We start from the raw sequence: 141,184 nt of genomic DNA on the forward strand, positions 1-141,184 counted from the left end.
GAGGATCACTCTGTCTCTAGATAGAGTGTGTACGCCATCATGCCTGGTTTATTTGTTTCTTAGAGGTGGGGGCAGGGGTCTCACTTTGTTGCTCAGTCTGGTCTTGAACTTCTGGCCTTAAGCAATCCTCCCGCCTCCACCTCCCCAAATTCTGGGATTACAGGCATGAGCCAGTGTGCCCAGCCCAAAATTATTTTTACCAACTTTAAAATATAATTTTTAAAAAAATCTTAAATGCCTTCCACATAGATATTGTTGATTTTTCTTTCATTTCTCTTGTCATGGTAAATCCTCTAGGAATGCTCTCTGAAAAGCAGCTTAATTCATCATGCAGTTGCCTTCATCACCATCACTTGTTGAAAAGTCTTATTAGTATGTAAAGCAGTTCTAATTTGGAGCTCTAAAATTACCTCTAAAAACTCATAATAAACTGAGAGTCATCCATAATTAGATTTTTTTTAATAGGACTTCTAACTTGTTTTCATTATCCAGCTGTGTTTGATCTCAGCCAGCTGTTGATGGGACTGAGGTGGTTGTAAGGGTTGGGGAAAAGAAGAGGAAGCTCATCTCTGCAGAGTGGGTGGGGGAAGCTTTAGTTCTGTTTAAAACACTGGTTCTCAAAGTGTGGTCTCCCACCCTGCAGCATCAGAGTCTCATGGGAACTTGTTAGAAATGATTTCGTGGGTCCTACTCCAGACCCACTGGATCAGGCCATCAGGTGAAGTTCAAAGAACTTGGTTCAGATGTAGTGTTCACTAAATTACAGACTGCAGTCAAGATTTTAGGAACAGCTGGTTGAAAATAATTGCCTTCACTGGCTCTAGTGACCCCCAAGGAACATACGCCACTTACATGTATGTTCTCTTCATTCATCATTTATGGGTATATTTGTATTACTCCACAGGGCTGACGATTTGGTATTAGACTTGCTAATGAGCAGCAGCCATGTGGTCCTGCTATCTGACAGTCAGTACAGTCACAAGTATATTGTATGCAGCAGAGAAGAGCTTAACAGCCAGCCTCCTTCCACATTCTGCTCTCAGGAAATAAGCAAGGGGAGGATCCAGAGGTGTCATTTGACACTGACGACGCAGTACTTATTTCCTATGCAAAAGAGCCCAGGCAGGAAGACAAACCTAAATAAGAAGCTAACTTCTGTAAGAAGCTGTGAAGAGTGATGCTGGCAGCTGCCTTTGCAGACTCTAACTCCAGCAGCATGAATGTGTCCTTTGCTCATCTCCACTTTGCCGGAGGGTACATGCCCTCTGATTCCCAGGACTGGAGAACCATCATCCCGGCTCTCTTGGTGGCTGTCTGCCTGGTGGGCTTCGTGGGAAACCTGTGTGTGATTGGCATCCTCCTTCACAATGCTTGGAAAGGAAAGCCATCCATGATCCACTCCCTGATTCTGAATCTCAGCCTGGCTGATCTCTCTCTCCTGCTGTTTTCTGCACCTGTCCGAGCTACAGCATACTCCAGAAGTGTTTGGGATCTAGGCTGGTTTGTCTGCAAGTCCTCTGACTGGTTTATCCACACATGCATGGCAGCCAAGAGCCTGACAATCGTGGTGGTGGCCAAAATATGCTTCATGTATGCAAGTGACCCGGCCAAGCAAGTGAGTATCCATAACTACACCATCTGGTCCGTGCTGGTGGCCATCTGGACTGTGGCCAGCCTGTTACCCCTGCCAGAATGGTTCTTTAGCACCATCAGGCATCATGAAGGTGTGGAAATGTGCCTCGTGGATGTACCAGCTGTGGCTGAAGAGTTTATGTCAATGTTTGGTAAGCTCTACCCACTCCTGGCATTTGGCCTTCCATTACTTTTTGCAAGCTTTTATTTCTGGAGAGCTTATGACCAATGTAAAAAACGAGGAACTAAGACTCAAAATCTTAGAAACCAGATACGCTCAAAGCAAGTCACAGTGATGCTGCTGAGCATCGCCATCACCTCTGCTCTCCTGTGGCTCCCCGAGTGGGTAGCTTGGCTGTGGGTATGGCATCTGAAGGCTGCAGGCCCGGCCCCACCACAAGGGTTCATAGCCCTGTCTCAAGTCCTGATGTTTTCCATCTCTTCAGCAAATCCTCTTATTTTTCTTGTGATGTCAGAGGAGTTCAGGGAAGGCTTGAAAGGTGTATGGAAATGGATGATAACCAAAAAACCTCCAGCTATCTCAGAGTCGCAGGACATACCAGCTGGCAACTCAGAGGGTCTTCCTGACAAGGTTCCATCTCCAGAATCCCCAGCATCCATACCAGAAAGAGAGAAACCCAGCTCTCCTTCCTCTGGCAAAGGGAAAACTGAGAAGGCAGAGATTCCCGTCCTTCCTGATGTAGAGCAGTTTTGGCATGAGAGGGACACAGTCCCTTCTGTACAGGACAATGACCCTATCCCCTGGGAACATGAAGATCAAGAGACAGGGGAAGGTGTTAAATAGATTTAAGTTTCAAAGCAAAACAAATTGTGATTATTGTATTTACTTGTACTGCTGCTTATCAATATTGCTGACTTTACAAACTGTAATACAATTATTACCATTAGGAATTACAAAAATATTTCACAATCTACACTTTCCAAATGTGCAATGTGGTAAGTAGAGAACCATGTTAGAATAGATAATTATGTTTCAGAATTAGAACCTGGCTTCCCAGACAATTTAATTGTTTAAAGATGTTGCTGTCAAAGTGATTAGATAGCCCGGCTATTCTGTCATTTGTTCACAATGGTTTCACTGGGTACCCCCTAGGACCAGCCCTGTAGTGGACCGGCTGGAGCCTGGAGTAGAGGTTCTGTCAAAGCTGAGCCCCTCTACCTTCAGTTTCATCCTGGACCTGCTAGTCCTAATTTTACCTACCAAATTGTATTTCACATAACCAAAGCTCAAAATCTACTTTCACTTGAGATTTTTAACACATTAATGATAAATTTTAGTTATCTTCATTTACTTAATAAATGTTAATTTACTTGATGAAAAGTCCGTATCATCATGTTCATGACTGAAGGTCAAAGAAAAAGAAACAGCACCTGATTCCAATTCTGGACTAATTTCAACCCATGGCTGGTTCTGGCTAAGTTTAAATAAATTCCAACTTATACTAAAGCCTGCTTCAGTGAACTTTTTAAAGCTACCTGAATGAGTCTTCAGTTTCTGAGAATTTTAGCAGCTTTCCAATGACTTTCAATAGTCTGATATGGGGGGAAAAAGTACTTTAAAAATGCCCTCTCTTCACTTCCAGAATGTGGGACAGTTATTTTTCTATAAGCAGAAATGTGTTCCTCTTAATATCTCCTTTCTCCCAAGATAAACCATGGTTAATGATATAGGTATAGATTACTCCTCAAATATAAATAGAAGATGGAGATGGTGATCTTTCTTGTTAATGGTACTAAACTTACCCTCACCCATAACGCTGAACTTGAACCCTACTCAACTTTTAAAATACTATAGGATTTCTAAGTTATAAAAATAATCGAGCAACCTAAGAAAGAGATTGATGTTAAAAAGAGAAAATCCAACAAACACAAGACAGAATTTGGTTAAGAATACAAAATAAAAAGCATAAGGGCAATGCAGAAAGAAAAGCAGTAAAACTGTGTACCCAGACATATGGTAAAATTTGAGTAATAGGCAATAACCATTCATTTTATGGCAAGGTAAAACACACCCAGTAAAACATGATTATGATACATTTCTTCCCCTTTTAAGTATAATGATATTCGTCCATGATGCTTGATTACTTTGTTATAGAACTCGGGTATTTTCACTGAAAGGTTCCCTCAGAACAGAAAAATGCCTTTAGGGCAAACGAAGCAATGCAGAATCTGAAATATAAAGAATTATGTTATGGAAAAAAAAAAGATGTTGTTTTTTATGTTGTGTATGGGTTTCCGGATTCTTTGCTTTTTCATAAGTGGTCATAGTTTGCTTTTTAACACAGGAGGTAGGGCTATATTCTTTTTACTTCCTTCATTACAAATTTTATGTAAAGCTCATGTATTCAAATACAGTAAAATTTAACCCAAGAATCCAAAATATTGTTTTGTGATATGGTAGTTACAGAAAGGATTATCATTGTATGTGATTATTTGAATTAATAGTTTTTATGTTCATTATATGTAGTAAACTTAGGATGTAAGCTTCCAGGGTTTGACACTTTAAACTTGTAAAGAAATAAAAATAATTACGTTTTACTTCAGATTGTTTCTGGAGATTTAAAGCTGTCTTTGTCTTGAATTATCATTCCAAAATCATTATTAGGAACAATGGAGCTTTATGGGGCCATTTGACCTTAACACTGGAACATGTCTCAGAGTGAACTTATTTTCAGAGTTTGCTAACAAGCACCAAATCAAGATGCAGACACTGGAACAAAGAGTAATCACAATGAACCTTTCATTAAGAACCTGATACACAAAGTAAGTCCTGACTTGATCCCTTAAAAAATCTGCTTAGAGAAGTTTGATTTGTGTCTTATCTGCTCAATCCCGGATACTTTTAAGATAAAAGTAGGAAATTAGAACAGATATCACCAAACTGTTTTCTTCTCACTTCTCTACTATGAGAAACAATGTAGTAAGTGGACAAACAATACTATGTGGAATTCAGAATAACAAAATAAGGCATTCTGGAAACTTTACCCTTGTGAGACAGTCATATTTCTACATACTACATTATAGTTGTGCTCCTCTTGGCAAGCACTTCAGTTTCATTCCTCAGAGTACTTAAAAATCACTCAATGAACTTATAAAATGAACTTCAAAGAAAGAGAAAAAAGGAAACAAAACAAGGCCAGGTGTGGTGGTTGACACCTGTAATCCTAGCACTTTGGGTGGCTGAGGTGGGAGAATGGCTTGAGGCCGGGAGTTTGAGACCTGCCTGGGCAACAGAATGAAACCATTTCTAAAAAAAAAAAAAAAAAAGCCAGACATGGTAATGCGGTAATGCATTCCTGCAGTCTCAGCTACTCAGAAGGATCACTGAAACCAGGAGTTCAACATTACAGTGAGCTATGATGGCACCACTACACTCCAGCCTGGGAGACAGTGAGATCCTTTGTACGAATTAAAAGAAAAAACATATCCTGTTTATCAACTTTATAGCTGAAGACCTTAGTCTGATCAATGCCAGGTTCCTACATACAGAGTTCACAAAATTTCTATGACACTTAATAGATTTAAGCTAAGAACTATATAACATGAATGTGAATGCGTGTGTCTGTGACTATACACACAACATACAAACACAGATCTGTTGGTATTCCTTCTTTCTAGGATTTGTTACAATCATAGTGGGTAAAAGATAATGGAAAATAAATTATTCTATTAATATATATATTTTCTTAAACATTTATTTATGTGGCACTCTGAAGCGAGCAATCTATGAGGGGATAAAATAAAAAGATTTGTTTTCAACTCGGGAGGTAAAGCTAGATATATCAATTTGGAACCGATTCATGGTGTGACGCACACATGTTGAAAGAATGCCAAAAAGGTGCAAACCATCATACAGTACAAAGGACAAAAACAAAAAAAACCCCAGCATCTTCTTGCTTTGAGGCAATAAGGCACTGCTAAAAAGACTTGAGCACCAAAATGATTCTCTACAAATTCTTTCCTTTTCATACTGCAAATACTAATTATATTCAAACCTTTAAAAACTAGGTAATACTTAAGATTTAGAGTCAACTTACTTTGTGCGAAATTCTATTTGCTGCTTTTTTAAAAATCAGGTTAAAATAAGCTCTTAAAAATTAAGTAACAATAATCATATACAATACAGATATATAAAAAGGGTTGGTTTATTGTAGTTCAAATACATAAACTGAACATTCAAACATCTTAAAATTAAACTTTAGCAACAAAGTTTAACATTCAAACAGGAGTATAGTTTACAAGAAACACCCAGAAAGGTAATTTGTTGTCTAATCCAGAATATTGATAAAGATCACTTAATGGTGAATAAAATATGTTTAACCAGTGGTTCTATTCTGGCCAACATGTTAGTTATGACCGTGGTTCCATACCTGAGAAGAAATTACTACATAAATCTTCTCTTAGGCTAAACAACAAGACTTGGTCTATAATTCAGAGGGGATAATCAAAGCACGTAAGTGAACAAATAAAACTAATCTGATCTTTAGAGACAAAGGTAAAAGTATTGTCCATTATAATAATCGTAGCCTCTGGAAGATAAGAATTCAATTTTCAGTGTCTTCTCTTTTACCCGCTTTAAAAAAAAAAAAAAAATCAAAACAAAACAAACCCCAACTCAGGTTTTCTTGGAGTCTGTAGTATTTGCATCTGGCAAGTTCAAGCCACAAATGCTCTTACTTCTTGCATGTATTAACACTGCTAGGAAGAACGTCACCAAGTCACTGACTTCCACACCTCATAAAAGGATGAATTTTAGCTTCAAGATTTTAAGATTTACTAGAGACAGCCTATATTTGAGTATGTATGTCAGTCATGCCACACAAAGAAAAGCATAAATATTTCCAAAGTGTTCTGTTCAGAAACTGTTCACAAATGCTTCTCCTTCTGTTTGTCAGATGGTTTTGCAATAGGTTGACTAATGCACATATATGTAAAAACCTGAAAATTGGCTCATGCAAGCATTTTGAATAGATACCCCTGTGGAAGAGTATTTAGAATTATTTTGTTGATCGTCTCGTGGGCTCTGATGCTGTAGGTGGTGGGGGTGGACCCCGGCGATCCAGGTCATCAACATATGCCACAATCAGTTTACGCCTCTCCTCTGGCACACAGTCCAGTACTAAATACCGTTTGTCATTCTGTAAAATTTTTTCTACATCTTTCAGGTGCTGATCAGATTCTTGGATTAATTTTTTGGATCTGAAATAAGAAAAAGAAGTCCAAGAATTACTGACAGCTGTTCACAGGTCTTTCAGAAATGAGCTGGAAATGTCCATCTAGTTCCTAATTGTGTTTCCACTTTTTTTTTTTTTAAGAAAAATTTCACTGCAGTGGTCACCTTTGTAAGTCGCCTCAGCAAAGACTCCAAGGAGTGAAAGGGCCTCAGAAGCTGAATTACCCTCCCACCCCTAGTGGTGGTCCCTCCAGATCAGGGCTGAGGGTGGGTGGGTAAATCTTGCCCGTGCTGTACCTGTTCTGTGGATGAACAGAGGACTTCAGTCTGCGGGGCTGCCAATCCCAGCATCTTTCACAAGCTTTCACTTTCACATCTTTCACTAAATTAACTATAAAAATGTAGAAAGAAGTCTTACTTCACATCTAATTTAAAAGCCCAAGCTGATGCAAAACATTAAGGATCCTGACCAAAAAATCCAAATGACAAAATATCTAAAAACCACACCCTCAGCACTATCTAGCCTCCCGTGCACATACCCTTTATTAAGATGTTTCAAATTTCTCTCTTAAAGAAGAAAAGCTGGAGCATGAAACAAAAATGGTTTCCTGCATACTGACTGGTTAAGCAATGCAAAATTGTTTTCCTGATGATAAATTGTTAGGGGTGGGTTTGCTACAGAGAAATCTTTTTTATAGGCTCTAATTTCATAATTTACAATTTGCATTTAAATGTACCCAGCAAAATGCTTTCCTTTGAGGGGAAAAAAAAATGTTTATGCTGAGCTTACATAGATGATTTCATGCTTTAGAATGATCTAACCACACTGAATAGTCTTCAGAGGAGGCAAAGAACTGATAGTGAAAGATTATTTTAAAAGACTTTTCATGAAATACAATTCTTATGTAGTTGAGGGTATTCCTAAAAAAAGCAGTGAAGTAAAAAAAAAAAAAAAAAAAAAGGTATGTATTAAAAACTGGATGGGTGGGTAACACAAAATAAGAATTGACATCTGGGCCCTTTCTTTAAAAAAAAAAAAAAGTATGGTAGATATGGGCTGTATTTGACTTTGGACAGAAGTTGGCATCTTCTTATCCCTAAAAATTAATAATGTGTGTGAATGCAAAGAATGCTCTGACCATTAGAGTAAAGACTAGTAAAGAGAATGACTGCCAATATGAAACATTTCATTGCACACACCTATATGTTATAAATTTGGTCTCTTTCAAAAGCGTCCTGAAGTCAGCTTTGGCTGTGATATATTTGTCTCTGATATATTCTTCAAATTCTCTTTGTTTTTTCTGTTAAAAAAAAAAAAAAAAAAAAAAGTTAAGATTATGGAAATAAAGCCCACTAATTCCAAAATAAACATCAATTATTTATTAAACAGTAATGTTTAAGTCACATAATAAAATTCAAATTTCAAAAGAGAAAGGCAACAGGGTACATTTTGTTCATATATAAAATTCATTAAATCACATAATCTGCAATGCTCATTATTGTGGCATATAGAAAGAATGAGGAATCATAAATTAGTAGAGGCTGAAACTTGAGAACTTCCTATGCGCTACACTGCTGAGCATTTTATGAGGATCATCTACTTCAATCTTCATAATAACCTCATGAAGTGGACACTTAAAAATAAGGATATTAAGGATTAAGTGTTCACTTCCTGCACACTGTATTTTTAACTTCAAGAACAAAAACAGTAATTTGTGGATACAGCAACTGTAGGTTAACACTCAAAACTTAACTTACACAGTACTGAGCATTTAGCTTTCTGGCAAGCCAAAAGTCATAAGATGAATAAACTCTTTGGACTTAAAAAATACTTTATTATCAATTCTAAACAGTCAGAAAAGTTGGAAACTGAGACTGGGTCTACCCCTCTTTCCCAGTCATGCATATTTTATGGTCCAAACATCTACAATCCATTAGACTTTGAGGGGGAAGAAGATTAGATTTATGAGTTTTTATAAAAGATGCCCAGACCTAGAGAAACCAACCAGGAAAGGGGAATGACGTAAAAGAAAACAAATAAAAGGCCTAGGGATAAAATGAACTATAGTAAACAACACTTTTCTTAACATCATTCACTGTTTCAGACCTTGAAGCATATGAGAACTAGCGATCTCGTTACAGGGTTCTGTTAGTCAGGCTTAAGAGTCAAGTGCTTTCATAGTTTGGTACCAATTGCCAGCCTAAATCTAAATATGTCTGTCTAGTGGTACCTGACTAAAATAAAACTGCAGCTTCATTAAACCTCTAAGATCCTAAAATACAAGCTTCACCCCAAGCATTAAAATGTTAAACTTTCTATTGTGCTCTCTTGCTAATTTATCATGCAAGAAACAAAACATGAACTTAAAAATCAGATTCATTTCTCATACACTTAAAAGTAATTCACTTAAAACAATCAACTTCATATTTAAGTATTTATAAATTGATAGTAAATCTTGACACAAAATCCTCTTACCCTGTCACTGGAGGAGAACTTAATACACCGAGGATCTTCCTTAATGATTTTTTTTACTTCTTTCCACGTGGATGTTAAGGTAATCTTTGAAAAGACATGTGAATAAAAAACATAAATACAACTCACTTTTACTTAGGGGGTCAAACTGCAGCACATATGGTACATAATATTACACACTGACCTGCGATCTCTTGTAATGCCCAAGCGTAACTGGACTAGTTAGGGACAGGGAAGCAGCGTTAATGCAATTTCTTTTTGTTGGCTTGCCACAAGAGTTATTTTCATGGCCATACTTTCAAGGTGGCCTAAGACAATCACCTGCAAACCCTGTATTTACATGGGCAAACATCGTAACTTCTGAAGAAACCATCACCAAAAAGAGAGCAGATAAAAAGGAACAAAACCTGGATAACAAAGCGTACAAACTGCCGAACAAGAGGCCACAGTACCAAATTGAAAATGGATCAAAAGAAGAAATTTGCTAAATCTATTATCAGGAGGGATCACTGACCACACAGCTAAGGACATTTTGAATTACTATAGGAGCAGTTATGAATGTGAAAACTAGAAAGAATAGGAATTTCTAAATAATTAAGAATACCATAATTTTTTTAAATCAGAGAATTGTCATATAACGAATTCCAGTAATGAATCTAAAGACCATGACACTAAAAATCATATCAATGCTTTGCTTTAAGAAATTACTAACAAAGATTCATCCAGATTAAAATGAGAAAAATAAGAGACTCTTACCGCAGAAGTTTCATCCAGAAGTTGCCTAAAGTGCTCCCTCTTTTTTTTGGTAAGTGCTTCAATGTGTTCATTAAAAAGTTTCTCTTTCTCCTCTCTTTCCAATAAGGATCCAGATTCCCAGCGGTGATCTTTTCGGAGGGTCCTACGAGTATCAGACCATGACACATCTGAAGAACGTACCTGAAGAGAAAAAATTATATATATATCACCAAAGAGACTTATCTGAATGTCTATTTGCACTTCCATGTCCACTGCAGCATTATTCACAATAGCCAAGATACGGAATCAACCTAAGTGTCTATCAACAGATAAATGGATAAAGAAAATGTAATAAATATACACAATGGAGTACTACTCAGCCTTAAAAAAAAGAGGAAAATTCTATTCATCTGTGGCATGGACAAACCTAGAGGAGAATATAAGTGAAATAAGCCAAGCACAGAAACACAAATACTGCATAGTCTCACATTTGTGGAATCCGAAAAAGTTGAACTCATAGAAATAGAGAGTAGATAGACGGTCACCAAAGTCTAGGGGGCAGGAGACAGGACGAGGGAGAGAATGAGGAGTTACTTGTCAAAGATAAGGAAGTTTCAGAGAGACAGCAGGAATAAGTTTTGAGATCTACTGTACACCAGGGTTAACTAAAGTCAATAATGTATTCTATATTCAAAATAACTGACAGCAAATTCCAAATGTCTCACCACAAAAAATTACAAGCAAACAAAGTGATGAATATGTTAAACAGCTTTGGTTTAATCATTCCACATTATCTACCTATATGGAAACAGCAACTGTACCCCGTAAGTATATACAATTATGATTTCTCAAAACAATTTTTAAAAAGAAGACAGCATAATAGAAGGCATAACAGGTCACGCTGGCTCACCAACCAGCAAAAAGATATGCTTCATTGGTGGTAATGGCATTAAAAGTTAAGCCACACTACTGCCAATGTGAAGAAACACAGACTAAAATGACAGAAAGGTAAGAAAAGAAAAAGATAAAAACATTTATTTAACCAACACTTACCAAGCATCTAAATACAAGTCAGATAAATACCATGCTTCACAGTAAGATTACAAAATAAGTAAGACGCTATCCCTTCTTTCAAAGACCTCACTTGAAGAAAAACAAAGATAAAAAGGCCAGGCGCGGTGGCTCACGCCTGTAATCCCAGCACTTTGGGAGGCGGGTGGATCACCTGAGGTCAGGAGTTTGAGACCAGCCTGGCCAACATGGCTAAACCCCATTTCTACTAAAAATACAAAAATTAGCTGGGTGTGGTGGCGCGTGCCTGTAGTCCCACCTACTCAGGAGACTGCGGCAAGAGAATCACTTGAACCCAGGAGGCAGACGTTGCAGTGAGCCAAGATCATGCCACTGCACTCCAGCTGGGTGACAGAGACTCCATCTCAAAACAAACAAACAAACAAACAAAAAAACCAAAAAGGATAAACATGTAAACAAATAACTGCAAGTACAGGTAATAAGTGCTGCAGAGTCATATGCTGAGCAGAAGGGTGGTCTAAGGAACAGTGAGATCGAATCTGCCTAGATAGGTCAGGAGTAGCCTCACAGGAGAGATATTTGAGTGTACCCTTGAAGAACGAGAAAGTGTGTCACTGCAACAGGAACACTTCCAAATCATTTCAGGTAGAGGGACTGCCATGAGCAATGGAAGGATGGTATGGTTCATTAAGCATGTTCAGCAAGGCTACAGTTCAAGGAGCAAGTGAAGAAAGCAAAGGTGTTTAGGAAATATGAAGGTGGGAGGTAAGAAATGAACTATCTTTTATATTATGCTAAGGAGGCTGAATGTGACCTGCAGGAAACTGCTGGGAGTACAGAGAACCTTCATCCCCTGCAAGTAACCAGGAGAGTGACAAAATTAGATTCGTTTTTTATGAAGATTTCTGTGACTGCAATAGAACAGATAAATTTGAGGGAATGTTAGAGGTAGGGACAGAAATTAGGAAACTACTGTAATTGTCTAGGGTGTAGGACAAGGTTGTCCAACCCGTGGCCCACAGTCTACATGCAGCCCAGGATGGCTCTGAATGTGCCCCAACACAAATTCATAAACTTTCTTAAAACATTATGAGATGTTTTGTTTGTTTGTTTGTTTTTTAGCTCATCAGCTATCATTAGTGTTAACGTACATTTTTCTTTTTGAGACGGAGTCTCACTCTGTCACCAGGCTGGAGTGCAGTGGCACAATCTCGGCTCACTGCAGCCTCCGTCTCCCAGGTTCAAGTGATGCCCCTGCCTCAGCCTCCCACGTAGCTGGGACTACAGGCACGCACCACCACACCCGGCTAATTTTTGTATTTTTACTAGAGACGGGGTTTCGCCATGTTGGCCAGCCTAGTCTTGAACTCCTGACCCCAAGTGATCTGCCCGCCTTAGCCTCTCAAAGTGCTGGGATTACAGGCGTGAGCCACCGTGCTCAGCCATGTTAGTGAACTTTATGTGTGGCCCAAGACAATTCTCCTTCTTCCAATGTGGCCCAGGGAAGCCAAAAGATTGGATACCTCTGGGTAGAGTAAGAAACAGATGCAAGGGAAGAAATCAGAAGTGACAAGAGTAAAAAGTTCCACTGAAAAAGAGAAAAGAAATAGCATAGGAGAGATGTGACAAAGAGAAGCCACCCCCAACTCCAAAAAATATTAGCAAGTAGGACAGTAGTCTGGGGGCATTCACTGTAGGGACAAAAAACCCTACATACCTCAACAACCCGGAGGGGTAAGGGAGAAAGATTTACAACAAAGTTTCAGGGTATCTCCTGGGGTCAGTTACACCTCCAGTCCTCAATGTCATACCATCTACAAGTATAACTGATCATCACAATGATGGCCCTAAATCATCAACAAGAAGGTTAAATTGTGTTCAGCACATTTTGTTTCTTACTATGGCAGGTAAGTGTGTGGTATGTCGACTTTCATCAAGAATGATAAATAATAAAGTTGTGAGACTAAATGATTATGACTTTCCATATGTGCAAAATGCCTAACTTCTGAATTTGTTAAATAACTAGGGTTTTTTCCTATAGTAACAGTACTAATACCAAGTATTCAATTTTTAAATGCTTTATAATTTAGCAAATTATCTCCCTCAGAATTGAGTAACATTAAAATATTCATAACAGTAATATAATAAATTTCCAATATCCAGTATGTTAGAGAAAAAAAGTAAAATATTAACATATACCATATCAGACAGAAGAGCTTTGAAATTCTGGATAGCTTCTTCTCGTTTGTGCTGCTCTCTCTCTCGATCTATTTCTTTTGTTTGTTCTGAACGAGCCTTTTGAACCTCCCTTTCTCGTTCTCGAAGGCTTGCCTCAATGCGGGCTTGCCTTTCAAGCTCCTTTTCTTTTTCTGAGTCTAAATTCTGTAAAAGTAAAAATTACATTATCCTTCTTACCAACTCGATCAAAGTATGTTTTTACAGAATAACCAGCTTGCCAAATAAAAAATTCCAAATCTAGTTTTTGCCCAGAATATACCTAAACACTGTGTGTTTAAACACTCTCGTCTCCAAATCGACTAGACTCTCATGTTAAGAATACTAACAAGAAAAATTCCAAACCCCCAATAGAAAAATCCCCAACAACATATACCCTTAAACACAAGTTAGAATTGTATTATTCAATGAAAGCAATACAAGTAAACACAACAGTTACCTTGGCTATTTTTTCAATGTACTGTTTGAAAAGATCTTCTCTCATTGATGAACTATCTACTGCTTTGTAACGTGGATCACTTTCTACTTTGTCTTTTACTTTGCTCCATCGAGACTGACTGTCCAAGTGATGATTAGATAATAGTTCAAAGAAATCCGATTTAATCTGTATTTTGAAACAGGTAGTGGGATGGGAGGGAAAATAATGTACCATGAGAAATTCATCATATCTTAAATATTTACAACTAGAAAAAAAATTCACTTACCTTAAATATGAGAATAGCTTTTAAAATACAGGCATTTAGAGTAGAATGAATTACAGTAAAAGATCAGAAGTGTTCTTTTACTAGAAATGTAAACATCAACAAGCATATAAGCTTTCATCTAAAATTTGCCAAATTCAAGATAAATAATACTTTATAAAGAAATTATTCAAATATAGAAAAAGGCTTTTTCAGATTGTTGATAACTTCAGATCTCAGAACTGCCATGTATTCATAGGGAATATAAATTTACATCGAGCTGCATTTATTTTTAGCTAAGAGTCAGGCTTATGAGCTGATAATACTTTAATATCAACATGGTAAAAATGATTTATTTAAAAAACTATATGGATAAAAATTTTGGGCATTGAAATTAATAAGACATTTAAAAATCACTGCAAGTCATTACAAACTTACACTGTCAAATGTCTAAAATCAAAATGGGGTAAAAATTTGTATTTTGGTGAAAAAAGGCAGTTGTACACCTTGATATGTGAGAAAGTTATAGAATTTCTATGTTCATAATTAACCATTACTAAAAAATTGCATTCAGATCTATACTTTTTAGCATTAAACATGTATGCCTATACCATTATAAACTCAGAATGTAAGTGTTTATCCAGTATTATACTCAACTGAAATACCAAGTTAATAACATTATATCAAAGGTATTAAACATTAATCCTTCAGTATCAACATATACAACTACTTAAAACCCCTCTCCAAAACTGTATTTCTTATTTATTTAAATAGGTAAGGAAAGGAGTAAATGAGATAGTTATTTTTATGTACGTCTGAGGGCCTAATTGTTTTAAAATTTAATCCCACGTATACTACTTTGTACTTCTACCACAGAAGATACCCAAGATAACCAAGGTCATTTCAACAAAGGATTCTGACCATATTAAGAACCCCTCCCTTCCAGTAGGAATTGAATATGGACCTTCCCACCTGATCAGGGGAATCAGGATTTAAAATGTGTGTGCACAAAAATACATGAATCATTCCTTCTGCCTAGTCTAACACTATCATTTCCCCTTACAACTTCATTTCTCCTACTGGAGGATTAAAAGTGAGACTGAGGCCAGGCACGGTGGCTCATGCCTGTAATCCCAGCACTTTGGGAGGGTGAGGTGGGTGGATCACCTGAGGTCACGAGTTGGAAACCAGCCTGAAAAACATGGTGAAACCCCGTCTCTACTAAAATTACAAGTTAGCTGGGTGTGGTGGCAGGTGCCTGTAATCCCAGCTACTCGGGAGGCTGAGGCAGGAGAATCGCCTGAACCCGGGAGGCAGAGGTTGCAGTAAGCCGAGACTACACCACTGCATTCCAGCCTGGGCAACAAGAGTGAAACTCCATCTCAAAAAAAAAAAAAAAAAAAAAAAAAAAAAAAAAAAAAGTGACGTTGATGTCCTTTCTGGAAAATACTTTTAAGGTTTTAAGAAAGAGAATATCTGCATCTGAAATGTTTCTAAAGACAAGAGTTAATCAGCTGTGGATTTCTCCACTACTAAACTTGGCCTTTCACTTTGAACTAGTAAGAAATACTCATAAACCCAGTATTTCCAGACAGTGATTAAGAAACCACCTGATGTAGTGATGTAACTTAAATTTTTCTGTTCATCTTGTCTATTTTTTATCTGACATGATGAATACCAAATTCCTAGATGCATTTGACAACTGGAAGGCAAAATTTACAAAATTTATGTTAAATAAAACATGCAAGTTATATCAAATAGGAATCTTTCTAAGCCACAGGAATTTGTATTAGCTTAAAACAATTTTCATATGTTAGACATGAAACCTATAAAGTAAGGATTATCATATAGGTTTTTAAATGTGTGATGTATAAACAAGTGAACTTTAAATAAAATTAAACTTTAACTTCCTTTCATTGTGGACATTACCATGACAGGTTATAAATGGCTTACTAAGGCTATCAGTATGAGAACAATTGCCTGACAGCTGCATAAATGTCAAAAAATGTCATTTACCATTAGCTGCAATTCAAGGCCTTATTATTCTCCCCATTCCTTACTATAATGAAAATAATTTATTCACAGGAAATTTAAAAGAGAGGGAAGAGAAAAATATGTCAATTTCGTAACAGTGGATTAACTCCAATTACGTACAACCTCAAATGTGCTATATAAAAGGTAAAGTATTTGAACCACAATTCTATAAAAATTGGTTATAATATTACAATAAAATAGCTTAAGAATAGCTACTTTGGCAAACAAAATAATTTTTTTTTTTAAATCCCACTCTGTTGTCCAGGCTGGAGTGCAGTGGAACCATCAAAACTCACTGCAGCCTTGACCGTTTGGCTTCAAGCGATTCCCCCACTTTAGATTCCAGAGTAACTGGAACTACAGAAGCACATCACTACTACCAGCTATTTTTTTGTTTTGTTGTAGAGATGGGGGTCTTGCTATATTGTCTAGGGTGGTCTCAAGCAATCCTCCTGCCTCGGCCTCCCAGAGTGCTGGGATTACAGGCATGAATCACCACGCCTGGCTGATAATTAGACTTTTAAAGGCATTTTTTAATAAAATGGAAATCTAGTAGTTAAAACTACATGAAAATGATGCTCTTACTGTGAGAATGACTTTACCTTGAAAACGTTACTTAAGAAAAACAAGAATTTCACCAGAAGTCAATGTTCTTCACAGGTTTTCAAAACTGGTTTTAAAATTAGTTTTAAACCTTCAGTATTCTAACTATCATAATGCTACAAAGACCAGCTGGAGAATTACAAGAACAAGGAAATAAATTCTAATACCATGCTACTGGTACTGCTCTTGCTATCTAATTACAAAGTTCCAATGTGATGTTTTTTTTAAGTATACACAATATACTTAAGAACAGTATAAACAATACAGTGGAAGTCATGAAAGAAAAATGATAAAACCCCATAAACCAAATGTGCTCAAAATGTGAATATAAAATCCACTATATTTAAACCCTTACTTTAAAGATTTCTGCTTTGATGGCCTAGTTAGTCATTGATTTTGCATTCTTTAAATTGGCTGAGAAAGCTTCACTTTAGCAATTTCCTGCCTTTTTTTCTTTAATCTAGTAATGGTATAAAGCCAAACCTGTAATTTAGAGAATTAAGATTTTTATAGTCAAAATAAAATAAAGCTGAATATATTAAATATTAGATTTATTTAATTTAGATGTCATATCTATTTAATTTCTTTTTTTAAATTAACACATTCTGGGCACAATTCTCATCACTTCATAAGGAAAAAAGACTAAAAAAATGTAAAGTACCGGAACTGCGGGAGGCTAAAGTCACCACACAGAGATACCAATTCTTTCCTCACTAGGGAATCCCATAACACTTTGCGTGTCAGTGATTGACAGCTGTCACTGAACTGATTGACAGGCCGCACAGCACAAAACTGTAAAGTCTATCCACTTGTTATAAAACAGAATACATAAAATAGTTATAAAAAAAAGTGTTTAGAAAAAGAAAATCAGTTACAAATGCAAAGATAAATACATTTAATTTGTATAAAAGCAATCATACAAAATCAAACAATCACTTATTTACTTGGTTTTCTTAAATAGGTTATTCTAAAAGTCAAAAGTAGCAAATAATTCATTAACATGACTCTAATTCAACATATAAAATTATGTAGTAGAATTTGATTTTACACATTTCCTCTGAGAAGCATAATCATTTTTTAAGTAAACAGTGAAACAATTCTGGAAAACTCACTTGGAAGCCAAATAAGTTGGATAATTAGGAAGTTTCAGATATTTCTGATAAAAGCTGTTTTAGCTAATACTGTTACTATTTTGAATCAAAGAGACTTCTTCCCAGGAGTAGCATTACTTTCAAACAACATTCCTTAATAGAACTTGTAATATTATAACTTTCTAGAATAAGAGGTAATTGTAAATGTCAAGAATGATTAGGCTCCAGAGGTTATTTTTCTACATTCACAAAGCATACCGGGACACTAAGGAGAGTGGCTGCATGTTTTGATGGTTCACACACCACTGGGGTCATCTCTCTACTACTTTGCCTCCCCAGTGGTAAGCTCCTCTCCACTCCTGACGTTGCTATCAAATGACATTTGGAATTCATTCATCTTTAATAGCTGACCTTTAATTCTGATAAGCAGTAATTTATATGTAAGATATGTTTACTGAAAGATTAGAAAGTCACTAAAATGCTGTCTTTTAGAGGGCAAAAAAGATAAAGAAGCTCTTTGAAATTCAAATATTACCACCTATAAAGAATCCTGAAATCTTAGAAGGCACCACCAAGCAGGCAGTCCTAACAACCCGTTCTGAGTTTACCAGGCATCTTAATATTAATATAATTTAAAGCAAAAGTATATAGTTTAGTGAAGCTACTAAAATAAGCATTACGTAAGTAAAGTGATAGAATACATACATACATAAATAATTATAAAAGCTAAAAGAACAGTCCATGTAGGTCCTATTATTTATGCTGATGGATAAGGTTAGACACATTAACACCAGCACAGTCCTTTCCCATTCACACTCCCATCAATCACACCACTGGAACTAAAACCATCTTACCTTCTCACCTCTGGTCTTCGAATCTTCTTTCTCTTTCTTCCTAGCAGCGGCCACAAACTCATTAAACAAGGCTTCTCGGTCTTTCATCTTTTCAATTGCTTTGAATCTTGAATCTTTAGCATGCTTGGCTGCAAATTCACTAAAAGTTGCTCTGTAACAAAATTACAAGTGTGCTAACTTTGGCAGTTACTTCTGCTTGTATAAAGGCATAGCAGAAGATACCATTTTTCCAACAAGAGTATATGACAAAGAGACACTGGGACTCAACATCTACCTAACAGTGAACACTAGGTTTCAGAAAGGAGTAAAAAGAGGTAAAGAGCAAAAATGTGGTTAAGGGATTTGTATGCTATCAGCATAGAATTAGAATATTTATTATAAAAAAAAAAAAGAGAGATCACAGAGTAAAGAATTTGCATGCCTCAAGAGACAAGAGCTCATCAATTTCTACTCTAAGATGAAGCTGAGTCCTGCCTCCAGCCATAAGAGAAAAAATTTTATTGGATTAGCTGTCTTTCCATACACGACTATAAAACTGGACAGAAGCATATGAGACAACTGACTTCAAGGAGTAGACAACAGAAAGAGTAAGACTGAAATGCCTGAAAGGGAAATTTATGAGGTGCAGAGAGAGCTCAAGTCCAAATAGAGTACCGTAGGCTTAATGAACTGGAGGAAGCAAAGATTAGAGCTTGGGTGAAGAGGAATCTGTAAAGAGAAGGTACCCAAGAAAAATCCGACTTAGCGATTACCCATGAGTCCACAGCTAAGGCCAAGCTGTGTAACAGCAGGGAAAGATCACTCTCTACATCAGGCTACTACAGGATTAAGAACATAGAAGAGATAATAGACAGAGTCAGTAGTATTAAAGGGAGAATAGGAACAGGCCAACAAAGTCCACAAAAGATCCACAAGGAAAACAGAGCTGGAAGGCTAAAAGAAACATATTACACTTTCGGAGATTCACACTAACATAAAGTCAAGCCTAAAGGTGGCAACCAGTAAATGAACTGCCTACTGAAACAAAAACATCCACTTTTCAATGAAAGGTAACAGACTCCACGGTCTCTACATATTAGCCACAAAGTCCAATATTCAATCAAAAATCACTAAATATACAAAGAAATGTGATCCACAGAAAAATTTTTTTGAAGTCAATAGAAACTGAACCCAAGATGTCCAGATGTTGCTATAAGTAGACAATAACTTTAAAATAACTATTACTGGCCAGGTGCAGTGGCTCATGCTTGCAATCCCAGCACTTCAGCGGGGGCAAGGTAGGAGGATCATTTGAGGCCAGGAGTTTCAGACAAGCCTAGGCAACAGAGTGAGACTCCGGCCGGGCATGGTGGCTCATGCCTGTAATCCCCGCTACGTGAGAAGCTGAGGCAAAATAATCTTTTGAACCTGGGAGTCAAAGGCTGCAGTGAGCCGAGATCGTGCCACTGCACTCCAGCCCGGATGACAGAGCAAGGCCTTTTATCAAGAAAACAAAATAAAAAAACATAGCGTGGCCAGGCATGGTGGCTCATGGCTGTAATCTCACCACTTTGGGAGGCCAAGGCAGGTGGATCACTTGAGGTCAGGAGTCCCAATACCAGCATGGCCAACAAGGTGAAACCCTGTCTCTACTAAAAATACAAAAAAAATTAGCTGGGAGTAATGGTGGGCGCCTGTAATCTCAGCTACTCAGGAGGCTGAAGCAGGAGAAAAACCTAGGAGGCAGAGGCTGCAGTGAGCTGAGATCACACCACTGCACTCCAGCCTGGGTGACAGAGCAAGACTCTGTCTCAAACAAAACAAAACAAAACAAAAAAACACCACAGTGAGGCTCTGTCCCTACAAAAAATTTAAAAATTGGTTGGGCATGGTGGCACACGCATATAGTCTCAGCTACTCAGGATGACTGCTTAAGCCCAGGAGTCCGAGGCTACAGTGAGCTGTGACTGAGCCACTGCATACTAGCCTGAACAACACAGCAAGACTCTGCCTCTTAAAAAAAATAACTAAATAAACAAAACTGTTATTATTACCCTGAAAGAATCAAAGAAAAACAGGTTCAAAGAACTGAAAACATGATCTAAAAATGAATGAATAAGGAGTTTCAGCACAGATGCAGAAAATAATAAAAAGAACCTAAAACTAATGAAAAAAATTAACTGGATAGGATTAACATCAGAGTTGACAATAGAATAAAGAGTCAATTATATGAAGTTAGATCACTAACAATTATCTAATCCAAAGAGGAAACAGAAAAAAGACTGAGGTAGGGGAAACAGTCTCAGGGACATGTGAGATAATATCAAACACTAATACATATGTGATTAGAATCCCAAAAGAGGAAAGAATGAAGGAGGGCAGAAAAAGTACTAGCCAAAAACTTCCCAAATTTGATGGAAAACATCAATTTAAAAATTCAAAAAGCTCAGCAAACTCCAAACAGGTTAAATAAAAGGATGAGGCTTATGAGGGCTAATAAAAGGCTAATAAAGCCTTTTTTACGTTTTAAAAAAGAAGTTTCTCCATAAATAAAAGGCATCATAAAGCTTTCATATATTTGGTATATATTTTAAATATTTGAAGTTTTCACAAGTGGCACGATCTTGGCTCACTGCAACCTCTGCCTCCAGGTTCAAGCAATTCTTCTGCCTCAGCCTCCCAAGTAGCTGGGACTACAGGTGCCCACCACCACGCCCGGCTAATTTTTGTATTTTTAGTAGAGATGGGGTTTCACCATACTGGCCAGGCTGGTCTCAAACCCCTGACCTTGTGATCCGCCCACCTCAGACTCCCAAAGTGCTGGGATTACAGGTGTGAGCCACTGTGCCCAGTCAAGAATTTACTCTTATAATTTTTTTTTTTTTTTTTTTTTTTTTTTTTTTTTTTTTTGAGACGGAGTCTCGCTCTGTAGCCCAGGCTGGAGTGCAGTGGCCGGATCTCAGCTCACTGCAAGCTCCGCCTCCCGGGTTCACGCCATTCTCCGGCCTCAGCCTCCTGAGTATCTGGGACTACAGGCGCCCGCCACCTCGCCCGGCTAGTTTTTTGTATTTCTTAGTAGAGACGGGGTTTCACCGTGTTAGCCAGGATGGTCTTGATCTCCTGACCTCGTGATCCGCCCGTCTCGGCCTCCCAAAGTGCTGGGATTACAGGCTTGAGCCACCGTGCCCGGCCTACTCTTATAATTAACAAGCCTATACTTAGCATGGTTTTAGAAGAAAAAAATAAAGATTAGCCCATTCAAAAACTAGTTAGCTATTTAAATGCAAAAATAAAACATTCTCTTATGTGTTACAACAAAGATTATATTTTTAATTATAAACAAAAAACTGGCCAGTTAATCTCAATTTTGAACTTAAAACATCAACTGAAGGTTAAAAATATCCCTCACAGCTAACATTTTTTATTTTATATATATACATATATGTACATATATTTTGAGTTTGAGACGGAGTCTAGCTCTGTCCCTCAGGCTGGAGTGCAGTGGCGTGATCTTGGTTCACTGCAAGCTCCGCCTCCCAGGTTCACGTCATTCTCCTGCCTCAGCCTCCTGAGTAGCTGGGACTACAGGTGCCACCATGCCCGGCTAATTTTTTTGTATTTTTTGTAGAGATTGGGTTTCACCATCTTAGTCAGGGTGGTCTCGATCTCCTGACCCCATGATCCACCCGCCTCGGCCTCCCAAAGTGCTGGGATTACAGGTGTGAGTCACCACACCCAACCAGCATTTATTATTTTTAAGCTTTGCTGACCAAGGCTAGATTCTAACAATCTTTTGTATGCAACCAATACTAATCATAATATCTAACGTTAATTCAACATTTTTAACAAAGAATATATTGCAAATCTGGTTTGAACAATAGATACATAACAATAATAAAATGGCATGGTAAAATAAAAATGTATATTCCAGAAAACGGATCATATGTAGTCCATTAAATGTTTTATTTTCATGATAAATTAAGCACTTCACTTTATAATTTTAAGATAGAAAAAGCAAGTATAGGTTGGGCATCCCAAATTTGAAATCCAAATGCTCCAAAATCCGAAACTTACTTAGTGCCAACAAGACATTCAATTCTGATTTTTGAATTTGGGATGCTCAGCCAGTAAGTATAATACAAATATTCCAAAGTTAAAAAAAAAAAAAAAAATCTGAAATCCAAAAGACTTCTGGTCTAAAGCATTTGGGATAAGAGATAATCAACCTGCATTGCTATGATTAAAGAATAAACTATGATTAAAGAAAAAACCTTTCAAAAAGTGGAAAATCAATATGTAAAGTGATAACTGAATTATTTTAGACTTACTTCTATCACTTATAGGTAACAGGTAAAATACCTGACACTTTTTATGAGAAAAGACTAAAGTGAACCTTTAGCATTAGATTCCCATGGAGATGTTTTCTTATGACTTGTTTCTTAATTGTGAAAAACTACTTTAAAACAAACAGGATAAAAAATATTTTGGAGGGAAGTGGGTAACGGTTAGTGGTGGGTGACAGGGAGATAGTAGTGACAAGAAACCGACCACGGGAGGTATGACTTAAATTTTCATTAAAAAGAAAAAAGACATACAAGACACACGCACTGTTCAGTAATTTCCCCCTTTCTTTCCCGTAGGAACAAACTCTGGTGCTCTATATTTACTAGCTCTACTAAAAGGTTCTGCAATATTTCTCCCACTTAAAAAAAAAAAATTAGGCCAACAGACAATATTTTCTCATATTAAAGTTTTTCCTCCTTGCATTCTTCTAGGACTAAAAATGGTCTTAATTTATATGCCAGAGTTGGATATATCAATATAACAATACAGGACAATGCCCTTAGTGCCTGATCGTTTCATTTTATGAAGTAACCTGCGTAGTACAGATCACTTCAACAATTCTACCTGCCTGAAAAGAACACCAGTAGAGTACTATGATATGGTAAGACTTAGTCAGATCTACTAAAGGGAAACCTCTTTGGAGTTTCAATTATTCATAGACCCATATGGAGTTTTAATATATTCTGCTGAATGATTTGGAAATAAGCTGCAGACATCTTAAGACTTCACTTAGAAATATTTCAACATGCAACTCCTGAGAGTAAAGTCTTTTTCCTCCATAATCACAATAGCCAAGAACATTACTATTTCTCTAATAACATCGAATATCCAATTCTTACCAAGTGTCCTCAATTGCCCCCCACACCCCGCCAAAAGTCTTTTATAACACAGACTCAACTATTTTGACCCATGATTTCACTCATTCTTTTGACTCAGAAATAACTCAGGGACTCCCTGGAAAGTCTGAACCTCTATTACCCCTGAAGAATATTACATTCTTAATATCACAAACACTCTATTAGCTTTTATTTCTAAAACTTAAATACCATATTTCAAATATAAAACTGTAATACTAAACATACCTTCTTAAACAACATCACTCCTACCTCCACAGACAAAATTAACTATTTATATAAGATGAACCTTTATAGTAAGTGCCATTTAACCAGAGACTCCATGATTCTACTCGACAGTTTTAGAATACTGAAGTATTCACAGTAACCTAACACCATTACTCTTACGTCTAAGTCATAAATAAGAGCAATTCCCCCTGCCTATACAATTCTGTGCAACACTGAAATCTAGTTGAAATCCCAGCTTCACTTGGGTGAGCTACCTAATTTGCTTATCTCATGTAAAAACAGGTATCACATAAATACCTAAATCAAACTACCTGTGCTGAAGACTGAATATCTGTATGCATATATAAAAAACTGTATGCTTTCAGTCATGTTTACATGTATGTATAAATGCAGACATACATGTTTTAAAGTGCAAATAAGCACATAAGATATCCAGTAACTATTATTATAAAGTTAGGCAAATAAATTTAAAATGTCTCACTGTCTTTAGCCCATTATATGTATTTAATACATATTATCAATCAACTGAAAATGTCAGACACAACCATTTCTAGACACTTAGAAAATTTTGAAACTGAAGTGGTAAAAGGTCCTTTACCACTTCAATTTAATCAAAATAATGTTCTTCCTCTGCAACTTAGTATGTATAAATCTTTACAAAGATGGGGCACAGATTTTCTATCATATACTAGTTTCTAAAGAACTTATTCCCCCAGGGAAGCACTTAAATCAAAGGTATCTTTCTTAGAGCATTTAGGATTCCTCTAAAGGAAACAAGAAATAAAGATTAGAAATTTTGGCAAAAACCGATAATCAAATAAAGAGCTTCTAGTGCCCAAACAGCCAAAAAATATGTATTTTTTTCATTTTTAAAAACTGATCTTAGGAGAAAATAAATACACTTTGATATTTAAGGGAAACAAACCACATACCTTGGATTAAATTTTGCTTCTTCCATCATTTTTTTGAAATCTTCCTTGGCTTGCATTATTTTATTTTTCTTTTCCCTGCGTTCTTCCTCTGCCCTGGTCTTTACATACTGATCAAACACCTATTACAAAAATCAACAAATTTGACAAGTCAATCTTTCATATAGGTAATTTAACTACCAAATTATTGGACAATGTCTTTGTCCAAACTATACCAGGAAAAATATATTAACTGTAGATAATTATACACAGATAATCTATACCAAGTTTCACTGTAAAGTTTCATTGAAATATTACACAAGCATACAGCTCTCTACTTAAAGGGCTTCAAGAACGAAAGAAAACAGCAAAAACCCTCTTTAATTTTTTTCCAGATTATAAATTAAATACATGATTATTATAAACATTTCAAGAAATTCAGAAATGCGTAAGAGAAATCACAGTCTTCCCAAATCCCTTTTAGAAAGAAATATCAATGGTATGGAATCTGTAGTATATTTTATTTCTGTGCTTCTCTTAAGACCTAAGTATTTTCACTACAATGTAATCATGCTTTTCATTTATTCTATATTTCCCCCACTTAATAATAGTCAAGATAATGAACTGATCATCTATTTACCGCCTACTTCACACCCTATAAAATGACAGAAGAACTTCTTTTTTAAGTAACAAACCAACAATAATAAGGAATTGAGAAAAAAAACCCCAGCAACTTGCAAAGCTGATGGGACAAGCGGAAAAGGACACGTGACAGATATGAGAGCACTCAACATAACCTAGCAGTCAAGAAAAACAAAAAGGCAACTCAAGTTTTTTTTTCTGAAACCAGAATCTCCTCAAACAACTCAAGAATACATAGCATCAAATATCTATGGAGGTGAGGATGGGGTATAGCTAAAATAAGGAGTATCTTAAGGATGAAAAGCTATTTAGTAAGTTGTTAAATTGCTAGATTCCCTCACCAACTTAATGTTTCTGGGCACTACCACTTCTGAATGTAAAAGGCAAGTGACTATTCTAAAGCAAACAATTAGCAAACTATGGCCTATGGGTTGTTTTTATACAGCGCAAGTATAGTTTTTACATTTTTTAAAGGGTTGAGGGGAAAAATAGAAAATTTCATGACACATGAAAACTAAATAAAATTCAAACGACAGTATCCATAAATAAAGCTTTAACTGAACAGCAATGCTTAGACCCTTACGTATGTCTATAGGTACCTGACACTTAAACAGCAGTTACACAGTTACAATAGAGACCACATGGCCCACAAAGCCTAAAATACAAATTATCTGACTTAAAAATTTGCTGACCACCTGCTCTAGAAAATAAAAGAGTGTCTTTGAACTGGGGGAACCTGAATTGGGAGCGAATAAGGCAAACCAAACTAAAAACATGGAGATCAACCAAACACATACCAAATACTAAGAAAGTTTTCTCAGATCCAAAGCAGAGAGATCTGTGCCCTCCAGCCAGGAGAGTAGGTCTTTATTGGGAATCTGACCAGCCTAAAACAATGGACTCCAGGGGTTCTCAACAAACCAGCCTAACTCACCCTACAGCATGTTTCTCAACCTTGGCACACTGATGTTTTCAGCAAGATGTATACCAGCATCCCTGGCCACTAGCCACTAGATCCCAGCAGCACTCCCTTCAATTGTGACAAAAATGTCTCCTGGGGGCAAAACTGCTTGTGGTTGAGAACCACCACTCTGCAGCATAGCCCCAAAGCACGAGGGCCCACCTAGACACTAAGAACACCCAAACAGGCCAGGCGGTGGCTCACACCTGTAAGTCCCAGCACTCTGGGAGGGCAAGGCAGGAGGATCGTTCTCGCTCAGGAGTTCAAGACCAGCCTGGGCAACATGGCAAAATCCCATCTAAAGAGAACAAACTTAGTGGAATCAGAAACTATACAGAAAAATAAAAACTTAAAAGAAAAAAATGTTCCTAAACAACCTCACAGAGCTAAGATAATGCACCCATAAGGTAAGAAAAACCTCAAAAAACATAAAAGAACTCCGAGAAATTAAAAGACACAATAAATTTTAAAAATCTAAATACTTGGTTGATAAAGGCAAGGAAATTATTTAAAAAGTTAAATAAAAAGATAACGGTAATTAACAGGAAAGCGAAAAAACTTAAGGACCAATCCACAAAAGCAAATTCAAATTCTGTCCCAGAATGAAAAAACAGAGAAAAATTAACACAAGAGAATTTCCCATAACTAAAAGAGTTGTGTTTCCCATTGAAAAGGTCAGCCAAGTGCCCAGCACAACAGACCCTTCCTCTAGGAAAAACACCACTATGGCATTTCAGAATACTAAGGACTAAGAGAGCTACATACTTAGAGGGAAAAAAAAAAAAACAGATTCTCATATAAAGGAACACGAATGGCTTCAAAAACAATGAACACTAGAAGCAGAGCAATGCCTTTAGCTGGCCAAACAATTCCAAATAAGGGTACAACAAAGGTTTTTCCAAGTATGTTAGGCCTCAAATGAATTTTCCCTGCACATTCTCTCAAGAAGCTACAAAAAGGAAAAGACTTACTATGTAGGGAACAGGTCTACGAACATCTTTGTAACAAGTACAACAAAATGTTCCAAAATACCTTCGACATCTTCCCAAGTCAATCCATGTATGTCTACCAATCTTCATCTACTGGGGGTCTTGGAACATATCCTCCACAGATGAGGGGGGACTTGGAACATATCCTCCACAGATGACTGTATCTATGATTACCTGACCAGTCCCCTGCTAGACATATAAGTCATCTTCAATTTCCTCTAAGTATAGCACTGCAGAAAACCTTTTGAAAGTACTTGCATGCTGAAGAGAGGGAGAAAGGTGTTTCCAACTCTTTTCTCAGTATATACTTACTTTTAAATAAAAGTATTAAATGACACATAAAATTCAAGGGAATTTATATTCACTTTCCTTTGAGAATCTAGAAAGAACTTCATATTCCCTCTGCTGTGCTACCCTAGACCAAGGTTAGGAATCACTCTCTAAGATAAAAATCTCATAAAAAATTAGGGGTTGTGTTATGCTTCCAAGTTGCTCCTAATTATTTGTGTCATGCTTCCCAATACACTTGGCCTTATGTTCCCTATGTTAAGTGGTTATTTTCTCATAACCTCAACTCATGAGCAAAATTTCATAATAAATACAATGAAAATGAGTAAATTTTAAAAATAATTGTTAAGTTCACTTTTATAGGCATGAACAAAAATGTATATTAAAGGGCTATGCCCTTTAAGCCTTCAAGGCAGCTCTGGAGCTCTGGAGTGCTTGCAATGTTCCATTTTTTTGAACATGATATATTCATTTTGTGAAATTTCACTTATGGTTTTATCTTTTCTATATGTTTCAAAATACGTTTACTAAAAATGTCTCCATTATTTGATTCTCATATTTTTAATTTCACAATGATTCAATGACAAATTATTCAGTAACAGTGGCCTAGATGGTTGACAATTCCGAGTAATCGTGTTGGTAACACAGTACCATACTGTAATACTGTCAATATTAAAAAGCTCTGAATAACAAACGAGGTATCAAAAAGTTTATTTTGGTGTTTTCTCTTGGAGTTCAAGGGCAGGGCTTTATTTTTTTTAACTGACAAATAATAATTGTACATATGCATGGGGTTACTGTGTTTCAATATATGTACAATCGAAACGTGTTTAAATACATATCATGTAGAGTGATGAGATCAAGATAATTAGCATATCCATCTCAAACATTTATCATTTGTGTTGGAAAAACGTTCAATATCCTCCTTCTGGCTCTTCAAAACTACTTATTACTGTTAATCAGTCATCCTACAGTGCTACAGAACCCCAGGACTTATTCTTCCTATCTAGTTTTAATTATATATGCTTTAACAAATCTCTTCCTATCCTCCGAGTTCTCCCTACCCTTCTCAGCCTCCAGTAGCCTCTGTTCTACTTTTTACTTCTACTACATCAACTTTGTTTTGTTTCCACGAGTGAAAACATAGGATGTTTATCTTCCTGTTCTTGGCTTATTTCATTTAACATGACTTCCAGTTCCATCTATGTTGCTGCAAATGACAGGATTTCATTCTTTTTTGTGGCTGAAACCCCATTTTCTCTTTCCAGTCATCTGTTATTGGACACCCAGGTTGATTCTGTATCTTGGCTACTGTGAACAGTGCTACAATAAACATGTGGGTACTGGTATCTCTTCAATACAATGATTTCTTTTCCTTTCAATACATACCTGGTAGGGGGATTGCTGGATCATATCATTGCTCTGTTTGTAGTTTTTCGAGGAACCTCCATACTGTTTTCCATAATGGATATACTAGTTTAAATTCTAACCAACAGTATATAAAGAGTTCCCTTTTCTGAGTATCCTCACCAGTATTTGTTATTTTTTCCTCTTTTATATAAGCCTTCCTAACTGGAGTGAGACACCTCACTGCTCTTTTGATTTGCATTTCCCCAATGATTAGTGATGTTGAGTATTTTTTCATATATTTAGTGGCCATTTGTATGTTTTGAGAAATGTCTGTTCAGATCATCTGCCCATTTGTTAAGATTTTTTTTTTTCTGTTGAGATGACTGAGCTCCTCGTACATTTTGGACATTCAATTCCCTGTCAAATAAGTAGTTAGCAAATATTTTCTCCCATTCTGTAGGATGTCTTCACTGTTGTTTCCCTTGCTATGGAGAATTGTTTTGATATAACCCCATTTGTTTATTCTTGCTTGTGCTTTTAAGGTCTTATTTGTAAAACCTTTTCCCAACCAATGTCTGGAATCATTTCCTCGATGGTTTTTTCTAGTAGTTTTCTCATTTCAGTTCATACAATTAGGTCTTTGATCTATTTTGAGTTGATTTTCAAATACGGTAAGAGGTGGGGTTCTAATTTCATTTCTTCTGCATATAGATTTCCAGTTTTCCCAGTATCACTTAATGAAGAGACTGTTCTTTCCACAGTGAGTGTTCTTGGCACCTTTGTCAAAATAAGTTGGTTATAAATACATGGATTAATTTCTGAGTTCCCTATTCTGTTCCTTTGGTCTGTGTGTTTTTATGACAGTACCATACTGTTTTAGTTACTACAGCTTTCTAGCACATTCTGAAGTCTGGTACTACGATACCTCCAGCTTTGTTCTTTTTGCTTGGGATTGCTTTGGCTATTTTGTCTTTTTTGGTTTCACAAAAATTTTAGGAACTTTTTTTTTTTTGAAACAGGGTCTCATTCTGTTGCCCTGGCTGGAGTGCAGTAGCAGTCATAGCTCCCTGTAACCTCAAATTCCTGGATCAAGTGATCCTCACGCCTTAGTCTCCCAAGCAGCTTGGACTACAGGTGCACGATACCACACCCAGCTAGTGCTTGTATTTTTTTGTAGAGAAATCTCGCTATGACAGTCTCAAACTCCTGGCCTCAAGTGATCTCCTGCCTTGGTTTTCTAAAGTGGTGGGATTACAGGCGTGAGCCACCTTGCCTAGCCAGATTTTTTCTTCCAGTGACATTGTTTAGAATGTCACTCGTACTTTGATAGAGACTGCACTGAATCTGTAGATTGCTTTGGGGAGTACTGCCACTTTAACAATATTAATTACTCTGATCCATGAGCTTGGGATGTCTTTCCCTTTGTATCCTGTTCAGTTTCTTTCATCAGGGTCTTAAAGTTTTCCTTATGGGGGTCTTTCACCTGTTTGGTTAAATTTATTCTTAGTTATCTTATTTATTCGGTACTACTGTAAATGGGATTGCTTTCCTGATTTTTCAGCTAGTTCACTGTGTACAGAAACACTATTGTATTGGATATTTAGTATCCTGTAATTTTATTGAATCAGTTTAGCAGGTTTTTTTTTTTTTTCGAGAGAGTCTTGCTGTCACCCAGGGTGGAGTGCAATGGCACAATCTCGGTTCACTGCAACCTCCATTTCCTGACTCAAGCAATTCTCGTGCCTCAGCCACCTAAGTAGCTGGGATGAAAGGCATGCGCCATCATGCCTGGCTAATTTTTCCATTTTTAGTAGAGATATTTTTAGTAGAGATGAGGTTTCGCCATGTTGGCCAGGCTGGTCTTGAACTCCTGACCTCATGTGATCCACCTGCCTTGGCCTCCTAAAGTGCTGGGATTACAGGCATGAGCCTCCACGCCCAGACTGAATTTATCAGTTCTAAGAGATTTTTGGTAGCATCTTTAGGTTTTTCTATAGGTAAGATCCTGTCATCTGCAAAAAGAAACAAGTTGACTTCTTCCTTTCCAATTTGGATACCCTCTATTTCTTTATCTTGCCTAATTGCTCTGGCTAAGACTTCCAGTACTATGTTGAGTAAGAGTGGTGAGAGTGGGTATCCTGTCTTGTCTCTTTCCAGTTCTTAGAGGAAAAGCTTTTAAAATGTTTATTTTGAAATAAGAGAGAACTTATTTTAAAGTGTTATTAGCATAACTACTATCTATGTCAGAACCTAGTAGCATCCTATATGGCAATGGTCTAGTTTTTGTGAAAAATGGTTTTCAATTAAAATTTGTCATAACAAACAAAAACATTTCAGACCCCTTAAGTGACCTTTATCAAAGGAAAATTCTAAGTTAAAATTTATGGTTACAATTATATAAAATATATCTTTTATAATGATATAGCATGTGCATAAATCTACAAATAACTAGAAAAGGAAAACTGAAATATAATTTTATATTACGAGGCATTTCCAGTGAAGCTACTAGTGTTTTCTAAATCAAAGCACAAACTGCAAACATGAAATTACAAAGTGCAAATGTGTAATGTGTAACCTAGCACCTTTCTGGTTGTTCACTTTATACTCTTATGCAAATAATAAAACCAAGTATTCAAAAAACGTGTTTATTTTTAAACACCAAATGTTAACTACTACTTCTTCTCAGTTCTTACATTCTGATTGTTGAGAGAAGAATTCTATTTAAAAGGCACGTGAGGCCAAGGCAGGTGGATTACTTGAGGTCAGGTGTTCGAGACTAGCCTGGCCAACATGGTGAAACTCTGTCTCTACTAAAGATACAAAAATTAGCCGGCCATGGTGGTGCACGCTTGTAATCCCAGCTACTTGGGAGGCTAAGGTGGGAGGATCACTTGAACCCCAAGAGGCAGAGGTTGCAGTAAGATGAGATGGCGCCACTGCACTCCAGTCTGGGCAACAGAGCAAGATTCCATCTCTAAATAAATAAATACATAAAATAAATAAATAAATAAATGGCATGAGAACTTTTAACTACAGATTTTATTGAAAACAGAACACTAGAAGAATATTTTCTCTTTTCAAATGTACTTCTATTAAGGAGATAGCACCATCAGCTCATAGAATGCTTCAAAAATTGGGAAAGAACTACAGTTCTCAATATGTTACTTATAATTTCACTATAACACTCAGTACCAGGAGGAATATGTCATAAAAGTTTTAAAGTCTTCAGAGATATTTAGATTAGGCATTGTTCCTTCCAGGCACCACAAATAAAGCAACGAAGACAAAGTTTTTATCCTCATACAATTTATATTTTGCAGGAGGAGGAGACAGATAATAAAAACACAATTTTATATAATTAGAGCCATGAGCACTATAAAGAAATTAGAAAAGGCAAAGAGATAATACTTAGATTGATTAGAAGGCACCTGGACAAGTACCTTAATGAAATGAAGCTGGCTATGCTAACACCTAGAGGAAAAACATTTCAGGCAGAAGGAATAGCAAAATACCAGAATGACTGGCTTGTTCAAGTAATATCAGGGCCAGTGTGGCTATAATCAACAAACACTAAAAAAGACCTTCAAGAGGTATACAGGGATAAGTATATGTAGAATATTAGAGACCATGAAAATAACTTCAATTTTATCCTCAATGAAATGGAAAGCACTAGACAGTTTTAAGCAAGGGAGCAGTGACTTAATTTAATATCACTTAAACTTTAAAATTAGTCTGGCTGCCGTGTGGAAAAAGAACTTGACTAAAGAGGAACAACAGATGGAATGAAGGAGATCAACAACAGGCTACACAGATAAGGGTTGCTTATGGTGGCTTGGATTAGGGTGTTAATGGGGGAAATGATTAATAAAAGGTGAGATTTTGAAAATTTTTTAAAGGTAGATTATAGATTTGCTGATAAGACTGTAAAGGAGCAGTGGGAAAAGTAAGGAATCAAGGCTAATTTATAAATTTTGATAGGGCCATAAACTGAAATGAGAATAAAAAATGCACACAGAGTTTTTTTGTTTTTTAAAAAAGACACAAAGCTTAAAATGCAGATGCAAATACATTAAGGAAGTTATGTCTTTCTATTCCAAGTACTAAAATACTTATCTGGCACACTGTAAATTTTCTCCCTTCAATCAAGTCCATGATTAGACCTACATGCATAATGGCACACACCGTGTGAAGAATTATTCTAATTGTTATAGTAAAAATATCAAAGATGGGCACTACTGTTACCAAATGAAATCTTACAGCTTAACAGCACTATAGCAAATGGTTCCATATACTCACCATTTTATGGAGATCAGTGTCAGGATAGTTCAGGTAATTCAGAAATTAAGTAAGTTGGAAGTGTGCAATGCTTTAGAAGAGGCTACCATGAAATGGTATGTCACTGAATCATTATGGGAATAAAAAGCAGCACTAATTCAACAGGGACCTTGTTTTTCTGAGTTTATGATGAAAACAGATATTTTAACAGATGCTACTTAGATGTGAACTTTGTATGTGTAGTTGTGTATGAGACATAAACTTATGTTCCAGTACAATCTACAGGACACACACACACACACATATATGTAAATACTAACACATAATGGTCAAGAAGGCTGTTCGGTATTCAATAAACCAGTGTTCAATGGTAGTCATATCTACTGGATGGGATTACAGTGGCCTTTTTTCTCCTTTATACTCATCTGTATTTTGCTATTTTTCTACTCTAAATTTGCATCATTGGCCCAAAAAAGCAAATTAGTAAAAGCATTTGAAATCAATTTTAAAACCATACTACACATAACCTAGGTGTTTGAGGCATAAGGACAAAAATATCCAAGAATTTTGAGGTAGAAATGTCCACACATAGACACACAGTATGTTCTAAGATGCAAGACTATGTTTTTGAATGCTGTATCAGAAAAAAAAGGGATGGTACTTTATTCTTCATAATTTAAAAACTATGTTGGCAAGAGATATACATTCTTAGTTAATGCCATTTTCCTTTTACCTGTTTTCTCTCTTTAGGATTGAGAAGTAAGTACCGGGGATCAAAAACTATCTTGTGCAACTCCTTCTCCCATGTTGAAAAAGCAGACACCTTTAAAATAAAAATGTATTGCCTCATAATTAAGTTTGCTCTATAAATATAAAGGTCATAACTTTGCTTGAAATCTACAGGATATCTGTTTATAAAGGAGACATAAAACCATACTGAAGTTTCCATCACTAATAAATGACAAGCAGTGGGAGGCTAGCAACAGCAAATTTCTACACTAATTGGCTCTGAACATTCCTATATTATATAGAAGTAACACACACTTAATTGCTCATTAAAATAACCACTACTGTGTGACATTTTAAAAATCAGTACATCAGAAAAAGCCTTGAAGATTTGTATTTTGATTTCTCATGCTTGCTCCAATCTTGTGAACAATGTTCTGATTTAAAATTGAACAATTTTACTTATTCAAATCAATCTGTGAATATAATCAAATAGTTGAAATCCCTTCTCAATTAAATTGCAGATAATAATATCACAAAGTATCAGTTCTCCTTTAACAAAAGCCATTCTGAAGATATTAAAGGAAGAATAATCATATATACCTTACCTATCCCAAGCAGTCCGCCATTCTGTAATGTTAATACTCGTCTTATATTACTCACCACAATTTAATGACCCAATAAATGTTAAGTGTTATTTGTACTTAAAAGGACAGTAAAATGGCATTTAGTTAAATATGGTAAGATTAGCCAAGAAAAAGGCTGTTGCAAAAAATGTACAGTAATTTTAAAAATCCCCTTATCCCCCCCCATAACATGAGCACTAACCTTAGATTTGACCTTTTAGCAAGACATATTTATATTACTTATACAAAACAGAAATATCTCCCCCAAAGATTGTTTTCTGACCCCTCTCTCTAGCAGCATGTCCTTGAACTGCTTCATTCGAGCCTCCAGAGGGACAATGGCCCTTTCTCGGGCAGCTTTAATTTCAGCTTCCATGGCAGCTTCTTTCTCTGAGTCAATGTCTTTATTATCATCTCTCCTATAAAAAATAAAATATAAGACATCAACTGACAAAATATTAATTCTCAGATCTTATTAGAAATCTTAAAATCAAAGGAATTTTCAAGACTCACTACTGAGCAGCATATTTTTGGCAAAAACAAATTATATTGAGGATTTCAAATGAACTCTAAGGAATAAACAACTTTCATAATAACAAAATTAAAATGGGCTTCTAATGATTTACAATGGCTACATTATTAGGAAAAAAAATACACCTTTAATGTGCTGTCTCTCCCTGACACTGGTTAATAACATAAAAAGGGAACAATCTTACTTAAAAAAAAAAAAAAAGGTTTAACACTGCAGCAAACCTCTATGTGTCAGAATCAAACAGCACAGAATATAATTTTTTAGTTCTTGAAATATAGAAAAAACAGTATTTTCCAAAATGTTTTACATTATAAATACATAAAATATTTTGTAAAATCTAATAAAAATTGGTATTAACTGGTATTATGTTTTAGTAATCTCAAACATTTATTTTAAAAATAAAACTAAAATATCTGCAATCTTGGCCAAGTGAATATGTAAGATATATACCTTACCTACCTGACTTTTTATTACTCACTTTCTGGGTGATAAGTTGAGATTTAAGTTGAAGGACAGGTCCCAGAGAGCAACATGGGCCCAGGAGTAGTTAGGTGGAATTAGAACTGTTCATCAATGACTAAACTACTTCTTGTTCCTCCAAAAATGCACCTCAGGGGTAAGGGCAACCCTGTTTCTGTGTGGTACTCAAGTGAAATTGTAAACATGGAATCATGGCACCTCTCAAACATATGCACTACGAAAAAGGCCCATTCATGTAAATAATCCAAAAAAGTATGTAATTCAATAATATCTGGGTGTATATTTCAGCAGATCTTCCTTCTTAAATGTGATCTGCTAAGCATATTTTTAAAATTGGCTCTTATTCCCTATGCAAACTTAATGGAATCAGGACAACAGAACATGTGGAAATTCAAACGCATGCTATACAGGGAACTGTAGGTAGCCCCAGAGATTTAAATGGAACTAAGGCTAACCCACAAATGCAAGTGAGAGGTACTTAGCAACTTAGGGAATGAATCAAAAGAAATAGAAGACATAGTCCGTGACCTGCAGGAACTTAGCGAGATAGTCTGTGACCTAAGATATGCACAAAACAAACAGGTAAAAGCAATTTGCCAAACAATATACCCTCTTATAATAATAATTTTAAAACTATTTAAATAGTTAAGAGTTAAGACATCCAAGAAATATAATAACTAATGAAAACAAATAACCTTTATAGAACTATACTAAATGAAAATGTCACAATACAAACTATCACTATCTATCTCAATAAAGGAAATAAAAGAAAAACTAAGCCAGGAAAAATAGGCTTTTAGCTTTGTACCTAAATAGAGAAGCTCGGGCAATCCACATAAAGGACTTCTTTGACATTCTCCTGATAAAAGCAGTTAAAAACCTTACAGAGTTGTCTATAAGAACAAACAATTAAAAACAACCTAAAAGTTTAACATCGTAGGAACATCCAAAATAATGGTACATAAACAGAATGAATACAGTCATTTATAATAATTAACAAAACAAATGTCTTATTCTAGGTATTTTTTGTTTTAAAAAAGCACAAAATCAGTTAATTACAACTAATAAAAATTACATTTGGTCAAGAACTAAAAAGTCAATTGCAAAAATCAGAATAGCTACGTTACGCTGATAAATTATGAGTGATTCTTTCATATCTTTTATGTTGTTTCCAATAAAGAAATTTTTTTAAAAAGAACTACCCTTTATAGGGGTTGTCTTACTGATTTATTTGCCATAATTTGGCTGCATTCAATCTGTCCTTTTCAGATAAGGACTACGATTAACCAGTTCCTGTTAATGTCTTCAAACTTTCCTTTTTGCTGCTAAATAATGGTCCCATTCCCCATACATGCATACCCTCTACCCCATCCTTCCCCCCACCATAACATTTACATTTTACCCAACTCTAGAGCACTGGCCAAGCTAATGCCACTACTTCTTAGCAGTCTCTTTCTCGCAGAGCACTTCCTAAGCTTATGGGTTCACTCCTCACCAAGTAGTAATGACCAGACTCAAGGACTAGGTAAAGTTACAAGATAACCATATAGAGAGGGAGAATTCTGTGTCTGTTTTTATGAGATCTCTGGAATGGTATCTAATGGGGTCTAAATAAGGGAGGAAACGAACTTTTTATAAAATTGAGAACTAATAAATTTCCAAAAAGAATTAATTCCAAAACTATCATTTGACTTCATAATACATATATGAATACCCAAATCTTTTACAAATCTAGCAAAAAAAGGGACACATTTTCTTTCTACAATGAAAAACAAAGCTATTTACTATCAGGCCTGAGAGAGCAATCATGCCTCCTAACAACATTCACATTACCTGTCCCTTCCAATCACAAATTATTACCAAATCAACTTTTAAAAGACATAATCTACCTCAATCAAATTGTATATATTACTTACTTCCGTTTTTTTGCTTTAACAGGCTCATCTTCATTAATTTCTTCCATTAATTCTTGTTCCTCTTTAACTATAAGACAAAATTTAATTAAAATATTTAGGCATGAATCCTTCTGCTAATCACTACCAGAACACTTGCTTTAATAGTATTAAAAAGAAGCTGCAATTTATAGTCAGTTCACTCACTTGCACTCATAGAGAATTGCCACTTTTGGATCGACAGCATTGTCGGAGTTGGGTGCCCTGGCAGAAACATTTCAAATATTGTTACAAAGTCATATGCATATATTCCACAAACATTTCTTTTTAAAAATTACTATTTATATAACACCTCTTAATCACCTCTTAATATTCATCCCTTTATAAACCATTAAAGCATAATTCTATACTTCCCCTATCCTCCCTTTACATTAAATTCAATTCATTTTGAAATGCTTCTTGCCTAAACCTTAAATTTACAAATATATAAAATAAAGCTTTCTTGATTCAGGATTTATAGTACCTTTTAACGATGTATGTTAATGTATTTATCAAATGAATGAATCAAATATTTAAAAACAAATTCATGAAAAACAAAAGCAAATCACATATTGTTCCAACATCATTCAATACCATAAAGTATTATTATCATACCTATAAAACAAGTATTGCTGAAGTACCTTCAGCACCAGACAGGCAAAGTTGCACTGATTCAGAAATCACTTATAATTCAGCATACATATAATGCATGAAAATGTCTCAATGACTATAAATGATACACATTAGGATTTATTTCATTAGAAGTAGTAATAATTCATTTATCTTGCTTCTATACCACTTGGGGGCTACAGTTCTATAAAACCACAATCATATCAATGGCAAATTACCAATAAGAAATATACAACAAAAATTACGTACAAATAATTGTACTCGATATATTGGAATGCCCTCTGAATATGAGGTAGATTAAAAGATAATCTCTTAGTAAGGTTTAGGTGTCTAGTCTCAGGAATATAAGGGGCTTACCATCTAATTCAAAAGACTGAGATTTTTTATTTTTTAAAAATTTGTACTGTATTATTTCAAGAAATATATTACTAGTCACAAAAGGTGCTAAAAGGCCCACTGAGGAGCATTTTAGTAGTACTGATAAGCACTAAGCAAGTAGCAACACTACCAACCATATCTTGGACTAACTGAAAATCTTGAGTAGGACAATAAAAGACACACATATTTTACAAAGCACAGTCTTATCCAAATTCTCTCCATATTTTTAATCTCTATTATTTCACTCAAACTAGGATAGCAGTCTCTTTTTTCTAACACTGCTTATATTCTTTGAAAAATAAAGGGTTGCTAAGTGACCTCCACATTTTCTATCAAAATATAAAAGAACGTTAAAATCAGTGGATAAGTTCCTAATTTAAAACTTACTTAGTTTCTTCAATTCTTCCATTCCTTTTTTATGAGGGGGCTCCTGAATAATTTTGTCAACATCTGCTCTGCCAATCAGATCATCAGGCCGGTCCCACATAGAAAGACGAGTGGTGGGATTATAAAAGAAGACCCGCTCATCACCGGTCCAAACAACACACCTAAGAATTGATTCAAAATATCATTCTCTTATGTTACGGAACATATTTTATAGCTAGGACTTCTACTTTCAGCCTGTTACAAGTGGGGAGATGAGGGTACTGAAGAACGACATGTTCTTATTACCAATAGTTATTTACAGAGAACCAAATGTGGTTTTTACAAGATAACTGAATGACTCAAGTAAAAATAACTGATCAACATATTAATTGAGAAAACCAAGAAATGCAAAGCAATTTGTGATCAGGGATTAGAATGCTTAGGAATTTGGTTTTGCACACTCAATTTGAGAGTACTAAATTTTAAACTATCAAAAAGAAGGAGTTTAATGGCAACAATAATGCTATTAAGCAGTTCTAAAGCTAAAGAACAGATATAGCATCCTACCTACTATAGTTCCTAGTATTTCTTAACAAACCAAAACTACAAACTCAAATGCAACATTCTATGAAGACTTTAAGATCTAATTATATCTAAAATAAAAAGTAAAGGGAAGGCCCAGCACGGTGGCTCAGGCCTATAATTCTAACACTTTGGGAGACCAAAGCAGGAGGATCACTTGAGCTCAGGAGACCAGCCTGGGCAACATGGTGAAACCACATCTCTACAAAAAATATTAATTAAAAAAATTAGCTGGATGTGGTTGCACGAGCTTGGATGTGGTTGCACCAGCTACTTAGGGCTGAGGAGGGAGGATCACCTGAGCCCGGGAGGTCAAGGCTGCAGTGAGCTGTGATCACACCACTGTACTCCAGCCTGAGCAACAAAGTGAGACCCAGTTTCACCAAAAAAAAAAAAAAAAAAAAAAAAAGGTAGTAAAGTATCAATTGCACTAGGGCATCGTACACTACCTACTACAACCCACTGGTCCTGTTAATTACAATTAGAAAACTCAAAGAAAAAAAAGGAAAAAAAAACAAAACACAACTACATTCAGACTCTGCACAGTCTTGATGGACAAACATAAAGCAATAGGGAAGACAGTCAAAATTTAGAGAAACAACTGCAAAGGAGTAAATCTCCCATTTCACCCACCTCGTAGCTCTGCCCTGAGCATAATCCCTGGTTGCAGAGTGGCATGGTTGCAATAGCATGGCAGCTAAAACTCCAATAGAAACTAAGTCTATATGACCTGATTATCAAGTTATTCAACAGTTGTCAAGTCCAAGGTAACTTACAAGTTGAAATGATCAGACTAAGCCTCCTATGTTGATAGTCAAAAACTCTAAAGCAACAATAACCAGACCTCCCTGAGATAAAGAAAAACACACTTAAAATAAATGAAAAGAGTTTGGTAATGAAACATAAACTACAAAAAAACAACCAAAAGGAAAATTTAGAAATTAAAAATAACTGAAATTAAATTTCACTGGATTGGCTCAAGAGCAGAATGGAGACATCAGGAAACAATCAGTGAATTAGAAGATGGATCAGTTGGGCAAGGCAGCTCACACCCATACTCCTTGCACCTGCACTTTGAGATGCTGAAGTGGGAGGATCACTTGAGGCCAGCAGTTTGAAACCTGCCTGAGCAACGAAGTGAGACCCTCCATCTCTACAAAAAATAAAAAATTTTAAATTATCCAGGTGTGATGGTGTGCACCTATAGTCCCACCTATTCAGGAGGCAGAAGGCTGAGGCAGTGAGCTATGATCATGCCACTGTACTCCAGCCTGGGTGACAGAGCAAGACCCTGTCACTTAAAAAATAAAAATAAAAAATCAATAATTAACTATCTCATCTGAAGAACAGAGGAAGTGGGAAGAGACCCCAAGTCTGAAAATTAGTGAGGACCATGAAGCTCCAAATTGAGGGGGTTTGGAGTTGGTTACCAGCTTTTCACGTACAATACTCAAACAGAGAAACCACAACCCAGGAATATATTCTTGGAATACAGACTGTTTTCATAACTTTGAAACCAGGTAATATTTTCCATAATTATTTTTTTTAATGAGCCTGTGTAACAGTCAGTGGAATAATTATATAGAAATTATACAGAAAACAATTATTCCAAGTGCCTTTAAAACACAGTAATTTGATTATGCATTCCTACAGTGATATGCCCTAAACATAACAACAACAAAAACTATCTTCAGTAATCATATTGTTAGTGATAGTTTTGGTATTGTTACTCAGTGACATGTGTGAGAAAAGCAAACGATTAGGTCACTATCATTGAGAAACAGTATTTTCAGCAAGAAATGAGATACTGAAGATAGATGATGAGGTTCAATAAAAATCTTGAGGTAGATCTAAATGGGAAGTAATGCTATGAACTCATGCTGTATCTTTGAATGTGGGTACCTTCCAGCTGTGTCTACCAAAGAAGTCTAAAAATAATGACTAATACAGTTGCAAACTATCCAATTCCCACAAAAATGGCAACGGCCCCCTAGAGAAACGGCTGAATCTAGGTCTGAGATAGGAAATATACAAGATAAGCCTAGAATGTCTTGTCATAGAGGAAAGCAGGGAAGCTATAGAGGATTGTAACAAAAAAAACCTAAAGAGTCAGCTGCAAGAGCCTTCTCCTGACCAAAGAGGAGACAATTTTAAACATCAATAAGGATAAAAACTGTAATATATTAAAAACATAGAAAATATATTTAAATCTATGAATTAATAACACTCAAACCAACTCATTATTCTGAAAACTGCTAAGCCCTTCCCTTCCTATACAATTTGTACCTCTAAGTGACCAACAGTGATAAGGGGAAGTATCTCTCTATAAGCATCCCAGTTAATAAATGAAAAGGGAATAAAAGAAATACATTACCATTACTTTCAACCCTTCATGCGGTTATGCCTAGTGTTCCATTATTGGAATGCTAAGCTTGTGGGATTTATATCCTATTGCTTTTTCATACAAAAAATTTGCACAACCTTCAGCATAAATGGGTTACTGATTTAACTGATCTTGGCCAGAGTTTTCAATCTCACACTGCTGACATATTGGGCTAGAGAAGCAATTCTTGTTGGGAGCAGTCCTGTGCATACAGGATATTTAGAGCATCCCTGGCATCTATCTGCTAGATGTTATTAACACCCTCCAAGTCTTGACAACCAAAAATGTCTCCAGGCATTGCCAAATATCCACTAGGGGCAAAATTACTCCTAGTTGAAAACCTCTGATCTATGCAATAATCATCATCACTTATGAACTAGGCTTGCCAAAAAGATTAAATTCGAATCTGATCACACTTCTAGACCTGCTTGCCTGTCTGTAGGAAATTCAGGAATGGAGGACCCTGTATTAAACAGTACCATGGAGGACCCTATTAGACAGTACCATGGGGACAAATCTAGATTTGGGAACACTATAGGAAAAACATTTATTTCTTCAATAACAAAAACAAGGAAAAGAAGTTAGAAGGGAAACTATACATTACAAGACTTCTGAAACAAGCCAAATCATTGCAAAGTGTGGATTGCATATAGATTAAATAAGTTGGAGCAGGAACAGGAAAGGAAGCACTGATGTGGCAAAAGAAAGAAAAGGGAAAAACAAGATAAGAGGAAAATAAGAAGTAGACAGGCATACCTTAGATATTGTGGGTTCGGCTCCAGACCACCAAAATACAGCAAATATTGCAATAAAGTAAATCTCAAAATTTTTGTATTCCACCATATACAAAAGTTATATTTACATCATGCTGTAGTCTACTTAGTGTGCAATAACATTATGTCCAAAAGAACCAATGTACATACCATAATTTAAAAATACTTTATTGCTTAAAAAATGCTAACAATCATCTAAGCTTTCAGCACATCATAATGTTTTTGCTGGTGGAGGGTCTTGCCTCAATCTCTTGATGGCTAATGACTCATGAGGCTGGTGGTTGCTGGTAACTGGGGTAGCTGTGGCAATTTCTTAAAATAAGACAAATATGAAGTTTTCTACATCAATTGACTCCCCCTTTCACAAAAGACTTCTCTGTAGCATGCAATGCTGTTTGACAGCATTTTACCCACCGTAGAGCTTCCTTAAAGTTTGGCATTAATCAGAACGGAAGCCCCCTGTTGCTGCTTTATCCACCAAGTTTATGTAATATTCTAAATCCCTTATTATTTCGACAATGTTCATGGCATCTTCACCAGTAGATTCTATCTCAAGAATCCACTTTCTTTGCTCATACATAAGAAGCAACTCCTGACCCATTACAGTTCTCTCATAAAATTGCAGCAATTCTGGCTCATCTTCAGGCTCATTTCTAATACTAGTTCTCTTGCTATTTCTACCACATCTGCAGTGACTTCCTTCACTGAAGTCTTCACTTCCTCAAAATCATCCATGAGAGTTGGAATCAACTTCCTCCAAACTCCTGTCAATGTTAATATCTGGACCTCGTCCCATGAATCACCAGTGTTATTAATGGCATCTACAATGGTAAATTGTTTCCAGAAGGTGTTCTATTGACTTTGCGAGATCCACCACAGGAATCACAATCTGTGGCAGCTATAGCCTGATGAAATGTATTTCTTCAGTAATAAGACTTGAAAGTCAAAATGACTCCTTGATCCATGGGCTGCAGATTGGATGTTGTCAGCAGGCATGAAAACACCATTCATCTCCTTGTACATTTCCATCACAGCTCTTGGATGAAGAGGTGCTTTGTCAATGAACAGTAATATTTTGAGGAAAAAAAACAAAAAAAACAAACTTCTTTCTGAGCATTAAGTCTCAACAGTGGGCTTAACTCAGTAAACCACACTATAAACAGATATGCTGTTATCCAGGCTTTGCTGTTCCATTTATAAAGCACAAGCAGAATAGATTTAGCATCATTCTCAAGGGCCCTAGGATTTTCAAAATGGTAAACGAGCAGTGGCTTCAACTTAAAGTCACCAGAGAGATGGTGAGAGTCAGTCCATCCTTTGAAGCCAGGGGGTGACTTCTCTCTAGCTATCAAAGTCCTAGGATGGCATGTTCTCCCAATAGAAGGCTGTTTCATCTACACTGAAAACCTGTTGTTTAGTGCAACTGCCGTCATCAATAACCTTAACTTGATCTTCTGGATAACTTGCTACAGCTTCTACACCAGCACGTGCTGCTTCCTCTTGCACTTTCATGTTATGGAGATGGTTTCTTACTTAAATCACATGAACCAACCTCTGCTAGCTTCCAACTCTTCTGCAGCTTTCTCACTCTCAGCCTTCACAGAACTGATGACAGGTAGGGCATCTCTTGTGGATTAGGCTTTGGCTTAATGAAATGTTGTAGCTGGTTTGATAATCTATCCAGACCACTCAAACTTTCTCCATTATCAGGAATAAGGCTTTCTTATCATTCTTATGTTCACTGGAACAGCATTTTTCATTTCCTTCTTTTGCATTCACAACTTGGCTATTTAGCCCAAGAGGTCTAGCTTTCAGGCTATCTTGGCTTTTGACATGCCTTCCTCACTAAGCTTAATCATGTTTAGTTTTTGATTTAAAGTGAGAGGTATGTGGCTGGGCGTGGTGGCTCATGCCTGTAATCCCAGCACTTTGGGAGGCCGAGGCAGGCGGATCACGAGGTCAGGAGATCTAGACCATCCTGTCTAACACGGTGAAATCCCATCTCTACTAAAAATACAAAAAATTAGCCAGGCGTGGTGGCACATAACTAAAATTCCAGTTACTTGGGAAGCTGAGACAGGAGAATTGCTTGAACCCAGGAGGCAGAAGTTGCAGTGAGCCAAGATCGCACCACTGCACTCCAGCCTGGGCAACAGAGCAACACTCTGTCTTTAAAAAAAAAAAAAAAAAAAAAAAGACACACACACACACACACACACACACACACACACACAAAGTGAGAGGTATGTTGACTCTTCCTTTCACTTGAACACTTTGAGGGCATTATAGGGCTACTAATTGGCCTTATTTCAATATTGTTGTGTCTTGGGGAAAATGGACACCTGAGGAGAGGAAGAGAGATGGGGAACTGATCGCTGGAACAGTTAGATCACACACATTTATCAACTAGGTTCACCATCTTACATGGGTGTGGTTTGTGGCACCCCAAAACAATTACAACAGTAACATAAAAGATCACTGATCACAGATCACTGTAACAGATATAATAATAATGAAAAAGTTTGAAATATCCCAAGAATTACCAAAATGTAACACTGAGACACAAAATAAGCATGTGCTGTTGAAAAAATGATGGGGTTGCCGCAAAACTTTAGATTTTTAAAAACACAGTATCTATGAAGCACAAGATACTGGAGTACTATAAAATGAGGGATGCCATACTTAGATTGAAAGACATAATTTTACACAGTTCTATAAATGTAATTACATAGTGAGTAAACATGCAAAAACAAATTTAAAATATTTTAAACAAAAAGTAGATTCAGGATCTCACAGTGGTCATGTCTATAATTATGAAGAATACACATTAATGGAGAGTACTAGGAAGACACTTGTAGTAATTGAACTTCAGTTTTGAATAACTCAAATACAACAAACAAAGGCCGAAATATTCAGTAGATAAAAACATATTTGACATACACTTTTTAAAGTACTTTTCCTTTCTACAAAAGAAACCATGTAACAATCAAGTATGATTTTTAAAAATTACTACTTGAGCCAAATACATACCACGGAGTACCAGGAATAGGAGCAGTAGCAACTGGCTTTGCCTTCTGGGCAGCCTTTTCTTCTTCAGTCATCTCCTCTTCTTTGGGCTCCTACAAGAAATGAGATTATTCTAATTAGTATCACATTAACTATACCTGAATGTTCCACAAAAGTATGAAGGCAAACAGCTCAAAGTGCAATCAACACAAAATCTGCTGCTAGAATGAGGAAAGGAGACTCTGAGTAGGAATTTCTAAGAAAGTTCTAAATCTTCATCCCACAGAAAGAGCTGAATTTCACAATAGCAGAACCCAGCAGCAGCAGCTGGTCCTATCTTATAGACTCACTAACCATGTGCTTAGGAGCAGATATGGAGTACAGACCTCTTCATTTAAGGTTGTTTCTTATTTCTGCTAACTTTCCTACTACTAAAACCTGACTACCACGGTCCTTCACTGAATAAAAAACTCCTTTAGTGCTATACATGGATCTGGCTATGCAGGAACACAAGAGCAGAAAGGACAGATAAAATATATCTAACATTCTCCAAATAAGAAGTTACACTTATAATTTTAACAAATACCAGTCAGTTTATAAGTCAGAAGGTTAGAGATCAGGTCCAACCTCTGGTCCAAGGCCCTGTCTTTCTATGGGTCTCAGTTCAGTACAAGAAGTAATTTAATGACACTTTCAAAGAAAAAACTGAATAAAGAACTTGCAAGAAACCTAAAATTTCAGAGATCAAATTTATAACAATTATTTTTAAATCTATCAAATAGATACTCACATACAAGTAAGCTGTAGGAAACAATTAATGTGGCTCCCAGGTTAATGGGTCATGGCCCTTTACCTCCTTTATCTCCTTTATAGGCTCTTCTTTAGGATCCTCCTCCTCCGTCTCCATTGGCAGAGGCTCTTCAGAGGGTTCTTTAATTGGCTCTTTAATCTTCTCTTCTAACTTTTCTATTAAAAAATTAAGATAATGTCAAAGGTTTTGATGTAATTTTCTAAGAACTTTCAGAGAATAAGCAATTAAAATATTCCATTCCCAATATTAGCCATAAACATAAAATGTCCTTCTTTATAATATCTTTGATTTGAATCTTATGTAATGCTCAACTTCAAATACCTTGCTACACCAATCAGGTTAACTCTCTGATTTGAAGACAACCTACTGATTTCGAAGGGACATTAAATCTTTCAGGTCATTCATATATCATTTGTAGCAATCATTTATTTTGCTAAAAGGGATAAGATACTAAGATACTTAGGAACAGAAAAAGGGGTTTGATGAGGTGGGCACACTGACATGTAGCTATAATCCTCAGCTACCTGGGAAGGTGAGGCAGAAGGAATGCTTACGCCCAGGAGTTCAAGACCAGCCTGGGCAACACAGTGAGGCTCTGTCCCAAATTTTAAAAACAACAGTAATAACAGGAGCTTGTGATATAAAAAATTATGAATCTTCTACATCTAAGATTCTAAGGGCCTAAATTTTTTTCTTCAGAACACATAAAAAAACACATTCCTTCCCGATCTGTATTATCAATCTCAATAATGATTACAATAATTATGCAATATAATTAGAAAATTCCTAACAGTAAAAATATGTACATACATATGTACATATGTATAACAATTTCTCCAGATGGAAAAAATGATAACATGTAAGTAGAACTAGTTTTTAAAATAAATATTTATCAATTCAGTAAAAATAATCCAACGACTGTGTAATTAGCAAATCCCTCAAATATGTTAAAAAGAAATTAACTCAGAACTTTAAATACCATTCTACTTACTACAGTTTATACTATTTCCCAAGTCATTACAACCACTATATACCTTTTTCCTTTAGTTCTTGGGGTTTTTCCCAGGTAGATTCTAATGTTCTATTATTATAATAATATGTCTTCCCATCTGCTGTTTTATATTCAGTCCATTCAGAAACTGCTGTTGCTCCAGCTAAGGTTGCAGGTGAAGCTGCAATAGCAACCTGGGGATGTATCATGGGTACGATAGGAGGGGCCATTCCTGGCAATACACCTAAAAAAAGAATAATAAAAAATTAGATCCAAGCATCAAACTGCAATACAAAATAAACCTCTAAAATATGAGCTAAATCTTTCTATTAAATATTAATAAATGAATGGACCAGTTGGAACAAAACAAAAATCATATAAAAAGGTGACATAAATACCACTTAATTCTATTTCCCTGGATTTTTAGTTCTAATGCCTAAATTCAATTAGACACAGAAATTCAACCCTTAAAAACAGTCAGAAATTTGGGTCTCACTTATGAAAAAATCTTAACATAATAAATATTTAAAAACATGGTATATTCTCTACTTATGAATAGAAATATATTTTTATAAAGATAACATCAAATTCTAATGAAGACAACAAACATATTTACTACAGATATTTCCTGAGGCAAAATTATTTTTAATTTTAAGGTAACTAAAAGGGTATGAATATTCTCAGTTTTATAGCAAATGACTGAGTTTATCAACTCTGAATGATTAACTCAAATATCCTTATACCCTTTGTTTACTCTTTTCCTAAGAGAAAGCAAAGCTCGTCTACTTTTTAGAAGACAAACCAAGATTTACATTTTTTACAAGACAGCTAAATAAGCTGGTAATATATAAGTAAAATACTATTAAAATAAGGATATGTGAATCAAAACTGGAAAAAAAAAAAGTCCTCAAATCCTATACTAAAATTTAAGTTTCAGGTAGTTATCTTACTTCAATAACTTTAAAATGTATACTATACACATGTATTCACACACATATACTCACTAGCATGCAAGCATAATCACATCACTTTACACATGGAAATGATTTTTTTATATTTAACTTAAAAACACACATCAAAAATAAAATTAAATGTTATGAATATGAGAATGAAGTTGTTTACACTTATTACATAAATTAAGATACAAAGTGATCTGACCTTATTTGTTTTTGTGAACCAAAGAAGCTAATACTACAGGCAATTGGGAAAATTAAGTGTTGGCCAAATATGACAACTGCATTTATACTGCTCATTAAAAAGAAAAAATCCACTTACTTGGGCAAAAAATAAATAAAAGGATAAACAACAACATTCACTACCATGCCAACTTACAGACAAAACAAACTAAGATGGTTTTAAAAATTACCGGTCTTGGTGGTAGCGACTGTCTTTACATACGGGCAGCTGACTATTTGCATCATTGCTACACCTGTAAAATGGATAAGCAAGCATACGTTGGAAAGCTGCCATTGTATGTCGGCTACCACTGGGATTCAGGGAAATAATTTACCACTACAATTTAGAATGCTATTTCCAATGAAAAAGACCAAGAATGGAGTAAAATTTCTTTTTGTTTGACATTTTGTGGGAAGTGCTGCCAAATCCAATGACACTAATTCTAAATGATAGCATCAATTACCTTTTTTATCAAACCAGCTCTGAATATATTGAAGGAGTCTCAAGAGTTTAAATTCAACAAAAGAAAGCCCCTTCATTACACATACATAACAAATTCTCAGGTGGGTCATTTTCCCACAGGACATCAAACCCATGCTGCCATTGCTCAGACACCAGTAAAAGGCAGATGCAGCATGACACCGACAAGACACTTTCTCTATGCTGCTGCTAAGTTGAAACTACATGCAGGAGCTGAGGCATGGAGTACAACCATGCAGAAGTAGAAAAGGAATAAGCTAGGGTTGGTGAGGAGAGGAAGAAAGTAAGGTATGAGATGGATCCAAATATTCCACTGCAAACAATACTTTAAATAAAAGAAAGGCAAAGATGAAGAGGAAGATAGCATTTCACTAATGCCAAAATATCCATGTTTAGTGCCTGCTCTATGGAACCCCATGGGCTTGGAACACTGTGGAAGCAGGATAAAACATTAAGAAACATTCAGCCCCTTTAATACCACTAATGACTATATGGGCTGATAGCTGCAAAAACTTCTATCATTTAAGCTGACTAAAGAAGTAGTAATTGTATTAAATAATGAAAATTATGTACAGTTCTTAGAAGAATGAAGACTCATCATGATGCATTACAATGGTGACTTTTTAAAAAGAGAATGAAAAGCTGGAAAACTAAGACTGATTAACTGAGGAAATTAAAAACTTTTAGAGGAAAAGGCCAAAGTCTGAAGAAAAGTATAGGGTCAATAATTTTTACTTTTTTATTTTTTTCTGCTGAAAAAACTAAGCTTAGTTTGGTACCCTGTAAAAATTAAAAATAGTAACAATAAACTATTTTCCCCACTAAAGGACAGGGAAAACATTTTTCCTACCTCTGAGACTAAAAGTAAAATTAAACTCCTGGGTTTGTATAAAATTTAACTATGTTCACACACGCAAACAAAAATAGTGTCAATTATTGAAAAGTACCTTTATTTCTTAATTACTATTTTATATAAAGAATATTTAAAGTAAACTTTCTATTAACTTTTAAACTAAAATAAAAACACTGGATGAGGAAAGCATGCTGAATAAAGTTATATGTATAATTTTATTTTCCCTAATCTTGAAAGAACGCAATGGAAAAATTCATTTGGTTAACGAAGTTACAGCATGTATTAAGTTTAATTAGTATAAATACCGCCATCTGCAGAAGCACTGAACCTACTAAACTCAGCACAGGAAATTCAATTCTTATGAACATATGAACTTTACTCTTAAAGATGTTCTCCAAAACTGCCTTCCAATAAATAATTTTAACTATACAACTTATGCAGAAGAAAATCAAATCTATTCATACGTAGGCTTAACCACCATTATTGAAAACCAGTTGGGCTAGCAGAACTCTTCTATTTGACTATCAACATACAGACCATATAGAAAGGTCCTGTGTTTCTTCTCATGCTAAAAAGATACACTGAAGTTTCTCTCAAGGTGATTACATGCAGATTGTGAATACTCACAAAATAAAAATCTAAATTTTTAACCTTTTTTTTTAAAGGGAGCATTTGTTCAATTTTCCTACAACTCTGTCCTCAAATTATCATCTAAGAAATGAGAAAATTCCATTCAGGATTCTGGATGATTCCAATGTCACTGACAGTTAAGTTTCTTAAAATTCCAGATAAAATTTTATAGTTTTAGAAGTAGAAATCCTATAATCCTAGACCTATTTATGTCCAAACTCCACTCCCTACTTTTGTATTTTACCTAATTCTTCCACTCCTTCCCTTCATCTTGTTTGACTATCCCTTCCTCAATCATCCTCACTGAACCCAGACAAGGCTATTTCAAAAAGAAATTAAGCCTCCAACACAAATTACATACAAATCCTTCCCGTTCACTTTATTGCTGAACTGAATTAAAAGAGAAAAACCAGGAGACACAGATCTCATTGTTTGTATAACCAAAGATTTGGGGAAGAGAAAAACAAGTCTCCTTTGTCCTTGTTTTTTACTAAACACCTTGTAGGACTGAATTAAAAGGGAAAATGAGAAAAGAGAACAAATATTAATACCAAAAAGTCTTAATAAACAAACTAATATTTGATACTAATATATCACTTTTTTTTTTGCGATGGAGTTTCACTTTTGTTGCCCAGGCTGGAGTGCAATGGTATGATCTCGGTTCACAGCAACCTCCGCCTCCCAGGTTCAACCAATTCTCCTGCCTCGGCCTCCCAAGTAGCTGGGATTACAGGCATGCACCACCACGCCCAGCTAATTTTGTATTTTTAGTAGAGACGGGGTTTCTCCATGTTGAGGCTGGTCTTGAACTCCTGACCTCAGGTGATCTGCCTGCCTCGGCCTCCCAAAGTGCTGGGATTACAAGCATGAGCCACTGTGCCTGGCCTAATATATCACTTTATATGACACTCACTCTCTCCAAAGAAATATTAAGACTATCCAATTCAAGTCCTCTTCCAACCGACCCCCAAAATTCCCTAATGGCTGCTGTTTATTGAATGCTTTCTACTGCCAAACTTCACAGGTATTGCTTCATTAGGTGACTCAAATGGTCACCACCACCTGTCCAAATTTTTTTAATGATGGAGCAAGCAACAGGGGAAAATATGACATCAAAATGAAGCTAGAGCCAGAGGGATTTTATTGCGAGAAACTTCTACTTTCTATAGTAATAAATTTTGCTGTTGTGTACCTTTCATCCATTAGTCCTAATTAAGAACCTCTAAAGAAAAGCAAAAGTTGTTCAAATGACAGCCTTTCAAAATACTTAAACAACATTACCATGCTACCTCTCAATCTTCTCTCTACAAAATTAGCAACCCCAGCTCCTTCGGATCACTCAGAATCCACGATCTGGTCTTAATACTGTCCTTAACCCTAAAGCAGACCAAAATTACAAAAAGAGGTTGTGACAAATATCAAGCTATTCTCCATCTATCATTTAGTTTTCCCAGAAAAATTACATATAGAGAAAAGTATCCAGCTGCTTGTCTTAAATTTAATCTAGAAAAGGGATAATCCCTAACAGTAGAAAAAACATTTTTTGTTTTCTTCTTTGTAAACGATTTGAATTTCTTAAACACCACATAATGGGCATTTAATTATCTAACACTACATCAACAATGTATAAAAGGTTTTCCAAATCAAAAAAATACCTGAAATTTTTAGTTTCTTTCTTGACAAGGTATATCTGAAGGTGTCCTTTTCAGAATGGTCACAAAGAAAAAGACAACCAGTGCAATAGTGATAATTAAGATGTATGCAAATCTAAGAAACAGATGCATCACAACTCTATTCTTACACAGAAACAAGTATAAAAAAGTAGCAATAAGTGGGTGGAATGTGAACTTGAGAGATAAGGCACCTAAGTTCTATTTGCCTTTGCCACAAACTAGCCCTGTGAACCTGACCTCTCTAAGGTACCAAAACTTTCAACTATAACACAAGGAGAATGAACCATGGATCAAGGATTAAATGTGTTTGACAAAAACTAATGCATTCAAATTTGGAATGCCCAACACTATCATTTTTAAACCCTGTGGTAAGAGTTCCACTCCACAATATTTCTTAATTCTTTCTCAGAAGTTTTAATGACGTCTCTTAAGACAATATAACACATTAATTCACCATAACAATTTAAACTTTTAAATTATGCACATTATGCTTTACTTCATAACTGTTACAAGGGAACCTTCTAGTTCCTGTTTTACATGAATTGTTTTATAGTTAAGTCACTCATATTTTCTTAAATTCTTAAAATTTCTCAGCTTTTTCTTAATAACTAAGCATAGTTATTAAGAGCTTACTCTCTGGATGTGGAGGGCACAGGCTCAAATCTCAGCATCATCACTTATTAGTTATGTGATGCTGGGCAAGTAATTTAACCTGTCTGTGTACCTATCTCATAAGATGGTTGTGAAAATTAAAGCAGTTAATTCATGTAACGTGCTTACAACAGTGCACTGTACATAAATCACCCAACTTGTGTAGGCTACTGTGACGTGATTTCTCAACTTCATAGACTTAACCCTTCAAAAATATTGCATTTAGAACATTATTTACATGAAAAGATGATCATTTTTAACTCGTTGAGGGCATTATTCAAAATAAGTGTAGCTTTAAATGTGGCTCTAATTTTAGGACATGTAAACAACAACAAAAAAAGGACATTTACCAAAACTTAAGAGAAAATATTGCAGTTAGCCATGAATCTTTCAAAAACGTTTCAAACAGGTGAGATTCAAGGCAAATTTCAAACGCAACAGACACATGAGAACAAACTAACTGACAATATGAAAACATAGCTGGAAAGACTATTATAATCTGTTGGTTTACCTGGAAGTGGAATTGGCATGCCAGGAAGGGGAACACGAAACGGAGGTACCATTACTGGTGGAAAAGCAGGTATTGCTGTTGTTGGCTGAGGTACTGAATGAGGAACAGCAGGAGGTAACGTCTGAGGGTGCGGCTGGGGAACAGTTTGCACAGGTGTAGCTGTAGGAGCAGGAGTTGAAACACTAACTGTAGGCGTGGCAACTGAAACAGCAGAACTTGGGGTCTGATCTTGTGTTGTGGGTGCTGATAAAAGATAAAACAAAAACATGTATCACTCCTTCATAAATCATTTTACTATATTCATTCATTCACGCATTCAGTAATTTAACTATTTAAGGGACCATTCTATGCACTGCAAGAAATCTGTCAAAAGGTCTCATCTTCGAGAAGCTTGAAAATAGTTAAATGAAATTTACAAAGTAAAATGTGATAAACATATAGCAGTATAAATCAAGACCCAAAGAACATTTCTAACTGTGAGAGGGTATAGAAATTATATTGGGATGCTGAGCCTTGAAAAATTAAGATTTCAACAAGGAAAATAGCAGGAGGGGGGAAGAAGAAAAAAATAAACTAGTGAGAAAAGTATGAATAAAGGCAAAGGGTAAAGAACAAAAAGGAATTGTTTAGAAAACTGAAGGCAAGCAGTTAATGAGTGAAACAGTAGGCATACCAACAAAACCATGTGTGGCTGGAAAGGTGGGCCAGAAGCAGAAATTAGCCTTGAACAAAAGGCTAAGGTGTATGCCCTTAACTGGGTAGGAAAAGGGCAGAACTGAAGTAATATAGAGAAAATGATCTAGGAGAATACAAGCTAAAATACATTAACAGTAGTTACCCTCTGTGTATGCCTCTTTCACATTTTACTATTAATATATATGTTTTGTTAGACTTTGAACTTTTTATAAGAATGCATTCGCATTATTTGTGTGACTTCGTGAAGGTAAATGGGGTATATAGAAAACTAAAGGTTCCTATACGGAAGAGTAACAAACAGGTTTCATTTGATGAATTAACCTCACAGATGCATAGGAAGAAAAGAATAGAAAAAGATAAGCAAATAACTAATGACTAACTGGATATGAATGAATGGAATCAAAAACAACTCAGGTTTCTCTCATTATTTTTAAAAAATGAAAAAAACTGAGGTTTCCATTGTGAGAGACCAGGAAAATGTGAAATTCCGGATCATTTGGGGTCTGCTAACACATTATTTTTAAATATCGAAAATAAAACATTCTATCCCTAGCAATTGCATTTAAAATCAAACTAAAAACTAAAATCCTTATTTTATACTTTTCAAAAAGTTTCAATTCTCACATGTTACAAAACAATTTTGTTATTTATTCATAACCCGTCTAGTTCCAAAATAAAATTCATTTTGGTAATTCATTGGTAACAAATACTTCATCTTTTTTTGATGTAAAGAAAAAAATGTCTACCTATATTGGACTAAGAATGAATTTGTCAAATGAAATAAAATGAAAACAGTGCTTTCCCAATCTTTATACCAATTTTGTTCTAAACAAAAGCACACTGTTTAATACAAACCACCCAATAATCCAACTGACAACAAAATCTGTCAGTATTTTTTTCTAGCTTCTAATAATGAAAAACTCACTTAGGCTGGGAAGATGTGAGCAATTTCATACTTGTTAATGAGGGACTCACCTTGGCTAAATAGACAGCAGGGCCAAACAAGTATCTTCAGGGGCCCAGGAATGAATTGTTGGTCTAGCATAGACCTAGCCTTAGGGTACAGTATCATATTAATATAATTTTATAACAGTGTGAAAAATACAAAGTACATGCAACATTTGCCCAGTCCCATACATATACCATTTAGCATTTGTAATCCACTATAATGGCTGAAAACGTATCTAGTCATTGTTCCCAACTTCCCTGAGAAGTAGGATTTCTTCATCATTTTTCACAAATTTGCACAAACTGAGTTTATGCTCAACTGGGATTAAAATATATTCTTAATTTTTAGTCCCATTTACCCCATAGATCTATATTGTAGTTCAGAAAATTAAAACTTAAATATTATTATAGTATTCAGATAATTGCTAAAATTGTGATCCAAACTACTATAGTCAGGAAAATAAATAAGGGCATCAAATTTCAAGTGGAAAAGAACACAAATGGAGATGACAAAAAAATATTTCTTCAACCCATTTCTCTTACTTTCCAGCACAGCATTTTCTGAATTTGATTAGTAGCCATGAGTCATGACAGGAAAAGAACAAAAGCAATAAAATAATGGGAAACTGGGAGAATGGTATCTAAGGCTTCAGTGGGTAAATTCCTACTAACTTCATTTGCTAAAGCGACTAGTGAAGCACTAGGCCTCAAAATACACTAACCCAGTCTCAGATCTTAACTAAAAAAGACAAGTGACTATATATAATAAACGGAGAAATATTAAGACTGCAGTATGACAACGCTTTATGATACTGAATCAAGTAAAATAAAAACAGACACTGGAATATGTAGACATCAAAATTGATGTTTAAAAGCAGTAAAAAGAATATGATTTTGCTATTTTATATTTCTGGGAATAAAGTCCTCCAATCACTGAAGAATAAAGCAAAACTGACAAACAGGACAGAAGACAGCTATGAGCTTACTGACACACCACTCTGAAAACAGAAATGGACTACATATAGTATGGTTAAGTTATCTAGCTAATCACTTTTCTTAAAACAAAATGAAGTACTACTATTTCTCCTTTCTAAGAACGCAGGAAAGACAATTTAAGCAACACAGACCCTCCACATAAAACTACATTGCTTTTATTAATCCCCTTCTCCCATTACTGCCACAGGTCCCCCATAAAAACTGGTAGTCTCCTGCGTTGCCAGAGGTTTGGGAGGCACTAAGCCTGTAAAAAGGTAAAGACCCTTAACAAACTAGCTAGTATGACTGTTATACTTTCATATCAAAATTCACCTTAGCTACAAAAGCAAAGACTTGTAAAACACTATTCACATTTTCCTGTTCAGTACATTTCCCCCACAAACTATCTAAAAACCATTGACAGGATCTTTAAAGGCTATCCCCGTATTATATGTACCTTACTTAACTTCTTCAGTTGCTTTTTATCAATAAAATAAATTCAAATTTGAAGCCAATGTGAATTTCTCTCTTATACGTATTTCTTACACACTAATAATTCCCAAGTCCCTGAAGTAATCACAAAAAAACCCACATTTTTTTCTTGATTCTTATCAATTATCCTGGTAGTAAAATAATACAAATTATAATCAAACTGTAGGAACAGCTGTGTATCTTCAGACAAGTGTCATAACAAATAATCGAATTTTTAAAAATCATTATTTAAGTACTTTTGGACTTAGTCTCAACCTGCAGAGTAAGGAGTAATATTCGTATATTAATACAAAAAGAAAAAAAGAAATAAACCTCCCAAAAAGAAAGCAATATTTTCATATTAATGACAATCTTTTAAGCCAATTAACAGCTGTGTCCCTCTCTTCATCCCTGAAATCTGCTATTAATCAACTCTCACCTTTTCAGAAAAGATCTATTCTTTGAGCCTCTGTGAGTTTATACCTGAAAATTCTCCTGCCTTTCTGACTGCTGCCTTCTACGGCAACTCCTCAATTTACCTACTCGCATCCCAGTCTAGAAACTACTCTAAAAGAGATTACTGAGAAGTTCCTAATAAACCTCCCTGATTTCATCACCACCCAAAAAACCAACACCAAAAAAACTTGCAAAATACTGCATTTATACAGACCCCCGGTACCTGTCTTACCTATTTGCCTAGTTCTTAAGACCCTTCAAAATAAAACCCTCTCACCTCAGAAGTTTCCTAAAAACCCCATAAACTACACTTATCATTTTCCTAACCTTTATTCATGTTGCTTCTCCTATCTGAAAATCCTTTCCTTACCTGTGAACCTACTTAAACCCTACTCTGTTTCCTTCATGATAAATACCCATATAGTCCACCCACTCGTTTCTCCACTTCCCAAATTCTTACATCTTTTTCACTGTATAGTTTTGCACACCAATATCTAATTGTTTCACATGTGTTACTCTTGCCTCCTCGATTAGGAACACTGGAAACTCTGTAAGGTAGGGACCAAGACGTACACTTACTTTGCAAGCCCACAATGCCCGGCATTACTATTGGCCAAGCGGAACAGCTAACTCTGCACTTTCTCAACTTAGCTTCATGAATTGCAAGTGGGCAAATACTTCCTCCTATTAATATAAATTCCTGTTTTTCTCTAACCCAAAAGTTTTAGTGCCAAAAATGTACTTTAAATAATTCTGGTATTAAAGGATAATACCAGAAACACTGGGATCAATATGAAATGTAGTCCCCTACTGGTTCACCTCTCTAGCCCCTATATAAAAACACATGCTGGGTGGTACTCACTTGATACTGTCTGCGCAACTGAAGTAGCAGTTGTTGTGGTAGAAGTGGTAGAGGAAGGGGTGGATGACGACGTTGAAGTGGATACTGCAGGTGCTGGGCTACTGGTCGTAGGGGTGGAAGCTCCAACTGCTTGTGCTTGTACTTGTGCCTGGACCTGGGCCTGGACCTGAGCCTGGGCCTGGGCCTGAGCTTGTGCCTGAGCCTGAGCTTGTGCCTGGGCCTGGGCCTGCGCCTGGGCCTGGGCCTGCGCCTGGGCCTGCGCCTGCGCCTGCGCCTGGGCCTGCGCCTGGGCCTGGGCCTGCGCCTGGGCCTGAGCCTGAACCTGGGCCTGGGCTGCAAGCATAGGTGTCAGTTCTGATTGCTGAATAACCTTAACTCCATCTGGCTTGGTCCATGCAGATTCACGTGTCCGAGCATTATAATAATAAACCTGCAGTGGAAGCAAAAAATCAATGGTTATCATAAAATCTGTCAATTATTATTAAAAACAATAATGGAACCATATTTTATCTTTAAAGCTATTTAAAAATAACATAGGGCCAGGCATGGTGGCTCATGCCTGTAATCCCAGCACTTTAGGAGGCAGAGGCAGGTGGAGCACTTGAGGTCAGGAGTTTGAGACCAGCCTGGCCAACATGTTGAAACCCTGTCTCTACTAAAAATATTTAAAAATTAGCCAGGTATGGTGGCAGGCACCTGTAATCCCAGCTACTCGGGAAGCTGAGGCAAAAGAATCACTTGAACCCAGGAGGTGGAGGTTGCCGTGAGCCGAGATCGCACCACTGCACTCCAGGCTAGGCAACAGAGACTCCATCTCAAAAATAAAAAATAGCCAGGTGCAGTGGCTCACGTCTGTAATCCCAGCACTTTGGGAGGCTGAAGCAAGCAGATTACCTGAGGTCAGGAGATCGAGACCAACCTAGCCAACATGGTAAAACCTCGTCTCTACTAAAAATACAAAAATTTAGCTAGACGTGATGGTGGGCGCCTATAATCCCAGCTACTCGGGAGACTGAGGAAGGAGAATTGCTTGAACCCAAGAGGCAGAGGTTGCAGTGAGCCAAGATCGCACCACTGCACTCCAGGCTGGGTGACAGCACAAGAAGCCATCTCAAAAATAAAAAAATAAAAAATAAAATAACTTAGGGCCAGGCACAGTTGCTCACGCCTGTAATCCCAGCAGTACTCTGGGAGGCCGAAGTGGGTGGGATCACCTGAGGTTAAGAGTTTGAGACCAGCCTGGCCAACATGGTGAAACCCTGTCTCTATTAAAATTACAAAAATTAGCCAGGCATGATGGCAGGTGCCTGTAACCCCAGGTACTCAGGAGGCTGAGGCAGGAGAATTGCTTGAACCCAGGAGGTAGAGGCTGCAGTGAACCAACATCGCACTACTGCACTCTAGCCTGGGCAACAGAGTAAAATTTCATCTCAAAAAACAAAAACAAAACAAAACAAAACAAAAATAAGTAATTCCACCCCACAGCCCAATTTTCTACAATGAGCACATTGTATTTTTAACACCCAAAGGAAAACCCATGTTATATGCAGAAATTTAACATAACAGACCTGAGACAGCTATCCGTAGAAAGCCCTGCTGGCCCTTATCTGTAGTCTGAGAACTTGGATTTCAGGAGGGTTGACATTCCCTTACGGATAAGAATGGCTCGATGTGCCTAAACCAGTTATGCAAACAATGCAGTATATGCTGAACACCTGCTTTCCTTCTAGGAGCCTGAAATTTAGTATGTGCTAGGCAGATGGTACCAAAGTGACCAGAAGCTTCCAGAATCACAGGTAAATGTGTGTTAGCACTCCAGGCAACCTTATATCTGCTGCACAAAAATCGAATCCAGTCAGCTTCTCCTGGAGTCTTACCCCATTTCCCTGCTTACCCAAGGCTCATTCTTAATTGACAATATCACTGATCTCAATCTGCCAGAACTCTTTTTTACTCCTCTGTCAAAAAAATGACAACTTAAATTATATTTTATAATTTACCTTTCCATCTGGAGTTTTATTTTCAACCCATATCTCCTCCGTAGGAGGTAGTGCTGGAGTACCAGGAGCAGTCACAGGAGGCATTCCTGGTGGAAACATCATACCCGGAGGAGGAGGCATGGAACTCATGGGTGGAGGCATGAAAGGTGGTCTCTGTTAATTCACAAGGACAGTAACAGTCACTTTAATTACTTTTCCTTCAAATTATTACTGAATTCTACTCAAAAGTAAAACACTGTAAGAGAAACTAGTTTTATAGTCTATTCAAATACATTCACCTGTCGTAGAAGCAAAATGTCTGCAACAAAAATTACCGAACTAGAAAGAAACACATCAAACTACTAATAGTGGTCAACTGTGGGTTATAACACCGTCACTGAATTTTGCTCTCCCCTTTCTATATGTTCTGCTTTTCACACACACAGCGCTGGATTACTTTTTTAAAAAAAATTGATTTTTATATACTGTTTTAATACCAGGCACATCACTGTCTCCACAGCTTCTTGAAGAATCCTTCAAGAAAAAGTTTTCACTGCACATAAAAATGAGTTTCAAAATTAAAAAATTGACACTATGACATTATAAAAACATTTTGAGCAGGGATTTAAAAGATTTCCTCTATAATCTATAAGTAACATTAAAATTCAATTATCAAAAGCACCTTAATCTGGATAATGGAACTCAAACTATGCTAATAATGTGAAGCTGTACTTTACTTTCCTAAAAATTTCTTTCCCATACTCCTATCTTTCAGTATCAGTTGAGTATCTTTCAGGCGTCAGCACACCACATCTAAGTTACACAAAATATCTATCCCAAATGTTTCATGAGCCTTTGGCTGAAAATCACTTGGACTTAATAAAAAGTAAAGCCACACAATTATTCAAGACCGAGAAAGGCATGACAACATTAGAAAGTATCTCAGCACAACATTTGATATATTTCAATGAGAGGGTTACATTAGTTCATTACATTTTATAATACTCCACAAGTAGGTTTAACTCTTAAAGGCACAAATTAGAACAAATTCACATGTTAAAGATTATACCAGAATAAGTTAAAAAGCTATTTCTTATTCTAACCTTGAAGCAAATATAAAACCATTTAACAATGTGTTTAAAGGAAGGAGAGGCTATTCGTTATTTGGAAGGCCATAAAATTATTCAGCAAAGTATTAAAACCTGTCTGTTTCATAACCACAATCCTATCTAAACAGAGTTAACATCATTTAAATGGCACATCATTGTCTTCTTCTATTTTTAGTATAATTCATTCTTCACTGTCTAAGCTAACGGAAGGCAGATGATACCACTATATTTATTTGGTTTCAGAATTATACAGGCTAAACTAAGAAAACATAGATACATACTCAAATAAAAAAAATACAATCCCAAAATGAGACATTCGAGAGTTGATACCTTCATGACCTCACTTCAGACAGCAAGTCTGGATACAATGGAGAGGGATATATGCCACAGGTTAAAATACCACAAGTGTTTTTATTTAAAGAAATCCCCTAATAAATCTTTCTCAAAAATAGTAAGATAACCCTACTTTTCCCCGCAGGGGAGAAAAAAAATTCTACTGTGCTTATAAAATGTGTTTGCTGTCACTTTCCTGGGGACAATAACTACTCAGGAATATATATACATATATTTTTAGACTTGCTGGCAACATACATCATTGAAAACAAATTTTCTCCACTCAAAAATATCTTAAGATTTCAAACTTCATTTTCCACAAAGAAGATGTATTACTAAAGCCAATTCACAGAGCTAAAGGTAAGTAAAAACTATTGACTCCTGGTTTTATACATACACTTCTCTATCACCATTTAAAGTTCTATTGTGAATTTCCTTAGTAATTACTGCTACCACTAATTTAGAAGAAACATATTAATATATGGATCTTCTCTTTAGCTCCCATTTTCCTACAAACTGAAACTATTTAAGAATATAAGTTTTTAAGTCAAAACCCATATATAATATTGATAATGATGCTAACAAAGAAATGGCAACCTCTACATTCTTTACCTGGAGGTGTGGAGGGCCCATAGGTGGAGGTATCCCTCCTGGAGGAGGCATTGGCGGCATATTAGGATCAAAAGGAGGACGTCCAAAGGGGGGCCGTGGTGGTGGTGGAGGGCCTCGCATCATACCAAAAGGTGGAGGAGGTCGCATCAGAGGTGGTGGGCCTCGCATCACTGCATTTGGTGGGGGAGCCGGACCTCGGAACCTCAAGGCCTGCTGTTGGGCCATCCTACATGGGAGAGCAAGGAATAAATTTTTCTTTCTTAAAATTACAAAAATGTAGCTACTGATCTCTAATTACATCAAATTTAAAAGGTTCTTAAGTCTAACTGGAGTTGGAAAGTCATCATTTTGCAACCATCATGATAAAAACTACATCAATGGGCCGGGTGCGGTGGCTCATACCTGTAATCCAGCACTTTGGGAGGCCGAGGGAGGATCACCTGAGGTCAGGAGTTCAAGACCAACCTGGCCAACATGGTGAATCCCCATCTCTACTAAAAACACAAAAATTAGCCAGGTATGGAGGCGCACGCCTGTACTTCCTGCTACTGGGGAGGCTGAGGCAGGAGAATCACTTGAACTCATGAGATGGAGGTTGCGATGAGCCAAGATCATGCCACTGCACTCCAGCCTGGGTCACAGAGCAAGGCCCCATTTCAGAAAAAAAAAAAAAAAAAAACTTACGTCAATGGATGATCTAGTCTGGATGAATGATCAAGGGATGCCGAGTCTAGGCAAAAATTTAGACAAGGGGGTTATCTGGATGATCTTAAAGTTTTCACCCACATGCTGCTTAAAGTTGCAAGAAAGGATGAACAAAACAAAACACTCTAGGTAATAAGGAAATTGGGTAATACCTGGACCCAGTGATCAAAACTAATTATCATCTAAGAAGGACAAATAATGTGTGACTGAGAGGGATACAACATCACCTATTCCAGCCAAAAATGTATAACCTCAATCTAATAATGAGGAAAATATCAGACAAACTCAGAATAAGAATAAGGAATGTTCTTTCTTTTCTTTTTTTTTTTTTTTTCGAGACCAAGTCTCACTCTGTTGCCAGGCTAGAGTGCAGTGGTGCAATCTGGGCTCGCTGCAACCTCCGCCTCCCGGGTTCAAGCTATTCTTCTTCCAACTAGATGGGACTACAGGCGTGCGCCACCATGCCTGCCTAATTTTTTTTTTTTTTTTTTGCATTTTAGTAGAGACAGGGTTTCACCATGTTGGCAATGGTCTTGATCTCCCGATCTGCCCTCCTTCGCCTCCCAAAGTGCTGGGATTACAGGCATGAGCCACAGCGCCCGGCCAGAAGGAATGTTCTTTCTATTAAAAGGGGGATGTGTATTCTTCAGAAATGTCAGTGTTATCCATAAAAGACAAAGAAATGCGTGGAAATGCTCCAGATTAAAGAAGTTTAAAGAGACACAATAACACAATTTTTTTTTTTTTTTTTATAAGAGACAGAGTTTCACCATGTTGGCAAGGCTGGTCTCGAACTCCCGACCTCAGGCGATCTGCACATCTCGGCCTCCCAAAGTACTGAGATTGCATGCATGATCCACCACACTCGGCCAATAACAACACAATTTTAACTCTAGATTGAATTCTGTAATAACAGGAGGAAACGCCATACAGGGCATTACCAGATCAACTGACAACACTGGAATATGCACAACATATTAAAGTATTATTACAAATTTATGAAGCTGATAATTAGGCTGTAGTTAAGTAAAATAGTATCTCTATTCTTAGAAAATACTGAAGTATTGAGGGGTAAAAAGCCATAGGTACACCTTACCCTCGCAGTTCAGAATAACAAAGAGGAGGCATGTGTGCACGCAAATAGTAAAGCAGAAAAGGTAAAATATTAACATTGAATACACTCTAGCTTTATTTTTGCGACATTTTGTAAGTTTGAAATTACTTCCAAACTTTTTAAAGGGGGCAGGGGGTAACTTAGGACATGATCAGTAGTCTCTATCTAAAGGGAAAGCCTTTCCCTGTAGGGCACACTACCTCACCACCTCTCACTCTCAACACCCTATGTATTTTCTCCACAGCATTTAAGCAAATAAGTAATGTCACATGAGATAGTATTATCTATCTCTTCCCCCAAGTGCTTTTGTAAGAGAATTATTAACTCTTAAAAGTGCTTACTATGAGCAAGGCAGTGCTTACTCTAAGCTCTTTTCAAATATTAAGTCTTTTAATCATCAAAACAACCCGATGGATACTATTAATCTCAGTTTACAGATAAAGAACTAAAGCAAAGAAGTCACTTGTCCAAGGCCAAACAATTGGTTCAGTATTAAAGCCAGGATTCAGGTGGCCCATGGTGGCTTGTGCCTGTAAACCCAGCACTTTGGTGGCCAAGGCAGGCAGATCATTCAAAGTCAGGAATTCGAGATCAACCTGGCCAACATGGTGAAAACCCATCTCTACTAAAAATACAAAAAAAATAGCTGGTATTGCACGCCTGTAATCTCAGCTACTTGGGAGGTTGAGGCAGGAGAATCGCTTGAGCCCGGGAGGTGGAGGTCACAGTGAGCTGAGATTGTGCCAATGCACTCCAGTCTGGGCAACAGAGCAAGGGTCTGTCTCAAAAATAAATAAATAAACAAAATAGAGGATTCAAACACAGGCAAATGCCCCTTTCAGAGTAGGAATTCTGTTCACTCTTGTATCCCTAGCACAGAGATTTGTACATAACAGGGCTCAATAAATATTAATATCAGTATTTGCTGCATGAACCACTGAATACCTAGGTGACACTGTACCCAAACTGACTACCTATCATGGTATTCCCAGTAGCTATTATACATCTACATTATACATAAAAAATCTACATTTCTGTCCTCAAGAGAGGAATTAACATTTATATTCTTTACATATTTGAAAAAAATCATTCTTATAGTCTCTCCTTACCAGGCTCTTTCAACTTTCTGACATTTTTCAACCCTCTGCTTATAGATTACCCTTTCAACTTTCTCTAAATTTACCACATCATAGTTCAATTCTGAGACACATCAAAAAAAACCTAATAAAGAACCAATTTAGGCCAGGAGCAGCGGCTCATGCCTGTAATCTCAGCACTTTGGGAGGCAGAGGTGGGTAGATCACTTGAAGCCAGGAGTTCGAGACCAGCCTGGCCAACATGGCAAAACCCTGCCTCTATTAAAAATACAAAAATTCACCAAGCGTGGTGGTGCACGCCTGCAGCCCCAGCTACTTGAGAGGTTGAGGCATGAAAATCACTCAAACTCGGGAGGCAGAGGTTGCAGTGAGTCAAGATTGCACCACCGCATTTCAGCGTGGGCAACGGAGCAAGAATCAAGTCTCAAAAAAAATTTAAAAATTTAAAAAAAAAAAACTAATTTGCCTTCTGGACTTGTTTACAATCCTGGCATAACAAGGATTACACCAGGATTGTAAACAAGTCCAGAACTACTATACCAAGTATATTTAATCAAATTTGCAAATGATCCTACAATCCAAAGGTTAGAAAATATGAGTTAAAAAGGAATGTGGGCCGGATGCCACCCGGTGGCTCACGCCTAGCACTTTGGGAGGCCAAGGTGGGTGGATCACCTGAGGTTAGGAGTTTGAGACCATCCTGGCCAACATGGTCAAACCCTCTCTACTGAAAATACAAAAATTAGCCGGATGTGGTGGCACCTGCCTGTAATCCCAGCTACTCAGGACGCTGAGACAGGAGAACAGCAGGAACCTGAGAGGTGGTGGTTGCAGTAAGGCAAGATCACACTACTGCACTGCAGCCTGGGAGACAGAGCAAGACATTGTCTAAAAAAAAAAGAAAGAATATGGATTGCATCAAAATAGTCAAAAGGTCTTTTTCAAATTATATGCATCCCCAAAAGACAGAGGCCACTGTTACTGAAGGAATGTCCAATCTTTCAGGGCAAAAAAAAAAGTTGACCACCAAGGAAAGACACTCTGTTTCAGGCTTGAGAGTTAATAACGTACCCTACTCTTAGATTTTCTTTCCATCTGCCTCTCCTTTTTTTCAAAAAGTCTACAGTATTCATTTCTCTACAATTTCATACTTCCTGGTTACAGCTTGAAGTTAAGTATTTAAGATCCAGAACCATAAAAAAGCTCTGTTAGGACTCTGTCTTTTGTTGTCAGGCTAGTTACGTAATTTCTGAGTCTTGAGTTTCCTCAGATGTGAATGAGTGAGGAACAGAAAAGGTATCTGATATCTCTGTTCAATGAGATAATCCCAGTGAAACATTTAGAGTGGTACCTGGTACATAGTAAACTACTTCAACTATCATTACTTTCATTCCCCCACAAAACCTAGCAGTGTTTATCTGTAAAAGGCATTTCACTATTAATTTGGGATGGTTTTCAAAAGTCTGCCACTAAAATGGTGACAAAATTCACATAATTTCCTTTTTTTGAATGGCCTAAAGTTGCCATTTTCTGATGTTAATTACGCACAGAACATGGGCTGGGCACTTCATATCATACTGCTTCATCACAACCACCTCACCAGAACCTGCAGTGAGGATTAAATGAGCTAATAAAGTACTTGGAATAGTGCTTAGCACTTAGTGCTATCTAAGTTATTAGCTATTATTACCGTTTCTGTAACATTAGTACAGTAATAGTACTGGGAAGTGTTAAATAGTATTAATATTAGTAATGTTAGCTATTATTACTATAATTATTATCAGGCCCTGTATTACCTGGCCCACATTAACCTTTCCACAAATTCTAGTCTTTTCCTTTAAATATTTCAAGTTTATTACTTTGAAGCCTCTGCACCTGTTCTCTTTGCCGGGCATGTTCTTCCCCAGATTTTCACATAACTAGCTCCGTCTCATTATTCAGCCTCAAGTTTAAATGTCAGCTCAAACTGCTTTCCCACTTCTAGCCTCTCCAGGCCCTCTCAGGCTCATTATTCTCAATTTGAGTTTTCAATTATGATAAATGCTATGAAGAAATCTCCCATTTACTTCTGAATTATCTTTAGCCACTAGTATATAGTTCCCTTTAGTATACTGTTGCAACACATTAAAACACATTATTGTTTTAATAATGATAGTAAAGTTCCTATATACCAGTATGGTTACACAGACATTACCCATATTAACTCTTAATCCTCACTACAGCCCAATAAGGTAAGTTTGGCACCATTTTTACAGAGGAAATGACAGCACAGAAAAATAATTTTCTTAAGGCAGCTAGTGAGTGATAACACCAGAATATTCTTATTCTCATTTTATAGATAAGAAAATTTAGATTGCAAGTATCTTAAGTATTGATAGGTAAACAAAGGCCCTAGGGAAAGGATCTACACAAATGACTCTGGAAGTTACTTTAATGGCATTTGGAATGTCTATAAATTTTCCATCTATTGTGGTTTATATTCCTACCACTTACAACCTTTCTGAATAACAAAAGCCTACTTGCATGAATAAAAATAACAAAAATATTTCACAAGATCACGGAAATACAAACATAAGGTATTTTTCTATAACAGAAGTACTCTATCCAGATATGCAATCTCCCCAATGCTAAAGACAATATTTTAATTGGAGGGGCAAGAAATAAAAAGATGCTACTGACAAATGAGGGGCGAATTCTATAAACTGTGATTGAGGAGACCTGAGGTTTAGTCCAGACCCTGCCAACTACCAGCGACCTTGTGTAAGTCACTTCACACTTACAGGCAGATTTAATCATCTGATGTGGTTGATTTCATTTACAATTTAGATGGCTCTTACTTAAGCTGGAAGCTCCTGCAGGACAAACGTCTTTTTTTGGTCTGGTTCAGGGAACTACTGCCAGCAACTGTCATGTAGTACACAATAAATGTTGGCCCAGTAAGTGAAGTATCTTTAAATCTCCTATCTTCATTTATTTACAACATAACTACAGAATATCTCATTTGTCAGGAGGTTATAACAGACACACCATGAAGTACATTCAGGATACAAATACAATGCAAAAATTAAGCCCCAACTTCTGCCATCAAAGAGGCCACATACACACCTAATTTCATGACAAATGCTAAAATAAAGATCTGTACAGTATGCTCTGCAAGCAAGTTCCAATCCAAGAGGCTACGGTATAAAATATTTGCAACAGGGCACATTCATTTGCAAATTAAAGCCCTATTCAAATCAGTTGTGCAACATTAATAAAGTCTAAACGGCTTTATTAATAAGGATGTTTTTAAAAGCTTTAGAAAGATACTTTCTAAAATGCAAAAGAATGTTCCCTAATAAATCCATCTGAAACTAGCTAAGTAACCTCCCTTTAAGACCGAAATCAAGAATAAGCTTGGCATAGCTAATATTGGAAGATCCTGACAATTCACCTTGATCACTCATTAATACTGTATACATCAGGAGTTTAAAGGATTTCAGATGTGTCTCTGAAATAAGACAAAATTTAATTTCTGCCAAGGTAGGGATTTGTGTGTGTGGCCATGCAGAATCTGAAAGGCATTTTCCTCTTCTAAAACCTTGAATAATAATACCCATTTCCTTACACAATTTCATCTTAAGCTCTAGACAGTATCAAGAGTCCTCATAATCTACACTGCTCTTTTTCATTTTCAAATGTTGACAACAGCACAATTCAGAATAGGAGGTGAACATCCGAAATGCCATTTCTCCCATACAGAAAAAAAAAAAAAGTACCATATACACATAAAGCATAACACCTCTTTTCCTCAAAAACCACTGACCAAAAGATTTCTCCAGGTCACTCTTATTTTACCAAATTTTAATTACAAATTCATAGGCATTGAGGTTCCAGGGGAAAAAAGGTCACTGCACTGGTCAGGGAAATGGCACGAGTAGTAGACAAATAGAATGCCAATAGGGATTGCAGGCTCTGAAACCTGACTGCCTGAGTTCAAGCCACTTCCTGGAGCCACAAATCCGCCTATGCAATCTTATTCTACTGACTCAACCTCCACGAGGCTGTTATCTCACCCGTAAGATGGGCGAGTAACAACTGAAGATGCCTCTGGTCTGTGGCCTGCAAAATGTTAATAGCAACTACTCCAAAAGGTGGTCTTGAGGATTAAATGAGACAAACCTAAGTAAAGGGTTTACTGGCACACGGTAAGTGCCTAATAAGCGGTTGCTACTGTTGTTGGTACTCACTACTACAGAATAATAAGGAATAAAGGGATGAAAAAAGGAAGAAAAGCCACCGAAGTTAAGAAAGGCAAGCGATGAGGGGGATGAAATGAAAGGGCAAACGTGGGGAGCCCAAATGGCCGGGGAGGGCGTGGAGAAGGCTTAGCCAGAAGTGGCGAGCGGTCCAAGGGAAGTAACTGCGAAGTGCAGGGACGTCGATGAGGAAAACCAGGCCCGCAGCGGAACGCGGCCGGGAGACAGACTGGTCGGCCGAGACGGAGGCGACACGCGGCTGAGGCGGGGCCCAAAGGCGGGAGCACCGGGCCCGGCCGGCTGGCCGCAGGCCGCGAGGGGCGGCGGAGCCCCAAGAAAGCACGAGGAAGCAGCCGAAGAACCCGCAGGAGGCCCTGGCCCAGCCCGGGCCCGGCTCTCATTCAAGCCACCTTCCCCTTCCCCCTTCTTAAGCCCCATGCGGTCCTGGCCCAGGGCGGCCGCGGCTCCGCTACCCACCGTCCGCCCCGGATCTCCACATGGCAGGTCTAGCCCCTGGGGCTCTCGTGAGCAGAGATGTGAGGGAGGACAGCGTCCCTTACCTGAGCTCCCCCGGGTTGAATCGCTCACCGTCGCCCCCGTCCCCGCCACGCTCCGCCATTACAGAGGGCCGCGTTCATCCACCCGCCGACCCAGCGTCCCTTATTGGCTAGAAAAATCGTCAATCCCCAACAAGAGAGGAGGAGATAGCAGAGGCCTGAGATGTGGTTGGTTAATATTTCCATCAATCTTCGAGATGGGGGCGGTACCTTCCTTGCTATTGGGCAAGGGGCCCGCCGACTTTGAAAGCGGTATGAAGACAGCCAGTTGATTGGTGGCTCGGGGGCTTTATGGGAAATGTGATTTTAGCAGTGAGGAACCGCCGGCGCCCTCTCGCGGTAGGCAGAACTAAGTCCTCCCACGTTCGGCTCGGCCTGCGGTAGCCACGTGTCTGTCGGCTTCCGGGAGAGCCAACTGTGAAGCCATATTGGCCAGTAGTAGCTCAGGCGGAGAGCATTTCCACTGGGCAAGCCAATCAAAATCGACCTGGGCCTTGCCTAAACCAATTGCACAGTTGCTGTATAAAGCCGCTATTCCCTAGCTTTACAGTAGCAGGAGTCAAGTCACCACTCAGCTCTATATACATGTTATTAAATAATATATTATTAATTACAAGAATGCCTCCCAAATTATACTAAATAGTTGCAAGCGAATAGGTGTTATAAGTTGCTGCATTAGGAAAGGTAAATTGGTGAAGGCAAGCCTCTTTGCAATTTACACCTTTGCCATCTCTCACTCAATCTCATAATGTGCTTGTCTGAAATTAGGACACCCAGAATACCAGACGATTCTGAATATTTATTTCGTTTTTCTAATTAACAAAAAAAAAAGTTTAGGATTTGGGGTTTCAAAGGTACAATGAAGATGAGCCCTTTTATTAAAGTCCTAAAATATTAAAATAATACTAATAGATAAATTTTACTTGGACCATGTAAGCATGTCCATGTCGCATGCTTACCATGTTTGCTAACCATGTAGCAAACCCGGATCTAAGTACGTCCCATACGTTAACTCTTTTAAGATTCAAAAATCACTAAGAGGTGGATAACATAGTCACTGTTTGTAGATGAGCTTGAGGCACAGAGAAGTTAAGTAGCTTGCCCAAGGTCACACATCTACTAAATAGCAGAGTCTGGTCTTAACCCCAGTCAGCGTAGTAGCAAAACACCACTCCTAAATACTGTGAGCCTAAATAATTGGATACACATAAAAACGTGTGCACAAATGTTCACAGCAGCAATATTCATAATAGCCAAAAAGTATTGTAATAACCCAATGACCATCAGCTGATGAATGGTTAAGAAACATGGTATAACTGTACAATGAAATATTGTTTGGACATAAAAAGCCACATACAAAAAGGCCACCTGTTGTATGATTACATTTACATGAAATGTGATGAAATTACATTGCATTTCAGGCAAATCCATACAGACAGAAAGTAGAATAGTGGTTTCCAGGAGGTAGAGGGGAGTGAGGAATTGGAAGTGACTGCTAATGGATATGGAATTTATTTTTCAATGATAAAAATGTTCTGGAATTAGCACTAATGGTTGCACAACTTTGTGAATACACTAAAGCCCATTGAATTCTATACTATTTATTTGCTTATTTTGAGAGGGAGTGTCACTCTGTCACCCAGGCTGGAGTGCAATGGCATGATATCGGCTCACTGCAACCTCTGCTTCCTAGGCTCAAGCTATCCTCACACTTCAGCCTCCCAAGGAGCTGGGACCACAGGCCTCTGCCACCACATCCAGCTAATTTTTTATATTTTTGGTAAAGATGGGGTTTTGCCATGTTGGCCAGACTGGTCTTGAACTCCTGAGCTCAAGTGATCTGCCCACTTTGGCCTCCCAAAGTGCTGGGATTAAAGGTCTGAACCACTGCACACAGCCAAATTGTATACTTTAAAAGGTGAATTTTACTGTATGTGAATTATATTTTAATTTAAAAACATCATCTACACTGAATTCCAGTTAAATATTCAAAATCAATTAAATATGATAAATTGTGATAAAGGCTTCACACAATTCTGAGCATGAGTAATTGGAGAAAGAGAGCATGGTGAAAATTTTGTTAAAGATGTGACATTTGAGGTTGGGTGCAGTGCCTCAGGCCTGTAATCCCAGCACTTTGTGAGGCCAAGGAGGGAGGACTGCTTGAGTTCAGGAGTTTGAAACCAGCCTGAGCAAAATGGGGAAACCTCATCACTACAAAAATCAAAAATATTAGCCAGGCATTGTGGTGCATGACTGTGGTCCCAGCTACTTGACAGGCAGAGGTGGGAGGGCCACTTGAGCCCAGGAGGTGGAGGCTACTGTGAGCTATAATTGCAGCACTGCACTCCAACCTGGGATGCAGAATGAGACACCATCTTAAAAAAGAAAAAAAAAAAGTGTGACATTTGAACAAACTATAGTTTGACCAGAAGTTGGGGGTTAGATCCCTTTTTCAACATTAGCTTGTATCCCCAAGTTCTGGTCAATTATTCTGAAAATAATACTGGTATAGATGGCTTATTACAAACTAATCCCTACCAAAAAAAAAAAATTCAAAATGGATACCTTATAGAAAGTAAGTCACTAGCATATGTAAGAGATGAAAACAGGCTGGGTGCAGTGGCTCACACCTGTAATCCCGGCACTTTGGGAAGCTGAGGCGGGTGAATCACCTGAGGATTTCGAGACCAGCCTGGCCAACATAGCAAAACCCCGTCTCTACTAAAAAAATACAAAAATTAGCCGGGCATGGTGGCACGCACCTGTAGTCCCAGCTACTTGGGAAGCTGAGGCAGAATCGCTTAAACCTAGGAGGCAGAGGTTGCAGTGAGCCGAGATCTCACCATTGCACTCCAGCCTGGGTGACAGAAGGATACTTCTTCTCAAATTTAAAAAAAAAAAAAAAAAATGAAAACAAACTCAGTCTGAAGTCAGTCTGAAGAAACTCCTTGCAGGTATTAAAATTTTATTATCTGATAGTTTTTATTATGTTATTTTAATCTACTTTAAGATATTTATACTATAGAATAATCTTTTAAATAGATTAAGTATATACATATGTATATCTATCACATGTATATGATAATCATATGTGTACATGTATTTCATTATTTCATTGCTATAGTGTATCCCCATAAATATGTCCTTGAAATTCAGGTAGTTTGAGCTCAATTGTTATATACAACATATTGCAAATATCTGACTTGAACTATGTCTATACAGCTTTTCTAGAGTGAACCATTTTATTGAATCAAAATGAAAAAGGAATTGAAGAGATTCGGTGCATCTTTTAAGAGACCAAATGGACTTTCCTGTAGTCAAAGCTTGATAACTATTAGGATACCGACAATGTACACAACTATACAGAACAGAATAGCAAATACCACCCTTGTTCAATTGATAACCATTGAATTATAGACCCCCCAAAATTAGCATATCAAGATGAAATGAAAAGACAATGTTGGCTTCAGACAAATTAATTCATCAGGGCTTAGGTCCTGCTGTGAAGACACTCATCAGAATTGGCTCTTGAGAACTGGTTCCAATGCAGAATGAGGCTTTAAGAAAATAACTGCCATTTTTGAGTACCTATCTTAAATCCATAGGAGGTACATTACATACACTATATCCAATCCCTTCGGCAGCCCTGCAAGGTGGATGTATTGTCCCCAATTTACAAATGGGGAAACTGAGGCTCATATAGATGATAGGACTGATGCAAGGTGACATTCAGATACCTGAAAAGAGGGGAAGCTAGAATTCAACCAACCACATGTGTGTCTAACACCAAAGCCAGTTAGAGACCACTAAATCCTGCATCTCACCCAAATCACAATGTATAATTTCTAGACTGTAAATGCATTAAAAAGACTGTTTTCCTGGCTGAAGCCCCAGTTCCTAATAACACACTTATTAACCCATAAACTGTGCAGCTGTGTTATTCCTGACTGGAAATATTGGTCTTTGAAATATTGAAAGAGATCTCGGAAATAAAGAATCCCAGGCTGGGTGCGTCTGCTAGCTCCCTCACAGGCAGTAGAGCTAGCAGTTGCTAATGAGCTTCGGGGTAAATTAGATCAGGATTCTAGTCCTGGCTCTACCAACTACTGGCCGTATAATCTTGGGCAAGTCACTTCTCACAGCTTCGACCTTTTTATTTGGAAAACAAAGAGTTGCCCTGAGATTTCATAAGTAAACTATTTACCATGGCATAGGCAGCAACTAAAAATCATCAATAAGTAATATTTGTTTCCATAGTTTCTATAGGGCTGCTATGGTCTGGATATTTATGTCCCCCCAAATTCCTATGTTGAAATTTTTACCCACAAGGTGATTGTATTAGGATGCGAGGCCTTTGGGAGGTGACTAGGTCATGGGGGCAGAACCCTATGAATGTGACTAGCATGCTTGTAAAAGAGGCCCAGGAGTGACCTCTCGCCCTCTTCTGCCACATGAGGTCAGAGTGAGAAGGTCGTCTGAGGAAGCTAGTTCTCACCTGACACCAAATCTGCTGGCACCTTGGCCTTGGACTCCCCAGTCTCTAGAATGTGACAAATAAATCTCTATTGTTTATGCACCACTCAGTCTATGGTATTTTGTTACTGCAGCCAGAATGGACTACAAAAGGGCATTTTGCTAGCTAGTGCTTTACCGAGAAGGTCAAATTCAAGGTAGGGTCTACCTTTTTGCATATATGTAAGTGAAGACAATGAGATAGCCAAGAAACTAGGACTAAATGAACAATATTACTCCATGAATAGGAAGTGTCATACTAAATCAACACACAGGATTATAGCAGAAAATAATAATAGTAGCTTACATTTCCTGAGCTTGTAGTATGCTCAGCATGTTACATAAGCATCTCATTTAATAAGTAATATTTATCAATCATTTCCTACATGCAAGGCACCGTTTTAAGCACTTTAAATGTACTAACACATTTGAAACTTTACAAAAACCCTATGAGGTAAGCATTGCTATTATTTCTATTTTACAGATAACAAAGGCACAGAGAGATTAAGTAATGCATCCTGAGTCACACAGCCAGTGAATGACACAATTGGAATTCAAACCTAGGCCTCCAGGCTACAGAGTCCACATTCATAACCAATCTGCTCTACTCCCAATCAGCAATTAGACCATAAAGTCTCCCCAGGCTTCTGCCATTCTGTATGGATGTCTGTGGGCAACAGGTAATACTTCTCCAGATGACATCTGCATTGCATCTACCTTCGAACTGTCACTTCATCAGCCTGTAACTTACTTACGGAATTCAGAACAAGTTCTAACCTCTCATCCCCTAATCTCCATTGGATCTAGGATGTAAGAAAACTCAGAAAATGTTGTTATATGTTCAGCTATTAAGTAGTATCAGCATATAGGCTGCTTGGATGGGGCTGAGAATTCCTGAACTGAAGTAAATAATTGCATCTTTGTGAGTATATTGAGTCAGTAATATGCAAGTGTTAATATCATTCTATTCACCTTTTTTTTTTTTTAATCTATAGAGGTCAAATGATCTACTCAATCATGGTGCAGAAATCTATTCTAGTCATGACAATGTTTTGGTTGTAAGGAAAAGAAGCCAAATGAGCATGAGGGAAATTAATATTGGTGAGAAAACAAAACTAATCAATTCTGTGGACAAGAGGTCTAGTTGCCATGACCTTTATAGGGGCTGGAAAGCTTTGAGGACCTACAGCGTTTCCCACTCTCTTCCTTTCCTTCTCAGGGGCCACATGCCTTCTCCTCTCTGGTTATCTTTGCCTGTTTGCTCTAGTCTCCTCTTTCTGTAAACTCACTTTCTCCTCTCACTCATCCTATTCAACGCGGATGTAAAGGCAGCATCTGACTCACCTCCCAGTCTAGTGTCCACACATCACTGCCAAATCTCTGGATATCTATAGGTAAGAAGTCTTCCAAGAAGAAATCTAACTGGTCATTGGGTAGCCAGTGTATTAACTGGTGTTGATTTGTATGGCCATCCTTGTGCCAATTTTGTGTAATCAGAGTAAGGCCCAGAGCAGTGCTGACCTTTTCAGAGTCTGAGTTGAGAAAGGCGATGCCATCTGTTTTCCATACCCAGCCCAGATGATTCAGCGCTTCTCCCAGATTAGCTTCCACCCTTGCTCCCTCTATTCTCTTCTCTGCAAAACACCCAATTAAGCTTCTAAAACAGGCTCTGCTTAAATCCTTTCCATGGCTTCTTATTCCCAATAGAAAAAGAACAGACTTTTGACATGGTCTTTGTAGCCCTATATCATGCCCATCACTACAACTTCATCTTTCCTTATTGCCTTCTAAGTTCTAGTCAAATTTGGTTTCTTTCCATTTTTGAAAGACACTCATGCTTCTTACCTTAAATACTTATCTCACGGGTTTTTCTCTCTGCCTATAATGTTCTTCTTGCCCTCTTTCACCCTAATAACTGTTTCCTATCTGTATTAGTTACCTATTGCTGCATAACAAATTATCTCAAAACTTAGCAGTTTAAAGCAACAAAACGTTACTTCACAGCTTCCATGGGTCAGGAATCCAAGCACAGTCTAAGTGCCTCTGGCTCAAGACCTCTCATGAGGTTGCAGTCAGATTGCCAGCCGAGATCGAAGACTCACCTGATGTTGAAGGATCTTCTTCCAAGTTCACTCACCTGGTTTTTAATGCATGGCAGTTCCTCATAGGTTGCTAGACAGAAGACATGCCACACATGGGCCTGTCCATAGAACAGATCACAACATGACAGTGTCCTTCTCCCAGCACGAGCAATCTACGAAAGACAGAGAATGCTCAGGATGGAAGCCACAGACTTGTAACCTTTTGTAAGGTTCAATATTTCAATAATATTGGGAGTGAATTTCCATCACTTCTGCCCATATCCGTTCATTAGAAGCAAGGTGTGGCCGGGTGCAGTGGCTCACGCCTGTAATCCCAGCACTTTGGGAGGCCGAGACGGGTGGATCACCTGAAGTAGGAGCAAGACCAGCCTGGCCGACCTGGTGAAAACCCATCTCTACTAAAAATACAAAAAGTAGCCAGGCATGGTGGTGCACGCCTGTAGTCCCAGCAGAGAGCCGGGATTGCACGACTGCGCTCCAGAGTGAGACTCTGTCTCAATTAAAAAAAAAAAAAAAAAAACAGGCGGGGGGGAAGAAGAAACAAGTTGAAAAGTGTAGACCACACTCAAGGAGGGGCTGAATATCAGGAGGTGGGATCACTGGGGGCTGCCTTACCTATGACACTGTCTTTCAGGTGTAAGTTTATGAAATGTTTTATATATTTTATCTTTTATCTTACTGCTTTTCCTGCCAACTCCCTTTATTATAGTTAATGCTGAAGGCGTTTTTATTTTATTTTATTTTATTTTATTTCATGCTTTTTTGTGTGTGTGGTTTTTTTTTTCAGTTTAGTTTCATGTTTTCGTTTTCCTTTTTGTTTTTGTTTTTAGAGCCAGCATTTTGCATTGTTGCCCAGGCTGGTCCCAAACTCCTGGGCTCAAGAGATCCTCCCACCTTGGCCTCACAAAATGTTGGGATTACAAGCATGATCCTCCACACCCAGCCCTGAAGTATTTTTAAAGTAAATTATAGACATCATAATATTCCACCCCTAATATTTGGAATGCATCTGTTTTTTTTAACGCCCAGTTTTCTACATAGCAAAAATTATATTTTCACACCTAACATAATTAACCATAATAGCAAATCCATATTCAAATTTCCTCACCTGTCCCCAAGATGTCCTTCCAGCTGGTTTGGCCAAATACGTATCGAATTCAGAACCAAGCAGTATATCTGGCTGCTATGCCTCTTAAGACACTTTTAACCTAGAACAGTTCCTTTTATCATGATACGGACTTGCTGAAGACCAGGCCTGTTTCCCCTCTGGATCTGTCTGATTGCTTCCTCCAATCCTTGTGTTTCCTATAAGCAGGAAGATAGATCTGAATATTTGACCAGATTTAAATTGAACATTTTTATCAAGGGAACTTCATAGGTAATCCTGTATATTCCAGTTTCAATCACAACAGGAGACACAATATGGTTGTCCCATCCTAAGTGATGGTAAGATTAACACTGAGTTAAAGGTGATGACAGCTCAATTCTATTATTATCAGAATATTATCTGCATGATATTTACTTTGGCTTCATACATATGTCGGTACCCTGTCAACAGGGTGAGCCTATCACTTATAATCCAAACTGCCACATTTGACATTAAAAGGGGCACTATTAATAATTACACTTGGACAATAGTCATAAACTAGGACCATCTCTGGCAAAATGAGATGAATGGTCAACGTACCTGTCAACCATTAACCTAACGATTTAATGATTTTATCCTTTCCTGAATCAATACTTTCCTTACGGGTGGCAAACTAATGATTTTTCCAATTATATATTACCTTCCACATTTGCTCACTGACAGTCTTCTGTAAATTAGAGATTTCCTTCAACAACAGAGGCTATTTAGTTACCTGAAAATAGTTTCTGTTTTAAAAGTGAATAAATGCTTAATTCTTTTTCTTTACTTACCAACTTTCAAAATAAAAAGATTGAGGCCAAGGCAGTTGGATCACCTGAGGTTGGGAGTTCAACCAGCCCGGCACACATAGTGAAACCCTGTCTCTACTAAAATTAAAACTAAAAAAGAAATCAGTATCATCAGTGATAGTGTACACCCCTGACATGATGTGGTGAGAAGGCCACTTCACCTCTATGGTATTCTTCTCCAAGATCCACAACCTCAGTCTAAAAGTTGTGGAAATATTAAACAAATCTGAATTGAGGGACGTTCTACACAACACCTGATCAACACTCTTCAAAAGCGTCAAGATCATGAAAGACAGATAAAGAGTGAGAAACAGTCACAGTTTGAGGCAACAAAGGAGGCATGATGACTAAAATGTACTGTGGTGTCCTGGATTGCACCCTGGAACAGAAAAGGGGCACTGGTGGGGAAAACTGAGGAAATCCAAATAAAGTATGTTGTTTAGTTAATATTGTAAGGGCCAGGCTCACACTGGTAATCACAGCACTTTGGGAGTCTGAGGTGGGAGGATTGCCCGAGCCCAGGAGTTCAAGACCAGCCTGGGCAACACAGCGAGACCCTAACTCTATTAAAATATAATATAATATAATATAATATAATATAATATAATATAATATAATATAATATAAATGTATATATACACAAAACCTTTGTGGTTTGATCAATGAACCATGATTATATAATATGTTAATGTTGCACAGTGGTTCATGCCTGCCCAGCACTTTGGGAAGCCAAGACAGGTGGATCACTTGAGGTCAGGAGTTCAAGACTAGCCTGACCGAAACAGTGAAACCTCATCTCTACTAAAAAAGTGCAAAATTAGCCAGGCGTGTTGGCGCACACCTGTAATCCCAGCTACTTGGGAGGCTGAGGCAAGAGAATCGCTTGAACCCAGGAGGCGGAGGTCTCAGTGAGCTGAGATTATGCCATTGCACTCCAGCCTGGGCAACAAGAGTGAAACTGTTTCAAAAAATAAAAATGAAAATAAATATGTGAATGTTAAGGGAAGTTGAATGTGGACTATGTCTGTACTAACTTTGCTACTCTTCTATAAATCCAAAATTATTTCAAAATAAAAGGTTTTTTTTTGTTTTTGTTTTTTTTTTTTTTGATTTTTGTTTTTTTGAGACAGGGTCATGCTCTGTTGCCCAGGCTGAAGTGCAGTGGTGCAATCAAGGCTCATGGCAGCCTCAACCTCCTGGGCTCAAGCGAACCTTCCTCCTCAGCCTCCTGAGTAGCTGGGACCACAGGTGTGCACCACCACACCCAGCTACTTTTCGTATTTCTTGTACAGACAGGGTCTCACTATGTTGCCTAGGCTGGTCTCCAACTCCTGGGCTCAGGTGATCTTCTCTCCTTGGCCTCCCAAAGTGCTGGGATTACAGGCATGAAGCACTCTACCCAGCCCAAAAGAAAAAGTTTTCTAAAATCTATTCTAAGTGTTCAGATAGCTAGTTCTCAAAGGTGCTAAGTACCTTTGAGAAAGGTGAAAACCACAGGTATACTATGATGTATGCCTCAGTTTGTCAATCTACAAAATGAGAGGATCAAGATGCTCATCTAATGGTGAGCACAAGCAGTACCCAGTGAGGTGTCCCCAGAAAAGACTCAGCTAGCTGTGTGAGTGCCAAGATAGCTCGCAAGGTACGCTTCACCTCGAGAAACACATGTGGTTAAGGATTGCACTCCTAGCTTTCCAATCCCCCTGAATAGATTTTTTTTTTTTTTTTTTTAGCAAAATGAGCCTGGAAACAAAGTCAGTAACACACACATTAAACTGAACACTCAGCAGGGCGTGGTGGCTCACGCCTGTAATCCTAGCACTTTGGGAGGCCAAGGCAGGAGGATCCCTTGGACCCAGGAGTTCAAGACCAGCCTGGACAACATAAGGAGACCCGGTCTCAAAAAAAATTATAAACTGAACACTTAAAAAAATTATCTTCATAAACCAGAATACCAATATATTAATCTATGAAAGAAATTACAACTGTCAGGTGGACCAGCTGCTCCTGTCCTCCCTGTGGGCAAACACACATAGCAAGCAAAATAATCAGAACGCAGTTCAACGAGATTAGAAGCAGAACAAGGGCAGAATGTTATTTAATTTGAATTTTTAATAGCTTTGGGCCATGATAGCCTGATAATTCATATTCCAAATAAAGATACACCTTCTACTTGAACCAACTGTGCCTGCCCTTGCATTGGGAAACTCTCTGTCCTATCCAAGAACCTCTTCCTTATATAGATAGCTAAGCCTACTTCTCCAGTGAGGAGGATTAAAAAAAAAAAAAAGAAGTGCGTTCTTTTCTGTTGTGCTTTATAGGAAACAAAACAAAGAGAGGGAATTGTTTTGATTATTAACATCATTGGCTGGTTAAGCCGACAGACAGAAAATGGTTAGTAAATTCATAAATTTGCAGATCCTTAAAGCAATTTCACGAACCACCTGGAATCTGTGAGCCATAGATTAGAGTACCCTGCTTTAGGTTGACCGTCTATGTTTGTTTCCACAATTTTTTCCCTATAAAATACCACATGATTATTTAAGTTTCCACTTATTAAACAATGATCATATTTGCTAAGATTACCCTAGTTTGTGTTTTTCCTAGAATAATTAACCATACATTTGCAATCTCTTCATTTACTAACATAGATACTATATCTAAGTACATTGTGTATGCATTTTACTAGTTTAACTCTCAGAAACTTTGAATTTGTCCCATAGTAATTAATAATACATTTATAGTCTCCTTGCTTATTAACATAAATAATCATATCCACTCTATAAAGCCAATGCTAGTTCTTTCACTGAACATGGCCAGGTCGGGGGCAGTAAGTGGGGATTTTCTCTTATCCTCTTGTATCAACAACAATTATCTCTTTCATGGTTCATTCCGATTATAAATTCCTACCATTAAAATTTTTCGTTTCTCAAAGTTAAAACAACAACAATCACAAAATCTCAGGAACATTACATAGCAGCAGTAGTTAAGACTATTATAATGCAATTATTTCATATACTTTCATATACAATTTCCCCAAATTGAAAGTGTAACTTATCACCCTGAGAAGTTACAAAAGCAGTTGATTGACAAAGTAAAAGGATCCTCGAGATCATCTTGTCCATCATTGTTTGTCTACAGATGAGGAAATAAAGGCTGAGAGTTTAATTTTTAACTTTTTCATGGTCACACCTCCTGTTAGTGGCAGAGACAGGACCAGAACCCAGATCTTTACAATATTGTGCTTCCTCAATTAAATTTGACTGAAAGTGTTGTTTGCCTCTTACAATGTTCTAAACTCAACACCTTCAGTGTGTCATTAACCACACCAATCTCAGGACAAGGGGTAGGGTAATAATTTTTTCATTGCTATAGCAATAACTCACTATTTTAGAAGTTACTTAAACTCTTCTCCATTACTCAAACATGTGAGATCAAGTGTTCCAATTTGGGGTGTAGAAGATAATCCTCCATCCATTCATTTGTCCATTTGGCAAACATTTAAGGAACACTTATATTGTGCCCGTTACTATCATAGTTGCTAAAGACACAAGAGTCTTTATCCTTGAAGCACACAGTCTAGCAGAAGTAAACAAAGAAACTGAATATTAGCCAAGACAAATGGCTAGTAATTACTAAGTGATTAGCTCACGCAAGCCTGGAATTTCTCATTTAATTCCTCATGACAGTCTACATACCACAGCTACTAACTAGCCCCATTTCACAGATGAGGTAATTGAGGCTTAGAAAGCTTAAGCGAGTTGCCTAAACTCATACAACTTAGGTGGGGTAGTCTGGCAAGCTCATACTACTGCATTTGCTTTGAATCTTTATGTCATACTCTTTGTAGTTAGGCAGAAACACAGAATCAGGGACTGTTTGGAGGGAGACTTCATTGTGAAGGTGGAAACTGAGGAAGTAAACAAGAACCAAGAAAGGATGCATCAGGGACAGCATTTTTGAAGTAATTTTAGGAACTTACAAGGACGTCATCAAGACCAATGCACTAGTGTACAGGGGAGCAGCAGGAAATGGACCTAGAAAGGAGGATGGGGGTTATATTTTATTCTGCAGATGATACGAAGTTATTATTTAAGGGTTTCAAGTATGGGAGTGACGATTAGATTTGCTTCTTAGATCACTCTGACTATAGTGAGAATAATGAATCAGAGCAAGCTTGCAGCTGGGGAGACAGTAGAACATTGTTGCGATTAACCATGATGAGACCTTGACCGAAGGCAATGACAACGAAGATGGAGAAAAGGAGACAGATTCAGGAACTATTTAAAAGGTAGAATCAACAAAACTGGGTGATGGATTGGATTTGAGTAGGGAAGCTTTAGGCAATCTTAAGATTTCTGACTCCAGCAGCCTGGGTTAATACATTAGGATAACTTACCTACTTCATAGATCAAGTCAGTAGTTATTAATGGCGAAAACCATAATTACTTTTGCACCAATCAGGACATATTCTATATAGATTTATTCTGATTTTAGATTTTGGATTATGCAGTATCATATCCAAACACCCTTGCTGGTGAACTCTGTTATCACCAGATACTATGGGATGGTCAGAACAAAATAGAAAGCGGACGAATGTAGAAATCAAATGATTTATGCATAACCCAGTCACTTGCATCAGAACATCAAAATTTCAGGAGCTTTGAATAAGTTCCCAGAACTGTTGTGAAAGATCACAAGTTCTTTAATGCGGGAGAACATGTTAAGCCAAAACAGTCATACTTAACAGTAAATAATAAAGCAAGTAACTATTAGTAGAATCCCTTATTAGTGAAACTGCACATTTGTTTATTCAAAATTGTTATTCAATAATTTTCATCTGATCTTAGTCAAAAGGCCAAGAAGCATTTATTCAATAATTTTCATAACTCTTCTCATTTGTACCAGTCCTATAGTAGGAAATTGAAACACTGGCAATAAGAGCCAACTCCTCTTCTTAAGAATCTTAGGCCGGTAAAAAGTAGAGGTTCCTCTTCAAAGACCTTCCTCCCCATCTAATTAGAAATAAATAGTAACTTCTTTTAAAAAGCAAAATTTATTCAAAAACCTGTGCTAACATTCTTAAATATCTGCTAGCCGTAATAAAAAATCAATGTACTTTATGTTCTTAGCTCTCATAATTTAGCCTAAATATTTGCCCTGGCATGCTTATACTGGTCCAAGCAAGCATTAGGCCATAGCCTGTTCTTCTTCCTTATTTAAAGGTATTTTTACCTTTCTCAGCATTCCACAGTTACTTCCTCCTTCCTTTGTTCTCCTCGGCCTTTGCCTCTTTTAAAAAGTTCTAAGTTGCTAGCCATTCGGGACAAATACAGAATGTGAGGTCCCGTTCCAGCCAATGGAAACTGGACACAGCAGTACAGTAGATGCGTCAGGTTGTAAATGACCCTGTCTCCTTTGTTCAGTGTACTCTCGTGGCAAAACTGCTGGTGAGTGTACCCTTTCTGCAGAAAGTATAAAAATGGCCTTGCTAAAAAAATTAAATTTATGTTCAAGTACTATTTCTTTATGGCACCGGAAAACAAGCATTTCAAACAGGCTCTAATGAGAAAGACAAAGGGAATTGTGGCACAGATGATAAGCATTCCAACAGCAATTAGCTCAGATGCTGGGAGTCCCAGTAGAGGGTCAGGAGACCCAGCTTTGTGGGCAATGGTCCCCTCCTTCTCAAGGTCAGTCTGACTCCCCTAAGGAAGCATATAATGATGTTAGGCACAGAAGGTATGGGAGGGCATTTCAGGTGGCAGAAAAGCATAGAATGAAAGAACATTTTGACTCACCCCAACATTTTGTTCCAGGGGACGTTTGGATGCTGCAGTACCAAGAAGTAAGCAATCAATATACAAACACAGCTGCATCTTCTCAGTCACAGGCTGCCTGGGTGTGAATCCCCGATCTGCCTCTTACTAGCTGTATAATTTGAGGCAATTTATTTCCAGTCTTTGTACCTCAGTTTCCCCATCTTAAAATAGAAATGATAATTACATCTCCGCAAAGAGTTGTTGTGCAAATTTACAAAAACAACAACAACAACAACAAACATAAAAAGTGGGCAAAGAACATGAACAGACACTTTTTTTTTTTTTTTTTTTTTTTTGAGACGGAGTCTCACGCTGTTGCCTAGGCTGGAGTGCAGTGGCGCGATCTCGGCTCACTGCAAGCTCCGCCTCCCGGGTTCCCGCCATTCTCCTGCCTCAGCCTCCTGAGTAGCTGGGACTACAGGCGCCCGCCACCGCGCCCGGCTAATTTTTTGTATTTTTAGTAGAGACGGGGTTTCACTGTGGTCTCGATCTCCTGACCTTGTGATCCGCCCGCCTCGGCCTCCCAAAGTGCTGGGATTACAGGCTTGAGCCACCGCGCCCGGCCACTTTTTTTTTTTAGACAGAGTTTTTGCTCTTGTTGCCCAGGCTGGAGTACAATGGTGCCACTTCAGCTTACTGCAACCTTCATCTCCTGAGTTCAAACGATTTTCCTGCCTCAGCCTCCTGAGTAGCTGGGATTACAGGCATAAACCACCATGCCCAGCTAATTTTGTATTTTTTTTAGTAGAGACGGGGTTTCTCCATGTTGGTCAGGCTGGTCTCGAACTCCCAACCTCAGGTGATCCGCCTGCCTCGGCCTCCCAAAATGCTGGGATTACAGGCGTGAGCCACCATGCCCGGCCTATGAACAGACACTTTTTGAAAGAAGACATGTATGCGGCCAACAATCATATGAAGAAAAGCTCAACATCACTTATCATTAAAGAAATGCAAATCAAAACCACTATAAGATACCATCTAACACCAGTCAGAATGGCTATTACTAAAAGGTAAAACAAACAAAAAACAAAAACAGATGCTGGCAAGGTTGTAGAGAAAAAGGAATGCTTACACAATGTTGATGGTAGTGTAAATTAGTTCAGCCACTGTGGAAGACAGTGTGGCGACTCTTCAAAGACCTAGAGACAGAAATAGTATTCAACTGATCAATCTCATTATTGGGTATATACCCAAAGGAATATAAATCATTCTGTTATAAAGATACATGCACACGTATGTTCACTGAAGTACTATTCACAATAGCAAAGACATGGAATCCACCTAAATGCCCATTGATGATAGACTGGAGAAAGAAAATGTAGTACATATACACCATGGAATACTATGCAGCCATAAAAAAAGAAGGAGATGATGTCCTTTGCAGGGACATGGACAGAGCTGGAGGCCATTATCCTTAGCAAACTAACACAGAAACAGAAAACCAAATACTGTATGTTCTCACTTACAAGTGGGAGCTAAATGATGAGAACACATGGACACATAGAGGGGAACAACATACACTGGGGCTGTTCAGAGGGTAGAGGGTGGGAAGAGGGAGACGATCAGGAAAAATAATTAATGGGTACCAGGCTTAATATCTGAGTGATGAAATAATCTGAACAACAAACCCCCCATGACGCGTTTGCCTATGTAATAAATCTGCACTTGTACCCTGAACTCAAAATCAAAGTTAAAAAGAGTTGTTGTGAAGATTAAATGAATATAAGCCCATTTCAGATGTTTAGAACAGGGCTCATAAGAAGTACACAATAAATATTAGCTATTACCATTACCATCAATGTAATTTTTACTCTTAAAATTTTATTTCCTCTCGCTATCTTTATCTCTGAGTCTTCATCTCTGTTTTGCCTAGCTCTCTCTGTTGCCTAATGTTGTTCAATTTTCTCATCCCATTGAATAAGAAATGAATAAATAAACCATTAATCTGCTGTTCAATTTATAATGGATATTTCTGGCAAAATTAACCAACACAAATTAAAACTGAAAATGGCTATGACTGATTGTATGTGGTAAAAATGTGATATTGACTAAAAACGGAGCAAATCTTGAAATGCAGATCTGCAAAATTTGACCCAGGAAAATTGGATCTGGTAGAAATAAGTTACTGAAGAAACCTCACACAAATAATACCTAAAACTGGTACAATTTGATGCAGACAGAACTCTTGATGATTAAATTTTAACTCTAAAATTTAAATAAAGAACTGTCAGACTTTATAACTTTAGGGCAAGCACAGTGGCTCATGACTGTAATCCCAGCACTTTGGGAGGCCGAGGTGGGTGAATCACTTGAGCCCAGGAGTTTCAGACCAGCCAGGACAACATGGTGAAACCCCATCTCTACAAAAAATACAAAAATTAGCCTGGCATGTGGCACATGCCTGGGGTCCCAGCTACTTGGGAGGCTGAGTTGGGAGGATCAATTGAGCCTAGGAGGTTGAGGCTGCAGTGAGTCGTGATCATGCCACTGCACTACAGCCTGGGCGACAGAGTGAGACCCTGTTTCAAAAAAAAAGAAAAAAAGAAATCACTTTAGGAAACCAAAAATACTTAATCCCCAAAGTTAAAACAATGTTAAGTAATATAAAAATTGATTCAAAAATGTATTGGTGTTTATTATTTATCAAGGCTGATTATTATGTTGAGTTTATTGGTATTTATTGGGGTTATTGGTGTTTGTTTCTGAAATTGCTCTCTCAATGAGCAGGCAATAATTTTGCATAATTTTTATTCAATGTGAAAATGTCATTAGGGTCCAAAGGATAGGGGTCAGGATGGGATTATGGATCAAGATGTGTGTGTGCACATGTATGTGTGGTGTGTGTGGAAGAAAAGTTAAGAGAGAGCAAAAGGCAGAGTGGCCCCGGAAGTGGAGCAGCATGCAGGATATGGCCATGCTATTAGGAGCCTCGGTTTATCCTGGTTGATGTGCCAGAGCAGAGCAGCATACAGGCTTCAGGATCGTGCCACCGTGAATTTAAAAAGGTCACAGGCTATGTCGCCCTGTAAAGGTCCCCACCTCCCCAGCCTCAGCCTCTTGATCTCAACATGAGAATCATCGTAGTACTCACCTCAACAGGTTATCGGGAGGACCACAAGAGCTAATGCGCTTGGCAGGCACCTGGCATGCAATCAGCCTTCAATATTGATATTAGCCACAATTATTTACTATTGTTTTACTTTTTAAGTGTGGATGTGCTCCCAGAAGAAGTTACTCACCTAGCTGCCTGTCTGCTAGATGTATAACTTCTTCCAGATGGGGTCTTCATATCATGTTTCTTTGCCCCCAGCCTGGTTTCCAGAATCCCAGCACAATGTCATGCTTATTATAGAATACCAGCGATTTTTTAGCTGAATGTTGACTGGACATGAAAGAGAGAGAGAACTAAAGGGAGAAAAAGAAAGAGGTTGGGGGTCAGGGCTGTGAGACATATGGGGTGCATCAAAGGATTGCTAGACAGATGGTAAGCAGGGGAGCAGCTCAAGGCAGAGAGAACACCTGGGCTATGTACTAATTAGCTGACAGGTGGGTCAAGGATTGGAAAAAGTAGGAAACAGTATGTTGTTTATTCCCCGGAATGAGAGGCTGCCTGAGGCCAGGTTCACTAATGCCCCTACTCCTCCTGGCTAAGTTCTGCAAGTTCAGAATGCACTCCACTTCACCTTGAAGAAGCCCTGGGCCAGGGGACGGAAGCTTTGCTGACAGATTTGATAACTGGGCCTTTCACTTAAGGTTCTGAGCCACTTTGGCCTCAGCCAGCACTCCACTTCCTCCAGTCATGTCTTCCCCGAAACTGAAATACAGCTTGGAAAGACAGTCCGGTGCCCTCACTGTCGCTGTGGCTTCCTCAAGCCATGACACGCTCTCTCTTTTATGAGCCTGCGGGGCTGTAATTCTCATCACCTGACATTTATGAGAGGCTTCGTATTAGCAAACGGCTTTATGGCCATTTTTATGAGGGATGCCTCTCTGAGCCCTGTCATGTGTAATCACCCAGACTGAGCAGGAGGAGAGAGCACGGCGGACAGGCAAATGGCCCTGACCCACTGACCAGCAAGGAGCCGGGGATGGAGCCTCTAGGTGCCACTGCTCTTCAAATGTGTGTCATAGCTGATTTTCTTGTCCTCACAGCCTTGGCATCTCTCTCCATGTCACTGTCCTCCACATCCAACCCACCAGAGGTTCCTGAAGGTGAGACCACCAAAGCCACCTCATATCCATTCATTCCTGTCCATCTTCCCAGCTTGACTCCTGCACAGAACCACCTGGCTCTGTCTCCTCCTCTTGCCCTGCTGCCCTACTGTCCATCATCCACACAGAAGACAGAATAATTCTCTAGATAATTTTTGTTTTGTTTAGTTTTGAGATGGAGTCTCGCTCTGTCAGTCAGGTTGGAGTGCAGTGGCGCGATCTTGGCTCACTGCAACCTCCGCCTCCCAGGTGCAAGCAATCCTCGAGTCTCAGCCTCCCGATCAGCTGGGACTACAGGTGCGTAGCACCACGCTCAGCTAGTTTTTGTATTTTTAGTAGAGACAGGGTTTCACCATGTTGGCCGGGCTGGTCTTGAACTTCTGACCCCAAGTGATCCACCCACCTCAGCCTCCCAAAATGCTGAGATTTCAGGCGTGAGCCACTGCGTCCAGCCTCTCTAGTTGCTAATAAAGTTATTTAATGTATGTACTTTTTAAACTTTCTGATATTTCTGGGAAAAAAATCTTTATTGATACTCTGTAGCGAGTATGTACTATTAAAAGGAATAGTCCTTTAAAGACAAAAATAGCAAATGCTCAATAGCTTCCTCTTCTGAATAAAATTTATACCAAACAAAATCCAAGCTCCTGGGCAAAATACTGGGACCCTCTGTGAAGTGGCCCCTGCCCACCTCTCTGGCCTCTCCTCCACACAGCCCTCTGCTCTTGCACTGAGTTCCAGGACCCAGGGAGCACTTTTCTGCCTCTGGAGTTTACACCCACTTCTCGCTCTGCCTGAAAAGCTTTTGGCCTCTCTCAGAACATCTGGCTTTGTCACAACCTTCCATTCTCAGCTCACAGGTCAATCTCAAATTGCCTGCCCACACCCACCCCCCCATCGCGCACACACGCACACAGACACACACACATCTCCATGTTACCCTGTTAATTACTTTCAGAGCACTTTCGACAACCTTACAATGTTTCCTGTTTGTTGACATACAAAATTGGTCTCCTTTGGCAGACTGTAAGTTTCACGAGAAGAAACACCTGGTCTGTATTTTTTGCTACCCTACTTAATGCTTTGCACATCACCTGCAGGAAGTATAAGCTGAGTAAATAGGTGTTGGAAAAGTAAATGAAGAAATGGAATGGTAATTGAAAAACCTCTCTCTCAAACCACATGTTAGTCTTCATTTTAATCAGTAGAGGGCAGCAAAGACTTTGCACTATCTAACTTTTCTGGCGTTTCTACCAGAAAACTTAATTCTCCTTTGCCCGGTAGTAGACTCTGGTTGTCAGGAATTTTAGGAAAACACTCAGCCTTACAAACTCTTCCTTCTCCTTATTTCTGGAGTTGTCTTCACTCTGAATTATTTACAGGTATTTTTGTTTTTTTACGATTTCAGGCTGACAATGCTCCTTAAGAAAGGAAAGCATGTGTATCTACTAAACCAAAAAAGGAAACCCCCGTGGCCTGGAGCCTGTACCTGCCTGCCCGACGAATTACTGGGGAAAAGAGATGCTTATATCATATCCTACAGCTGTTCAGGACTTAAGGCTTGACAGCTCTCCCTTATGGTGTGTGGGAGGGGTAGGTACCAGAGAAGCAGCTGCTACGTGTGTTATGAGCACTTGCAAGAGCAAGTTGTGCGTGGGTTTATGGTTCTGTCTTCTGTTTGCATCTGTTTCTGCTTATTCCGTCTTCTCTTTTACACACCCCTACCTTCCACTCCCCAGGGCAAGAATTTCACCATCCCCTGCCTTTGTGAGCTCCCATGGTGGCTTCACCCAGAGTACACCCTAAACCCAGGTAATCAGCAATAGAATCAGTGTCCACCCTGTTTTAGAATGGTATTTTCTCTCACCCTCTGTCCAATAGATATTTAAGAGTCCTCCTACATATTAGGCACGGGTTTGTGCTCTGTGAATACCGACGCTCCACTTGGTGGGAAGGCCCGTTACAGAATCAAAAGAGGAGCATGATTTCTCAACCTCAGTACTATTGAGATTTTGGACAAAGTAATTTTCTGTCATAGGAGCATTCTAGGATGTTTAGCAACACCCCTTGCCTCTACCCATTAGATGCAAGTAGCATCCACCCCCCAAGCTGTGATAACCAAAAATGCCTCCAGACATTGCCAAAAGTGGGGGTGGGGAGGAATTCCTACCCCCAACCTTGAGAACCAGTACTTTAAGGGGATCACAGTGGATGCCGTTGGGATATCTTTCCGGCCTCACGTCAATGACCCCTTTCTCCTAATACTCCTCCTCCTTACCCCCTACTTATCTGTTGTGACCTGAAGCCAATGGACTTGATGGATGGGACATCTGACCCAACTTAGGCCTCTCAGCTTCTCTCCTCTGGGAATTTGAAAGTAGGACTGAGGGACTGTCTACTATATGGCCTCTTAGCAGCATCAAAACTTAAATGAGAATTCGGGAGATGTGGGTGGATGTATAATAACATTGGAGACCAGATGCAAAGATATCCGCTTATCTACTGCAGAGATAAGAATAAAATGCTCAGTAGAGAAACACAGAGACAAGAGTCAAAGAGAAGCCAACTGGTGCTAGCACTTTCTAAGGCCTGGCTACACTTCCTACAATTCTTGCCTTGGATAGTAAGACATTCCCGAACATTTATAACTAATTCCTCTTTGGTGCCAGGGCAGTATTTTGTTCTGTTAAACAATAAGGCCAATAAGGAGTCCTCACTAGTCCATTCTAGGTGGCCCAGAACTGAAATCTTAACCAGAAGATAACAGGGATCCAGGCAGTTGGGGGAGCCTAAGGGCAGCTTCACTGACTCAGACCATGTGCTCTATTCCACTTTCCCTGCCAAATGGCTTCCTCACCCTCTATCACTACAGGTATAGAGATGGTGTTCTCTCTTGTCTTAACCTTGGCTTGTACATGGCTCGTGTCCTCAACTTCTTGTCCATTCCCCATCAGCTGGACTACTTACAGCACACACAATTTGGGTTTCTAGGCTCAGTTTCCTGAGCGAGGGAGTCTGAATGGCTCATGTGGCCAACACCGCTGGCTGCCCACTCAGCAACCACCCTCCTCATCAGGTTTGTTCAGGTGAACAACCTCAGGTGGTGAATGTATCATAGGTTTGTAAGAGCACTGAGAGGTAAGGGAATTTTGCAGGGCGGGGGGGGGGGGGGGGGTGGGGGCGGATCATGGGAAAGAGCATTATCCCTGCTACAAGAGGGTGAGAACTGAGGGGGAGCTGGCCCACCGGCTTGCTGCCTGCTTTGGATATGTCACATGAAGACATGATGCATGACACCATTGTACCTATTGTGCACCCATGAGGCAAAGCCAAGAGAATGACAGAGAAACTGACAGAAGAGGGCGTCAACATCCTTGAGCTGACAAACTGACCAGCCCTTGAGCCATTTACCTTCAGACTTCTTGTTACATGAAGTATCCTTAAGGTTTAAGCTACTTTGACTCAGGTGTCCTGTTACTTGAAGCCAAGAGGATCCTGACCGATATAGAATAGCTCGTCTTTTCAGGCCATGTGGCTTAGGTCCTAGGTCTCTAGTTGTGAATCTGTAGGTTGACTGCCTTGGGGCCAGGCATCGACTGGCAGTCCACATGTTTATGCCTCCCTAACTCCCAACCTTTTATTTGGAAAATATTGAAACATACAGAAAAGTTTAAAAAGAAAATACAATGAACTCTCAAATATCCTTCACTTACAATCACCCCCTGTTAACATTTCACTACACTTGTTCATTGTACATAACTCCATATACATATATGGGTGTTTTTCATAGATAGATAGATAGATAGATAGAGGTGTTTTTTGGCTGAATATTGGAAAGTACATTAAAACTTTATGAAGCTTCACTCCAAAGTACTTTAGCATTTACCTCCGAAGAAACAAGGACATTCTTCTATATAACCAAATTGTCAATATAATAGACTCAACATTGATATATTATCTAATGTTTTAAAAGTCTTATTAAATATATGCAGCTTTTCCCCCAGTAATGCCCTTTGGAGCTTTACTTCTTTTTTTTTTTTTTTTTTTTTTTTTTTTGAGACGGAGTCTCGCTCTGCCGCCCAGGCTGGAGTGCAGTGGCCGGATCTCAGCTCACTGCAAGCTCCGCCTCCCGGGTTTACGCCATTCTCCGGCCTCAGCCTCCCGAGTAGCTGGGACTACAGGCACCCGCCACCACGCCCGGCTAGTTTTTTTTTTTTTTTTGTATTTTTAGTAGAGACGGGGTTTCACTGTGTTAGCCAGGATGGTCTCGATCTCCTGACCTCGTGATCCGCCCGTCTCGGCCTCCCAAAGTGCTGGGATTACAGGCTTGAGCTACCGCGCCCGGCCGGAGCTTTACTTCTTTTGTTTTGTCTTAGTTTTGCCTTTGTTTTTGTTTTTATCCGGGATTCATCAAGAATCACATGCTGTTTTAGCTGTCACATCTCTACAGTCTATTTTGTTTTAAAATAGTTCTCTTGCCATTTGTGGGGGAATTGGGAGAGGGCCTTCAGGTCAGTTCTTTTTATAGAATGTTCCACAATTTGGATTATCTGGTTATTTCTTCAGAATTAGATTTAAAAAATTTTAGCAAAAACTTCTACAGAAACAATGTTGGGTGCCTCTCAGTGTTCATAGCAAGAGGCATATGATACCACTGTGCCCTATTATAGTTGATGCTAAATTTAATCCTCTGATTACGGTGTCTGCTAGAATTCTTCGCTGTAAAGGTATATTTCCCACTTTATAATTAATAAGTAATCTCTGGGATCCTACATGGAGGATATGAAAATATCTTGTTCCCCCACAACTTTTAGCCATGTTCTAGCATCCATTAATAAATTTTGACTTAAGCAATTATAATGTCGGTGATTGCAAAAATCACAATTTTTCTAATCCTATCATTTTGTCCACATTTACAAGCTGGCATTCTGCTGTTTAAGAAAATGCTGTCTCTTCTCTCATACTCACCTTTTAATGTTCTTGAGTATCACTGTCAACTAAGAACAATCATTACCATCAGTTTTCTTTTCAATTCTCAATTTGTCCCAAATTAGGCCAATGGGAGCCCCTTCCAGTTGGTCTCTGTGTCCTTCTGACCTATGCCCATCGGTTTTGAGTACTTCTTTACTTCTTTCACGATTCTGTAGCAGAGGAGGTCCCAGGCTCATCTTGCATTTTCTTTGCTACAGACATTGAATCAGCCATTTCTCCAAGGAGATTCAGTTTCTTTTAGTGGAAACCTTCAGTTCTTAGGGAAAAAATGAGTAGGAAGAGTGCTCTTGCTATTGGAGTCTCATTGCCTCTAGGCCCTTTTAGTAGACAGAGCCAGAAAGTGTATTTTATTTAAAACCATTAATTTATCTGAATCCCCCAACTCCAGTCGAATACCAGTAGTTCTTCCTCTTGTCCTCCAGTCCATATTTTTATCTTTTTCATTTTTTTGAGATAAGGTCTTGCTCTGTTGCCCGGGTTGGAGTCCCATGGCAAGTTCACAACTCACTGCAGTCTCAACCTCTCAGACTCCAGTAATCCTCCTGCCTCAGCCTCCCACGTAGCTGGGACTTCAGGTACATACCACCTCACCCAACTAATTTTTTTTTTTTTTATAGATGGGGTCTTGCTTTGTTGCCCAGGCTGGTCTCGAACTCCTGGACTCAAGTGATCCTACCTTGACCTCCCAAAGGGCTGGGGTTACAGGTGTGAGCCACTGCGCCCAGCCCATATTTTTATCTCTCTTTTCTCACAGGAAGAATGCTGGTTTTCATGAACATCACTATATTTACCCTTTTGCTCTCTTCTATAATACTCAATAACACTAGACTTACTACAACAACACCACTACCAACAACAAACCTAACAAAGTTCAAGATTACAGTTTTTAAAAATTCCTTAGAATGTAGCCCACTTAAAAGTAGAGGTCTGTTTAAAAGCCTTTAAACCTTGAAATAGGTTCATTTGTTTCTTTTTAAATTCAACATTAATGTTTTCCTATCCTTATTGATTTTCTATATATACATATATATATATATATTTTTTTTTTTTTTTGAGACGGAGTTTCACTCTTTCATCTAGGCTAAAGTGCAATGGTGTGATCTCAGCTCACTGCAACCTCCATCCCCCAGGTTCAAGTGATTCTCCTGCCTCAGCCTCCCGAGTAGCTGGAATTATAGTCCAAGTCTGAAGATCTAAGAACGAGGGAAACCAATTGTGAAAATCCCAGTCCGAGAGCAGAAGACAGATATTCCAGCTCAAGCAGGCAGGCAGGAAGCAAAAAAGGGGCAAATTCCTTCTTAATTTTCTTTTCTTTTCTTTTCTTTTTTTTTTTTTGAGACAGAGTCTCGCTCTGTCACCCAGGGTGGGGTGCAATGGCGTGATCTTGGCTCACTGCTCCCTCCACCTCCTGGATTCAACTGCCTCAGCCTCTCGAGTAGCTGGGATTACAGACACCTGCCACCACGCCCAGCTAATTTTTTTGGTATTTCTTTTGCTTTTAGTATTGCTTTTTGGTATTTCTTTTGCTTTTAGTAGAAATAGGGTTCACCATGTTGGCCAGTCTGGTCTCATAATCCCGACCTTAGGTGATCTGCCAGCCTTGGCTTCCCACAATGCTGGGATTAGAGGTGTGAGCCACCGTGCCTGGCCTCCGTGTCTTTTTGTTCTACTCAGGCCCTCAGTGAATTGGATGATGCCCACCCACTTGGGGAGGGCCATCACTTTAACTGAGTCCATTGATTCAAATGTTAGTCTCACCCCAAAACACCCTTACAGAGACATTCACAGGAATCATGTTTAATCTGGGTACCCCATTGCACGGTCAAGTTGACACAAAATTAACCGTCACATACACACACATATATTGTTATTTAGCCTTTTTAAAAGGAAATATCTACATGTATTTCTTTGCACATTACTTTTTTCACTTCATATTATTTTCTGTTATAAATATGCAGGCCTTTTATAGCACCAGTTTTTCATTATGTGATTTATTTTATTTGTTCTCTCAATATATTTGGTATTTGGAAGGGTTTTGTTTTTAATGGTTACTTTTATACTTACGCTAAAATAACCTTTGTTCCCCCATCTTATTTTTGTTATTATCTATTGGTTTCCAGCAATATCGAAATTAGTTCATTTCTTTTTTATTCCCTCATCCCTATCCATCAATATCTCATTTGAATAAACACCTTTTTAACACATCAGTAACTATAAAACAATCAACAAGAATATTTTATTTTTTATCTCTCTCACCATTTCTCCTTTTAATTATTATACAGTATCTATTTTGCCTGGGTGTTTGCTCTTTTTATAACCATCATAGTTTTACGGGTAAAGGTACATCTAATGTTCACCATTCATTCTTATGCCAGTATCTTTCCATTTTGGTTGTCTTTTAAAAATCTTTCTTTAGTACATTCCTCAGGAAAGGTACATGGGAGCAGTATTCTCTGGTTCTTTTATGTACATAAAAACTTGTTGCATTTGGCTACCTATAAAATCTCTGGCTCATATTTTCTTTCCTTGAGTATCTTCAAGGAATGTTAAATTCATTTCTTCTGGAATGATGTCTAATGACAATCTTATTTCCTTTCCTATGTAAGTGACTTGAGATTTTGACTAGTTGCCCAAATATTTTTTTCCTTTTACTATAAAGCCCAGAAGTTGTTTTAGAATATATCTTGACCTTGTTCATTCTAGATTTATTTTGCTAGGTACTGATGTCAGTCTCACTCTTTTTTCTTTCTTTTTTTTTTTTTTTTTTTTTTTTTGAGATGGGGTCTCACTCTGTCACCCAGGTTGGAGTGCAGCAGCTCAATCTCAGCTCACTGCAGCCTCCACCTTCCCGGCTCAAGTGATCCTCCCACCTCAACCTCCCAAGTAGCTGGGACTACAGGCGTGTGCAATCATGCTCAGATATTTTTTTTCTTTTTTCTTTTTTGTAGAGATGGCATTTTGCCATGTTGCCCAGGCTGGTCTCAAATTCCTGGGCTCAAGCAGTCCTCCCACCTCGGCCTCCCAAAGTGCTGGGATTATAGGTATGAGCCACAGCACCTAGACCCAGTCTCTTTATGATCTTAGGAAAGTTTTCTTGAGTGTTAGCTTTTTGAGTTAACTTTTAAATTTCCATCTTTATTTTTTCTCTGTGGCTCTTATACATATGTTGAATATTCTTTGCTTATTTTCTGTATCGACCACTTCCTTTGGAATCCTTCATTTCTCTTTAATGTATTGAAACTTTAATTTTACCTTCTATGTAAGGAATTATCTGTTGAATTTATTCACTGTTCTGTACCTTCTATTTTAGTTTCTATTTCCGAAATAATCCTAATTCTGAATTCTCCTACATCCTTTCTAAGATTGTCTAATTCTGACTTGTATAGTTCTTTTCTACCTAATGTTGTTTCATTAGCCTTTTAGCACATTTTGAAACAGTAAGTCATACTTTTCAACAGTTTCAAAAACATGTCTTTCTGATATGCTTTTATTGTTATTCTGCCTTTTTTTCTTAGAACTTAGTGTTGATTTTGAACACAATCTTACATATATATAAAATATATATTATATATAATATCTATAAACTATATATAATATATAATACATTATATATAATATATATAAAATATGTAATACATTATATATAATATATATTATATATAAATATAAAAAATATATAAAATATATAATACATTATATAATATACAATACATTATATATATTATATAATATATAAAATATATTATACATATATATTATATATATGTATTATATATTTTATATATATATATAATTTATTTTTTTGAGACAGAGTCTCACTCTGTTGCCCAGGCTGGAATGCAGTGGTGCGGTCATGGCTCACTGCAGCCTCAATCTCCTGGGCTTGGTCACCAGGTTGGAGTAGAGCAGTGTGGTCATGGCTCACTGCAGCCTCAACCTCCCAGGCTCAAGTGATCCTCCCCTCTCAGCCTCCCGAGTAGCTGGGACTACAGTTGCATGCCACCACTCCCAGCTAATTTTTCTATTTTTTTGTAGAGATGGGGTTTTGCCTTGTTGGCTAGGCTGGTGTCAAACTCCTGGCCTCAAGTGATCTGCCCGCCTCCGCCTCCCAAAGTGCTGGAATTACAGCCATGAGCCACTACACCCAGCCAAAAAATGTATTTTTATGTCCTTATGTATTTTGACATATGGTTCCTCTGCTTTTTTATCTAGGCCTTCTTTTCTCTTTATCTCTGTCACCCCGTGCTTCCCCATGTGGATTCTGCTCTCAGAAGTCTACTCTTGGGTTGAGGCTTTCTTCTCCAGTAGAGCTTTGTAATTATAAAGGTCCACAAAGTCAAGCGTCAGCACCTTCAGACCTTACCTTGGGCCCCATACACCCACATCTTCATTGGAGTGTGCAAAGACCCTTCCCAATTTCAGTAACTGTTCCCAAATTGGTCTAACTCTGCTTTTGAGTGAGTACCTACTACCAGTTTTAGAATTCTGTCTCAGGTCTGTCAGATGCCTCATTCCTCTCTCCTGCATAGACAATGTGGATCTTTAGTTATTGGTGGTGGTTTTTCTCCACCTGCTCATATTTTGAGGTTCATGAGAATATCTTGTTCATCTAGGTTTTATTAAGATGTTGACTTTGGGCCTTGGATTTTGCTATTAGAGTTGATCTGTTCTTTTTTATGGTGACAGGGGGATTGGGGAAGATTTTAAAACCTTGCTGCCGCTGCTGTCATCTTTTCATAATTTCCTCCATTGATTCATTTGCTCATTCATCTATTTAACAAATACTTTTGAGTCCTGAATTGGAACATCATATGCCTCTTCAGATTCTCTTGTTGCCATTAACTTTGAGAACCCAGCTGATTATTCTGCCTCAACTGCCACTGTAATTAACTGATTCCATTTATACCGGTATGATTCTACCATCTAGAGCTGATCATTCAGTGTTTGGGCGGGGGGGTGGAAGAACCCTCGCTCAGCCACCTCTGCAGCCACACCGAATAGCTACATGCCCTGCATTTAACCTATAATTATGTAATACAGTAACAATATACATATATAATAAAATTAGGTAGAAAAAACTATATAATAGTTATATACTAGTAATAATACAAGCTATAATTTATGACAAGCTAATCCCTTTTAGATATACAGTTTAATGAGTTTTTTGTTTTGTTTTGTTTTGTTTTGTTTTGTTTTTTCTTTGAGACAGAGTCTTGCTCTGTCGCCCAGGCTGGGGTGCAGGGGCCGGATCTCAGCTCACTGCAAGCTCCGCCTCCCGGGTTTAGACCATTCTCCTGCCTCAGCCTCCCGAGTAGCTGGGACTACAGGCGCCCGCCACCTCGCCCGGCTAGTTTTTTGTATTTTTTTTTAGTAGAGACGGGGTTTCACCGTGTTAGCCAGGATGGTCTCGATCTCCTGACCTCGTGATCCGCCCATCTCGGCCTCCCAAAGTGCTGGGATTACAGGCTTGAGCCACCGCGCCCGGCCAGTTTAATGAGTTTTAACAAATGTCTACAGTTGGCCTGGTGCAGTGGCTCATGCCTATAATCTCAGCACTTTGGGAGGCTGAGGTGGGTGAATCACCTGAGGTCAGGAGTTTGAAACCAGCCTGGCCAACATGACGAAACCCGTCTCTACTAAAAATACAAAAATTAGCTGGGTGTGGTGGCAGGTGCCTGTAATCCCAGCTACTCAGAAGACTGAGGCACGAGAATCACTTGAACCCAGGAGGTGGAGGTTGCAGTGAGCCGAGATTGTGCCACTGCACTCCAGCCTGGGTGACAAAGTAAGACTCCATCTTAAAAAAAAAAAAAAAATTGTCTACAGTTGTGTAACTATAATAAAGATGTAGACTATTTCTATCACTCCAAAAAGATCTCTAGTGCCATTTTATAGTCAATGCTCTCTTCCAACTCTCTTCCAACCCCAGCAATCACTGATCTGATTTCTGTCCCTTCAGCTTTCTCTTTTAGTGAATATCATATACAGAGAATCATACATGTAATATTTTGTGTTAGACTCAGCATAATGCTGTTGTGGTTCAGTCATGTTGTTGCACATATCAGCAGTTAGTTACATATTATTGCTGAGTTATACTCCATTGTATAGAAGTACCCCCGACTTATTTATCAAATCATCTATTGATGGTCATATGGATTGTTCCCAGTTTTTAGTGATTACGAATAAAACTTTTAAATATTTGTGTACGCATCTTTTTGTAAGCTATGCTTTCATTTTTCTTGGGTAAATATCTAAGAAATTAATTGCTGGGTCATATGGTAACTTATGCTGCGTCATATGGGTTCTTTAACTTTATAAAGAACTTTCAAACTGTTTTCAAACATGGCTGGATCATTTGCCATTGACACCAACTATGTACAAGACTATTTTTCATTAATTATTAAAATCTGACAATACAACACGAACCAATTCTCATTATTTTAAAAAGTCAAGCAATACACAAATGCAAAATTCTCTTTTCTCCTTAATCCCTCTCCACTCCTTAAATGTGACTACTGTGATAAGTTTGGTATTTATAAATATTCTTGCTTATACTGAAAAGAACTAGATGCTCTTTGAATTCACCCCTACCCTCCACCACCAAGTTCTAATACCTACTGCAAAGCATAATATGGTGGCAAGACTATCACCCACACCCAAATTTGAATCCTTGATCTGCTACTTTCCAGCTCCAAACAAAGCTTGTGTACACACACACACACACACACACACACACACACGGATACAAAGATGTGTATGTATCCATCTTAATTGTACATGTAGATCATATATATGACAATAGGAGGGATTTATGTCTCATAATACATTAAAATAAATATAAAAGAAGGTATTTTATATTTATTTTAAAATAAAAATAATTAAATATATAAATATATATACTTGAGTTTCTATTTGCCATTCCTAATTAATATAGGTTTCTAATTTTTCTGCCATTTGTGAGCAGGAAAGCTTAAGACACTAATGTATCAAACTGCCTTGGATTGCAGACAAGACACATTAGTATAAAATTTTCATCTAGAACTTTTTCTAGATTGTCCGGAAAAGTCTTTAAGAAAGCTTTCAGAATATGAAAAATAGGAGCAGGGACTAAGTGATCCTATAGAAGATGTGTGTAGTTAATTTCTAACACTTATGAATTAGCTATATTAAATAAATAAATAAATAAATAAATAAATAAATAATTTAGCTGTATTGACCAAATGCAGTCATGAATTTAAACATAGTGAAAACCAAGTAACCTATCCAAGGATATTTGCTGTAGGATTTTTATGATGACAAAAAAACCAAATGCCAATCAGAAAGGAATTGGCTTTTAAAAATACTGTAATCAGGCCTGGTGCAATGGCTCATGCCTATAACCCCAGCACTTTGGGAGGCCGAGGGGGGCAGATCACCCGAGGTCAGGAGTTTGAGACCAGTCTTGCCAACATGGCAAAACCCCGTTTCTACTAAAAATACAAAAATTAGCCAGGCATGGTGGCACGCGCCTATAATCCCAGCTACTTGGGAGGCTGAGGTGGGAAAATTGCTTGAACCCTGGAGGCAGAGGTTGCAGTGAGCTGAGATCGTGCCACTGCACTCCAGCCTGGACAACAGAGTGAGACTCCATCTCAGAAAAAAAAATAGTTATGAATAAGTTATGAATAATAGTTATGAATAAGATAAACTTAATAAATTGTATGTAACAACACAGAAAACAGTGCATAATATATTGTTAAATGGAGAAATAAGCTTCCCAAAGTTTTCATATTATAATCTCATTTATATATATTTTTAAATTTTGTATAAAATATGTGTGTGTCCAGCCTGGCCAATATGGTGAATCCCCATCTCTACTAAAACTAGTCAGGTGTGGTGACACACACCTGTAATCCCAGCTAGTCGGGAGGCTGAGCCACAAGAATCGCTTGAATCTGGGATGGGGAGATTGCAGTGAGCCAAGATTGCACCACTCCAGCCTGGGTGATAGAGTGAGACTCTGTCTCAAAAAAAAAAAAAAAAAAAAAAAAAAAAAAGTGTGTGTGTGTGTGTGTGTGTGTGTGTGTGTGTGTGTGTGTTAGTACTTTTTAAAGTCTAGAAAAATAAACAACAAACTGGTTACATGGTAATTTATTCAAGTACTTGTAGGTAATTTATTCAAGTACTATTTCTATTTTATACATGTGGGTTATACATATAAGTAGTGTTGGATTTTTTTTTACTGAACTCAGGACAGCCCTAGATCTGATAAGGAGGAACCCCTACCTTAGACTTATGTTTAGAAAAGACACATAAAAAGGCAAATGTATTAAAGAATATATGAAATCAGGTGACCATTGCAGATACCCTAAACAACCACTCTGGTGACTAGCACCATTCAGGCCATAGAAAATGCTCCTCAGTCCTGGAAACACAAGACGACCACCCAAATGTCATGAAGAATCACGGGTTGTGCTGCTGCCAGCATCACAAAAGGACACTACTGAGGAATGTGAGTTCAAGGAGAATTTAAGCTGTGGAAGCATTTAGGTAAAAGACAAATTGATATACTCATCAAATCTTTCTTCTCAGGTGTCATGAATGCCATAGATTCTTAGAAAATAACACAGCATTTCCCAGGGGTAACAAGCATCCATTTTCTTGCTTTCTTCAAGTTCCAGTTTGTGGGTGTGTAAGTACTCACAAATTACTGCAGTGTTTGCAGCAGTTACACATAGCAGCTAAAGAACCTTTTGTAATTTAAAAAATACTACTTTTAATTTTTTATACATTGTCTATACATAGCATGCTTGAAGCATGAAACATTGAATGTAAAAATTGCAGATAACTTAATGTTTATGAAAATATGTAATGAGTAAACTAAATTTAAAACTAAGTAAAAATTAAGCTTCATTTGAAATTTTATTTAAATATTAGTATTCATGAATTACTAGTTGTATTTTACCCTTAAACTTTAATCAATAATTTTGGATATTTTAGCAGAAAAAAGTAACTTTTTTGACTAAATAGGAAATGTTTTTAATTTTTTAGTATTTTAACATTTACTTTAATGACATTTTTGATGAAATATATTCGAATTTGGAACCCTTTGAATATGATTACATTTTATCTTAATTCTTTATCTCACCAAGAATAAGAACAAGTTAAGATTGTGCTAGACCTACAAAATGTGAAAGTGAAGCTCAGAAAAATAAGGATGGAAAAGAAAAATGAACATATTCACCAAGGTGGTCAGCTGTAATTTTTTTAAATTGTGAACTCCTGAGCATGACCCACATACAATTCACAAACATTACAAATTCCTTGTTCAGTGAAGATTTAGTCACTGAGCAAAACAATGAAAATAAGAAAAGTCTTCTGAGCAAATCCACAATTTGAACAGATCAGATCAAACACCTGTAACTTAATGTTCTTTATATGAAGTTTCTTTCATGATTAAAACAAGACAATGAAAAAGATATTTTTATGTCAAATTCACAACTCAAAGGAAACAAGTGCAAGTGTGGCCTGCCCATTAGATGATAAAGAAATTACAGGGAAATTGGCAAATTTGACGAGAAAGATTAAAAACTTTTTGCTTCTTTACTGTTTATTGGAAGGTGATCCTAGAAAAGTATGTCAGAGCTTTCTGAAATCTGAGAACATTTCCAGAAAAACATAAGTTGATTTAAATTATTGGTTATAAATTTTTCATTGAATAAAGTTGGCAGAAAAGTTAATATTTTGTATTATTGTAAACTTTTTTTCCCAATGGAGAAAGAAACTGTAGAAACTTTTTTTAAAGTTTTAAAGACAAAATATTTTGTTACTGTTATTACATATTTCAGTCTGTCTTCACAGACAGCTTTGTCCAGTGAAAGAATCTGTGACTGGAAATATTTAGGTTCTCTTTTTTTTTTTTTTTTTTTTTTTTGAGACTGAGTCTGGCTCTGTCGCCCAGGCTGGAGTGCAGTGGCCGGATCTCAGCTCACTGCAAGCTCCGCCTCCCGGGTTTACGCCATTCTCCTGCCTCAGCCTCCGGAGTAGCTGGGACCACAGGCGCCCGCCACCTCGCCCGGCTAGTTTTTTGTATTTTTTAGTAGAGACGGGGTTTCACCGTGTTAGCCAGGATGGTCTCGATCTCCTGACCTTGTGATCCGCCCGTCTCGGCCTCCCAAAGTGCTGGGATTACAGGCTTGAGCCACCGCGCCCGGCCTATTTAGGTTCTCAATTAAAAGAATACAAAATGTTATTTGACCCCGACCCAAAAAAATGCACATGCAAATACTAGAATGGATAAAGCCTGAAACAACAAAAATGATCAACAGTATTCAACAAATAAACAAAAAAAAACTAATACACAATATTGCTGTGATATTCTTAAGAAAACAGTATTAGATGTGCCATACTTAGGCAAGCTTGTGTGGAACAGCAACAGTGCGATATTCATAGAAAACAATGGAAATGTTCTAGTCTAGGAGAAAAAATAACTTTCAAATTTGATGCCAAAATAGCCACACACATAACATAAATAAAAATGAATTTTAGGCCAGGTGTGGTGGCTCATGCCTGCAATCCCAGCACTTTGGGAGGCCATGGCGAGCGGATGACCTGAGGTCAGGAGTTCGAGACCAGCCTGGCCAACGTGGCAAAACCCCATCTCTACTAAAAATACGAAAAATTATCTGGGCATGGTGGCATGCGCCTGTAGTCCCAGCTACTAGGGAGGCTGAGGAGGGAGGATCGCTTGAACCTGGGAGGCAGAGGTTGCAGTGAGCTGAGACTGCACCACTGCACTCCAGCCTGGGCAACAGAGCAAGATCCTGTCTCAAAAAAATTTTTTTTGAATTTTAAAAGATCATATTTCTTTAAATGGACAATTCAAAATACTATTAAATGTGACAAAAGATATTATTGGTACAATTTTTAAATTAATAGTAACTAATTTAAGTAAATTATGTTAGAACAAAATCACACTGAGCAACTACTATTTATCTTCTGATGTACCATCATCTGATGATGGGCAGGCACATTTGCATCTGATAGTTCATCAGATGATAAAAATTGAAGTGAAAATTGTGTGTGTTGTTGATTTTATACCTATTGTAAAAAGTAGAATTGAAAATACAATTCTGAATTTTAGACATTGATTTCAAAGAATAATGATGGCAAGCTAATGATAATGGCAGTTGGTAAGGAACAAGTATTTGTTATGAGCTGTGTATGATGCATAGTTTGAATTTCTTATAAAGGGACATGTTCTCAGCTGTGTCAAATAGGTGGTTGCATCTTCGGAACAATTAAACAATCACATAGGATATTTTCTGTATCTGTCCAAAGAGGAAACAACTTGAAAAAGCTGTTATATTTGTCACTAAAACACTTTTGGACACACAAAGGTAATGCTGACTAAAAGCTATTAAAACAACAAAATTTAATTTACACCAGATAACAAGATGCACTGGAAGAGTATGAGAAATAAAACATAATCCTTAAATAAAAAGAATCATGGGCCGGGCCTGGTGGCTCAAGCCTGTAATCCCAGCACTTTGGGAGGCCGAGACGGGCGGATCACGAGGTCAGGAGATCGAGACCATCCTGGCGAACACGGTAAAACCCCGTCTCTACTAAAAAAATACAAAAAACTAGCCGGGCGAGGTGGCGGGCGCCTGTAGTCCCAGCTACACAGGAGGCTGAGGCAGGAGAATGGCTGGAACCCGGGAGGCGGAGCTTGCAGTGAGCTGAGATCCGGCCACTGCGCTCCAGCCCCGGCGACAGAGCGAGACTCCGTCTCAAAAAAAAAAAAAAAAAAAAAAAAATCATGGTCGGGCGCGGTGGCTCACGCCTGTAATCCCAACACTTTGGGAGACTGAGGTGAGTGGATCACGAGGTCAGGAGTTTGAGACCAGCCTGGCCAACATGGTGACACCCCGTCTCTACTAAAAAGACAAAAATTAGCTGGGTGTGGTGGTGGGCGCCTGTAGTTCCAGCTACTCGGGAGGCTGAGGCAGGAGACTTGCTCGAACCTGGGAGGCAGAGGTTGCAGTGAGCCAAGATTGAGCCACTGCACTCCAACCTGGGTAACACAGCAAGACTCCTTCTCAAAAAAAATAAAAAAATAAAAAAAAAAAAAATCATGATCGTTTTTTAGATTTTTAATTTTAGGTTTGGACATACATGTGAAGGTTTGTTACGTAGATAAATGTGTCACAGGGGTTTGTTGTACATACTATTACATCACCCAGATATTAAGCTCAGTATCCAATAGTTATCTCTTCTGCCATTTCCTCTCCTCCCAGCCTCCACCCTCAAATAGACCCCAGTGCCTATTGTTTCCTTCTTTGTGTTCGTGAGTTCTCATCAGTTAGTTCCTACTTACAAGTGAGAACATGTGGCATTTGGTTTTCCATTCCTGCATTAGTTTGCTAAGGAAGGAATCATGATCTTTGGCAGAAAATTATTTTTGAATCTGCACTATCAACAGTTATTTGGTAGAAACTGTTGTTTTTAATGATATTAGCAAAAGCTTGCAGAAATTCCAAAAACTTGAACCAAATAATGAGTTTGGCTCTTTCGCCTTTTTATAATTAAATTTTTTTATTTAGAGAAAATAGTTACTCTAAATTGAAATAAACTGCATATGAAATATGTAACAAATGTGACATTTCTATAAAATATAAGAAAATCAGAACAAGAAAACAAAAATGTTTGCATCACTATAAAAGAGAATATGCACATACAAATAATCCCCAAACTAATATCTGTTGAGACCACTTTAAGGTTATTAAAAGTAAAAAAAAGAACTTACCAAAATATTTTGTGGATCTGGATATTGTTTTTAGAGAAGGTAAAAATTGCAATGTAAGTGATAGATTTATATTATGAAATTAAAATTTTTATAGTATTTTCTATTATAGCAATAATTTATTATAAGACCCCATCATAGTATTTGAACTTTATATGTAAAATCCATTGCTAATTTCTGAATGTAAATGTTACAATAACTTTGACAATTTCAGTTGCTATTGACTTAACAGCAAGTTTTCTCCATGATGAAATTAATTTAAAAATAAGAATACCATGGCTAAGAAAGGGTGTTGAATTTGGCATTATTATCTTTGAACGTAAATTATGTAAAAATCCTGATTGTAAGAACATAACTGTAATTTTGCTAAAATGAAGACAAGAAAAAATAATTTTTACAGAGCAAATATATAGTCATGTATGAATTATGTATGCCTTTGTTATTATGCATCCAAACATCAGCCAAACAACAGAACTGCCAGTTATGTGCAGAAAACTAAAGATCAGTCAACTTTAAAATTTGCTGATATTCAGTCATATGAAAAATAGTTCTCAACTTTGTTTCAAAAGTAGAAGGATACATCTTTTTTTTTTTTTTTTAACAAACTGTTAGTTTGTTTGTTAACAAAAAAGTTAACAAACTCTAGGCCCACAAATTTAGGGGTAGGTCTGACTGAGCATATGTTAATTTTATAATTAGTGCTAGTAAGAACTGCTGTTTATTAAATGTTTATTATATGTTGGGCACTGAGCAAAGTACTTTTTATACAGTAGCTCACAGCACCTCTATGAGTTAATTTCATGTTGTAGCTAAGGAAACTGAGGCACAGAAGGGTCAAGTTACTTCCCCAAACATCGTCAATCAGAATCAAGTGGACATTTACTATACCTACTCTGAGATGGGACTGCCTGTTAAAGGCTGACAGATCACTAGGAAATATTCTTTATAAATGCAAGGCCTCTGCTAGATAATATCTGTCCCTCTACCCCAATTCATGCAGCCTGAAACTCCACCATTATGCATTGATTCCTCTTGACTTTAAAGCCTTTTCAGTCTCCAAAAGAAACCAGTGGAAATGCAAATGCCCCCAGGGGGTATAAGAGGACAGCATATTAAGCCAGTATTACTTCTCCTGTATTTTCCACCAAAGTAACCCATCAAACCAAGAGTGAATTCTTAACCCCCAGGAGTCTGAGGACTCAGCCCAAAGGATTTTGATCAATTTCTTTTAAGTCTTATGCTGTCTATTTAAAATCATGCCCTATATGCTTTTCCATACTACATATATTTTTAACATAAAAATGTTAGCTCTTCAAATAAAAATGATGCTTCACAATAGACTCCATGTTCATCTTGGAGTTCAAGGACTCCATGGCGTACACACTCCTGGTTTGTGAAGCAGAGCCTTAAACTACTGTCAGTGGCCACCACTGTGGAGTTTCCTTAACCCTCAGCTGAGAGGAAGACCCAGCAGAAAATGGAGAAGAGAATAAAGGCCTCAAGAAGTGGCAATAGTGACGAGAGGGGAGGAACTAGAAGTGACAAGGCGCCTGGGGTTACCTGCTTCCCAATTTGGTTGAGGACCTCTCCTGTTGGTCTTTGATTTTATTCAACTTTCTTAGTCATTTCAAAGCCTCCCTTTGACTGCTTTAAAGGGAGGTAAACTGTCTGTCATTAGAAATGTGCAAGAAGACTAGACAGCTGCTTGCTTTGACAGCTATGGGTTGAGAGCAGGGACAGTGGGCTTCAATCAATGAATAGAGGAAACTTTCAAATTTGATGCCCTATAATCCTGATATTTTGTTACTTCTCTGAAGCATGAGTTTCAAGAAAAATATACTCAATTCAATAAATATGTATTCGGCACTTTTCTAAGTGCCAGAAGCTGGGCAGTGGTGGGCAGGACAGTCTTCCCAAAACTCATAGTTTGCTGGGGAGAGACATAAACAAGCAGGTAGTTCAAGTACAGGTTACAGGTTCTCACAGAAGTACAGAAGTTATGGAAGCTCAGTGGAGGGGCACCAGGCTTGGATCTTGGTAGCCTTCCAGCAAGAGGTGACATTTAAATCAAGATTTGAAAAATGAGTAGGAATTTACTCAGGTCCTCCTGAAAACCACTGCAGCTAGCTTCAGGATTAATTTCAGGTGGTTTCACCAGATCCCTTCTCTGTCCTGCTACATGTTGTTCATTCATTCTACTTGTCACTTCAGGATATTGAGGGACAAAAGGCTGACTTTTAATTACCAATTGTAGTCATTGAAGATGCAGAGAGGACAAGTGGCCCATCCCCACTGTACAAAACTACACAAGCGATGGGGACCAGATGCCAGGTTTTTGGCATTAAAGTTACCAGGCAGATCCTAAACTCACTTAAGATATTCGCAGCTGTTTAACCAAAGGGAAGAGAGGAGGGTGATTCATGGTGCGTTTGCCTCCTGGGCTGTGAACACAAAGGAAAGAAAATGTTGTTAAGGGAAGAAGCAGGCTCCTCCTTGCAGTAGTATGTTTTTCGGTCGTCATGAGGTAGACAGCAGGGCCAATAACACAGCCTGCAAAATTTCCAGCTGAAAAAAAAAAAAAAACAAACCCTTTGAAGTGGCTAATGAATACACTCTTTTTAACTTACTCCGATCTCATTGCTGAGAGCTGTGCAGTTGCTCCTGGGCAGAAGTTTCACTAATGTAGGGATGTTGACTGGCCACTGCATCAAATATTTATCAAGTCACAGATGGGAATCTACAAAGAGTTTGCAGAGAGGTTTCGTGTCTCCCTTCGGTTCTAGGGGAAGCACGTCAGCACTGCAAAATGCAAGTCCACAAATACACACTTTTAAGCTTATGCATAGGGTTGTTGACCCATTTTAAACAGGTTAAATGGGGCCAATTTAAAGGGAATCTCTTTTTTTAAAGTAAAAGCAGCATGTTTTCATTGTAGACATTTAAAAAAAATCCCTTACACAAAAAGAGGGAAATGGAACTCACTTATAATTTTACCACCCAGACCTATTGTGTATTATACATCTTTTATTTTATTTTTTATTTTTTGCTGTTTATAAAAGACTCACTTTTTTTAACTTTTAAGTTCAGGGGTACAAGTGCAGCTTTGTTACAGAGGTAAACTTGTGTCATGGAGGTTTGCTGTACAGATTATTCCATCACCCGGGTATTAAACCTAATATCCATTAGTTATTTTTCCTGATCATCTCCCTCCTCCCATCCTCCATCTGACATCTTTTAAATAAAACTTAAATCATATTGTATCCAATATTCTGTATGTATTTTATTCTTTTGCTTTTCCATACTTGTCTCATTTAACAACACATTCTTACCATTTTGCATAATATTGAGTATTTTTGTACAATATATTTTCATATATTTGCACAGTATTCCAGTGTATAAATATGCTATGATTTACCTGGCCAACCCGTTTCCATTCGATATTCGTGTCTAGCTTTTCTATGCAGTAAGTGATTATTTTAATGGAGATCCTTATAACCAAATAATTATTTGTGCCCAACTATGATATTTTATCTGACAAATTAATGAAAAAGGAATTGCCAGGTCAAAGAGTTAGCCTGATATACCAGTTTATATTTCTGTCATCAGAGGATAAGAGGGGTAGGGCTGCCATTCTTAATGGGCTGTCAGCTTGTCCATCTCAACTAAGATGGTCTAAGGTCACTGAGAGGTAGATATTGGTCTAGGAGTTTGGGGGTTGGTTGGTTTGTATGCTTGTTTGTTTTTGTAACAGCCTCCTTGAAACTTGAACGTTTTTCCTCTTTAATTTAACAGCTATCTTATTTCTCTGGTCTCCCATCTTTATTTAGTTACACTGGAGAGAAAGAAGGATCTCTTCAATGGTAAACAGCAGCGCCTGAGTTCAATAAGGATTTATGGCTTGCTGTTTTGCATTGCTAGTAACCACAATTATAATGCTGGGCCTATCAATATCTTTTTCCTCTAGCAATAGAAGGCAAGCTGTTTCCTGCAATTGAAGTCTCCTAGAACAGAAGTTCGCTGATAGAAAAAAATAGGGAGGAGGGGGGTTTGGTAGGATAAGGTCACTAGCTTTTTGTTTTTCCAAGGAAAGCTATCGGAACAATCACAATCAGCAATGGCCATCTATTATCATAAACCAATTACTAAAGAATGGGCATTATAACACACTCACGCTCGTACAAAAATAAATGAATAATAAGAAAGTTTCAGAATAAAATACCTTCTTACCTAAGAAAGAACAATTGGACTTCTTGCACTGACATATACACTGTCCTTATTTTTTCTTCTCGCAAATGATTTGAAAATATCACTTTGGATTGGCATCAGTCTCTAGGCCTTGGCCTGAAAGTCACCATCTTAGAGGATTGTGACCATGTCTTTTATTTGGAGCAGGATCTAAACCAGTCCTTTTCCTCCTTAGACAGGAAAGGAGAGGAATCCGCATTTTCCCTTCCAGGAGCCTCTTCCTGCTTGCTTGGTCTATGAGGTGTTCCCAGATTGCAGTAATTTGGGTACCGTTTTCATGACTTGCACATACCCACAAGCTACTTATTATTTATTTAGTATTTGTTTTCAATCAACACTGTTTTAACTTCAAAAATACATTTATTTCAAAGGGAAACTTAATATCTCAACCATAAATGGAAAACCAATATTGCTTGTCATAAATAAAGCAAACACTGATATTAGATTCTAGCTTCTCAGTTGTGCCTGCCAACAGCTCTGAGCCAGAGTCCTGTGCTTTCTTGATTTCTAAGGAGAGAAAGAGAGAGAGGTTAGCAAGTGAAAAGTGTTAAAGATATATTAGCACAAATATGAGACTTTGCCCTTGACAGAGCTGAAATGATTGAGGCAGATATGAAATGGAGATACATTTCTCACTAATTGAGGTCACCATTTTGATGCTCTGTGAGCCACTGGTAGGTGTCCCACAATTGAAAATACCAACAAAGTGGAAAAAGAACTGGATTTGGTTTTGAGCCCTGCTTGGCCACTGCTGATAGCAAATCTTTGGGCAAGTCACTTCACTTCTTAAGTTTCTCCAGCTGTAAAATGAGATGATAATTATCTATATCTAACAAGAATTGTGAAGAATAAATGAGAATACTGAAAGCATCTCGTAATCTCTAAAATGCCATACAAGTCATGAAAACATCATCCTCACTTGTGGAGCATTTTTATTTATGAGCATCAGATCTTTTCTCTGAAGGCCCAGAATATACTGACAGGCCCAACAATCACTATAGCCTAAAATAAGTAGATGAAATAAAGCCTTTAAAAATGAATTACTGGATCCCGTATCATTTGGAATAGGTCCTTGAGAATTATAGTTATTAGGTGCAGTGGCTCACTCCTGTAATCCCAACACTTTGGGAGGCCAAGGTGGGAGGACAACTTGAGCCCAGGAGTTGGAGACCAGCCTGGGCAACATAGCAAGACCCAGTCTCTACAAAAAATTTTAAAGTTAATTGGGTGTGGTCGCAAGCACTTGTGGTCCCATCTATTCAGAAGGCTGAGGTGGGAGGATCACTTGAATCTCGGAGGTTGAGGCTGCAGTGAGCCATGTTCATGCCACCGTGCTCCAGCTGGGGCAACAGAAAAAAAATATAGATAGATAGACAGACAGATAGATAGATAGATAGATAGATAGATAGATAGATCGATCGATAATAGATAAATATAGATATATGTATATATAATTATTTGATCAATGGCTCTAATTAGCAGGAACCAGGTCTGGCTTGTTCACTTCTATGTTCCTTGCACCTACTTCAGTGTCTAGCACATGGGAGATTTTTAATAAATGGTGAATGATACACTCCTAAAATAATGTTGAATGAAAAAATGAATGAGTGAATGAATTAGTGAATGGCTAAATGAATGAGATTGCTTCTTATACTAATATTAGACCTTGGTCTTTGTAATAGATATCTGTTGTTTTTTGCCACCCAGCACTGTATTAATCATATTTTTTGTTTTATGTGTTTTATGATGCTTCAACATCTTGGGGTCTGGTGGACCTGGGGAGGGACTGCCCATGCTGGGGGGTAGCTAATTCCTAGAGATAGCAAACTTGCCTTGGAGCACCCCTGTGATATGCAAACCAACCAATCCCTAGTCCATATCCCCACCCACCTCCTTTCATTAGGCTATTGCGGTCCAGGATACTATCCCTCTGCCCTAAATCACCCAAGGGTCAGGTACTAGACAAGGGACTACCCTTTCACCCAGAGACCACCCAAATTATTCAAACCATGCAATCCTAATTCTGCCCAACTGCTTACACTACCTTACCCATTCTTTCTCTTAAAAACCAAGGATAAACGTTTCACATGAGCTTTCCCCTCCCTCCCACCTCCTGCCCAACCCTGGTGCCTCCCCATGTGGTCCTGCATGGCATGGTAAGCAACATGGTTCCTCCTCTTGGGAACTATGAATAACAAACTCTTGTCAATGGCAATCGCCCCCGATCTGTTGGCCACACCGTACCAGGGTAAAAACAAAATCCCTAGTACATTTTAAAATAAGTACTAACCTTGAGGGCTCACCCCAACTCTAATCTCAATTTATTATTAAAAGGGAGTGGCTCTCACCTCCATTTAATGGAAAAGTATACAACTCAATCAACACATGACATCATGATTGTCTCAGAAATTGACACATGACCACACTAAAGTTGCAATGAATCTTTTTCTGGGACAAAATCTCATATGTGTTTTTTTCCCCCTCTTAGATTCGAAACGGGAAAGATGTTAGGTCTACACCTATGCAGTAATTTTGCTAGCTAGAGGCAAAAAGCCTGTTTGAAATGGAGCCAACCAGTAAAAGCAATGCCAAGAGACAGAGGGAGAGAAATCAAGTTCTGATGGCATCATCTGAGTCAACCCTACTCCTGGACTTTTCAGTTATCTGTGTTGAAGCCCATTTATATTGGGTTTATTGTACTTACAAGTAAAAGATTCCTGGCTCGGTGCGGTGACTCATGCCTATAAACCTAGCACTTTGGGAGGCCGAGGCAGGTGGATCACAAGGTCAGGAGTTCGAGACCAGCCTGGCCACATGGTGAAACCCCATTTTTACTAAAAAATAAAAAAATTAGCCAGGTGCAGTGGTGGGCGCCTGTAATCCCAGCTACTTGGGAGGCTGAGGCAGGAGAATTGCTTGAACCCAGGAGGCGAAAGTTGCAGTGAGCTGAGATCATGCCATTGCACTCTAGCCTGGGCGACAGAGCAAGACTCTGCCTCAAAAAAATAAAATAAAATGAAAGAGAAAGGAAGGAAGGAAGGAAGGAAGGAAGGAAGGAAGGAAGGAAGGAAGGAAGGAAGGAAGGAAGGAAGGAGGAAAAGAAAGAAAGAGAAAGAAAGAGGAAAAGAAAGAAAGAAAAAGAGAGAAAGAAGGAAAGAAAGAAAGAAAGAAAAGAAAGAAAGAAAGAAAGAAAGAAAGAAAGAAAGAAAGAAAGAAAGAAAGAAAGAAAGAAAGAAAGAAAGAAAGAATCCTAACTTATGGGGTCTTCTTTTTCTCTTTTCATGATGCCCAAAGCCACACATGGAGATATTTAAAACTGTACTTTGAACTAAGTCAGTTCCATACTTAGTGTACGCCAGGCACTGTGCAGGATCCTAGGGATACAGCATCTAATAAGACCCTTAAAGAACTGCAGTTTGAATGGGAAAACAGCCATGCAAACAAGGGGAGAGTGCAATAAGAGCATAGAGGTTCAAGCAAAGGCAGTGGAGTTAGCAAAGGAGTAGTCAGATCTGCCTGGAGGTCCTCCTCTTCTTCAATCCTATCTTAGTCCCAGCCTTGGCTCAGGAGGTTCCTATGAGTGTGTCTCCCACTTTAAGGAGGATCAACCGAAACATTGAGTGCGTGCTGCTTGTGCCACTAGGCCCATGCTCATTTCATTCTTTCAGTTCCTTTATAGAGAACTAGAAGAATTACCCCCTCATTCCTCTATTCAGAGGCTTAGCAGGGACAAACAACCCCACCCAGCTCAGTGGTAGAACCTGAACTCAAATGAAGGCTGTATGACTCCAGAGCCCATGCACTGCACTGCTATGCCACTCCCCAGTGTTTGCTGAGTGCTCACCGTGTGCCAGACTCCAACTCCAGACCCCACTCCAAAATTATAAAAGAGAAAGTAGCATTGCAGAAGTATTTATTTATTTTGAGACGGAGTTTCGCTTTTCTTGCCAGGCTGGAGTGCAATGGTGTGGTCTCAGCTCTGTGCAACCTCCTCCTCCCAGGTTCAAGTGATTCTCCTCTCTCAGACTCCCAAGTAGCTGGGATTACAGGCAACTGCTAACATGCCTGGCTAATTTTTGTATTTTCAGTAGAGACAGGGTTTCACCATGTTGGCCAGGCTGGTCTCGAACTCCTGACATCAGGTGATCTGCCCGCCTCAGCCTCCCAAAGTGCTGGGATTGCAGACATGAGCCACCGTACCCAGCAGCATTCCTTAAAAAAAAAAAAAAAAGAAAGAAAATGTTTTTTCGGATGGTTCTTACTGTGCCAGCCAGCAGGAGTGCAGTGGCACAATCATGGCTTGCTGCAGCTTGAACTCCTGGGCTCAAATAATCCTTCGCAGTAGCTGGAACTACAGGTGTGCACCACCATGCCCAGCTAATTTTTTAAATTATGTATAGAGACAGGGTCTCTCATTGTTGCCCAGGATGACCAAAATCACTCCTTATTGTACAACAGAATTTGCTATTGGATTCTCTTACATTATATTCCCATGTGTGTGGAAAACAATAGGCAACTTAGAAAAATCTTTTTTGACACACAAATTATTTTGAAGACCACGGCTAGTGAGTACAAGGTAGTGTACCTGTGTATGGGCACGCCCTTGCTCAGGACCCCGAACTGCTATCTGAGACGTCTTCACCTGGCGATCCTCTGAGAGATGTTGCAGCCAGATGCAGCATTAAGTGGAGAAGAACCTCCTGGGCCCCAAGATCAGGATTGCCTGCGGTTGAATAGGGCTAGGCGAGATCTCTGACTGACACCGGTCAGCGAATTGTGCCTTTGCTTCCAGCAGAGCATGTGGGGCTTCTGAGGATCTCAACGTGCCTGATGGGGGCACCGGAGGCAGCCTGAGCCCCAGGCATACCGGCCACCTTGGCAGATTTCCTTTTTAAGCTTCATGTTGGCTTGTCAACCTCATCATCCCAAACCCGTTAAACAAACAATTTATTAGACTGGCAGCCCCTCTGGATGCTGCAACTTTTATTTAAGGGACTGTTGGCTTTTCCATTTTCGACTATACTGTAATTATTTTCTTTCCAGAGGAAACAGGGTGCATCTTTCAGCTTGGGGAAGAAGTGTATTACTATATGGATGTGGACATGTAATTCATATGCTGGCTATGAATATTCATAGGCTCTCTTAGACATATCACATCAAATCTGTGTGAGGGAATTAGAATTTCACTTCAAAATCAAAGCTGAGTGGGATGCTTTTAAATCAGCATTAGGTTTTTATTATAAATGAATATACTTATATTAAATTTGGATTTGAATTAGATATAATTCACACAATATATAATTAGATAACTTGCTTTCTTCCCTTAATGGTATTTCTTGAAGACCTTTTTATGATCATTTAATTTTCATCTTTTGAAATAGATGTGAATAGACACAGTGGATTTTGTAACACATTACTGCTTCCTTTATTTCAAAATTGCTATTTTAGGTTTCTTGACAACTGAGAATGATTTTTTTTTTGGAGGGGGGCACTATTTCAATGATTGGTCAGGAAAATTGGGATTTCACTGCCCTGTTTCAGTTCCTGGAACTCAGTTTTTATTCCTGTAGAATTCTGTTTTTTATTGTTCATTTGTCATAAGAAATATACAAGGCTTAATCATAAGAGCAACTGCCATTTGGCAGTGCTTACTCTGTGCTATGGACATCACAGCTTGTTCAAGACTCTTCACAAACCTAGAGGGCTGATACTGTTTTTTCCCCTCACTTTATAGATGAGGAAACTGAAACTCAGAAAGATCAAGAAATCATTGGGAGGCCGAGGCAGGCAGATCACCTGAGGTCAGGGGTTCGAGACCAGCCTGACCAATATGGTGAAACCCAGTCTCTACTGAAAATACAAAAATTAGCTGGGCGTGGTGGCACACACCTGTAATCCCAGCTACTTGGGAGGATGAGGCATGAGAATCACTTGAATCCAGGAGGCGGAGGTTGCAGTGAGCTGAGATGATCATGCCATTATACTCCAGCCTGGGTGACAGAGTGAGACTCTGTCCCTACCTCAAAAAAAAAAAAAAAAAAAAAAATCTTACCCAAGAAACCTTGCTAGTGAGAAAAGGAATTGGGTCATTTGGGTTATAAACTGAGTCCAAAGTCACGCACTTAATCTTGGCTGAAATATTCCTTCATTCCACCAACATCTACTGAACCCCTCAAGGTGCCAGCTGCTGCTCCCCACAGTGGAAGTACCATGGGGAACAAGATAGACCAAGCTCCCGGCTCTCACAGAGCTTATTACCTACCCAGCATCCCTATCGAACCTGAACGGCAAACCTGGACTTTCACCCACAGATGTGGTGGGAGGGCCACGTCTTGGATATAACCGGATTCCTCGACTGGTTCGAAACCAGTGCTGAGCATTTCTGAGTTGAGGGCTGGGATTTATTTCAACGCCTAGTGTGGTGACTGAATCATTGTAAATCCCTTAAAGGTATTGGTATTTGGAGTTGTTGTTTGACAGTTAAGCCTTCAAAAAAGAAAGGGGGAAAAGTTGCTTCCGAAGAAAACACTTTCTTTAAATAGCCCTTTAATGGCGTTTCAGCTTTGGTTTTCCTCTTGATCTGCATTTGCTCCTCTTCTCCCTGCACTTGCAAGTGCCTGACATAACACAGGATGGTTCAGAAGGGACTGCCATCCCATAGACCGCCTCCCACACATTTCCATCCTTCCCTGCGGTAGTCAAGGACCAGGGCCCTGGCCCCTCCCACTCTGGAGGCTGTCACCTTCTAGACTGGCTTCCCTCTCCTCCCCGTCCCCAAAATAAAACAACAGGGGAGATAAGACGGTTGCTACCATCTCAGGCCTTGCCGTCATTTTACAGCACTGCCTCTTGATCAGCAAAAGAGGGGAGATGAAAAAGACCCATCAGCCCCGCCCGCACTTTCCTGTCTTCGTCAGAGCTGTTTCTTCAGCCTCCAAAGCATTTGGAGCTTTCTCACAGCAGGAAACTAAAATGCTTTTTTCCCAGACATGATAGCTTAGGTCCTCCCCAAGCAGTGGGACCTGTCTGTCTTCCATTGGAATCTTTCATCTTCCCTTATATTCCCTTCTTTTGGAGCTTCTTCAATAATTGATGGCATTCTGAGCGGCACATCCATGGCATCTGCACAGTAGAATCAGGGTGGGAAGGACGGGGCAGAGTAAGGCGACACGGCTGTGGTCCCTGTCCTAGCTTCAGCCCTGTTCTCTTCTTTTCTGGATGCCCTCCTCCATCTCCCATGCCCAGCACACTGTCCATGAAAGGGGCTTGTCTTAGGTTCTCTAGACTCAGAGGCTGAGACGGAATTCTTGTGTAAATGATTAATTGAGGGAAAGTCCTGAGAAGAAACCTATAGTGAGGGGGTGGGGATGAGGAGAAAAGCAGTATGGGGCAGGAGAAGGGGCTGGGCAAAGATGGGGTTTAGGAAAAGTCTAGCCTAGACCTGGTCCCAATGGGAGGTCTGCGGCATCCGCTGCATCTCAGAGGCTGCCCTGCCCAGCTAAAGGGGCTGGGCTGTTACACTCTCCCATCAGTCAACCAAATGTCACGTGCTGCCCCAGGGTGGGGTAAAATGTCCCAGGCACCTCCCACCAAGAGGCCTTTGTAACCAAGGATAGTGCTTTCAATAAATGAACAAGCATGTGAGCCGCTAGCAGCCAACATCTGGGGGATGGGTGCTCTGTGCTGGAATGATTAAGCAGTTCCATTCATGCTAGTGACATCCCTTAATGAGCTCCCCTACCTCCCTCCCTCTCTTCCTCGTTCTTTCCTTCGACAGATATTTATTAGTAAACCAATCGTCTTGGAGTTTAGAGTCTAAGTAAGGGGGCAGGTAGTGAACATGTAAATGAATGAGCACAAAATAATTCCAAATTGTCACCATTGTGAAGGAAATAGAGTACCACGGGGAGGATAACAGATGATGGGGAAAGACTTATTTTAGGACATCAAGGAAGGCTTCTCTGAGTAGGTGACTTTCAAGCTAGGACCTGAAGTGAAGAGAGAGGAAAATTCAGTGGTGAGAATCTAGGGGGAAGAGGATTCCAGGGAGGACAGGCAGCAAATTCAGGTCCTAGGAAAGAGGTTTGTGTGTTCTGAGGACTGATGCAAGATCAGAGATGAGTTGAGGGCATTTGGCTGGGCCCAGATAATGCTGAGCCTTATAGGCTGTGGGAAGACGCTTAGATTTAATTCACTTGCAACTGGAAACCTTCGAAGACTTTTAAGCAGGGCAGTGATGTCAGCTGGATATTATACAGTTGGATTGAAATTTTACTCAACCACATTCATATGTGCAAAAAAAAAATGTGGTTTCTTGACTTCCTCACATGGATCCAGTCTTAGACATTTCCTAACTTAAACAGAAACTTGACTTTTCAAGATTCATATCTCAGTCTTTACTGGTCTAAACAGTCACCTTTCCAGAACATGCCAGGATTTGGTCTATCTCCTCCCCAAGATGGCCCCTGGGATATGCGGAGGTTACACACAAGTCCTTGTGGTGGCCAGGGAAGGGCCTTAGACCTATGTGTAGGTCCTCGTGAGGGTCTCAGAATCCCCTCTAGCCTCTGCCCTTGCCCTCCTGAAGTAGGATTTTCCCTGATCCCTTCACAGGTGAGAACTAGAGTGTGGACACTGGAACTAGCCAGCTGCTTCGGCACCGACAGGGATGAACTCCATGCTTGAACTGCTGTGTTCAACCCCTCATGGGAGGGCACACACAGGTGAGCAGGTGCAGGAGCCTGGGTGAGCACTTTTGGGCACTGGCCAGAGTGAACTTTGTGTGGGGCCCTGCAGCAGTGTCTAGGGGGCTGCCTGTGAACCCTGAAGACCCAGAGGGAGTGTTACGGTCAGCGGTCTTTTAGCTTTGCTGTCTGCAGATGGTTTAAGTGTTAACAGCTCAGTGGAGTGTCAGTGTGACAGCCTTTTGCACTGTGCTCATGCCACCCAAGTTCTTGTCCGGTGTCCAGGAGGAATGAGGTCACACAAATGAATTGAAGATGGTAAATGCAGGGGATTTTATTGCCCATGAAACTGGCTCTCAGGGGAAGGCGAGTTGAAAAGGGGATGGAGCAAGAAAGTCATCTTCCCCTGAAGTCGGGCCGGACTCCTCTCCAAAGCTACGCCATCAGGCTGTCCCTCTGAAATCAGACCACTTCTCTCCAATGTCCTACCATCATCTCTGCTTCTCCTCCTTCTGCTTCTGGCTGCTTCTTCTCCCTCTGCTTCTGGCTGATCCTGGGGTTTTAATGGGCACAGGATTGGAGGTGGGGTGAGCCATCAGTGGTTTTAGGAAAGGCAACATTCGAGCAGGAAAACAGGGATGCTTCTCCTCCCTCTGCTTCTCCTCTGCTTCTGGCTGAGCCTGAGGTTTTTATGGGCACAGGATTGGAGGTAGGGTGAGCCATATTGGTTTTGGGAAAGGCAACATTTGAGCAGGAAAACAGGGATGCAAGTTCTCACTCGGGCACCATTTCCAGGAACTCACCCTTTTCTGCCCCAAATTTCCCTGCCTCCTGTCCCTGTCACTCTTTCATTGCTTCCCTACTGCAGAAAGCTGTAGCTATTGAGCCTGCCTCTTTTAGCCCTGGTAGTGTTCCCCAACCTCCAGCACCCCAGCCGCATGAACTTGCCCCAACCTTGGTCTTGCTAGTGCTGCAAAGCTCTCTGCAGTCTGCCCTTGGCTCTCATTTAACTCTTGACTTGAGGGTCAGCATTGCAGCCCACAGCTTTCCATGATCAGTAAGTTTTCCAAATAGCTACATTATATCCCTCCACAGAGCACATGGGAACTTCTGGACACTTTCCATGCTGTAAGGGAGCCAAGGGTAGACGTTTTGTGATTTAACTCTACCTACTCTTGCCATGCCACCACTTTTACCCTAATGTGGCTGTTCCACATTTATCTGGATGATACATGGCAAGGCAATCTCCTTTCAGAGTCCAAATCAGAAGACTGACTAATCTACCTAACAGGAGAGATGGGGCACATATGATTCACCGTCTATGTCCCCTAATTTTAACCCCAGTCCCCTGGAGTGAAACAAGTTGCTTTCCCTTTTCTTCAGCCTCTGGTATGGACTCTCTGCCTCACTTTATCCCTCCTCCAGAAGTAACATCACCATTCACTCTTAACAGAGGTTACAGGGGCAGATTGGCTGTTTGAGACCCTCCTTTATGGGGAAAAGAATGATACACTGGTTTAATATTTTAAAATTATGATTGCTGTTATAAATAGTATAAAACTATCACTCCTATTGCAGTGCAAAAATGGAAGGGGATAAAGCAAAGATACCAGTTGGAAGCTGGTTTGCAGCTCTCCAGGGAAAAGGTGTTAGCAGTTTGCACCGGAGCTGTAGTGGAGCTAGAGAGAAGTGACCAGACTTGATACATATTTTGGGAGTAGATCTGACCAACAGTGTATTTAATAGGGATTCATTGAGTGCACACTCTGAGCAAGGCCCTGGAAAGACACAAAGATGAGGGCATGGTCCCTGCACTAAAAATGCCTACGAAATGATAGGAAAGAAAAGACTATAACACTAAGTTAGCTCTAGCTAGAATTGTGTATAAAGGAGATAAGAAGTGGGAATCACCAAGGGTAGACTTCTTAGGTCCAGTGATAGTTAGTGGATTTCAATATCACCATCCCTGTAACACTTGTGTGACTGTGGGTAAGTTACTTAGCCTCTCTAAGCCTCAATTTCCTCAAGCAAAAAAAAAAAAAAAAAAAAAATTGAAATAATAAAGTCCACTTTATAGGGTTGTATGACGACTCAATGAGATGATATGTAAACCACTTAAAGTATGCACTGGCTCATAACATATTTTTTATCATCAAACAATTTAATTAAGCACTAATATTAGCCATGTGCCCTTACTTTACTTCCCTATAATGTACTTCCCCCTGACGGTATACTTTTTTACATCCACAGGAGAGAGTCCAGACCATGCAGTCTTCCATGACAAAGATAATGTCAACCAGTGGCTAGCATCCATCCAGCACCACCTGGCTAACGCTTGTATAGAGGCTAAGAGCTGACCCGTGCCATTATGAAGCCCTGGATCTGATTGGAAATGAGGCTTTATGTGTATGAATAACAAACAACATAAGAGATAATTCGACTTAGTGATGCATTCAACAAATAATTCTTGAAGGTATACAGGGTGATAGTGGGCTTATTCAGTCCATCCAGCTGCCCTCCTTGGGAGACGTTATCAACCCATTTTACAGATGAAGAAACAGACTGAAAGGGTAAAGTAATTTACTCAAGACCACACAGCTAATAAGTAGTGGATATTGGTGTGACTCCAAAGCTCACATTTTTATGTGTTATCAGCCAGTCAGTAACTACTTATTGACTGTCAGCTGTGTACCAAGGTAATGTACTGAGCTCAGGTTACTCAATTAGAGCTGATCAGACTTTGTGACACAGACATGAAGAGGAGAAAAAAGTCACACATGTGTTGTGACTGGAAGGAGCGCTGGGCATTAAATGGGGCACAGACCAGCTTGTGTGATTCTGATACAGGGGATGCAGCATAGCTTAGAAGCAAGGTTTGGAGGCAGGAAAACCTGAGCTTAATTCTAGCTTTACTCACTAGTTGTGTCCTATTGGCAAGTTTATTTTCCTCTCTATGCCTCAGTTTCTTCATCTAGAAAATTGGAGAAAATAGCTACTTCTTAGGGTAACTGAGAGCATTAAATGAGTTGGTGTATGTGAAGTACTTTGTCAGTGCCTGAGTACTAAGTCACTGCTTAAAAACTGTAGCTGAGCAGGGCACAGTGGTTCATGCCTGTAATCCCAACACTTTGGGAAGCTGAGGCAGAAGGATCACTTGAGCCCTGGGGTTTGAGACCAGCCCGGGCAACATATGGAGACCCCCATCTCTAGAAAACATTTTAAAAGTTAGCTGGCTGTGGTGCACACACCTGTAGTCCCAGCTACTCAGGAGGCTGAGGTGGGAGAATCACTTGAGCCTGAGAGGTCAAGGCTACAGTGAGCTGTGATTGCACCACTGCACTCCAGCCTGGGTGACAGAGAGAGACGCTGTCTCAAACAAACAAACAAACAAACAAACACCAAAACACGTAGCTGCTGTTGTGATAGTGGATAAAATTGGGTATAAAAGGTAGTGAGCAACACAGGTTTACATTTCATTGTTTTTTGGCACAACCCAGCCCCATGAAAACTTGTGTAAGTTGAATAAACGTATCTCATGAATGTGCAGTTTAATTCTTGCCTGCTCTATCCATTTAAATTTGCCCTGTGGAGAGAGTTTAACTTCTGGATGACAATTTAGACAGGCCTTATGTTCACCCCCTACCCCCAGTTAGGCCTGGATTTGGGGAATGGGCTGTGCTAGGCTTCTTTAAGTACTTCTAATTCTCAACCCCCATCCCTGACTCGTCAGGGTAAGGGAGCAGGAGAGTTCTCCCAATAGTACTGCTCAGTGCTCCCTAGAGAGGGCAGAAGCGTGAAGCTGACTTCCTCTTCGGGGGCTTTCATGGGTTCTTGGGAGGCCCCCATCAATGCAGATTGCTCGCTTCAGTTTCCTTGACATGAATGAATGCATTCCTATTCTGGCTGATTGCTCATGGCTCCACCCATAGCCCCCGGGCATCTTGGATTCCACTTCCAGCTTCTGTCCATCAAGGTCCCCTTGCCTCTTCAGGTGGTCCTCTTGGGTAGCATCTAAGATGGCCCCATACTGGCTTTCTTTTGCTCGTGGTCCGTATTTGGTCACAGGAAACACTCATGCATTCTTTGCTCCATTAAACTCCAGGAGAGGAATTATTTCTCAAGTTGCAGCCCTCCAGTCAGGGGACAGAGGCCACTCTAGCCAACCTCATTTCCCATCCTTAAATTTCTGAGACACAACTCACACCTGTCCACCGTACACCACAAACAGCAAAAGACTCATTTTAAGCTCTTTGAGCTATCTGCTTAAAGTCATTTTCCTTAGGCTTCAGATAAAGTGCAGCTCCCACCCCCTCCTTGGGGTGAAGAAATCCTCTTCAAAAATCCTCTGAGTGCCAACTCCTGGCTTTTTTACACCCTTGAGGTAAGTGAGGGGTTTCTCAGTACCTACTTTGAAAATGTTTGTATTTTGTTCCAGCACCTCCCTTTAGAAGGTCCCTCTGCCAAATTTTCCCTTTTAATGTCTTATTACACTTAGAACTCAGAGAATGAGCTAATGACTCATCCTCCCTGGTGGTGGGTGGGAAGGCGCCCTTAAACAGCCATTACGAGCCCTTAGTTCTTGTCCTAACCTCAGTCCAGTTTCTCCAGGTGACCTTGGGGCAGCCCTTTCATTGCTCTGGGTCTCTGCTTCTCCTCTCAGTGAAATGGAAATCAAATCTCTGTTCTTGCCCTCTCTCCAGGGAGGTATTGTGAGGAATAATAAGGCAATGCCTATAAAGTGCTTTAAGTACTTCGGGGAAAGACGTTGGCTAAATACCAAATGATAATAATAACACCGTCATCATCATTCACATTATTATTCATGGGTTGAGAGGAGAAAGCGGTTGCTGATGGTGTCTTTGCTCTGTGGGAAGAAGGACTTCAGGCCCCAGGATGTTCTATCAATAAGTCAAAGCCAATAAATAACGAGCACTGGAAGTGGAAGTTATCTAGCCATAAAGGCTGAATGTACATGCCCATTTGTATTTGAAATGACAACAACCGATCCGATTTCTCATTTTTTATTTTTATAGCTAGTGTTCAGAGCAGCTAGAATTGAGGGAAAATTGCATTTCTTTTCAGGGGGATGGGGGAGCAAAGGGCTTTTTTATATATATATATATATATATATATATATATATATATATATATATGATTTTACTACCCACCACTCTCTTGTTAGAATGCTTTATTTTACTCTACTCCTCCCAAACCCTCACCTCTACTATCCATTCCACTTATTTCTGAGTCAAAGTTCTAATCAGCAGACAGGTTGTCAGTGGTAGAAGATGAGCAGAGAGGATCAGAAGTGAGCCATGGGGAGAACCAGACTCAGAGCTTAGAGAAGAGAAGGAAGATGCTCCCTCCCCTAAACCTCTGATCCAGTCTCAGTTGTTCATCAAAAAAGAGAGTCACATACTTCAAGCACTGTGCTAGGCACCAGAGCTAGGTTGGTGAACAAGAAACAACTCCTGCCAGAATTTCAGCCCCTTAAAATCCTACAAAATCAACTTTGGGGGCCAGGTAGGATGGCACAATTCAGTGAACAGCAAGGCCTTTATCTGGCAATGTAACTCTCAGGGGTGATAATGTCGTATTACCTTGAGGTGCGTTAGCCCTGAATGAGTCACAAGTTTACATTTCTGGTTCTAGAGAAAAGCGTTTTCACCACCACCCGAATGAGCAGCGTATGGTCAGGAATCCACAAGATCGCTCCCCAATGCACACACATCTTAAAGCATGTGGCAATAAAAGCTGTGGACTTCAAGAAGACAAGGTTTCTGTTCAAGTGCACTGCTTCCCTCTTAAATTTCTCTGAGACCCAGTTTATTTATCTGCAAGTTGAGAATAAAAAGAGTGGCTCCATATACTTTCCAGACGTGCTGTGGGTGTGAAAGGAAATGATGAAAGCAAGGGTAGCTGTGAACTTCTACTCAGATGGAAGTTAGGAGCTGTGGCAGAACTGCTGCTCACGTTGTGCCAGGCACCTTTTTAGGTGAACTAGCCCCTGGACCTGTATCTGGAGATTTAAGCACTAAGCCAAGCTGCCTGGGCAATGGAGGACTTGCTATGTTCTGTTCCGGGAGCCTGTGGGTGTTGAGGGAATAGGAACTCAGCTTTGTTATCTTTTTTGTTTCCAAATTTTATACAAACAGTATTTTTTTCTGGTTATAAAAGTAATACATAGGATCTTTGTAAACAAAAAGTTCAGACAATAAAGATATCAGAAGAGATTTTAAATATTACAGAGTATTGCCTTCCAAACTTTTTGGTGTGCATTCACACACATATTTTTTCCCCCAAAATATGGGACCTTCACTGTTTCGCAATCTGCCTTTTTGCCTTAAGAATGTGTCCTGGCCAGCTTGCCACTGCCTTATTTAAAAGGCTCTCTGACCAGGTCTGGAGCTCTCTTCTTGAGACATAGCATCCCCTTTGAGCTCTTCCAGCATCCTTTAAGGTCTCTTTGATGGGGTTCAGTCACTCCCAGTGGCTACAAAAAATGAGAAACTTCCCCCAGCTCAAAGAAATCCAAATTGGGTATATTTACAAGCCCCGCTTGCTAGGTTCTGAGACATTGACATCTTGTCATTTTTCCCCCTCTTTTTCAAATTTCAAGTTGCAGTTTGATGTTGAATTAAAAATGTTGCCAGGGGCTGCCTGCAGGGCCCTCAGGCTAAAACAGTGGCAGCATCTGCCAGGGGAGACCCACAGGTCCTTCTTCGGACCATGGCAACGTACAGCTGGCATCTGAGCCCAGCAAAGGAGGGGAGAAACGTGCATGTGAAGGGAAATTCAAGGATCACTACTTTTTTTTTTTTTTAGCCGACCTCATCAAGTGCTTATCCATTTTATTTGGAGTTTATGACTTAATGCCCATGGGGCATTTTGTGATCCGATTTTTCCAAAAGGATGAAGAGAGAGCAGCAACTTGCAGGAGAAAGGTCAGACCTTGTTAAACAACGCGACTGAGAATGAAAATAGGGGCTCCACGTACTTTCCAGAGGTTAAATGCCAGTCCTCATCTCAGGACCCTGGATGAATCGTATGAAGGGGACAAGCGTGGAGTTTATCAACAAATTTCTTGCATGCATTCGGGGTGTTTGCTGAGAAGTTCAGATGAGAAAATGCATGTGGACATGCTCTGGAAACAGGAAAGCTTTCTGCAGATGAAGCCCTGAAGTCTTTTATATGCTTATTTAAGCACAGGACTGCGAGGACTCATGTGGAACTGGAGACAAGAATCGCCTCTAGAAAGAGGAGCTGATTTGCTGGGAGGCAGCAGAGGACGGGACACTTGTTCTTCGCTCTAGATTGTTTCCTTTCTTCTGCATTTTGTACCATGTATCTGATGTACCTTTCAACATAAAAAATAACGAATCAACAAATAAGTACTTTAGCTTAAAGGACTCTTGGACCCTGGAAACATCCTGTAGGAAAAATACTCTTTGGCAGTGACAGCCTTTCCTTACTTGTGAAATCATGCTCAAGTCCACTAAGTCTTTTCACTGGACAACACTAACGGTTTCATTATTTCCTACAAAGTACTTTTTGTTTAAAAATAAAAAAGAGCGGCCGGGCACAGTGGCTCACGCCTGTAATCCCAGCACTTTGGGAGGCCAAGGCGGGCGGATCATGAGGTCAGGAGATCGAGACCATCCTGGCTAATACGGTGAAACCCCGTCTCTACTAAAAATACAAAAAATTAGCCAGGTGTGGTGGTGGGCGCCTGTAGTCCCAGCTACTCGGGAGGCTGAGGCAGGAGAATGGCGTGAACCTGGGAGGCGGAGCTTGCAGTGAGCGGAGATCACGCCACTGCACTCCAGCTTGGGTGACAGAGCAAGACTCTGTCTCAAAAACAAACAAAAAAAAGCATTCAAATCAAAGAACCAGCAAAAGTCTTCCATTATTACTGTCTTTATAATAATGTGCCATGTATTTTCTGACCATGGAAAAGAAGTGATCGCCTCAGATGGCATATATGGCTATTAATTAATGAGACTGGCTTCTGCACAGGTCTTGTGATTGTCACTATATTACTTATGCTGTACCTGTTATATATAAGTAATATTATATATCATATACTCATTACTAAGTCATTCTAGCTCATTCTCAATCCTAACTGTGCTGCCTTGGACATTTACTAGCTGTGCTGCCTTGAACAAGTTACTTAACCTCTCTGAGCCTTCTTTTCTTCATATGTAGAATGGTGCTAACAGTAGCAACTGCCTCAAAAGGTTGTTATGAGTTAAATGATACTGCATAGGGCCTGACACAGTAAGTGGTCAACAAACACTATTATTATTAGTGTTATTTTTATTACAACTATCCTTGGAGATAACCAAATGTTGAAACCTCAAACTGATCCATAGGTATGATGGGGAAGAACAATGGCTGTAAAACAGAAAGGAAGCAGTATGAAAGAATGCTTATTTCCTCAAGGCCTACAAATCTTACTGAGCAAATCCACACAATTCTCATAAGCAATACCTTGCTAGGTGGCATGCCTCTCAGAGCGTCTTTATCCTGATTTTATTTTACTACCCTTCCCATCATATCTTTCTCCCCACCTGTTGTCTTTCACAAAAGCAGTAACAGAGACAGCCATTGTATCCTACGAATGCCTGAGATTTAGCCTTTCACTGCTCTAGGCTGAGAGCTGCTCCTGGTGATAACTGTGGTAAATGATGAGTGCTGGGGGAATACATGAAGAATAAAGGTACCTAAAAATTGTTCATTCTTTTTTCATTCCTTCAACAAATAATTATTGAATGTCTGCTAGTGACAACCGCTCTTTTAGAAAAGCTGTTTTCAACTAGGGACTATTTGCTCCCCCAGGGGACATGGGGCAACGTCTGGAGACAGTTTTGGTTGTCACAACTCGGAGGCAGTGTACTACTGGCAGCTCATGGTTAGAGGTCACAGATGCTGCTAAACATCCTACAATGCACAGAACAGCCTCCTACGTCAAAGAGTCATGCAGCCCAGAGGTCAGTAGTGTCAAAGATGAGAAATCCTTTCCATTCTAGAGGCTTGGGAAAATTACATCTGAAAACAAAGTTCCCTGCTCTTGTAGAATATAAATCCACAAAGAGTCAGAAAATAGACAGTAAGAAGAATAAGTAAATTAGAAAGTGATAAGTTTTGTTTTTTAAAAAACACAAAGGTAAGCAGGTAAAGAGAATGAGTGCTGGGCCTGGGGAGTGTTATAGAGGATGTTCATAAAGGGAGGTGGTGAGATTTGATCACAGATTTAAGGGAAGTGAGAAAGATAGGCAAATAGATGTCTGTGGGAAGAGCATTCCAGGCAGAGGGAAGAGCCGCAGCAAAGATCCTAAGGCAGAGTGGCCTGGCATGTTCACATAACATCAGGGAAGTCAGTGTCTGGAATGCCATGAGCAGGGAAGAGGTAAAGAAGATGAAGTCAGAGAGTGGGCAAGACTCCAGTCCACACAGGGCCTTGTGGGCCACTGCAAAAACTTCAGTGTTTACCCTGAGGGAATGGTTCTGAGCAATGCTTTTGAGACATACTCTGACTTCTATTAACTGCTCTGTTGAGAACAGAACAAGGAGGGGCAAGGGTAGAAGCAGGGGAACCTTTTTGTTAGGAGGCTATTGTAAGAAATGACAACATCCTGGATTAGGGTGGTAACCGTGGAGGTGTAAGAAGGGGAAGATATATTTTGAAGACAGAGCTAACAGGATTTGCTGATGAATTGGAGTGAAGAATGACATGATGGGTTTTCGTCTCAGCAACTAGAAGGATGGAATTATAATACACAGAGATGGGAAAGGATGGCTGGGCTAGGGCAGGTTTAGTGAGGATGACCAGGAGTTCAGCCTTGGACACATTAAGTCTCAAGTGTCTATTAGACACCCAAGTGGAGATGTTGAATCAGCAGTTGGATATATAAGTCTTAAGTTCAGGAGGGAGATGAAGACTGGAAATGAAGATGTGTGAGTCAACAGAATTGAGACGGAGCATGATAAGATGACCAATATAGTGTGTGTAGATGGAGAAGAGATACAGGGACTGAGCCCAGGACACTGCAGTTAAGAGCTTGGAGAGAAGAGGAGGAACGAGAGAAGGAGATTGTGAAGGATTAAGCAGTGAGATAGAAGAAAATAAAGAGAACGTGTTACCCTGAAAGCGAAGTGAAAAAGTTTATCAAAGAGAAAGGAGGCATCCACTGGTCAAATGCTGCTTATGGGTTTAGAATGATGAGGACTGATTATTAACCATTGGCTTTAGCCAAATGGAGGTTATCAGTAAACATGATAAGAGCAGTTTGGAGGAACTTGACTGAATTGGGTTCAAGAGAGATTGAGAGACTGGGTGCAGTGGCTCACACCTGTAATCCCAGCACTTTGGGAAGCCGAAGCAGAAGGATTACTGAGCCCAGGAGTTCAAGATCAACTTGGGCAACAGAGCAAGACCTGATCTCTATTTTTTGAAAACAAAATTTTTTAAAAAAGAGAGAAATTGAGAGAAGAGAAGTTGAAGACAGGAAGCATAGACAACTCTTGAGAAGTTTTGACAAAAGGGGAAGCAAAGGAGTGGGGTAGCAGCTGGTGGAATGGAGTCAAGAGAAGGTTTTTGTAAGGTAGGAACAACAGAGCAAAAAATGTGTCATAGAGAGTAAAAATTTGATTATGTAGGGAGAAAGGACAGATTTGCTGGAGTTATGTCTTGAAGTAGGTGAGAAAGAAAAGGATGTAGTTCAAAAGAAAAGGAGTCGGCTTTAGATAGTGTATGAAAAGTTTGTCAACAATAACAAGAAGGCAGAGTAGATGGAGGAAAATGGGAGGTTTAGGTTTGGTCGCTGATTGCTTCAGCTTTTTCAATGAAGTATAAAACTGACTCACCAGTTAAAAATGAGGATTGCAGAGAAGACATTGGAGACTTAGAGAGGAAAATGTGTAAAATAGTTGCCTCGGCTATAGGAGAGTGAATGAATCCAGGGCAAATAAAAGGTTGCTTGGCAGCATAAGGAGCCACTTGAGCTTCAAAGCCATCCTTTTAAGGTAAGACCTGCCAATGTGGTTATGGGATTTTCTCCAGCACATTCAGCTGCAGGGATGCAGGTTCAGAGTAGGTAGACGATTTTCATTGAGTATGATGAAGTGTAAACAGGAAACACAGTAGTCAAAGATATATGTAAAGGAAAATTATAATAATTCCTCTCAGAATTTAAGCTATTCATCTTTTAATAATGCACATTTTTATAATGTGCATATAATCTTATCACATAGAAGTAGATTAAAAGCACTTTGTTGAATCAGCCAGATCCCAAATTTGGCAAGCTTTTCATGAATTCATAGAACCAACATAGGTCTGGAGATGTCATCTAGTCTTCTCTTCTAGCTGCTTTGCTAAGCAGCTAAAACTCTCACTGTTGTATTTTTATGTCTCCTGAGGAGATGACATCATTCCCCAGAAGAGCAAGACTAGCGTTTATTAACTCAAACTTATAGAAATATTTTTCAAATAGCTTAATCAAACTTCCCACGCTTCTATTTAATTATTTCCTCTTCTTGCATTCTTGGTAGTGATAAGGAGTAACTATTCTTTTATGTAATTAATTTTAGTTCATTCAACAAATGCAGAATGAGTACTATTAGCTAGATACTAGGTATACAATGGTGAGAAACCGTGGTCCCTGATCTCCCCCAATTTCATAGTCATGTGGCTAAATACGGATGATTTCAATGTGCTGTAACAAGGAATATGACTGGGGAGGAAGAGTCTTACATGAATACATAACAGAGGCACCTAACCCATTTGAGGAGAAGAAGAAAGGAGGGAAAAGCTCATGGAAGGATTGCAGGAAAAACAGATGCAGAAGTTTAGAAGGAGTTAGGTGAAAAGAAGGAAGGATGAAAGTGTTCTAGGCAGTAAGAACACGTGTGAGAGCCTGATGGAGACAGAGAGCAGTATTTGAGAGTTCATGGTGCCTAGAGCACAGGGAGGCAAAAGAAAACAGATGGAGATGGGGCTGGAGAGGCTGGCAAGAGCGTGTTGGAAGGTTAGCCATTATATCAAGAATGTGGGCTTCATCTTAGGGGCAGCATCGTTGAGTTTAAACAGACATCATTAATTTGTGCTTTGAAAAGTTCACTCTGGCAGCTTGATGTGGATAAAAAGTTGGAGGAAAACACCTGTAGGGACAGCAAAACTCGCTGGAAGACTGTTGCAGTCATGGGGGTGAGAGACAATGGTGGCCTGGACTAGGCATATAGCAATGGAGCTGGAGAGAAATGAATGGACTCACAAGATGTTTCAGGGGGCTGAATTGACAGGTCTTGAGTGATTTATTAGCTTTGGAGAGTCAAAGAAAGGGAAGAGTCAAAGAGGATGCTCCAGTTTCTGACTTTGAAAACTGAGTGGCTCATTATACCATTTACTGAAATATAGTACATGGAAGAATAAATGTTGGAAATGTTGGGATTGAGGTGGTCTGTGACATATCCAAAAGAATATTTCAAAGAGCAGCTATACACAGGATCTGGAACTTAGGAAGGAGAAAGAGAGGTGTGGGGAGAGGCACATTAAGAATTATTTGCAAATATATGGTAATTGAAACCATGGGAATGAAACAAGCCATCATCTGTGTTGGGTATGGAGAAAGGAAGACTTAAGTCAAAGCGCTGGAAAGTATCAACATTTAAGGGAAAGGCAGAAGAAGGAACCTCCAAAAGAAGCTGAGAGGAAATCAGCCAAAGAAATAGGAGGGTAAAATCAGGAGAATGTGAAGTCATGGAAGTCAAAGGAAGAAAGTGTTTGGGAAGAAAGAAGTTGTCAACAGTGTGAAATATTGTCAAAAGGCCAAACAATAGGGCTTGGAAAGAGCCCTCTGGATGTAACTGTGGCAGCTGAGAAGGCAGAAACCAGACTGCAGTGAATTAAGGAGTAACTAGGAGATGAAAATTCTAGACAACAAATGTAAACAATTATTTGAAGAAACTCGTTATACCTATATGCAAAGGGGAATTAAAAAAAGAATTGGGGCCAAATCTTCACACAAATTCTCTCTTAAAAGACACATTGATCCCAGGTGTCAAAATATCTCAAGAAAAACATTTTCATGTGAATTTCCAAATTTCTAAGATAATTTCTTTTTTTTGTTGTTAAATTAAGGACAGGATCTCACCATGTTGCCCAGGCTGGTCTCAAGCTCCTGGGCTCAAGCAATCTGCCCACCTTGCCCTCTCAGAGTGCTGGGATTATAGGCATAAACCATTGCACCCAGCCGAATTTCCATGATAATTTTCTCAACTTTCCATGTTGAAAGCACCAACTCAGCCAAAGAAAGTTATTCTAACTCATCTCAAATTTCCTTTCTTGGAACAAAATTATATTTCCTTAAGTAGGCTCCAAAAATCTATTACCCACTAGTTATTTTTGTGATTATCCTCAGAATGGTTTCTAAATTCAAGTTTCTCTTTAACCATTGAAACATCATGAAATGGAAACACAGCAACATGAATTATAGGAGGGCGACTCATCAGCTAGGTGATAGGAAACTGACTAAACAAAAACAAAAACCAAAAAAAAAAAAAAAAAAAAAAAGGAGAGATTTATCCAAAGGCTATGAGAGAGCTCACACAAACAAACACACAAAACTAAAGTACCAGAAAGGACAGGAACCAAAGCAGTTTTGGGCACCTGTGTGGCAGGAACTGCTAAGAACTCTCTCTTAAAGGTAGCACTCTCAGGATGCAGGCTGCTTGGGTCACAAACTAACCTTTGTCTAGGGGAGAGAAGGATGTCTTAATTGACAGCCCCATGAAGAGGAGGAGTGGATATGTCCCAAGGAAAACTGAGGTGCCGGAAGAGGGAATAGAGACTGGGCATTCACCACATCCCTAAAGAGATTCAAGTACCGGAGTGTTAAGCTGCTTGCAAGATCTCATGTAGTTGAGCCTTGAATAATAAACATTTAAACCAAGATTTCCTCCAGTGTAGCTTTTCTTGGCAGCAGCACCCATTCTTTGGCTATAATTTCTACCTGCCTCTTCATTGTCTATCTCCTTCCTGGGCATAAATATACAGACAAATCTCCATGTGTTACAGCAGAACATGCTGTTGCCCTCCCTCTGGTCAATCTTCCTCCTTCCTCCGAATTAGAGTTTCAAATCCCAAAATTCAGCCTGGGACATTGATGGATGGAGCATGTGAGCTGTGCACCTCCCCTACCTGGCTCATTTGATTAGTGGAGACAGTTGAAATAGGAAATTTAGGCCCCAAAGTATGTTTTGAGTCTGGATGATTCCATTTGGCTGAATCCCCAGACAGAGAAACTGGAGAGCAATCAAATATCCACTTTTCTTTGTGCTGGGCACATGTAGCAGGCTGAGAATTCTAATGCCTTTGTAGTTAAATAACCTTGTACACTTCCTTGTTATCCCAGACTAGAATTGGCCTGTATGTATCCCAGTGATCGCTTAATTGTATGCAAAAAGAAATGTCAAGATCTTTTTCTTTTTAACTTAATTCTAGAGAAAGAGTTGCAAAAAGGTTATGGACAAATATGACAAAGTAAACAACAGGTGTGTTTCTGGAAAGATACATGTAAATGATTTGGGGATTTTGTTGTTGTTGAATTAACAAACACCCGTTTTTCTCTGGGCTCCCAAGTTTGGAATGGCCTCATTTCTGCCTGAGCTTCAGTCTTCAGAGGCATGATAGTGGGGCAGTTAACAATTATGGCTTTCGAAGACGGAATTTAACTCTAGTTTTTCCTAGCTATATTCTCTTGGGCAAGTTTCTTAATGTTTCTGAGCCCCATAATCGATGTTTTTAAAGTGAGGTTTGTCCTTGTCTTTGTGAGCAATGCACAACAATGCACAGTACTTGGCACAAAGTAAGCACCCAATAAATTTTAGCAGTTATTGTTACTTTTAGCTCTACATTTCTGTGTGCCATGCATGTTTATTGCAGCACAGTTCACAATTGCAAAATCGTGGAACCAACCCAAATGCCCATCAATCAACGGGTGGATAAAGAAACTGTGGTATGTATATATATGATGGAATATTACTCAGCCATAAAAAGGAATGAATTAACAGCATTTGCAGTGACCTGGATGAGATTGGAGACTATTATTCTGAGTGAAGTAACTCAGGAATGGAAAACCAAACATCGTATATTCTCACTGATATATGGGAGCTAAGCTATGAGGACACAAAGGCATAAGAATGAAACAATGGACTTTGGGGACTTGGGGGGAAGGGTGGGGGGGCAAGGGATAAAAGACTACTAATAGAGTGCAGTGTATACTGCTTAGGGGATGGGTGCACCAAAATCTCACAAATCACCACTAAAGAACTTACTCATAACCACATATCACCTGTACCCCAATAACTTATGGAAAAATAAAATAAAATAATAAAAATTTTAAAAATAAATAAAAATAAATTTCTGTGCTATCCACTTATGTTAAGCAATTAATATCTTGAAACAATTCTTTTAAACATTATTGTGAAATTAGAATGTTTATTGTAGAACATTTACAAAATATAGAAAAATAATTTTTCAAAAAGACCGAAAGATTGCCCTTAATCCAACCACTGAGAGATAACTATCCCTAACATTTTGATTTATCTGTGCATATAGATGCTCTTTTTTTTTTTTTTTTTTTTTTTTTGAGACGGAGTCTCGCTCTGTAGCCCAGGCTAGAGTCCTTGTGGCGCAATCTTGGCTCACTGCAAGCTCTGCCTCCCAGGTTCACACCGTTCTCCTGCCTCAGCCTCCCAAGTAGCTGGGACTACAGGTGCCCACCACTACGTCTGGCTAATTTTTTGTATTTTTAGTAAAGATGGGGTTTCCCCGTGTTAGCCAGGATGGTCTCGATCTCCTGACCTCGTGATCTACCCACCTCAGCCTCCCAGTGTGTTGGGATTACAGGCGTGAGCCACCATGCCCGGCTTAGATGCTCTTTTTTTTTTTTTTTTTTTTTGAGACGGAGTCTCGCTCTGTCGCCCGGGCTGGAGTGCAGTGGCCGGATCTCAGCTCACTGCAAGCTCCGCCTCCCGGGTTTACGCCATTCTCCTGCCTCAGCCTCCCGAATAGCTGGGACTACAGGCGCCCGCCACCTCGCCCGGCTAGTTTTTTGTATTTTTTTTTAGTAGAGACGGGGTTTCACCGTGTTAGCCAGGATGGTCTCGATCTCCTGACCTCGTGATCCGCCCGCCTCGGCCTCCCAGAGTGCTGGGATTACAGGCTTGAGCCACCGCGCCCGGCCTAGATGCTCTTTTAATACTCAGTCTTTCAAAGCACTAAGAGAGGCTGGGAGCAGTGGCTCACACCTGTAATCCCAGCACTCAAAAACAAAAACAAACACAAAAGCAAAGTACTAAGAGAACTGTTAATTAAAGGAACCCTGCTCATATAAGTGAATTCTTTAAAAAAAAATTATTGAGATGTAATTCATATACCATACAAGTCACCCTATAAAAGTGTACAACTCAGTGGTTTTTAGTACATCCACAGAGATGTGCAGCATGACCATTATCTAATTTCAAAATATTTTCATCATACCCAAAGAAACCCCAAACTCACTAGTAGTCACTCCCTATTCCTCACTCTCCCCAGCTCTTGACAACTAGTAATCTACTTTCTATATGGATTTGTCTATTCTGTACATTTCATATAAAGGAATCATATATAATATGTGTTCTTCTGTGTCTATCTTATGTTCTTTAGCATGATGTTTTTCAAGGCTTATCCATTTTGTAGCATGTATCAGCACTTCACTTATTTTTAGGGCTGAATAATATTCCATTTCATAAGCATCATACAAATTGTTTATCCATTCATCTAGTTGATGGACATTTGAGTTGATTCCACTTTTTGGCTATTACGAATAATAATACTATGAAAATTCATGTACACATTTGTGTAAACATATGAAGTGAATTCTTTTAAAAAGTGAAAACTTTAAAAAAATCTATAGTAGATCTCTAAAATGTTTTTCATAAAGCAGTTTAAATTTATTATTATTTTCAATGAAAGATAAAAGCACAGAGAATAGTGTAATAAAACCAAGGACACACCACACAAATTAACAAATTTTAAAGTATTAGTCCCAGGTCGGGTGCGGTGGCTCACTGTAATCCCAGCACTTTGGGAGGCTGAGGCAGGCGGATCACTTCAGATCAGAAGTTCAAGACCAGCCTGGCCAACGTGGTGAAACCCCATCTCTACTAAAAATACAAAGAAATTAGCTGGGCGTGGTGATGTGCTCCTGTAATCCCAGCTACTGGGGAGGCTGAGGCAGAAGGATCACTTGAACTCGGGAGGCAGAGGTTGCAGTAAGCTGAGATCCTACCACTGCACTCCAGCCTGTAGGCAACAGAGCAAGACTCCATCTCAAAATAAATAAATAAATAAATAAATAAAAGTATTTGTCCCAGACCCAAATGTTACAGTAGATATAACTTTTGAACCTCTTCACCATTCCATTTCCTTCCAGCCCCTTGAAGTAACCACTATCTTAATGTAATTAAGAAGGCATTTTTGGCCTGGTGTGGTGGCTCACGCCTATAATCCCAGCACTTTGGGAAGCTGAGGCAGGCATATCCCTTCAGCCCAGGAGTTCAAGACCAGCTTGGACAACATGATGAAACCCCATCTCCACTAAAAATACAAAAATTAGCCAGGCGTGGTGGCATGCACCTGTAGTCCCAGCTACTCGGGAGGCTGAAGTGGGAGCATCACCTGAGCCTGGCGGGGCGGAGGTTGCAGTGAGCCGAGATTGTGCCACTGCACTCTAGCCTGGGTGACACAGCAAGACCCTGTCCAAAAAAAAAAACTATATTTTTGAGATTTATTGGTGTTGCGACACATAGATCTGTTGCATTTATTTAATCTGTCATACAGAATCACATAATCAATTTACCCATTTCCCTACTGCTGAAACTTTAGGTTGTTTCTTGGTTTTCGTTAATGTAAACAGTGGTGCAGTGAACATCCCTCTGCATGTCTTCTTGTGTCTCTAGATGTGAAATGACTGAATTATAGGATATGCACATCTTCAACCTTAATAGATATTGCCAAATTGTTCTCAAAAGTCAAGTTTCCTTCTTTGGGGGCACGCTTGTGCTAGTTATGTCAACATTGTTGGTTTAGACTATAAATTCTTTGAATGTAGGGCTCATCCAGCTTCTAACATGGACTGAATGGAAGAATTTGTCTAGGGAAATTGTGGGAAGGTAGAAAAATAATACAACGTACACTGTGCTATGGGTTGAATTGCATCCCTGGAAAAAAAGATAGTGAAGCCTTAACCCCCAGTACCTATGATTGTGACTTTAATTGAAATAGAATCTTTGCTGATGGTCAAGATTACTGTGTCCTTATTAAAATGGGAAATTTAAACAGAGACGTGCACACAGGGAGAATGCCAAGATGAAGGCAGAGATTGACAACACCTTCATGGCATGCCAAAGATGTCCAGGAAAACATCAGGAACTAGGAATGGATTTTCCTTCCAAGTCTTGAAGGAGCCAACCCTATGGACACCTTATCAAGGAATGCTAGCCTCCAGAAGTTTCTGTTGTTTAAACCACCCATCTAAAAAATTTGGCTAGATACGAAATTTTTGCTAAGAAGTACTTTGTTACAGCAGCCCTAAGAAACTAATACATACTGGAATGAGTCATCCTGGCATCCAAATTAAGCATCAGTGATCTGAGGTTGGTGAATATTTCAAATCTGCTTTGGCATCAATTTCTCTTCCTTTTGCTACCCTGGATTACTTCTTTTTTTTTTTTCTGAGGCAGAGTCTCACTCTGTCGTCCAGGGTGGAGTACAGTGGCATAATCTTGGCTCACTGCAACCTCTGCCTCCCAGGTTCAAGCAATTCTCCTCCTCCCTCAGCCTCCCGAGTAACTGGGATTACAGGTGCACTCCAACACGGCTGGCTAATCTTTGTATTTTTAGTAGAGACAGGGTTTCACCATGTTGGCCAGGCTGATCTCAAAATCCTGACCTTAGGTGATCTGCCCCCCTCAGCCCTCCAAAGTGCTGGGATTATAGATATAAGCCACGATGCCCAGCCTGGATGATTTCTTCTTTGGCTGCTTATTGTTTTTTTTTATGTTTGTTTGTTTGTTTTGAGATGGAGGCTTGCCCTCTTGCCCAGGCTGGAGTGCAATGGTGTGATCTTGGCTTACTGCAACCTCTACCTCCTGGGTTCAAGCGATTCTCCTACCTCAGCTTCCCAAGTATCTGGGATTACAGGCGTGCACCACCACGCCGGTTAATTTTTTTGTATCTTTAGTAGACATGGGGTTTCACCACGTTGGCCAGGCTGGTCTCGAACTCCTGACCTAATGATCCGCCCGCCTCAAACTTACAAAGTGCTGGGATTACAGGCGTGAGCCACCGCGCACAGCCTTGCTCTTTTGTTATTTAGGCCTAATTCCATCCACCGAACCCGGAATTTTCTTTGATCATAAAACACTTGTACTAGCCATCATCATACTCCAGAAGTATCTTGCCCATTGGATCAACATATCGTAGACATTCGAAGTAGAAAAATAATGTCCTTGGCCAATATTTTCTTCCTGTACATTCTTTATTGGCAAGTTTTCTCCAAGGGTTTCCTCTTGAATCCAGGAACACCTTGGAATGAAGAATATCTCTGATGCCTAATGCGTCCTCCACATGAGTAGCCCTCTGTGGGCTGTAATATTACAGTGATGCTGTAATATTCAGCGTCACTTAATATTAAAAGTAGAAAAATAATCTTACAAATCAAGGAAGAAAGAGATGGATGCTCTCAGTTACACTGAACAATAACTAATCACAAAAGAACCAGTTATAGTTTTTTAGATTCTTCTAAAGGCAGCTCCTTTAGAAGAATCAGATGCCCACATGAACCTCAAATATTACGTTTGGCTTCTAGGACAACTAAACTCTTCGGTAAAGCTTAGGGAGGAGGGGCAAATGGCAGCATTTAGCTTTTGTGACTGAACTGTGGGGCCTTGGAACCCTTCCACCCACTTGAAAAACGGTCGCCCATCTGACATTAATAGAAAAAGACCATTAAAAAGCTTTATGCTATTCTGTTCTCCTGGTTCTGGTCCCTCTTTGCCTTTGTTGCTGCTGGCATTTTATAAATTATGGATGCGCCTAGGTGCTGCTGCTCTCGCGTTTCCTCTGTAGTGCCGCTCGCTCCCCGCGCCTGCATCGCATCCTTCCTCTGAGCAAAGGACTGCGCGGCCCAGACCCCACATCAGTGTAATTAGCGCGTCGCACACAGCTCGGGTGTCAGGACTGCTTCCACTCACTGCCAGCCTTCTGCCAGCCCCTGTCATTCACGAGAAAGTCAGCCAGGCGGCGGCAAGGCCAGGAGCGCAGGCCTCCACAGCAGGGAGGGGAGGCTCAAGGTGGAGCCTCAAGGTGGAGACGTGGGGTCCCCTGCTGCCGGCCTGGGTGTGGGGACAATGCTGGGGTTTGGCGGCTGCCTCAAACGATGTCTGATCACAAAGTTAGACAATGGGGAAAGGTGTGACATTCATATCTGCCCCTTGACTGGTTACAGGGGAGCTTGAGGAGAGGTGGATGTAAGGTGGGTGGAAAACTCCTAATGTGCCTGCAGCTGGAAGGGTTTTGAGGGAACCACCAGACCAGCGCTTGCTGCTGCTGATGAGATGTGTAGCATCGGTGGTGATGGAGGGTTATTTGGGAAAGCATGCTAAAGAACATTTTTTAATTTTTATTTTAATGGATTTGTTTTATATATCTACATTATATATCACCAACTCACAATTTCATGGGTTTTGTCAAAGTAGATATCTTGCATCCAATTTTATTTTAAAGAAAAATTAAATTATGCACAAGTGATGTGCAGATACGGCAAAGATGATAAAGAGCACACAAATGACAGAGGGAAGTTTGGGAAGAACGGAAAGGGGGCCCGGGATTCTTAATTGTTTGGAGGGTCATGAATCCCTATAAGAACTTGAAGAGGCCAAGCACAGTGGCTCATGCTTGTAATCTCAGCACTTTGGGAGGCCAAGGCGGGTGGATCACTTGAGGTCAGGAGTTTGAGACCAGCCTGGCCAACATGGTGAAACCCCGTCTCTACTAAAAATACAAAAATTAGCCAGGTGTGGTGGTGGGTGCCTGTAATCCCAGCTACTTGGAAAGCTGAGGCAGGAGAATTGCTTGGGAGGTGGAGGCTACCATGAGCTGAGATCGCACCACTGCACTCCAGCCTGGGAGACAGAGCGAGACACCATCTCAAAACAAAAAGAACTTGAAGTTGAAGAAAGCAAGTCCCCGCCCTCCCTGAAAAAAAAAATACATACACACAAATTTGATGTGCAAATGCAAAGATTTCACAGATTCCTGGAAGGTCATACTTTGACCACCTAAGGATATATGGACTCCAGATTAAGACCCTGTGATCTATACAGTGAGCTCCTCAAAGTTAAAAACTAGGCCTTATTCATCACTGTACCCAGGCACATAGGAGATCTTCAGAAATGTTTGCTTGGGCAGGCACAGTGGATCCCACCTGTAATCCCAGCATTTGGGGAGGCAAGAGGACTGCCTGAGACCAGGAGTTTGAGACCAGCCTAGACAACATAGCGAGACCTCTTCTCTACAAGAAATAAAACTAATTAATTAAAAAACTTAGCTGGTGTGGTGGTTTGTGCTTAGAGTCCCAGCTACTTGGGAGGCCAAGGCAAGAAGATTGCTTGAACCCAGGAGTGTAAGGCTGCAGTGAACCATGATCATGCCACTGCACTCCAGCCTGGGCAACAGAGCTAGATCCTGTCTGTAAAAATGAAATAAATCTGTCATTCAGATCCTCATTTTCTTTTTTCAAGAAATGAGCCTGGGGCCCAGAGTGATCAATGAAATTTGTCCAAGATCACAAAGCTTAGGCAAAAGCCTATGTCTTCTGATTCCCAGTTACTCCACTGTCTCCCACCATGCCTATGTTTAATCCCGAAACCGCCCCTCTACTTCTTTCACCCTTGCCTCCATCCCCTCTAGTGAATCTATTATTTTGGAATTCCACAGATGGAAGAAAAAGTAGGTGAGAAAGGAAGGCAGAAAAGGATCAAAGATGTCAAGTTTGCTCCAGGCCCTTCCTCATGACACCCCCACCCTACTTTCACCTGAAGCACCAGTGGAAGGGCTGCTCTGGTCAAT

General features: G+C 39.0%; 2 protein-coding genes across 13 annotated transcripts; one reads left to right on the forward strand and one right to left on the reverse strand.

Annotated features, from left to right (window-relative positions):
- Positions 1-1,100: 1,100 nt before the first annotated feature.
- LOC105466920 (G protein-coupled receptor 151) lies at positions 1,101-4,159 on the forward strand. Its single transcript, XM_011716136.3, has one exon. The coding sequence runs from the start codon at positions 1,178-1,180 to the stop codon at positions 2,435-2,437; it is 1,260 nt and encodes a 419-aa protein (XP_011714438.1). The 5' UTR covers positions 1,101-1,177; the 3' UTR covers positions 2,438-4,159.
- A 1,623-nt stretch (positions 4,160-5,782) lies between these two features.
- Positions 5,783-69,845, reverse strand: LOC105466921 (transcription elongation regulator 1). 12 transcript variants are annotated; one of them, XR_978516.2, is made up of 24 exons: positions 69,726-69,845; positions 62,012-62,237; positions 59,979-60,131; positions 57,979-58,408; positions 53,571-53,813; positions 48,963-49,025; positions 47,640-47,840; positions 46,648-46,760; positions 45,819-45,907; positions 39,072-39,232; positions 37,845-37,901; positions 37,662-37,728; positions 36,554-36,604; positions 35,017-35,152; positions 34,115-34,204; positions 24,901-25,019; positions 18,564-18,714; positions 13,741-13,905; positions 13,266-13,448; positions 10,056-10,235; positions 9,303-9,386; positions 8,027-8,127; positions 7,124-7,217; positions 5,783-6,852 (listed from the first exon to the last, which is right to left on the reverse strand). XR_978516.2 is itself a non-coding variant. In XM_011716137.2 (23 exons), the coding sequence occupies exons 1-23, from the start codon at positions 69,782-69,784 to the stop codon at positions 6,651-6,653; spliced, it is 3,324 nt and encodes a 1,107-aa protein (XP_011714439.2). In that variant the 5' UTR covers positions 69,785-69,845; the 3' UTR covers positions 5,783-6,650. The 12 variants fall into 12 exon arrangements, 8 of the variants coding, with proteins under 8 accessions (XP_011714439.2, XP_011714442.2, XP_011714441.2 ...); XR_011624603.1 differs by lacking the exon at positions 48,963-49,025; XR_011624602.1 differs by lacking the exon at positions 36,554-36,604.
- Positions 69,846-141,184: the final 71,339 nt, after the last annotated feature.

Source organism: Macaca nemestrina, chromosome 6 (genome assembly GCF_043159975.1).
Source record: "Macaca nemestrina isolate mMacNem1 chromosome 6, mMacNem.hap1, whole genome shotgun sequence".
In the NCBI taxonomy this organism is placed as follows: Eukaryota; Metazoa; Chordata; class Mammalia; order Primates; family Cercopithecidae; genus Macaca; species Macaca nemestrina.

Excerpts from the sequence above, each read along its gene's own strand:
- LOC105466920 (XM_011716136.3), top strand. The coding sequence starts at position 1,178 with ATGCTGGCAGCTGCCTTTGCAGACTCTAACTCCAGCAGCATGAATGTG.
- LOC105466921 (XM_011716137.2), bottom strand. The coding sequence starts at position 69,784 with ATGGCGGAGCGTGGCGGGGACGGGGGCGACGGTGAGCGATTCAACCCG. Across the intron at positions 60,132-62,011 it reads TGGGCCCTCCACACCTCCAG|AGACCACCTTTCATGCCTCC; the intron begins GTAAAGAATGTA and ends GTGAATTAACAG. Across the intron at positions 34,205-35,016 it reads ACATGCTGCTAGAGAGAGGG|GTGTCTGCTTTTTCAACATG; the intron begins GTCAGAAAACAA and ends TTTATTTTAAAG.